A 121,770-nucleotide genomic window follows, 5' to 3' on the forward strand; every position below is an offset into this window, starting at 1 on the left:
AGGCGAAGCATGAATTGCGATAGCAACTTAGTAGAGAGCTACACGGAGTAAGGATAGTAGTTTTATCCGCTGTACAAACTTGGACATGCAGCAGCACCGGCAACACACAGCACTGTTGTCGACGCCGTCGGCGTTTTGCCCGCGTTCGCACAAAATTCGTGCGGCGTTGGTGACTGTTGCCGGAGCCTCTGATATAAATAGGCACTTGGTGCCGCAGTTAACGTCGCCTCCCTTCCCTGCCCCCCCCCCCTCCCCCCACTGCCTTTCGTGCGTCAGAAGAAGGCGCGTTTGCTCTACATATATGGTGATTGTAAAGGAGGAAAGAGACGCCTACTTCTGCAGCCCTTAAGGGAGCACGGCACAGAACGCGCGTTTGTTCTCCGCCGTGCGTTCACTCCCCGTGAAAGCGCGCGTCCCTCGCGCCCTTTCACTCGCACATACAGCGTTCGGCGGCGCGCGGCGACGATTTCATCTCCATTGACGTCATACGGAACCTCACGGCGACGGCGACGGCGACGCCGACGGCAGAAATCTGCTTTGGAGTGTCCATATAATTGCTATCGCAATAAAAAGAACGTTTCCACTCCCCCTGGAACCATCATTCGTTTCACACGTTTTAGCACATCTTTTCCTTGGCCTTCACGGTACAATAATCGATACGATGGTTCTGGGAACATAATGTTTATTAAATCAGCGCTTATACGCTTACGTGTTACAGTAGCCAAATATTCAGTAGAAAAGTTGTGGTTTAAAAATCTAAACGCCACGACCACTTCACGTAGAACACGCGTAACACCCACGCGTAACACGCGTAACACCCACCCTCCCTCATCGAGACAACAAAGTTAGGTAAAGCATTGCTCAATCGAACTTGAATAACTGTTCGCAAGAAAGGATTTGTGGTGTCTCGCAAGAACAAGAATCTAGAAACCAGTTGCTTTAAGAATAAGTTTGGTAATGACAAGCCTCCCTGACCTAACTTGCGAAACAAGTTGTTTCTGCTTGTTCTTTCATATTCTGACTGCCACACAAACACAGCGAATGCTCTATGAAATTTCTTAAAATTGAATCGGGAACAGCTCAGGACTTGCATGAGATACCACAGCTTGCTCACTAAGAAGATTCTGCAAATTGCTGCACGTGCAAATATTGAGAGGTCACGCCCGGCCCACTTGTCAGTTTGAGCTTTCAATTCCTGCACCTTTCCATTCCACAAATCTTTGGTGTCTCGATGAGTGCCTAACGGTACACCCAGGTAAATCCCAGGTGTGAGCGTCCACTGCATACCTTCAAAAACACGTGGCGTTGTCTGCCACTGGCCATGCCACAAACCGACACATTTATTCAGGTTTATATTACTACCTGTCATGTCACAAAACTCACGCATAATTTTCATAGAAGTTCGAACACTCTCCTTATCAGTGCAGAAAACAACGACATCATCAGCGTAAGCTAATAAACGCACTTCACATCCTTCTAGGCTGAAACCACGCACATCCGGACTATCAATAATTTTTTTTACATAGAGCCTCTAGGTATAACGCGAACAAAAGAGGTGACAGGGGGCACCCCTGACGCACAGATGAACGCACTTCAATCCTTTCAGTTAGCTCATGGTTGATAATGAGGTTAGTTGTGCAATTGTTATATGCCATTTTAACTCCCTCTGTTATTAATGATCCAACACCTACATAATCAAGAATTGAAAATAGGAGATCGTGACATACTCTGTCAAATGCCTTTTCTAAATCAATTTGTAACATAGCGACTTTCCTAAAATCAGCGTCACACGTTTCCAGTATGCTACGAGCCACATGGATATTAGTAAATATCGACCTCCCTCTTATCCCGCAGGTCTGATGCGGTCTTACTAAATCACCAATAATCCCTTGTAGTCTCCGAGCAAATATCTTCATTAAAATTTTATAATCTACGTTTGTCAGCGTAATTGGTCTGTAGCCTGTGATTCTGTTACGTTTATTCGCGTCATCGCTTTTTGGTATCAAGATTGTGTACGCCCTTTTAAAGGACGGTGGCAGACGACCTGCTTGATACGCCTCCTTAAAAACATGCTCTAATACGATGGCTATCTGCGCGCAGAAGGCTTTGTAAAAAACTGCAGTTAAGCCGTCAGGTCCTGGCGATTTTCCAGCGTTAAGGTATTCTATGGCCATTTCTATTTCCTTTGCTGTGATATCTACTGATAATCTTTCTGTTTCTTCGGCGTCTAATCTAGGAAGGGGAGTTAGAAAATGGCTCTCATACCCAGGCTTGTTCGGTATTCTACAATTGAATAGCTCTCTATAATGTTCCTTAAATGCATAATTGATTTCTTCTGCATCTCTACATATTTTGCCTTTGTATTCAATCTCAACTATTTCGTTCCTCCTCGCATACTTTTTCTCAGCTCCCAAAGCACGCTTTGTTGGCATTTCATCGGCCAAGATCTTTTCCGTTCGAGCGCGTACAAGCGCACCACGGTATTTTTCCGTGTCGATAGCCTCAAGTTTACACTTCGTTCTTCTTATTTCTTCCATAAAGGTGCCTGGCGCCGCAGTTTTAGCATCCAGCAATTCCTGTAGCATTTTTTTCAGGTTATTTTCTTCTTGACGCTCTTCAAAACGCATTTCTACTGCTCGCTCTATGGCATTCATTTTTACGCCTTCTTTAAACCTCTCCCATCGCTCACACCATCCTCTTTCATAGCTACTGTTTGCTTTGGCCATTTCTGTTCGTACGCTTTTTAGAAATTGTTCGTCCTATAAGAGTCTCGCGTTTAATTTCCATGTTTCCCACTTCATTCTAGGTCTTACGGTGATCTTCTTCCCTATCGTGAAGGCTACTAAACAATGGTCGCTAAATGCTATATTCAGCACCTTGTAATCATCACACAGTGTGGCAATTTCTTGCGAAAGGTACGCTCTGTCTAACCTTGCATGGCTATTGCCTTGAAAATGAGTATAATGCCGATTATTACCTCCATTCACGTAATGTGCAATGTCCTCCAACAGGGCTCTTCCTATGGCCCCCCTTAACGCTCTTATCAGTCCAGTATCCAGCATGCGAACGATCATCAAGAGTTCAAAACGCAATTGAAATCTCCTAACACTATCAAATATCTGTCTGTTTTCATGTACTGCGATATTTCTTGAAAAAAGCTAAGCCGGTCATTTACTTTTGTTGGTGCGTACACACATATTATTCGGAATTCCTTGTTGCAATATACGAAATCACAAAACACGAATCGTCCACTCTGACAACTTATCACTGTTTCTTCCACTATACCCAAACCTTTCTTAATAAACATACAGCATCCGGCCGCTGTGCCAACAGCATGCATGGCTAACGCATACACTATAGCGGTCACTAAACTGTACAACCATACCGTCAGTCTGACTCTCACTCTCTATTTTAGTCGCCTGAATCGTCAAGATATCTAAATCTTCCTCTAACATTACGCGTCGGAGCTGACGCTGTCTGCGTCTCGCCCTGAGACCTCTAACGTTGAGCGTTCCCACGCGCAATGGAGCTAGCGACATAGCCATTTCAAATAGCAAGAGTAAAACAACGGCAAGGCGTCCAGCAATTAGCAACTTTCACAAACTGAGCGTCCCTGTCGGCACGACAGCTTGAACGGGCACCCGCGACGCCAGTCGCGTTGGTCACTGCGTCGCCTCCCCTTCTCGGGTGAGCGACGCTGACCTTTGCGCTGGGGCGTACTTTCCTTTCTTGGCCCGGGTCGACCGGACCTCCATCCACTGCGGCTCCAGGCGTTGAACACTTTCCCCCTGCGTCTCCTCATCTGGAGCATCACGTCGATGCCGTTTGGAAGGCAGGCTCCTCAGTGGCCGTCTCATCAGGCGTCTCATATGGTGTGTCTGGCTCCGCGACCATCGCCACGTTCAACTCGTCACGCCCATGATCCGCGTTTTCGGGTGCAGGAGGTGTCCTCACTTCTTCCTGCATTCTTCTTTGCCTCTGCTTTCTTCCTGCAGTGTCGTCCTGTGTCGACGCGGATGGCGTTGCCACCTTTTCCGCGTCACTAGCCACCTGTTCAGCCTGCGTTTCTAAGGACGCTGTCAGCTTCTCCGTTACCTCTTCCTCCATCAATTCGAGACCCTCGTCTTCAGGTTGCTTGCTGCCAGTAACTCTTGCATATGTACGCACACAGCCTTGTGCTTCATGGCCGAATTCCCGGCACTGAGCACATCTTGGCACTCTGCAGTCTCGCCTAATGTGTCCTTTGCGTCGACAACGAAGGCAAATTGGAGCTCTGCCGGGAACGACGACGAGCACTGAACCACCAAAGATCTTGAACAAGTGGGGCAAAGCGTCCGGTGTTAAATCCTCTCGGAGCGTCATCCGCACAATACGCGCAGTGGACTCGGCTTGTTCAAAACCTCTCACCTTCCAATCCTCTTGTCGTACTTCTTTCACTTCGCCATAGTGGTCGAAAGTCCTCTTCAGTGCTTCCCCGGTAATGTGGAATGGCACCCAGTGCACTTTGAGTGTGATGTCTTGCTGTACAGGGTCAATGACGGCGCAAAAACGCCCTTTGACCTCCAAGCCACCCGCGTTAACCAGCACTTCCTTTGCCTCTGGCGTTCTTAGCTTGATCAGCCACACATGCGTCATTTGGAAGGGCCCTATACCAGTCACGTCTTTCAGTACACCCAGCTCTTGCAGCGGGTCACGGAAGTCTTCGAGGCGATATGGTCTCCCGGTCACGTCACAGTGTAAAAACAAACACTCCTTCATAGTTTCTCCTGATGGCAAAGTCGGTAGTACATACCGATAACCCGGTGGGGCGACAGAAGACCTGTTACCACGGCCAAACGCGGCCGCTGAACCTGCTCTTGCAGAGCTCGACATCTTGCGTCCGAACGCGTCCGTGTCCAGAGGCAGACTGATCAGCCATACAGCCACGCTTCCAAGGCTTGCATTCATGCTAACCATATGATTGCGTTCGAGCGCCCTCGGCGAAAGAAACCACCTATAAACGCGGTACGCGCGAGCGGCCCAGCGTGGCGCCAGCGGTCGAGCGCTGTATCTACTAGCAATTTGAGTGTGGCAAACGGGAGGGCAGGTAGGTGAATGGCCTCGAAGTCCACGCAGAAACAAATATAGGAATGCTAGGCGCCGCCACGCCGTTCAAAAATCAGGTGAATGTTGAAGAGTGCGACAGTGACTAACGTAACAGAAAATTATTTTAAGAATGGGGGGGGGACCGCAAAAAAGCGTCAAGAACTAGTCGAGAGCGCGTCTCGTCACTGCCCGATCGCTCAACACCCGACGGCCGTGGCCAGTCGCCTAGCTGAGGCTCACCTACCCCGTCGTAACACGTGCTAACTTGGATTTCTCATAAATAAATGAAACACAGTTTCATTTATTGATTAACTTTCTCTTCAGAATAAGCTGCAGGTGTAAACCTTGCGTCCACGTTCATCTTTTGCGCGCACACACGTTGAAATCTGGCGCACGCACGTACGAGGACGGGGAGGCGATAAGGAGGCGAGTGCGGCACGCAGTCGCGTGACTTCACTAGGGACATCTCCGCCTCGCAAATCTAGGGAACCGCACAAGACGACATCTGGCAACGCTGGTGTGTTCTGGTGGTGATTTAGTCGCTCCCGTTTCAAACTGGTGCGCAGTGATACTTGTGTGCCGTGCGCCAGCTCTCCTCGGGAAGAGAGAGGGAAATAACATTTATTATTGCCTAAAGGTCCTACTTCTGGTAGGCTCCTGACCCAGCACGTGCGGCACCAGAAGTAGCCACAATCCCAGCTGCTGGGACGCTGGTTGAGTGGTAGTTTAGAAAATGTCCACTTTCTGAAGATGGAGTTCGCGGGACACTTCCACAAGGTGATGGATAGGCCCCGCACGCTTTGCAAGTGCGTATAGTTTGGTGCGACTAATGTGTGTGTGCTTTTCGTATGATTGAGGCGTCCTCTCTCGAATACATGTAGGATTTTCAAAATATGTAGCCTTCGTTCCACTGCCGCTCTTTTTTGGGGTTGTGTATTCGGCAGGGCAAAGGACACGAGGTCCTGGATTCTCTGCGCGGGAGAGCTGGTGTGCTCTCAAATTTCCCCGCAATCCTTGTATGCGTACGTGTGTGTAAAGGCAGCTCATCATTTTGAATATCTCTGCAAGCACCTTGGCTGGCTGTTCAGATTGTAATCATGTCAGATTTACGTTATAGCAAGCATTTGAAGCTAAACATTTCGACAGAATTACCTGCCCCCCACCCCCTCTTTTGTCTGTCTCGAACAGGTGCCCTGTCAAGTGTTTCGGCACCTTACGCTCTCTCCACCTTCCTCTCCTTTCTTACGATGGACCTTTTAAAAGCGGCACACCGCCACCTCCAAAGAATGCCCCCTGAAGAAGGAGCCAAATTGGTTCCGAAACGTCGGGCTAGTAAATTTCCTTATTTGGTTGGAGTCAATCTCTAAGTCTTAGTTATAGCAAGCATTATCGCAAGCAATAGACTGATATCACCGACTGATCTGCGCATGCGCCAGTTTTCCGAAAGTAGCACGATAGAATAAAGAACCACTGCCACCATCTTGGTTGTAGTCAACTGGTCAACCACACCACCGCAGTCCCCGCTCGTTGAGTATTGCGCACGAGCTTCCCAGACATCTCTGCGACTCCACCACCGAGAAAAATTCGTCATGTATTTTACAAAATTACATTGGCTGTTCATTGCAGCATGTGTCGCAAACATTTTAAAGCACCTGCTGCTCTTTCATTTCGGTTGTTACGCGTTGAGTATCGAGCTTTGTATGTAGCACATGCTGATGTACGCGGTCGTTTTGCGTTACTATTTCGCACACGTGCATCTCGGCGACTGCAACGTTATGTTTGCTTAGCGACGGATATAATAGTATTTGTATACCTGTTGGAGACAGGTTTGAAATGCCGTTTCGGTAAAAGCGATATCTAGAAGTTCTTAGGTAAGTTAGGCGGCGTATTTACCAGCGGAGCTGTTTTAAGCCGGCCGTTAGTTGGTCCGTCGCGGACAAAAAGTGTGAGCCGATCGTGGCTAAGCACGGTTCGGACTACTTAAGCTTAGTCAGTCATCGATAGCCAATCAATAAAATGCTGGGGATGATTTGGTAGTTCTTAGCCTAGACCAAATACATGGCCAATAGCTCGCGATAGCTAATTGAGAATCGATCAATAATCAATAAATTCCGGTAAATGCTGGGGGCGACTTGGTAGTGCTTAGCCTAGCCCAAATACGTGGCCAATATCTTGCGATAGCGAATCAATAGCTAATCGATAATCAATAAATTCCGAAAAATGCTCGGGATGACTTGGCATGCTTAGCCTAGCCCAAATACGTGGCCAATACCTTGCGATAGCCAATCGATCAATAATCAATAAATTCCGGGAAATGCTGGGGATAACATGTTCCGCTAATCCATAAATGCTCCTTCCTTGCATGTCTCCGTTACCCTTTGCCACTTCAAACCTCGCCTAATTAGCATGCCTCCACCCTTCCTTGACCGTCAGTCTGTTGCAACCCTCCCAAACAAAATTGTCGATAACAGGCGGCTGCTCCAAATCTTGTAGGTGCGTTTAGGTCAAGGCGTACATGATAATAGCTTCGTCATTCAGATGCGTTCGAATTTCTAGCCATTCTTCCTGTTTGCGAACATCCTGCATGTAACAAATTTTACCTTCTCTATTCTTATCCTTTATGAGCCTTTTCGTAACTCCTTGCGGTCTAATTCTGCAGACAGACACGAGCCTTTATTACACACCAGGCTTCAAGAACATGCACTGTATCCGCCGTAAATTTTATTCACGCTATTTATTCCTCTTTAACAGGAACAGCAGTTTTTACTTAATGTTCTGCATAAATATGAATAGGCATAGCTGTATGACATGGTGTTACGTTTATTCAATCCAATAAGCAGCACGAATATGCATGGAGAGAGAAAATTGCAAAGCTAATTGAATCGCGATTGCCTACATGCTACACTTGCAGCATAGTCCACACCTCCACCAGTGTCACTGTTCATGCCCCCAATGCCAGCTTTGCCTATGAACCTGTTCAACTCAACTTAATTTTCCACATTATGTGCCAGCTCAACAGTCGGGACAATTGGTACTTCAGCACTGTTTACGTTTGCACAAGACAGCGGTGGTTTAACTGCACCGGAACATCATGCTTCAAAATGTCATTCAAGTGTTGGCATTTACACCAACTTGGAAATCTCTACCCAAAGTCGAAATTCTGCTTTCGTCAGCCATCAAAAATAGCCAAGTTATTTCAGATGCAGTAAAATTTGTTTAGCAGTTGCAGTGATGTGTCTCAACATTAGCTTGGCAGTTGTTTACCAGGTTCTAAGGCTTATCCGTGTGCAGTGCGCGCAAGCGACCCGTACCGTACCGGCGGCCAACCCCTCCCAGCCCCAGCTCGTGCAGCCTGGGATCCTGGTCATGCACCACATCAAGTCACTCCAGCAGCTCAGAGCACTCATCGGACAACTCCTGAGGGAAAGAAATGACAGCTATACAGATCACAAATGCAGCAGCAATTGCTTTGTCAAATCATTCCATCATGCACTTTGCTGCTGGCAACACAACAGCTGCGCTAGTTGGCTCATGCTCGATTTATGAATTTCCCAAAGCATAATTTTCATGAAAGTTCCAATATACAAATGCCAACAAAAGCAACACTAAAGCTACGCATTTTGGTCACTTCTGTGGCAGTGCGCTTGTTTGCATTAAACAAGAGTGCCAAAGAGCAGAATGGGCCTGCCTCCACAACAAGTGTGGTATCAGAACAGGCGCAACCCCGTATATTGTCTGTTTTGCACCGATAAAAATGTAGTAGAGTATGCCCCAAGAGAAGATTCAGAACAGTGTTAATTACAAATAAGGCACTTTTAGAAGACCATGCATAGTAATTATGGTGCACACCCATTGTCTGCTCCTTTTATTATTACACAGGCAAGATATCTTGTAGCACAGGCTGATTCGGGACAACAATGCTTAAGTGCACTTTCCTATCTCTTAAAGAAGCAAATGACAAAATGGAACAGAAAAATAAATCATTACAAATTAGGAGGAAAACACGTTTGAAGTGTTGCTGCATGTCTTGAAGTGCCACACCTCAAGCTTGTCTGTACATAGTCTGGCCACCACTGTTCCCTTGTTCAACTTTTGCCTTCCGTTCTTGGCTCCTGTTACCATGCACATTATTTTCTTTGTACATGGTGCTTGCTTGCTGTAGGCTGCTATTATGCACAGCAATAGAAGCCAGGAGACTGCAGCAGTCACAGGAAAACACAACATTGCAAGCAAGCAGCACTGAATTCAAAAATTGTTCTTGAGCAAGTCAGCCGATACATGGAGAAGCACAGATAAGAAGCACATGCTGTTGTGTTCCTTGCTTATCTGCACTAAAATGGCTTTCACAGCATGGGATTGACAGAGGCAGGTTCAGCAAACAAGCTAGGTTCTTGCTTGCACTAAGTGAACCCGATATTTAATTGGTTGCACATCATACTGCAACTTTCATTTCCAGACACTAAGTATTTTAGACAGGCTGTCCAGTCCGGCGTTCACACATCACCACTCGACCCTGCATGCCCCCGCATATATATATTTTTTTCATGACATGGCTGATATGTGACCCTAACAATAACCACAACAGTTAGAACAACCAGTCTAGTGCGCAACTTTCATGGATACCCTACTCTGCCCATTTTTAATGTGTCCATGGCATAGTTTGTTGACATTTGTATGATGTGTTCAACTGAGAGCACAAGATAGGCTCTTCCCAGACTTCATGACAAGCATGCAAAAGATGGCAGACTGGCAGAGAGCCCACCTGCAAAGGACAGGCCTGACTAGCACTGCCAATAAATGCTAAGGCGGTAGCAAATTCACTTTTGCATACAAATACCGCAACAGTTCTAAAATAAAGTGCACAGAGACAGCTCACAAGTTTTCATTGTCGAGAGGCGTCCAAGCAGTAAACACATGTGATGTCAAAAAATATATTTCCACGACAGACGCTTCAAACAGGTAGACCTGCATGATCCTTTTTTTTTTTTTTTGTTCACGTGGTTCATGAAGTACAGCAAGGAGTGGAATGTTGCAGTCAAGTAGAAATAAAAAAAGCATGAACCAAAGGCCTATTGAAAGCAACCTGAATGAACATAGGTACTACCAAGATTTGCATTCCTTTTAAGCTTGACACTTCAATCAGATGACAGAAGCTGCTTTTTACCAGGTCCAAGCAAGTGCTAAAATTGTTAAAATACATTACATTTACCTTTTTGTGCTTTCTATGCACACACCATTTGATTCCAACATAACACCTGGATGCACATGAATGCATCCATGTTATTTCCCACTTTCCTTTAAGTTTGAAAACATACAGGTTCTTCAGTGGCAAATACACAAACCTACATATTTAAAGCTCATTTTTGAGGCCAATATACAAGCACAGCATTGTAACAAGAACATAAATAAATGCATTGCAAGGTAAGGTATTATTTGTTAGTTTAAATTTCTCAAGAACTAACAAAGTAATTAGAAGTGTGGTGAACACTTTGAAACCTTTGCGTGAAGTACACAAGTGCAAGTTACTCCTGATGAGAACGCTCCAGTTCTTTTGATGAGAGGGCTCCAAGCTCCTGGAAAAGATTAAAAGAAAGGAAGCCATAACAATCAGATGCACGATTGATGTCAAGTGTTTGCCTGTCAGGACAGGGAAGTATGGAAGTACTTTTTTTTTTTTTTCAGCTGCAATGCTACAGAAATGGACGTAGCAGTGAACAGGGCATGCGGAGCATGAAAACACCGAGCTGGCAGGATTGAACATTAGATGTGCGACAAGAGCTGGACACCCACTGGGAGACACTGTGCATTATATGTGCACCAACAACACAGGCATTTAATAAGACAGGTTTTGTCTCACGCATCTGGGCCTGGAATAATACATTCCTTATGGCCCTCCAGAATTGGCAATGGTGGTGCAGTTCGCTTTCCTTGCATGCTGGGCAATCACTTTTGCTCAGCAAGAGCTAAACCACTTGTTTGTCTACCCAAATCAAAATGCATCACATAGCTTCCCTTGTCCAGCAATGAAATGCAACAGTTAAAAAAAAAATTCTTTTTTCCTCAGAGACATAAAAAAAGATTCAAAATTAAGTGTTGTGAACAGGTACTGTCCATGCTGCTTTCCAAACAATCATGTGCATCTCATCACTCAAGCCAGAAATGAAAGAAGGCATGTCATCACTAGTCGGGGGCCAACTGCAGAATCCTTCTGAATGTAACTTGTGTGTCAATGAATATGTTCACCAGTCAATTGTAGTTTTCATTTTGGACTAATAAAGCTCACCAAGCTCGGTTCTCATCTGCACTGTGGAAAATAAGATCTCTCGTCTGAGGGTGACATGTATTCACTGTCAAAAAGCCCCCACTGTTTTGAAGACAAGACCACGGAGTGGATGCTATCGTTGAAAGATGTGCTTTTCACACTTTCTAGCCAAAGGTGTAGAGAATGCACAGAAAAGAAAGGAAGCAAGAAATGCCATGGTGTGCCTGGAAAATCAGACCAACACACTGACTGATGGAAAAAGAACATGGCACTTTCAACCGCACTTTTCACAACACAGAGAGTCATGCTTTGCCAAACCTTGTTTTGCTGTGGTTGATGCTGTTTATCGCTGTTTTTTTTCCTGTGAGACTATTGTGGCCACTGGGTGGCGAGATGAAAAACTAAAATATGGGGTTTTACGTGCCAAAACCACGATCTGATTATGAGGCACGCCGTAGTGGGGGACTCCGGAAATTTGGACCACCTGGGGTTCTTTAACGTGCACCTAAATCTAAGTACACATTTCGCCCCCATCGAAATGCGGCGAGATGAAAGGATGCTAGCAACAAAAGCAGCAGTTGCCACGGAGCGGGGCTCAGTTGAAGAGGGCTCAACCTATGCAGCAGGAGCTTTTCATAGCTGCAGTAGACCTCGCTTAATTAAACTCGAGTTAATTTGATCTCAATCGAAGGTCCCAGCTTGTGCCCACAGATGTGCCCAAATGAAGTGCAATTTGTTCCTGAACCACCATTCCTGCCCTCCCAGGAAGTCTGCACGCCTGACTTTCCTGGGCCAAATGACCTCAATCTACATCATGGAAATAATAGAGTTGTGCTTTACGAGGCATGTGGAGTACAGGAAAAATGCTATTCAAGCATTGGCTGCAGAAAAAGTGGACCAGTCATGGCGTACATACATATTCGTCAAATACCAGTTACCAAAATAATTGCCTATTTCATTTATACAATACTAATATTACATGCAAAATTAATAGCAAGAAGTCTGCTTCTAGCAAACTGTGTGAGAAAGAAGTGCTACAACTTATGTCACTACTCCCACATAACTGCTGAGATTATTGGAGAAACAGCCTTTTGGAACAGGTACTTGCGCAGGCAAAAAAAGGAAGTTTGATTTAGCACAGCAACAAGCACTTTTGGCACAGCGTTCAATATACGAGGGCGAATCAGAAAGTCTTTGGCCCTATTTTTTATTAGCCAAAGTAAGGTAGTTGCAAAGGAAATGGTTATGCGCAAACAAAAAACACGGACACAGTAATAGACGCGGACGAGCGCAAACTTTCAACTGACTTTATTTTTTTCCTGCGTTGTCAATATATACTCTCAAGTAAGGTACATACAGGTAATTACAAATATTCGCACCATTTTACGTACCTATATTTCCACATCGCCCCCACACCGTTTGTCCCATTGCAGCACTAAATTTGAGATGTCCCTATTCGTCCGGCTGACTGTGGAACCACCGTCGGACTTGGCTTCATGGCCTTTTGCAAACTCACATTTCTCAAAGCAAGACACCTTTCCCCATACATTGGCTGCATTTCCCTGAGGATTTCGATGGGTCCCTTGCCCCATAGAAAACAAATCACACTTCGTTGCTCGTACGCTGTGTGAAGCACAACTGCCATAATTGACAGCAGCGCCATGCCGCGCAGCAACCGGCAGATAAGGGTGGTCCAAGAAAGGTCCACCGCTGAGAATTCGCATTTACAGCCGTAATTTGGCTAAAAAAAAAAAAAAAAATAGGGGCAAAGACTTTCTGAGTCGCCTTCCAGATAAGGTCTCAGTTTTAACTGAAGTAGTCAATAAATGTTACGTAGCTGGCTTTATGTGCATCAATGAGGTATTCAGGCTAAAATTTTCTAGCCTATTTTCACTACTTTTAATAAAATGGCCTTCCCCATGCGTATATTGCAGTATAAACTCGCTTCTACCATTTACACTTGCAAAAGATGTGCATTTGGCATACTTCAAGCCAACCTTAAGAATGAAAGGATGTTTGATGAACTAAGGCATGTCAACCAGACTCCTCCCTAGGGCATGCATGACTAAACCGAAGTGACTATGAAGACATCCACAAGTTTCTTCTAATGTGCACAATCTACCCAGCATAACTGTACCGTGGAACATGTGAAAATTGATTAAATTACAACCACGGAATTTGATTTTCCAATCGTGCAGGGTTGCAAGAGAGGTCCGTAATGACAAGCAAATTATACATAGGCGGTTCAGTGCGCATATTACACGATACTTTCAAAGTGGCATTGATGCTAAACAATGTGCAACCACACATTATATTTTTCATCCAACATCCTCCTTGAGAGAACTCTGTGCCACAAGGAACTGCAGCACAAACGGCCCAGCCACCCCAAAGCAGCCACACCAGAGAGAAACTCAACAAAAGCACAAGAACAGTGAATGGAGCACGATTACGGCCATGCCACCAAGATGATGAGGAGGAGGACGGCAACGTGCTTTAGGCTTTGGTTTCAGTTTTACTATGCTTCCATTCTTATGCTTCGATTGGCGCAGGCATGGCATAGTTTCCACAATTTTCCACTAAAATGTCATTTTGGAGCGGACAGTGCAAAGAACCGCTCTCGGCGCAATTGGTGCAGCCATTGGGGTCATTACATGCCAAATAAACCAGTGTTTTTTCGACCATCACAGATATAGTTGAAAAATTTTCCACATGTTTATTGAAGTTCAAAACTCGTTCTCATTTTTTTTCCCAAAAAAAGTTTGCTAGCATTCTGGTGAAAATTTATTGTTCTTTCCCAGCTGAGCTAAAAGGCATCAATCAACATTTTTTTTTTTTAATTGTACATTGTATGATCTAGCCGTTCAAATGGAGTGTACGGCAATACAATAAGTGATGCGACTGCCAAAGTAACCAATATTTCAAATATATGTGAATATGTTAGGTGCTTCTGGCACCAGCAAAAGCCGGTAAAATTGCAAACTTTGAACTTTTTTTTCTCGGAATGCGGGAAAATCGAGAAGGCGCCCAGTTGACATAGTATAGCTGAAAAATATTTTACGTTGTGAAGGTTCAGCTGATCACCTGAAAAATAACTGAAGTTATACTTTTTTTGCAAAAATATTCATGTTCAAGTTCAAAAAGTTCGCTTTGTTGTTCGGCTTAAAAATATGTGAAATATAATTAGATAGCTCTACATGTCTGCTATTTATGTGAGAAGTTACAAAAAGGTATTTTTTAAATGCAAAAAATTATTTTTTGAAATTTTGTGCCAGCACCGGCTTCTGACATGCGCCCAAAGCTTGCCGGCCTGGGTTGCAGACGACAAAGCTGGCTTCGTCTGCAATGTAGATGACAGAGAAACGGTGTCATGGTCTGCGTTTTATTGCCAAGAGACGCACGCTGTAACGCAATGCGGCTTGGTGTGTGCCAGGGGAACCATACAGCCAATGCACATGGAATATCACGATGTGTTGAATTCGTTAAAATGTATGTTTCATGCAGTTTATAAAACGAAATATTTGCACTAAAGTAACCAGTAAATCCAGAAAGAGCACCGATATTGTTCATGCAAAGCATTTTAAAAGATATGTTGCACTGCTATACAGTGCGACATATCAACATGCATTGCGACACACAGAAAGCAGGACACTTTGTGCCCTGCTTCCTGGAACCCACAGACTGTCATAAGACGATGCAAGTAGAAAAAAACCCTCATAATTACAGCTGAAAGCCTACGCGAGCGTGAACAAAGTCTTCTGGTGTTGCTATCCGACAGCTTGAACATGCTCGGCTATAAAATTCATATGTGTCCTGTTCAGGATTATGTGCCCAGACGTGGTTGACGTCCACTTTTTGCATTCATGGAAAGAAAAAATATGAGTCGAGGCTGTGGCACTTGACGTTGCTTGTCTTAAAAGAAAGCCAGTCACAGTTTATTCAACAGTTTCTCGGGCTCATTTTATTAACAATCTCTCCTTGCTAGACGGCAGGACTTCATGTACAGGGCGTTTCACTTAAGGTAGTGGGATAACTTGTGGACGTATGACACCACAGCAGGCTTGCATCCTTGGACAGAGCTGGTCACAATTTTACTTGGTGCCTTTTTACTTTTGGAGGAGGCTATCTGAGACCTCTCCTAGAATCGAGTGCGGCTAGCCTGCTGAAATGTGCCTCGCCAATTGGTTATTTAAACTAGCCTGTTGAAAACTATAGAGAAAGAAGAGGTTGAGAATGCATGAGGCAAAGACTTGTGCTAGCGCAAGCTTAGAAGTTCGATCAATAAACCACAGCTGACGAACGTCAGTCTCCGTCTCCAACAAGCCTGCATGCCGTGAGGGCATGACATCATAAGTGCGGACTCATGACAGTGGGTGGCTATTCCTCTTATAACCAACTTGGAGTGTGCAGACCTCCTGGTAAGTGTTTGTCCCCACGTTGTGCTAATGTGTGCCCTCCCGAGAATCGAACCAACTCACCATGGCCAGCACCAGCAAATGCTGCTTTATTAACAAAGACAGGTCTGCACTTGCTGGAATAAAGGTGAGCCACCTGTTGTGTAAAAAGTGGCCATCACTAGGTGCTGTTCTCGAGTGAGAGGTGCTCACAGTTCAGGTGCAATCAAGTGTCACTCTTGCCAACCTGTAGCGGCCGGCCCTATTAATACCGGTGCAGGATGGAGGTTAAATAAATGTGCCATGTACAGGGTAGCGAAAGTGAAACACACAGAACGTCAGAAAGATGGCACAACTGCAGGCTTACAGTATGGTATGCACGGTACGAACGAGCGAGCGGCGCATATAGCACCGCCCAGAACCGGTGCCCCTGCATGGGCACTCGTGATACTGCATAACTTTGCAAAGAAAGTGAAAACACACGTGTTTGAACAGCTCTCTCGTTTTAAACAAATGATGCCAATATAAACACGACTATGTGAGCAGGCCATGTAATGCGTAGGATGGATAACCGGTGGACCATTAGAGTTACAGAATGTGCACCAAGAGAAGGTAAGTGCAGTCGAGGACGGCAGAAAACTAGGTGGGGTGATGAAGTTAGGAAATTTGCAGGCGCAAGTTGGAATCAGCTAGCAGAAGACAGGGGTAATTGGAGATCGCAGGGAGAGGCCTTTGTCCTGCAATGGACATAAATATAGGCTGATGATGATGATGATGCAAGCAGCGTAGACATGTTTCCGTGAGGCTACGTTCATAGTGTCGGCTCCATTGACAGTCGCCGATGGCTATGAGCCGGCGGGCCTATCTCGCTGGGTCGTCGAATGAGACGGGTAGCGTTTGCGATAGGACCGCATGCAGCTTGTAATAAAGTGCCCATGTTGGTCAGCACAACGTGTACACGATTATGTCGCGCTTAAATTGCAATACATTTGATTTTATCGACACCAACGGACGCGAACGAGCAGGCCAGACGAGCTTTTGCTGTGAGACGGCATAGGCCTAGGTTGCTGGCCGGTAAGTAATCAAGCAGGTAACAAATTCTTGCTACGCCTGATCTTCCAGTGACGGCACACAATTTTGTCATAGACCCCCAGAAATAAGATGCTCAGCGCATCCTAAGCCCATGTTTTAAAAACCCACCTGCCACTTGCACAAACCTTGGACAACTGGGTATGTGCAACTGAGCATGCGCCACAGATATCACATCCCTGGAATGTCACACTGGCAAGTGTGAACAGAAGGGAGGAACAAACCGTTGCTTTCATTGAGCTACACACAATCATGGCAGTAAACATCAAAGAAAGCTACAACCGATCCGCCAATATTTTTGTGTTGAACAAAGTGTCAAAACCTGCTTTCTAGTGGACACCAGTGCCAAAGTTGGTGCAATGCCGCCGACGAATGCAGATCGCCAATGCCATTCTACATGCAATGTGGAAGCCATGAGTGTCACACAAATCGCAACATATCGACAGTGATTTCTAACAATATACTCTAGCCTGCACCGAATCTTTCAATGGATATTCATTATGGTGATCTTATAAGGAGACATTTTTTGCCACTTTCGGGCTTCTTGTAAACTAGCAGAACTCTCGGCTACAAGATGCTACCATGCACTTGAGCATGCATGGCATCACAGCCAACGCAGACGTCAATGCTGCTTTGGCCAGGACAACGTATGTTCACCCTAACTTCAGGGACATGTTGATTTTCCCTGCCTCATGTCTCTTGTGAACACCATGCTCCCCATCAAACACAGCATGACATGCGACATTCGGACCACCCGTCCATGCCTGCCCTCATTCCCTGCCACATAAGACACTGAACATATGCTCAAGCTCAACATTTTGTGCCCAAATCCACAGTCATCCCTGCTAGTCCCAAAGTCTACCCCATGTGGCTGGCACCAGTGCAGCAACTATGTCGACAACGAAGTACTATCATTGCCAGACTATCATGAAAAACTCCCGATACCACGCATCCGAGCCATGCATCCGTACCAACTCGCCCAATTGTCAGTGCTACTCCCGATACAGCTTTCTGCTGCTCAATACGTGCCGCATAAAAGTGTTTTTCCGAGCGTGAAAATAGCCCGCGAATACACGCAAAATTGCCGCGCGACTGGCCACTCGAGGCACTTTGGTGTATTCGCAGGCATCTTTCACGCTCTGAAAAACACTTTTATGTAGCACGTATTGAGCAACAGAAATCTGTATCAGGAGTTTTCTGATTGATACTTTTCATCTAACTAAGTTAATTTAGAAGTTGACTAGTTAATTAAGACTAATTGTCTAATTAGGCAGAATGCAAAAAATCTGATAATATCCAAGTGCCAGCAAACAACATTACTTTGGTTCTATCCAGCTACGTAGCATTTGCGTATTTTTAATGTTTGGCCTAAGTTAAAGAAGTCGCAAATGGTGTGCCAGTTGTTTTCTCGGCGCCACACAAGTTATTGGGGCTATGTCCATGAATCAGCCGCGTTGACAAGCTCGGAAGAAGCACACCGGCCTTTGCGTAACATGTGCAACTGGCATTGTATATAAAATGCCACTATCGTGTGGGAAGACCTATGCAGGTCAAACTGTACGCTGCATCAACAGCCAAGAACAGGAGCATGAAGTATCATTAAAGAACGAAGGCAATGCGCACTTACCTGTGCATTGCATTGCCTGCAAGTATGAGCCACAGCTTCGCGAAATAAAAATGCTGAGCAATGCAAGTGACACGCTGGCACGAGAATTGTTGGAGGCTTTCCATTTGAAGAAAAAAGGCACGAACTGCACTAGTCTCTTCGAAAACCATTTCCAACTGTTTGACACAATGCTGTGACTTTTTAACGTGCCTGCTGCACGCATGCTCAGGTGTTGTATTCCTGTGACTTCGCTCTACAAATGAACAGTTCAAGTTTAGCACTTGCTCTGTTCTTTCTTTGTTTCCAAAACGCGCTTATATGTACACCCTGCCTATGCTTTGTTTACCTATCCAAGGCTCATGCACTTACAATCTCAACACAGGAGCACAAAGTGCAACACAATTACCAGAAACTGTGTGCCATTTGTTCCAATATTTTACACGTGCAATGAGACTGTTGCAAGGTAGCACTGTGGTTCACAACAGCGTTGCAGATCTCATCCTCTACAGGCGTGTGTGCATGCTCGCTCAAAGTGTGGTGCACTCTCCATGCACATGTTGCTGCATGCCTTGTCATGAAGCAAATGAGCAGAGTGACTCAGCTAGGTATGGCCATTTGATGTAGGAGACAAGTGAAAAAATATGCGGATCCCATGCACTGTGGGAATCGATGTAAGTGACACTTTCTATGCTAGTTGCTTTGACAATAATCAGCGGTAATGTTGACGGCAAATGTGTAATTTCTTCAGCATTCAGTCCAAGATGAGAGTGTTGAGTTGATCTTAAATGTTACCTTGCATGCACCACTGCTGTTTGTCTGCATAGTGCACAGAACACACAGGGAGATGCATTTGCTTGAGGCATTGTTGTGCGCCATCGTTCATAATCTCCGAGAGGGTAGAGCATTATCATAGCCTTACATGGCACATCGCATCGTGGCAGAAGTGATAAACTTTATTTTAATTATGGAGGTGTATGTGCCAAAACCACAATTGGATTATGAGGCACGCCATAGTGGCAGACTCCGGATCAATTTTGACACGGTGTTCTTTAACGTGCACCTAAATCTAAGTGCACTGGTGCTTTTTAATTTTGCTTCCGTCGAAATACGGCTGCCACGGTCGGCATTGAAACTGCGACCTTGAGCAATGCCGTAGCCGTCAAGCTACTGCGGTGGGCACAGAAATGTTGGTTTGATGTATGACTGCTCCTTTAGTGTCGCCTAGACCCGACAGTGTTATAATGTGGCTTTGCACATGTACACCTTGGGTCAGTTGTCTACATAACGGGGCCCTGAACCACTTTTTATCGAAGTGGAGAAAGATATTTGAAGTGAAAATAGGCTATTTCAGAAATTCTTTGCCGCAAAAAGTACTTCAATGCGTTCAGCAGAAGCGGAGTTATTGGCAATCAAACACTGCCTCTGCTGTGCTCCCCTTCCTCCTTCAATGCCTTGCACTGCGAAGACTACGGCGGAGTGGGGCGGGGCCACAACGCTCCACCTTCGAAATATCGCTGTGGTCCGCAGTTCGAATTTCATTTTGGATTTTAACATAGACGCCAGGACTTCCAATTTTGGTGCCTACAAGGCACTAAACGTAAGCCAAACGCGATTGTCCACAGTGAGCAGACAGTGCACTCGTGGCGGCACCCTGCGGCGGCCGTGGTGACCACAGCGACCTATAGCAGCCGTGTATTGGAATGTGCTTTATTACGTAATAAAGCACACAGAAGAGAGTGAGGATCATGGCTTCTGTTGAAACGAAAAGAAAGGTAACTTTGTGCTCCGCGAGCTCCACGCACCGCCTACGACAGCAAAACTTGGCTGAGGTGTTCTCAGCAGTGTAGGCTACCTGCGGACTATGTTATTTCACCAAGCCCGAGAGGTGGTTCAGAGCCCCTTTAACGAATTTGCATGGTGTTTATTTTTCAGAAATAACAGAAGCGTACTTTACCGTATCTTCAGTTTACCCGCAATCATTGTTTTCTTGCCTTCTCACGTCATCTTTTCCCTCTCCGCCACATCCCCCTGTATGGGAACTGCGAGAGTGGCAAGGCTCATTCACTCATTTCGCAACTGTGTCGGTTTCTACCCATTATCTGCCTGCTCTCCCCCCTCCTCTCTACAGTTCTATCTATGTCCCCTCTGGACTTGCACATTAGTAGACACGTAAGCGCTGCAGTTTCTGCAATGCGATGGAGGGGGGTCACGGATAATCACAGCTGTCAAGAGGCTAATGTGGCGACACCCAGGGAGCCCCAGAGGGCATTGTGCACATGCCACGAGATGGAAAGGTACAAACGAGTTTCTTGCGTCGACTTTCCTCTCTGCCATGCTCCTACCATGTATATATACGCTCTGAACCACCCCCCGACGCAGCGTGCAAGACAACAGCAGCAGCACTGTAAAAGTCAAAGGCAAGCGAAGCTTCACTTTAGAACTATGGCGCCATTTGCTTCAAGGTGGCAGACCCATGGGGTCTCAACGAAAAGTGTCACGTACTGCTTGAAGGTAACATTAGGTGCTTGCATAATAACTGCCTTCTGTCTATGACCTTCACATGGAAATGCTTTATGAACAATTCACAACATCTGAGAATACGGCAGTTCAGCAAAGTGGTGTCTCAAGAGCATTCACACAAAATGAATGAGTACTGTGCTGGATACCACACAGCTGGCAGAGCAATGGCTCAGTCAGGTGCTTGTGGTTCCGGGTACAATCTAGAGAGAAACAATTCTTATTCAACCAAAAAATGCCTTCCTTGGTTGGACTGTGCTACATTCACATGGATCCTAGCTTTCAACAACCACACTTCACGGAAACAAAGAAACCGCGTCATGCAACTTGCCTTTAAGAGGTCAGCCAAGGGCAGTGCCTGGTCGGCGATGGTCTGTAGGTGTCTGTTTTCGGCAGTCAGGAGCTCCAACTTCTCGTGGAGCTGCAAGTGCACGGACTGTTTGGCTGACATGGCAAAGTGGCGGCAAGCGTGTTACCTGCTCGTTCTCTTTGAGGGCCTTATCGAGTGCGACGCGCCTCTGTTCGGCAAGTTCCTTCCAGTACTGGGCCGGAACACGTTCTGCAGAGGGAACGGCAGCTTACTTGAGTCCCTTACCAACGAGGCACACAAAATCTGACAGTACGCAAGCGCAAATAAAACCAAATTAGGTCTAATTCTTAACCTATGCAAACGAATGCCTGCGCACGCGGCAGCACAAGTGAGGGCAGGAGTTAAAAGTACCATTGGCCATCAAATCGTAGGCGTCGCACGATTCCGATGGAGCCTTTCCACCAGTTGGAGGCGCTGAATTCTCGGGGTCTGCAGGCTTCTGGCCCTGAAGAAGCGCATGTGCCGTCACTACAAAACGAATTCAAAAACCTACGCGTCCTACTTACTTTCAGACGACTGAGGCACATCAAGCCATCGGCGACTGAAATCCCCTTTCGATTAGCTGCTGTAGGCTGCACTTCGCTCAGCGCTTTTCGTTTCAGACCCTGCAACAATAATTATAGCAGTAAGAATTGGGACCTCCTTTTGGAAGGCTGCCCGCTTACGAACCCTGCTTGTCGCCTTCATTCTTGTGGCCGAAAACTGCAGGTACTGTAAAGTAGGCTAGTCACTATATAACTATATCGGTATTGCGCGCGCTATTCCAATCCCAATAGGCGTACAAAGAAACTCCATATGGTACAAAGTACATGTGCAAGTCTGGATGGATGAGTGAATAGGCGGAATAGGAGAATACAGGTGGATAGAAATTATGTGTTTAACCTTTTTGAAAGGAGTGGTAGTAGATGCCACCAAGCAACGTTCTTAGACATCAGTTTCACAGCTCCCTATGCAATCATGGAAGAAGGAAGTCTTTTCATTTAACCAATGGACCATTATAGTTACAGAATGAGTGCCAAGTGAAGGGAAGCGCAGTTGAGGACGACAGAAAAGTATACTCCATCTCAGAAGTTCCCTTTCCATGGTCACGGTGTAAGTAGAGTGTACACCACGTGTACACGTGGTGTACACTCTAGGTGTAAGCAACACCGTGTTAGAGTGTACTAGAAGCTTGCTTCTAGTACACTCTAACCGTGTCCACCAACGTTACCACCATAGAGTTTCACACTATAAAACCTAGTGAGAAACTCTATGGTTACCACGGTGGAAGAAGATAGGTGATCCGATGGCGGCGCGAGGAGCGGCCACTTAGTGTGACTCTACGCACGCCGCTGCCACAAGGGGCAGCACATGTTCTGGGGGTCACTTTTTCGCTCGCTTAATGCTGGCGCTTTTATAGGCACGCGCGGCAGAGGTGCTTTATTTCGATGCATATATGTCGTTAGCCTGCTTAAAACGACTCTATTTGGTTGGAGGAACGTCCCTTTATATTTCTGCCGACATTCCGATTGACTCCGATGCGGCGAGCAGCGGCAAGCGCAGCACGCCGTCCGCTCGAGCAGACGACGCGTCTCTCTCGTGTTGGAAATGACGGTATTTTGACAGTAAGTGGCATGAAACCTTCTACCTGCTCAGGATTTGGCATCTGAATAACGAAAATTTGCACCTGTTTAAGTATAGGTGTTTAAATGCTGATGGAGGTTGTAAATTATCCACTCTTGTGCCGCTGCTGCAAGGCCTCCTGAACACCTGCTGCCCCTAGCGGCGGCGCTCACTTACGGTCACACGAAGTGGCCGCTCTCTCGCCCCAGCGCGGGCGCGCCGTCGGAGCACCTTTCTTTTTCACGGTGTCCACACCGTGAACCAGTAGCGCACCCAGGATGTCTGCCAGGGGGGGGTTGACAGTTTGCCAATACCATCTAAACAGCACTAATTTCGATTTCTTCACGGCAAATTGTAAAAAAATGCGCTTTTTGCGAGTGTGCAGACGATTGCGCGCTTACATCTTAGTTGCAGTACTCAAATGCGTAAGGAAAGAAAAGGGGTTAAACAAAAGGTGGGGTTAAGTCGGCCTCAGGGGGGGGTTACAACCCCCGAATCCCCCCCCCCCCCCCCCCCCCGTCGGTGCGCCACTGCCGTGAACGTTACTAACCAACGTAACGCTGAAAATGTTGCGACTGCAGCGCCGCTAGTTCCAGCGACCGCCACTTGGACATGTACTGCACAAGTAGAGTGACCTAGAATATTCTAGGTCACTCTAGCACAAGAATTATACTCTATCCAGAACAGTAAAGTAGCTACAGCATGCAGCATGATAATTACAGTACTTAAAGTCATCACGTTTTAATATTTTTATTACATCGGGAAGTTCTTGCTAGATGTCGTTGATGCAGCGTTGGTTAATTTTTGCCATGCGGCCTCCGCGGCCTCGGAATCTCCGCCGCTTCGGTGGCAGTAAAGCCCCTGGAAAATGGGCTTTAGGTGGCAGTAGGGTGCCTCGATGTCCTCCTCCCCTATTTTGCAAGCAGAAAAGTATCTATTTAAGTTGTCTCACAGGGAAATTAAGGACATACTTTGCCGCGAATTAAGACACAGAAAAGGAAGAAACATAGATGATGCATGAGCGGCTTGTAACTTGGCAAGTCACTTCAGGTCACGGCAGTCACTTGAGGTTGACACTTGTCAAAAAGCACAAATGCTTTCTGACAAGTGTCCTGGATGCCATGTGACGGTTCGCTTCATCAGTGCATAGAGAAGGCACTGGCTCCATATATACGTGTCCCCCCTACCCCTTCGGAAGGCCATCCATTGTTCCTTTTCAGTAGAATTTACCACTGCCTACGAGTAACCGCAGCATCGACGTACGGGTCATAGTACAGCTAGGCTGTTTACTTAACAATACAAAACCAACAACCTCCCGCCACGGAAAAAGGCAGTAAAAGGATCATGCAGTGTAAGAAAACACTATTGAAACTGTATGAAAAAAGAAAAAAAGTACCAGCTGTTGTTTTTGGTTGTTTTAGAATTATATGAAATAGTAAAATGACCAGCAATGGAACCCCCTTAACTGCTAACGCTTGAAATGAATTTTATTCGTGTTATTTCATGCGCAAAAATGCTTTTATTTTCCTCAAAAAGCTTTTTACAACAGCGCGCCAACCGTGCTCTGCCGAGAAGTGGGCACCGACATGGCGAACGCCATAGCAGATAGCAGACGACGTGGTTGAGGTGCGACTGTTTTCGCAAGAAATCCGTGTAGGGGCGGGGCCTCGTCCGATGACGTATCACTATTTTCTTTTTTCCTCTCTGTTTGTCGGTGTTGGAACGGAGAACACGCTGGGCTGGTGGTGACTAGGCACAACTGTGGCTGCTGTTAAGGGATCGATGGTATTCCTAAGGTGTTAAGACATTAAGCGGAAGAAATGGAGCTGGGCAGGCCATGTAATGCGTAGGATGGATAACCGGTGGACCATTAGGGTTACAGAATGGATACCAAGAGAAGGGAAGCGCAGTCGAGGTCGGCAGAAAACCAGATGGGATGATGAAGTTAGGAAATTTGCAGGCGCAAGTTGGAATACGCTAGCGCAAGACAGGGGTAATTGGAGATCGCAGGGAGATGGCTCTGGGAGCACACGGAAATACACCAAATCAGGGGGTACAGGGTGACATGGGATGGACGTCATTCGAGGGCAGGGAAGCCAGCAGCAAGATAGAATTTGAGGAGCGATTGAGAGAAATGGCAGAAAAGCGGTGGGCAAAGAGAGTTTTCAGTTATTTGTACATGAGGAATGTTGACACAAAATGGCGGAAGAGGACCAGAAAATTGTCAATCAAATATTTGGACTGCAGGAGGGGTGCAAACCAGGAAACAACGGTTAAGAAAAAGGTTAAAGAAACAGAGAGGGGTCTGTGGAAAACAGGGATGCAGACGAAATCAGCACTGGGAACCTACAGAACTTTCAAGCAAGAAATTGCCAAAGAAAATATCTATATGATAATTCTAGGGGAAGCTCTTTGTTGTTTGAAGCCAGGACGGGAGTATTGCGGACTAAGATGTACCGAGTCAAGTACCAAGGTATAGACACGTTGTGCTGTGCGTGTGGAGAAGAAGAGGAAACGGCTGAACACCTCATACTTTTCTGTAAAGGCCTTAACCCTACAGTGCAAAGAAACGGGGCTGCTTTTTTCAAAGCATTGGGGTTTAGGGACAGTGAAGGCAAAATAGACTTTAAGCGGGTAGAAATAACCAAACGGAGGTTATCTGATTGGTGGATGAAATCAAGGCAGGGGTAAAATTTCACCCACCACAAAGTACAAAATATGTTAATAGTCATGGCTAGGTGGCGTATGCCACCGCCCGATTTAAAGGATTCAGCCTCATCCATCCATCCGTCTGCTACTCGGCGGGCGGCTGGGCTAAAATCCCTATATAAGAAAAGTACCGCCATCCTTCGATAAACGCCGCTTCTCTCTCTCCTGTATCTCCGATTGGACGACGATAGCTTGCGCTTTTCACTTCTTTATATTTTCTTTTTTTCCGCCTCAGAGCTACAGTGGCTTCAGAGCCATGTTGAAAGTCCTCTGCGCAGCCGCAGTCGCCGGCGGCGGCGGCGGCGCGCGCCCGGCCTGAAAGCTTCAACGTGGACTTTCTAGGTGCGCCACCGTCGACTTGGCTTTCGCAAGCAAAAAGTAAAGAAAAAAGCAAGCGCTTTAGGAGAGGAGGCGGCGGAGGAAAGAGTAGATGGCGGTACTTTTCTTATATAGGGATTTTAGGCTGGGCGGCGTTCGTGCGCCTGCTCTTCTGTAGCGGGCTGCTAGCATATATGACAATTGCATTTATCGCGAATACAATAGCTAGTATGTCAAAATTGTTTAAATGTACTCATTGTAGTGGTGTGTAAGAACGCGTAAAATAGTACACGAATTCTTTCTAGCTTTGCCATTATGCGGAAATTTCGCACCGCACCGCCCCCCCCCCCCCCCCCCACACACACACACACACACTAACTGATCGAGCGATTGTTGACGTGTTTGTTCGGCCCGTCAAATATGCATCGCAAAGCTTTTATGAAATTGTGAAAACTGATGCTAGAGTCCTTGCTTTGTTCTGCTTTACATGATGGCACACAGCAGTATACCATAATGTGATCGTTTACGTTATCCCATCTGTAATTAACTCAAGAAAGCTGCATGTAGCCAAGACTGAAGTTACATGCCTTCTGCAGCGTCTGCAGATTCACGCAGTTTGTGTGTGGTCTGCGTATAGATAGTTTTCATGTGACGTCACCGAGGCAGCTCCCACCCGTGCTCCCACCGTTCTAGTATCTAAAAATGGCGGCTACGATGGCGTCAGTGCACCGTCTTATCACGGGCACTCTGTTTTACTTTTTGACGGCGACTGTTTTCCACATGTTTATCGCTGTTATCGCTTTGACGTTGACTGTTTTTCACAGGTTTATCGCTGTTATCGCTTTGAAGTTCGACGCAAGACGCGCCTGTCGTGCTGTCATGCTGTCATGTTTCTTGATTACGCCGCTTCTCGACTTGCTGGTACCTAAAGATGGCATCCGTGATGACGTATGTGCAAACCACGGTGTAGTGCAAACTATCTATACATATCGTCTGCGTGATTCTTTTGAATTTCCTTGTTCATATCAATATATCAAGTTCTTTATTATTGTATTTAATTATTACTTCATTGTACTATATTTTATCATATAAACTTCTGGTAATCAGATTTTTCCCCCTACTGCGAAGGCAACGGGATCAAATGTTACCGTCTGCCGGCTGTACTCGTTGTTTTCCTTTCTTGCACCGCTCTTCCTACTGTATCTCGTGATTGAAATGAGAAGCAATCATTTGCAAATTTTGTTTTCTTTTTTTATTTTCGTGAATTTATGCATTTAAAAACAATGCAAACAATCTCTGGCTGCCGAAATAGCGGCACGAACGCTGGAAGAGATCACAGAAGCAGACGACAGCGAACAGGTTATAACTAGCGCCACTCTGCTAGTACGTTCTATCCCTAGCGGCAAAAAGGGTGAACTAGACCAGGAGTGCTGGAGCAGGGAGATCTTTGCAGGTCAGGAGTTCAGTTGGTCGTGGGCACACCTACCCATCTAGCCACCGTACTCTAGGTTCAGTCAATGCCTCCTTTAGAAGATGCCTGCCGCGTGAGCCGAGAAGCTGGTTCCTACCCCTCTCCTCTTTCCTCTCCTCCACCGGGGTCGGCTGCGAGCGCTAGCTGCGGCGGCCGCTCCAAACCTGAACCACGACACCCTGCCTCCGAGATTACAGCGGCGTCTGTTGAAATCCCGGAGGCAGGACCCGCGGTCTCTCGTCAAGCCATTGGTCGAGCGCGTCCCAGCCTCGTAATCGTCACTTCCTCTGCAACAGGAAGTAGGGTCGGCATCGAGCGCCGTCTCTCCGCGACCACCCTGAACTACGGGAACCTCCGCTCCAATGGGAAAGCGAGCGACGCGGCAGGCATCTAGTAAAGGAGGCATTGGTTCAGTCTCATCCATCCATCCATCCATCAATTAACTGAGCGTCTGCTTTAAAGCAGCCAATGGCAGCCATGCGGAGATCATTTCACGGGTTCTGAAGTGGGCGTGATGTGGCTGCTGCTGGTTCGTCGTGGCTTCAAGTTTACTGCTGCTTCGAGAGTCATTGGTTCGGGCAGGAGAATGGCGTCTTTTCTGGTCGACGAGGCCGAGTACTCGTTTCTCAAAGACCTTGGCCTGTCGAAGAAGAACTTGGGAGTGTACGACGGGCAGTGGCGAGGTAGCGGTCAGGTGAGCTCCCATGACCTCTCTGGAGGTCGCCCCTGATAAGCGCACGTGTGCTGCATGCCGGCGTGAGCGCAGGAGCTATGGGTCGCACATTTCTGACTATTCTGCTTTATATCCTCATGCACGCTCCGTCCGTTCAAAGTCTCAAGGTAAAAGCTGATGTAAATACCGAACCTGCATTGGCTTCTGCAGAAAACGTCTGATTAATCGAATCGCAAACCTCGTCTAGCGTGCGTTGCACGGTGCTTTTAGTATATGCTCATCGTTGTCACAGATTAAATTTCCTTAGTACTCCCGAGGAGATTCTGCGTCCGTGCTATCCTGCACCCTTCATATTCAGCAGGGCGTCAAAACTTCTTTTTAAAAGGCATTTCACACGTCGCTAGTACTGCGTGTGTCGAGCAGAGGGTCGAGGAAGAAACACAAGTGTTGCCGTTGGGTACTCAAGAAAAGGAGCCGAAACTGAAATGAAAAACAGCCAAATTGTTTAGTGTCGCGTGAAATTTGTGGCACTCAAGGCCATGAATGTACACAATGGCGCATTAATGCTGCCCCATCTTGAACAATTTTTTTTTTCTTTAACGAGTTTAACGGGGGGCATGTCAAAGCTTGACATTGTTTCACGTTGCAACCACAGCCTGGACTTTATTCTATTGATTGGCGTCTTTGTTCGACATACTTGTGGTGGTAATAGCAAGCTGGTTTCAAGTTTCCTGAATGATTCGTTTTGTGGCAGTTTTCATGTGAATTGTACGTCGCCTTTCGTAAGGTACGCAACGCACTTGATGTGAAGCACCTCGTCAGACGGTGTAAGGATGGCTGCTGTTTTCGGAGGGCGCCCGTCGTCATGGCTTATGACGTCGCCAAGAAAAAAGTGCCGATCCTCCACGTACGGTGGGAATTTGTTTAAACGAAGCTTTCATTGATGTTTATCAGCAACGGACACATTTTCACTGGGGGAATGCCTTGTTTGGCATAAGCCACAACACCACAGAAACCACTCTATACATAGTTTGCACGTGCGTCACTTCCGCACCGGTCCGCGAGCCTGTCCGCCATCTTTAGGCACCTGCGGGCCTGCGGAAGCGTGCTGGGGCAGGCTGCGCGCGCTGACGCGTTGTTGATCCGAAGTTCTTTCTCGCGTCGTGATTATGCCAATCTGCGCGATTTTCGGTTGCCGCACAAGAAGTACCACTGCCGCAAAGCCAAGCTACGCAGAACCGGGCGTAGGTCCACACCAAACGTAAGAACATGGCAGTGCGAACGCACAAGAATGCTGTCGGAGAAACGTCGGTGCCTGTGGCTTTCACGGATAAATCGGAAGGACCTGGACAACGTGCGTGTCGTCACTTTGTTTCGGGCGAGAATATAACACGCCAAAACACTGCACATCACGCATGATCGTAAAAGGGCGGCAGCAAAAGCCCCGTACTGGTTGGTGACCGCCCGCTCCCACACGCATAGTCGCCTTTACCGCTCTGAAAAACGCCCGTGTACTTGTGTTGTAGTGCACGTTAAATAACTCTGGGTGGTCAAAATTATCCCGGAGCCCTCCACTGCCGCGTGTTTCACAATTAGATCGTGATTTTAGCACGGAAAACCCCAATTTTTTTAACGGCCTACAAGCTGCTTAGCATCGTCATTTCTTGGTATGTGTGCTTCGCTTAGCGATATGCTAAGAAATATTTGAATGTCTGCATGCTTTCAATATAGTGGGCTACTTCTATTTAACGCAACAAAATTCACATGCACGGACATGCATCTAACTCTAAACCAAAACTCGCAGAAAGAAGCGAACACACGTTTTGAAGTTTGGGGAAAAGTGCATATAGGTGAACCATTGTGGCAAGAAAGCTTTCTCTGAATGAAGCAGCACAAAAAATACTGAGATAGTTTTCTCTGCCGCGCGCCAAGAAACATATGCTTTCATTGACTCACCTCGCCGAGGATGATGGTAAGACCCAACGACAGGCGCTTCGCTGCAACCTTCCTCACCCAACCGCTCGTGAAGCAATTATGCGCCTTCAGCGATTTGTAAGCCTTTATTTCGTTCTGCGTGACGTAGCTCGTGGACGGGACAAGATAATAATATCCACGTACGTCGTGGCCGGGTGTGGTATCCACGCCAACGTGCAGCTAGTATGGGTCCACGCCGTCGCACATTCCGACCTTTTCTTTGTAGCGAACCCGCGTCGGCCCTACAAGCTCGTCCATGTAGAAAGGGCAAAATTCAGGGCTCCTGACTTTTGCCATCGCAAAGCTTTCACAATAGCAAACACGCGGCCCTAACACGTAGAAACGAACACAAACGCAGCGGGCCAGCGGCTAGTAGCGAGGTGCCTAGCGATGGCGGACGGTCGGGGCAGGCGGCGGATATGACGTCACGTGCAAACTATGTATATGGCACATGCCAAACCAAACTTGTCCTCTCTGATGTTTTTGTCACAGTACTTGTTTGCACCTATAAAACATTGCAGTATCATGTTCCACTGATGTCCCATCTCAACATATTGATGGCACCTGTCATATTGCTTTTACAGGCACATGTGCAGTGGCTTTCGAAGCCAATCTTTGTTGCGTATCAGGGCTGCTCCATTCAGCAAAATGTTCACTGCCATTCCACCTCGTTGTGCTTAGTGTAGTGTCGTGCAATAGCACCAGGTGCCGCCACTCATCTGCGATTATCTGTAGACGCCAAGATGTGGCGCCACACTCGATATAGTATGTATATATAGGACAGACATCCTTCAATAAAGGGCTCCCGTTCGTCTGGGCTACGATGTGTGGTGTGGTGCATCCGTTCGGCCGCACCGTCCGGCCGACATAACAAACTGGCGATGAGGATGCTACCCGGAATTTCGCCGCCGCCGCCGTTCCTCGTTTCACCAGGCACGCCCGCCATCCCCTGGCCGCGATGGCTGCGCCTGTTTGAAAACTTCACGCTCGCCTCTGGAGCGTCTGAGCTATCGGCGGCCCGCCGCCGAGCCCTCCTTCTGCACTGCCTCGGACCTGAAGGACAACGAATTTTCGACGCCCTGCCACCGCCACCACCATCGAACGCCCCAGACCACCCGCCCGCGCATCCGAGTGCGGGAACCGCCCCCCTTCAGACGGTTACGCCTTCTGCAACCACCGCTGCAGTTGGAACGACAGAGATCAAACAAGCCGATGCCGAGCTCGCACAGCCACCGGACGAGTATGACGCAGCTGTTCAAGCCCTGGCTCGACACTTTTCCGCTACTTGCAACGTACGCGTCGAGCGACATCGCTTCCGTGACCGTCGTCAACTGCACGGTGAGCCGATATCGGAGTTTGCTCTTGCGCTTCGCGAACTGGCTTCGTCATGCAACTTTGCCGCGCAAGCGGATACAAATCTGTGCGACCAGTTCGTCGCCGGGGTCACATGCCCGCGCCTACGGGAGCGGCTATTGCTCGAGGGTGACGCGCTCACGTTTGACCGCGCCGTGGAGATAGCGCTTCTTCGCGAGCAAGTGCAGCGCGAATCCGAAGCTCTCGGAACAGCCCCTGTGGATCGAGTAGTACCACAACATAACCGCGGACGCAACCCGACAGGCCGTCGCAGACATGTACGCCAGTCCAGCAGTACCGACCGACGTAGTACGCCTAGCTCTTCGCGCTCCGGCTTCGTTCGTCCGCCTGCGCCGGAGATTGCTAGCGCCGTCGTCCCGTACTCCGTAAACACAAACGTGTGCGGCAACTGCGGCGCACAAAACTGCCAGCCGTCAGCCTGTGCAGCCCGCGGTCGAGCCTGCTTCGCGTGCGGCCGCCGAGGCCACTTTCAACAGTACTGCCGAAATTCGCGTCGCGGACGTGGAAGACGCCCGGCTCGAGTTGCCGAAATCGTTTCAGAGGAAGACGCTGAGAGTGTCGTGAATATTTTTACTGTTCACGCTGAGAAGCGTACGGGCGTCTACGTTGATGTCGGGGTTCAACCTGTTGCTCTGGCATCACGCCCGTGCGTCATAACATTCTTAGTGGACACTGGCTCAGCTGTGTCGATAATGGGAGAACATAACTTTAGGAGCCGGTTCAGAGACCAAGTTGAGCTGAAAAAGTCGCAAATAACGTTGCTGGATTTTTCACGTCGGAAAATTCCTGTGCATGGCCAGTTCACCGCCCTCGTAACGTACAAATCAGAAACGGCTGTAGTAACGTTTCACGTTACACCAGGTGGAACATCACTCCTGGGTGTTGATGCTGTAAAAGCTCTTGGTCTCCAGATTGTAGGCACAGAATTGCGCTGCCTTAATATGGCCGTTGAACCGAACGTCGACACAAAAGGCCCCAAAATCCTACGCCCCGAAATGCATTCGCAGAACACAAACAAGTTGTCTCCGCCCACCACGAAGCCACCACTGGGTCCACCCAAGTTTGGTATGCCTACTTCATTATGGGCCAAGTTCGAACACTTGTTTTCACCAGAGCTAGGACTTGCCAAAGGTGTCCAGCATCGGGTCAAGCTCAAACAGTCGGTAGCTCCTGTCACGCAGAAGCTCAGACGCCTACCACTTTCAGTGCGAGAAGCAGTCAGCGACGAACTGAGGAACCTACTTTCTGCTGATGTCATTGAATGCGTAAATGCGTCAGAGTGGGTTTCCCCTATTGTTGCAGCTCGCAAGAAAGATGGCAGCATTCGCATCTGCGTGGACCTCCGCGAAGCTAACAAAGCTGTGGTGGTCGACAGCTTTCCCCTGCCACACACAGAAGAGTTGCTGCATGCCCTGAACGGTGCCCGTTACTTTTCTAAGTTGGATTTGGCCTCCGCATACTACCAGGTTCTGCTTCATCCAGACAGTAGAGATATTACAGCGTTCATAACGCACGATGGCCTTTTTCGATTTAAGAGAGTATGTTTCGGCCTAGCCTCAGCACCAGCAGCATTCCAGCAACTCATGACGTCAATTCTACAGGGATGCAAAGGCGTTCTCTGTTACCTGGACGACGTCATCATCTTCGGCAAGTCGGAGAAAGAGCACATGCGGAACTTAGAGGAAGTCCTGCAACGAATTTCACACGCTGGGCTCAAGCTAAATGACAAATGTGTTTTCAACACATCCGAACTCTCGTTTCTTGGTCACCGCGTTAGCGCCGAAGGAGTAGCACCCCTTCAGACCAAAGTTGACGCCATTGTTCACGCTGCCACCCCTACAGATGCTGGCAAGCTCCGGTCGTTCCTGGGACTAGTAGAATACTATGCTAGATTTGTTCCACGCCTAGCAGAGGAAGTGGAGCCCATGCGCAGACTTCTTCGTAAGGACACTCCTTTTATCTGGGACACTGCTGCTGAGAACAGTCTTACAAGAGTAAAGAGCCTCCTAGCCTCCCACAGGGTACTACAAATGTTCGATCCAGCACTTCCCGTCATTGTGGCCACCGATGCATCCGCATATGGTTTAGGTGCGGTACTGCAACAAGTTGATGGTCGGCACATTCGAACTGTGGCATTCGCGTCACGAACATTGACGGAAGCAGAACGGAAGTACTCGACTGGTGAACGTGAGGCTCTAGCTTGCTTGTGGGCTCTAGAGAAATGGCATGTGTACCTATGGGGTCGTCCAGTTACTCTGCAAACGGATCACCAAGCTCTAGTAGCCCTGCTTTCTTCTCAAGGCACAGGACAGCGACCACTCCGCATAGCAAGATGGACTGCACGGTTACTGCGGTACAACTTCACGATGCAGTACAGGCGTGGTGAGCACAACAAGGTAGCTGATGCCTTGTCCCGGCTACCTCTTCCAGACACTGAAGGTGGCCCCGAGTCAGAAGAAGAAATAGTGTCTCTGGTAATGTGTGTACATCACGATGAACTGAAGCATGCAACCGCGGAGGATAGCACTCTCCAAGACGTTGCCCGTTACGTACAGACATCGTGGCCGCCACGCAAAAACCTGGCACTTAACCTGACTCCCTACTATGAAGTCCGAAAGGAGTTGACAGTGGTTGATGGCATACTCTTGCGTACTGAGCGCATCGTAGTCCCCGCCAAGCTCACAGCCACTTTTCTCCAGCTGGCTCACGAATCACACCCTGGTATCGTGAAAACCAAACAACGCCTACGAGAGAAGTATTGGTGGCCAGGGTTAGACAAACACGTTGAAACAACTATCCGCAGTTGTGCCATTTGTCAGAGCGCGGACAAAAGTGCCAAGAACTCGCCCACACCACTGCAGCCAATCCCTCTTCCTGACAAACCTTGGGACAAGATAGCTATTGACATTGTTGGTCCCTTCGAGCGTGCACCTACAGACTGCAGATTCGTCATTTCAGTAGTTGACTATTTCTCAAAATGGCCAGAAGTGGCTTTTTGTGCTGATGTTACCTCCCGCACGGTGACGAAGTTTCTACTCTCACTCTTCGCACGTGAGGGTTACCCGACAGAGATAGTGTCTGACCACGGCAGACAGTTCACATCGAGGGAATTTGAATCCTTCCTTGAAGACCGTGGAATCAGGCACATCTTTTCTGCCGTATACCACCCACAGGCAAATGGTCTAGTGGAAAGATTTAATCGGGTACTGAAGTCGTACATTCAACTGGCCCTGCTGGAGCAGCGCCCAGTGAAGGAAACTGTGACTGAATACTTGGGAGTATACAGAGCCACCCCTCACAGCACCACCGGTCTCTCACCGGCCGTTCTTCTACATGGCCGACACATGAGAACATCGCTGGATGTAATTGGTCAGCCTACGGCCGACTTCAGCACAAATCCATCGCGGGAGATGAGCGTGCTCAGGAAAAGAGTCGCAGAGCATCAACGGAAGAGCAAGGCCTACGCTGATCAACGGCGAGCTGCTAGGGTCCCCAAGTTCCAAGTGGGCACCTACGTACGAGTGAAAAAACCAATTCCCGGACCAAAGGGCACTCCAAGTTATGGACCACCATTGAAAATCCTCAAAAGAATCGGCCGCTGGTCTTTCTGTCTGGAAGACGGTCGAACCTGGAACGCTTCGCAGCTGTCAGCGGTACCAAAAGAGGCATCGCCAGAGCAAGGAACTAACATAGACATCTCTGGCGCGCACGACATGCCCCCGTTGACAGACTGTCACAGGAGAGATGTACCATCGAAGACTTGGATCACTACGCCTGCTGGTCCGCATCAAACGCAGGAAGCGAGTTCCGCTGATCAACTTGCGTCTCCCTCACGCCCTGTACCACTACCCGTGCCGCCGAGCCCACCACAGCCGCAAGGTTCGCAACCGCATACCCGGGCTTCAGGCTCTCGCACGGTGGAGTGCAGTGTACCGGTAGAAGGCAATGGACTCGATGCCGAGCCACCGCCTGACCGGCCAAGGAGAAATCGCAGACCTCCAGTGCGCTTCCAAGATTACGTGCAGTGATTTGACAGCAGTGAGTGTTCACACAGATAGTGACTGTTTTGTGATTTCTGTGTACAGACAGTGACTGCAATTGTGATTGCTTTGTGCGGACTGGACTTTCTAATGATTCATACGTTTCTTCCCGGGAGGGAAAGATGTAGTGTCGTGCAATAGCACCAGGTGCCGCCACTCATCTGCGATTATCTGTAGACGCCAAGATGTGGCGCCACACTCGATATAGTATGTATATATAGGACAGACATCCTTCAATAAAGGGCTCCCGTTCGTCTGGGCTACGATGTGTGGTGTGGTGCATCCGTTCGGCCGCACCGTCCGGCCGACATAACACTTAGCATGCGCTTGCATTCTACGCTGCATATTGAAGAAGTTCCTTCCCCCTCCTTTGCAGATGTGCACGCTGCAATCGCATTTTGATTGCGTTGAAGCATGTGTACACTACTTTGTTGCCATGGCGAGCACTACCTCCAGAACTGGCCCAATGTGCAATACAGCAGCCTGCAAGAGAAAGCTTCACATTAAAAGTGCTACTCTGTTAAAGCCACTATTAAATCACCAATAAGGTTAGTTTAATCCTGACCCTTTGTGACCGATTGTGCAAGAGAGCAATCGGAAGCCTTGGTGAAACCTCTTACAGTCACCCTTGATTACAGTGAGCCAGTAGTCTGTTCAAGCCCATTGGCGAAAAGTATACTTGGGTGTTACGAATAGTCCAGTGCATTGCCTTATTCTTAGTAAATATCCTTTTTTGTTGGTGGTACCTGTGTCACATGGGCAAACTTATACCCAGGTCACATTGGCAAATTTAGTCACCTTGAGCAGGTGCACTTTGTGTCATTCGCTGTCTGGAAAAGTCTAGTGACTCCACTTCCTGTGGAGTACACTTGCTTCCTGTGGAGTACACACACTCCACTTCCTTGAGTACAGTGCGTTCGGTGAACTCGCCTTGCTGCAATGTGTGTAGCCTCAATAGCAGTGCTTTAGAAAAAAAAAATACTGATGCAGAGCAGGCATTTTCTAATTTAAAATGTTATAAGCGTCCCCGTGCGATCTGCAATCAAAACTGTCATTCTGCAACAGAAGTCACTATTTTTCCTCTGCTTGCCTTGGCTCGTGATGATCAATGATGTTAATGCTGTTGCATTGAATTCCTTCATTTGCACCTAAGTTTATTCTAAATATGCCTTTAACTTCAATACTCTATTATTTTGCAGACGTTGCTTAAAATAACAAATATATGTTGTGCCTGCTGATTCACCTATTGTCTGTTGCAACCATCAATTCCGAGGGGCACTTTTATTTCTTCTTTAGCAGTGCGCCGTCAAAGTGGCTCTAAATTTACCTGTGTGACCCGGGTATTAGGCAACTGTAGTTTACATGAAACGACACGGCAGTCTTCCTTCCCCAAGAAAAGATACGAGGGCAGTTCAATAATAAAGGTAAATTTCCAAGAGCTGGTGCTATATTGCGATGTGTAGTATACGAATTGATAGCAGGGCTCTTCAAAATAACCCATATCAAGTTATCACATTAAGTGATGTTCAGGTTCTGCTTGGCAGCTGTTTGAGACGTGCGTGTCTGCACGTCCTGTCAAGGCAGTGGATTAAGACGAATTCCGTGCAGTGATTAAGCGCACTTTGTTAAAAAAACTGAATGGCTGCATATATTAAAGCCAAGTTAGACAAAGTTCAAAACATTTACTTTTTGGATTAATGAAATCAAGCATGGCCGAATATCAATGAAAGAAAAAGCATGTGCAGGACATCCAGTTGAGTTCACCACGCAAAACATGGTTAGAAAAATTAATCGCATCATGATAGAAGATTGCAAAATGAAGGTAGCATGTGATATAGCTATCATATTTATGTACAATACTGCCAGTCTCATATCGAGACCATAGCAGGTGGGCATATGATTGCACGTACAATGCATGTGTTATAAAAGAACGGCAAAAACATCCAAACATGTAAATGGAAATACATGAAACAGGTTCAATGCGCAATTTTACAACAATAATACTATTAATAAATAGAGCAAATGTTACAAAAACGAAGAAAGAAATAAAGGACGTAAATTTTTAGCTGATTATATCTGATTTTAGCTGATAGCAAAGATGATTATATGTGCATAAGAATTGCTTTTTCCTAACTACTTATTTTATCATCCAATAACTTAACAAAATCGGACTGCGATACTGTGTTGGTTATAGATGCATCTAGCTTATTCCACTCGCGAACAACATGGGGGGGGAAAACTGAAAAGTATCGTTATTACAAAGGAACTCGTTTAGTGTATACGGGTGATTATGATGAAGTATGCGGGATTTTAGAAAAGGTAACGTATGCAGAAGCATCTATTTTTACTCGCTTGTGTAGTATTTGATGCACAAATTTTAGACGAGCTCGTTTTGCTCGAACTGCCAAAGTTGCAAGCCCTGACTGTGTTAGAAGAGTAGGTGAATCACTGCGCCGGTATTTTCGCACCTCGTGTGAAAATACTGGCTGGTGATTTTCTGGGGCTGGTGATACCGGCTGGTGGGGCTGGTGAAAATAGGAGGCTGGTGATTTTCGCACTATATTCATCTGTGCTGTGCATAAAAAGCCGCATGAAAAACTAGCAATGAAAAAAAATTGTGTGCACAGTGCTTTTTGCAATTGCTGACCATCAACCAAAAGTTCATGTGTGAAACGTATCAAAACAGTTTTTCGCTGCTCAAGTGCAATCCGCAAGACCTTTGCCGTTGATTTGTGATTGCGGACATATACAGTACACCATTAAAAACCTGAGTTACAACAGCAGTCAAAGTAGCGGTCTGCATCTGGTAAAAATGTCTTGAGGAAAGAAGATTGTTTGGTCAGTCAGCAAGGTGATGGCCAACGAATCGACTGCATTGACTGAAGTGTCATTGGCAAATATTATGCATGACTCAACTGCTGAGCTGCAAAGAAAACACATTTACCAGCTCACACTTCTGCTGTTTCATTGGCTAAATTGAACGAGGAAAGGTTTGAATTGCTGCCTCATCCTATTCTCTTGATTTGCCACACATTAAGATCAGGCTAGGGGCAAGCGATTTCTTTCATACAAGGCCATTGCCACTGTGAAAGAGTATATTCAAGGCCTCGAGACTTCAGTAAATGGGACATTGATGTGCTAGTAATGGTCGCATTGTTGGATCATTGCTGGACCAAGTGTGTGGAGCTCCTAGAGGGAAATAGCAAAGAAATTTTGTGGAAGGAGGCGATTTCATTGCTTTTTTACCATGTTTATTGAACAACTCTCATACCCAAAGGCTTTTGTATAAGGATGATGTCGCAGAGCATTTCAACTTGGGCCTCAATTGCATCACACATGCATGCTGAAACTCCGTTGCACAGATTGGTCGCAATGCACTGCATTTGCAATAAATGTTCTTCAATGACATTGAGAAGCATTCACGAAATTTCCAAAGGCTGTGCCTGTTGGCGGGGCTGGGTTGATGTCCAAGTTGGTGCAGTCCTTGATGGAGCATTGCGCAAGGAACATGTTGCTTACTTTGGTGGCTTGATGTGACCATAGTTTCTGTGGTGAAGTTAATTAATAGCACATCCCATCTGCTGGGATAGATGGCGCCACCATGCTTGAGGGTCAAGAAGTTCTCCCGTCAATTTCTCATAATGCTCGCACAGAAGCATGCTATTAAAAGGTTGGTACCATGCTGTCTGCCAAACGGGCTTTGACTTGAGGCTGACTGTGCTCGGTGTCTGCACCGAGCATCTTATTGCGAGAGCTCTGCTGGAAAGGATGAACATGGCACGATCATATGTACGGCAATTCCTGAGGCACATCTTGCTGTCGGCATCCTAGGGTGGTGACCAGTGGCCCAGATTTGTTTATTTAATACTGCAGGCATGATATGTCCCAGAAAGAGAGGCAAAAAAGAAAGAACCTACCACTAAACATGCACAATAACAGTATAATAGTTCACAGCACAACCAGTTAGAAAAGGGCATAATACAGCATTTAAAATATGAATTTGACATCATTGTACTGTAGGAAGAAAAGAAACGAGGCAGAAACCATCGAAGATTGTTGTCAATGTTGGCTTTCTTGTGTGACCTGCTCCGTACCATCCATGAATACCGAAACCTTGTGGACACAGCAGACCCACAGAGTGGCAACCTGACTACCAACCACAATGCCAAATGATACCACGACACAGTATTTTGTTGTACTCCAGTTGAAGCTCCTTAGCAATAACCACTGTCCTTAGTATTCTGGCTGCAACTTCATTGCAATGGCTATCCATCAGGCAGCCACGCTCGATGTGGAGATGTCTGTTCTTGATGGGGCTCTATCGGTTTAATATATTTAGAGCTACTTACCCCATTTGTCACCTTGGCACATCCATTGCATACACCTTGTGCATGGCACATCATAGCCTTAGTTGCTTTTGCACCATAAAACCTTTCATAACTAGCTGCTGGTTCCCTTGCGAGGTAATGAGTCGAGTGTGGGCAGTGCGGCGTGCATGGGCAAGAACAGACAAGTTGTTCCAAAGCAAGCGAGGATCTTGTCATCTGCCCTCCAACTTTAGCGGCCAGCTGATACTTTTTACATTTCATATAATTGTACATCCACTAATAAGTCCTCAACATTAAACAAAACATGTTTTTGTGTAATAATAAAGCTAAAACAGCTTTTTATGTTCTATTTCAGCAGGAAATCAATCATTGTGACAGACGGAACAGTGCTAGCAAGGCGCGTCTTCAAAGCTTCCTGGCTCTCCGAGAACGATGCCAATCCGAAGTCGCAATATACCAGCATTCCCATGCATCCCATTAGAGTTACTGTATAGGCTCGCTTCAGAAAGGGAGCCTATACAGTACCCTCCCTAACCTGCCCTCCCGCCGGAGCGTTGTGCGTGACTGGAAGAATGCGCGCTTACTTTCCACTTCCCGCCCTTGTGTGCGCGAGCCGCGATTGCTGGCTCATTGTCGCATGCTTTCACTCGCACATAAAGCGTATGGCGTTCTGCGTCTAGCTTATCGCCCGTGGACTTCATACGGAACCTCACGACGATGGCGACGAGAGCAGAAATTCACCTAGAGTAATTGCTATCGCAATAAAATGGCCAAAACCTGCGAGCGAGCAGGCGAGGTGAAGTTCATGGACAACCATGGAGTGCAGGTGTTTGGGAACGACGAGGAGGGAAGGACCGTCTGGGATAACATTTTAATGGTATAATATGCCATATTGCAAAATGAACAAGTGTAGGGACGTTTCGCAAGGTTAAGATTTGAGGCCGTCCATGATGGTGCGCAAGGAAACATAATAGCACTGCTCGTTGGTGATGTTGAGCAATTGTGAAACGGGAAAAACGCAAGTGTCCATGTTGGTGTCATGACTGCAGGTGGTTCATCTACAGGGTTACAAGACAGTCTGCATCTTCATGTAAGAAACCAGATTTCTGGACAACCGCATAGGGATATTCTTGCAGTCGGAGTACCCAGCAAGCAAGCCGGCACATAGGACCCTTCAGCGACGACAGCAACACAGGGTGTGATGGTCTGTTATTACAGAGAACTGCCTGCCGTATAAATAAGGGCGGAATTTGGATACCACCCAGACGAGTGCAAGGCATTCCCACTCTGTACTCGAATAGTTGTGCTCTGCAGCTATCAGGAGTCCGTTTGCAAAGCAATGACGTTGTTGTGACCATGTTAGTGTTGAGCTAAGGCGGCATTGATTTCGTGACCATTTGTGTCTGTACGGACCTCTGTAGGAGCAGATAGGTTGATGAGGTTAGAGAACGTGGCAGTTGGAGAACGTGGCAGCTTCAGCGGGACCTCATGTAAAAGACAAGTCTTTCTTTGGTTGTGCAATCGTTGCGAAATCTTTCACGAACCATCAAAAGTATGAGCACAGTCCTACAATGCTTCAAACATGTTGTGACTGATGTACAGGAAAAGACTTTAACAGCAGAAACTTTTTCCGGGTCTGGTTGTAAACCGAAAGCGTAAACCACAGGCACGGTTGTTTGTCGGCGGCCAAAGTGGCATTTTGACGATTTCATTTGGAGCCGTACTTCATGGAAGACATCCTGAATAGCTGAGAGGCATTTAATATGAGTATCAAACATAGAAGAAAATACAATTGCGCTATCCAGATAGCAGATGCATGTGGTGCATTTAAATCCCTGAAGCAATGAGTCCATTTGTTCACTGGAGCGTTGCATAGACCGAAAGGCATGACTCTGAATTGTATAGACAGCCAGAAGTGACAAATGCGATATTCTCATGGTCCTTCTCGTCCGCTGAAGTCTGCCAATAACCAGATCGAAGGTCCCCTGACGAAAAGCTGTTCGTCCCATGTAGACAATTGAGAGCATCAATGCGTGGTAAATGATAAACGATAATCTGTGCAAAAACTCCAGGTGCCATCTTTCTTTTTTAGAAGCACGAGAGGAGATGCCCAATGACTTGACGACGGTTCAATAATGCCTTTCGTGAGCATCTTGTGGACCTCTGTTTGAATAGTGACGCACTCTGATGCAGGACACCCGATATGGTCGGCGTTGAACGGGAGTGGCCTCGGCTGTATTTCTACGGTACTTAACAACTGAAGTTTTGCCAAAAGGGGGTCAAATTCAGACGTCGCGATAGGTAGCCAAGAGGTGGCATAGAACGCCTCTTGCATGTAAATGTGGCTTCGAGGCAAGGAACATGCTGCTGAGGCTTGGGAGGGTTGGAGCACGAGTCTACTACAAATGCAGTTATGTGGTCCGTCTCCACAGCACGGAGTTACCAGCGGCATGCCTTTTGGAAGGACTTGCTTCATCAAGCCAAAGTTGGCGACAGGTAGGCATGCGCAGTTAGCAGTAACGGTCAGTATGGAGCGACATCACGTGGTTATATCAGCAATTGGCGTGACAACATACTGACCATCGTGCACTGGAGTGGAGGAGGGCAAGTCAACGAATATGGGAGCTTTAGAAGGCTGGCGGACAAAGCTGGTAGTACTCGGCTTGCTTGGGGGTTTGGCAAGACGATTGGGAAGAGCAGAGGAAGTTCCGGGCAGAGGGTACCGGTTGAACAGTCTGTAGGCAGAAGGCGTCGCGAAAAAATTGAGGCCAAGTATGAGGTCATGGGGGCAGTCGTCGAACAAAGTAAAAAAAGGGCTGCAGTGTGGCGGTCGGCGATTCTTATATGGGCAGTGCACTTTCCAACGACTGCAACCATGGTGAAGTGAACGGCTTATGCTGTGGCAGGCGTTAACACCTTCAACCGACAGTGGAGGCTGCTGCTCATAATAGATATCTGGGCTCCGGTATGAATCGGTGCATTCACATGAGCACCATCGACATCGATTAGGTTCTGTTTTGTAGGGAGTGAAAATAGATTTCGGAACGATGTTGATGCAGCTTCACCTCAAGAGCTGCATGATCTAGTTTTCAGTCTGAGAAAAGCGGTTGGTGGTGGGAGGATAGCAGCGAGGTGGGGGCGAAGGACACTCCCACACCGATGGGAGTGTGGACCATCCGTAGGGACGCCAGGGTCAGGTGCCGCGCAGCATGGCGAATAGCGGAGGGAGTTGGTGGGTGGGCGAGAAGGGGGACAAGGTTTTTCCAGGACGGGGACGACCAGCGGGAGTGGCAGTGACGAGATTGTGTCCAATTTGGCGACAACAGAAGCATATTGGCCTGTTGTCGGAGGTTCTCCACTCGGCTGGGTTGCGGAAATGGTACGAAAAGTACGGGTTGTTGCGGGGCGCACTAATCGGCACCGGTCCGGTGTCAGGTTGGGAAAGAGCGCAGGCTGAAGGAAAACCCAGTTGGCAAATTTGTGGCACACAAGTGCTTGGATAAGAGATGGCCCGAACTGAATGATCAGTGGTAGGGTTGTGTAACTTGAGTGGAGCAGAACTCCAAGTCGGGCAAGTTGGTTGACATGCATGGTATATTTTAACTGCGCTAACCAACACGGACAAAGACGAGGCAGACAAGATGGGTGCCGACTCGCATATGCGAGTCTTTTCTGCCTCATCTTTGTCCGTGTGGGTTAGCGCAGTTAAAATATACCATGAAGCGGAGCAGGACATGCAGCCTCAAGTTTGCATCGAACGATGTGTGTCACATCCTCATTGGAATGTGGTGTAGCACCAAAATCGGTGCAGGATGACGTTGCAGTAGTATTGGGGAGATGAAAAAACTGAGCAGTTACACAGCATCTTCTGGCCTGCTCGAAGCGGTGGCATTCTTTGATGATGGCATTGATGGTGATGTAAATAAATCATACGTGATGCCTTTCAAGATGGGGCCAACTTTGTCGCTCGTTGCATTAGCCTAGTGGCACGCTCCTACATACCAAGCCAGTTGTCAATGTCGAGACCATTCTGGCTGGAGAATGTGCCAGAGTAGTGGGGTTGAGGAATGTACTTGGTGGCTGGAACTGATGTTGCCGGCTGCGACAAAGTGTTGTCACTGGGAGCCATGGCTGAAAGGGGGATGGTACGATCGCTGCGGAAGTATGGGGAATGTCCACCAAAATGCTACGCGAATGAAGCACTGATGACACAGGAGAACGTACACAATGTATTTGCACAGCAGGTCAGTCTAGCTCACAACTTCCGCTCAAGTCTCTTCGTTTGGATGACTTTATTCCGACCTTTCAATGGAAATGCGTATCAATATTGACAGCAATGAAACAAAGGCATCACCAGATTTAGTGGCCTATGTGGTGCCTCTGTGCAACAAAACGGGAGGGTTTCTTGCAGCATAATTATTCGGAACAGTCCTGTCTTTCACAGGTCTCTCTTTGTGTCTCCAATAAGTGTCTTTATCTCTTATATTCACACAGAAACAAATACTCGACAATATCAAACAGCGAATTCTCGAATTGAATACAGATCGAATAGCAAGAACTGTTCGGTTCATATTCCAAATTTTGAATTTTAGCAAATTCCATACCAATACATGTTCGTTCCTGGGTTTTTGAAGATCGCTCGTGAAAACTGAAACAAAACAGGGATGCCATGTAAATGCTATAGAAAGAGTTTACAATTACGTAAGTTCATGATCTGCTTATTAATATCGGAGAACCACAAAAAAAAAGTCCATTTCCTCCTTTTTATTGAGTTGTCACCGTCTGTGCTTCGTTGTGGAGAACTAGAGATGAAGTAAAAAGTGCAACATGCTTATTGGGAAGCGCAACGAGTGCCTGAACACAATAAATGCCTCGATCACAAGCAATATCCGCCACAACGATGCAGCATCGGCGACGCTCTGTTGATGCATGCAGACTGTGCGCAGTTATGGAAGTGCTGCTCCAATTGCTTCAAACTGTCATTTTTATTAGTAACTGCTCCGACCCTGCTCCGAAACGGCGCTGTGAAAATGAAGACAAGAAACTTCAACCCTGTGACCAACCGGGGAGACCTAATGAAACTGAAAACAAGCTGTATACTATCATTTTTGAAAACTCGGTGAAGCCAATCATAGTCTCGGCCACGGATATTTTGGCAGCAGCCGAGGCACTTTTCACGGCACACGGTCTCCACGGTGCCTATGGCGAAATGTGTGCGAGATTACTTTGATCTCATACTGATTACCAACTGCTGCTGTGGCAACTGGGACTTGTGGCTGATTACTTTTACATTGTGATGCTCAGCTTTATCGGCTTTGATCTCATTTATTTGATCTCATTTAGCCGTATTTTTGAACTTGACATGCAGACTATTGGTGAAATGTGAAAGTGACTGAGATTACTTCGATCTCATACAGATTATCAACTGCTGCTTTGCCAACGGTTATATATAATTGTGGTTACTTTTATGTGGTGCTCAGCTTCACTGGTTTGATCTCGTTTCTGCCACAAGTACTGGCATTTTAAATATATAGCTCATTTTACTGCGCGTTCGATAACCATCCATCTTCCTAATTGTTTATTCCTTGCAATTTGCGTTGAATTTGTATGTGTAGTGTTTCATAATTAATATTAATATTTGAGATGCTTTGGTGATGATTTTAACTCTAGGATTCGTATGGCATATTAAGGCATCTGTTCCAAAAACACCAAAAGCTGCTCCAAAGTAGCATTTTTTTCTGCTCCGTAATCTGCTCCAAAGAGTAAAATGTCGCTTCCATCACTGACTATGCGCAAAGTGTACAGTTGAGTGAGCCAATGTGAGTACTTCGGCGAGCTACATGACAGTTCCCGAGACAATTACGCCGCATGCATAGCTGAATAGACGCGAGAGACGTTGTCTACTCCCATAGGATTCAAGCAATGACGATCCTGTTGACAAACCGGTTCGGAACGGTTGCTCCAAAATGTTCGAGTTCGGCTCAAAGATCACAGGAAAATTATTGGTTTGGTGTGGTTCCGGTTCTGCTACTGTCAGGTTCAGTTCGACACCCTGGCAAGAACGCTGCAAAAGTGATAAAAAGCTGCCAAGTGCATGCTGCAAATGTACATTTGCACTTTAAAGTGAAAGCATTCCCATTTAAATATCTGCACCAGTTGGATGTTTGGCCAAATTGCAGAGGCATCTTGAGTAAACTGCGGTCCTTTCCTGTAGGTGCTGACATCCTACTGCCCAGCCAATGCTCGACCCATCGCCGAGGTGGTCCAGGCCACACCAGCAGACTATGAGGCTGCAGTGGCTGCGAGTTCTGCAGCTTGGCAGCAGTGGGCGGACCTTCCAGCCCCCAAGCGGGGCGATATTGTTCGCCAGATGGGCGATGCACTTCGCCGCTACAAGGAGCCACTGGGCAAGCTCGTGTCCCTGGAGATGGGCAAGATTCTCGCTGAAGGCCTGGGAGAGGTACTCTATTCTGGCTGTGGGCAGAAAGTGTGCACAGTCAAAGCTTAGTAACATGGATGTAGCAACTTATTGGATATAATGAAGTAAATATTAAATGTTTCTCTCCACTATCAATGTGTACCAAATAAACGCTTATATAACAATATTTTTGTATCAGATGTGACTTTGTTGTAAGGAGGTTTGACTGTACTAGCAAGAACAGTACCACTGTCAGGTCCCTGAATGTCTGTGCTCACGGAATTGGTTTCAATTATATACTTCCGTTTCATTTGTTAACATGTCTAAGTATGGAGTCAAGAATGTGGGAGACATCAATTCCCAGCATACATTGAAAGAATCACTCCTCTGTTGGGTTAGATTCGCAGTCTCGGTGAGCCAGGCTGAGTAGAACTTGTCAGTCACTGTGTCAACCACTGCTGCCTTGCACCATGCAGAGTAGTAGTATGCAAGTGACAGCGACCTCTGATGATTCGTGATGCACCAAGAGCTGCTCCATGCCTGGACACTTGGTAGATGTTTTGAAGGGGCCTTGAAGCACTTTTTATTCAAGTCGAGCAATGCACTTGAACTAGACTATTTCAGAAATACTTTGCACCAAAAAGTAGTTTAATGAGTTTAGCAGAAGTGGCATTGAAGGCAATGAAAAATCACCTTCGATCCCCCATCATAGTGCTCCCACTCATTAAGTGCCTCTCACTGGGAAGGCTACGGCGAAGTGGGGCATGCCCACAACGCTCTGCTTACTGAACGTCACTGTGGCGCGCAGTTAAAATTTGAATTTGGATGTTCAAGTAGATGGCATTATTTCCAACGTTGGCATCTACGACGTGCTAAACATGGTTGTCCTCACCCCATGGTGGCCGCGGTATCTACGCTACATAGCAGACATGCAACTGTTGTGCGTATGCACAGCGTTTGCTTTGTGCACCACAAGGCTGGAGTGCGTGCTCGAGCTCATGTGCTGCGTTAGTCTGGCAGTGCGATGTGGTGCGGACCGGCTTTGTCCTGCACCAGCTTAACCGACGGATAGTAGCCACATCTGGCTTGCTCAATATTAAGCGATGTCTGCCCAGGTGTCTAGCCAGGAGTGGCGCAGTAGTTGGTGTGTGCTGGCAAGCATACGTGTGGCCAGATCTGAAGTTTTGCGTGGTTCGAGGCTAGTTGAATATTCAGAATTAATGGAAATTAACGAGACCAAATGACTACGACACAGATAAGCAAAGTGGCCATTCCTGCACTGGTAGCTGCAGCCAAGTGTCAGCAGACGATAGTTGGCTTGTTCTGGAAGTATGTAATTCTTATAGAAATTCGAAAGCAGATTTCTGCTTGCTTCAGCCTGTTTATTAAACTGCGTCAATAAACACACGGTAACGGTAGGAAGAAGCGGACTGATCCAAACACCCTTCTTTATTTTATGTCAGCTATCGGCCAATAGCAGCTGTCTATGGGAATCTTGCATATGACGACATATGCAAGCTGCTGGCAGCTTCGAAGCTGGTGAGGCCTCGTTTGATAAGAGTGTGTTTGAGAAAGATGTGACTTCCCGCTCCACTTGTGAGCTCCATGCACTGTGCACAAGTGCAGAATTTGGCTGAGATGTTCACAGCAGCGTGTGCTACCAAGCCCGTGAGGTGGTTCAGGATCCCTTTAAATTAACTCGTGGTTTGTTGTGCTTAGGCAGCATTGTGATTGCTGATAGGAATGGCTAGACTCGCTTTTGATTACACTATTGAAATAGCTGTGACTTGTGACAGAAAAAGAAATTGGTGTGTTTTATTGTTTTTCGTTAATATCATTACGTTGGAAGACGCAGACAAGAAGCTATATACAAGTAGAGTGTACTAGGTTGGGGGAGTGGGTCCAACGAGGGCTCTGCGCTGAGGCGTTTTTTATTGAAAATTCAAGTGGCGCCGCCGTCGCCTTGTCCCGAATGCTACGGCAGCCATGGCCACGCACGCACAGAACACTCGTACAAACGGCGCGTCGAGCAGACGGCAGCTCGGCGCCGCCGGTCCGTCGGTCCGCAGATGCACCGGATTGGCTGGAGCTTTGGAAGAAGGCGATGGCAGCGCCACCGCAAATTTTCGCATTTTTTGCCTCACCCTCTCCGCTTGCCGTGGCCTCCGCTGGACCCACTCCTTCAATCTAGTACACTCTAATACAAGTGTATATTTACAAATACACTGCACTTGGCCAAGAGGCAACAGCCCGTGCTAGCCTATAATCGTCGTCATCTTTACACTGCTCGCCTCTAAGAAACATAAATACTAGTCCGTAGCAATATTTACATTAGCTGTGTTTTGCAATTAGTTACTGTAAATGTTCATGGGAGCAATGTTTTGCCATCATCACAGCGTGATGTGGTACGATGTAGCAATTTTTAATGGATGTTTAACACATGTCAACGTTTGTGGAGAGGATGTTGTTGGAATTTATAGAATTATGCGTAGTGAAAGGAGCAACCCTTTCCCCTCGCATGGTGCTATTATTTAAGACATTCCATTGCATTGCCACTGATGCCTGCAGCCTGGTCGCATGAACTGTCCTCACGACCAGCCTTTCTCAAAATAGAACGGTGTACAATGTGGCATCAGTTAACCAGCAGATCTACTGTAGTAGTGGACTGTACTGTACTTGATTATTGTGTGAAAAAAATATATTTGGAAAGACAACACTCTATACCTCCTTTCCATACATATTTGCTGCACCATTTATCGCAGAACAAGTCTCTGCAAAATGTGCTGCACCAGATGAGACTAGCTTCCGCAACTTCTGCAAGTTCCTGTGGCTATAACATAATGCTAAGCCGCTATTAAATGATGAGAAAGAGTGGTTTCAAGCACCACCGACAGTGCTGTACTGCTTTAATAGTGTGGAGGTAGTTGCAGAGCGGGTGAAAATCACCAACTACAAGATAGAAATATCTCAAGACAGAGCTTGAGTCTGTGGGTATTCTGTTCAATGCAAGCTCAAGAGTTTACATCAGTTTTGTCGACCATGTAGCGTTTTTTTCTGTCTTGCACGCAAGTATTTTTACCACTCGTGTGTTGTGCAGGTTCAGGAGTACATTGATGTGTGTGACTATGCTGTTGGCCTGTCGCGCACCATTGAGGGCAAGTGGCTTCCGAGTGAGCGGCCAGGTCACGCACTCCTCGAAGCCTGGAATCCACTGGGCATTGTAGGTGTCATCACAGCCTTCAACTTCCCAGTGGCTGTCTATGGTTGGAACAGTGCTATTGCCCTCGTCTGTGGCGACACACTCCTCTGGAAGACGGCCAGTACAACTCCACTATGTGGTGTCGCCGTGACAAAGATTATCGCCCAAGTCCTTGAGGTGAGGTGGTCTACTTTTGTGGTGCAGTAATCGTGTTGTGTGCAAATCTAAAGCAGCTCAAGGTGCTTCGTGCATTGTCTCTTGGAAGGCCATTAGGCTATGACATAAGGCATAAAATATGCTTTCTTGAAATTTGAAATTCCTTGTCACTTCTCTGTAATGTGTAGCTGTGGCATTGCTGGGTTCGGTCGCTGCTGTGCATCCTTTGGCCGTCTGCCAGTCAGTGGACAAAGACTGCTGAAAATAATGGTAATATTTGACGGCACAAAGCTAATGTTTTTTTTTTTTTTCAATATCAATACCAGATGGTGTTTACTCTGTTTCCATAGTTCCTCGAAGCAGTGCCGAAGCTACGAGGCCCACGAGTGCAGATTCTTTGCATGGAGATGTAGTGCCTTAGTTTGGAAGCCATTGCTTCACTAAATGGCCTTGACAAGCAGTCTCACCTGCACATGTTTTCTTGGAAGCTTCTCTGCAGGTAGCAGCTTTGGTGTTTTGCGCAGTGTTGCTCTCCACTTTGAATAAAAACATGTAAAGAATGAAGAAAATCAGTGCAATGTTGTCATATAGCCATTACTTTCAATTTAATATCTGCAAACAGCTTTGACATCGGCTAAATTCCTGTGTCATCAGCACAGCCACAGCACTGCGAAGTGCTTCCTCCTGAGTCTTGCTAAGTCCTTTGCGAGAATGCCGTCTTCAGACTTGCATGCGTGGTATCGTTTCAAGCTACAACGTTGCGCGAAATAGATGAAGCAGCTGGTGTTGAGCGGGCTTGGAACATTGCCGAAGAAATGCCATAAACGTGCACAAACTCTGTAATTAAGGGAATGGCTGCACTGATGAGTGTACTTCTTGCAAAAGGGATCGAGAGATGAACTCCCATCCTTCCCTCTGTATCTCGCTATCTTGAAGGCGCATGCCTTCTCGGTGTCGGAGCAGATGATCTCACTGCGCAGTTGCAGTGTTCGTACATGCTGCCTGCACTGCAGCGGTCGCCGCTAGAAGAGAAGGCACGGAAACACCTATAAGATGTGTTTGCCGTCCTGAATGGTTGAAGCCTGTAGCTTCCACAGTGCTGTGAGGAACTATTGAAATAGTGTATGGTCACCTTCAAATTTTCGATAAGTTTGGATGTATACCTTCAATGCTGATATTGGTAGGACACCTGTTGCAACGGTCGAGGTTGGAAACACAGGACAGCATAAGTCTTCATTAGTAAAGACAGAACAAAAGGATGTTGCCGGACACACTTATTTAGAAACGGGAAGGTTATCAACATAGCCACAACTTTTTAGGGTTTCAGTATAAGAGATCATTGGAAAAATGTTTGCGCTGATGGTAGGCTGTTTCCAACGTTGTGAACATGGTTAAAGTTTTATATCTGATTGTAACGCAGAGACAATTTTTGGACAGTTATCCTGAGAAAAATAGTGCGTGTTAATAGTAGAACCTCATCCACACATATTGGAAAAGAAATGTGAGAAAAAAACATACTAATCGGGAAAACATACAATCCGAAGTCACTAAAAAGTTTTACACTCAACTGTAGTGGACATCTACGTAATTTATTCATTTACTTTTATTTGCAGCGACTGCAGCCCAAAAGGGCTATTGCAGGAGTGGGTGAATACAATATGTGGCAAATACAAATCGCAATACAAAAGAAGCGTACATGAGAACATGGTTAAAGGGAGTACTCAATAGCATCCCCAAATATTTTATGTGGTAAGCAATGGATGAAACCAGGCATATGATTCCTGAGTTCAATAGTCCTGGGAAAAGAACTGTACTTAAAAGTGTTGGTGCGAGCGAAAAAGACTACGTTTAACTGATTGCTTTTTCTTGTGATTAAGGGCTTTGCACTGGTCAGATGTATGTTAGGGGAGGCGTAATGTGGAGAGTAAAAGTGTAGACCACTTATAACGTATGTCGCCGGGGTCGCGAATATCCGCACTATAAGCGGTACCGCACTATAACCAAAGGAACAATTTTCAAGGCCCGCACATATGTGCACCGAGTCGCCACGCATATGTGACAGTCGAGGAATGCGGCTAGAACGTTTGCATTCAATTTAGTCGAATCTCGTTAATTCGAACCAAATCACGCGGCGGCGCCTCCGACCGGCATTGCTCCGGCAACGCCATAGAGTAAAAGCTTACGGGAGACCCCTCAATGTCGCGCGCGAACGAAACAAAAAAAAGAAAGAAAAAAAAAAGAACACGGCGGAAATTTCACCCTCTCTCAAATGGCAAGGTCGCCGATTCTGCGTTGCGCCGGAACATGCGTGTACGTGCCGACGTCTCAGCCACGCTACCATAGCCACGCGTAGAAAATGGCAGTGAACCCTTCTTTCTCCTTTATGCTTCCTTGCACGCTGCGCCTACGGTGCAGAGGAAAGCAGCGCCGCAGAGGGAAGCAGCGGCGCTGTCCCAGGCCGGCCAACGAAACTGCCCCCGCCGGCAAACGCCCGCTTCCCGATAACGGCAGAAAACGAAACTTCGGCGAGCTGGCACCAGGCCGGCTGGAGCGGCGGCGCGTGCACGGTGGCGGGCGCGCACGGCGACAGTTGAAAGTGAGGGAGCTACGAGGGAGGGCGAGGGGAGCCACCGAAGCTGCGGAGTTGCCGAGGCGAAATCCGCTTCCCTGCCGGCCTCCACCCTCGCATTCCACGGTCTCCGCATGCGCCCTTCGCCGTGATGTGCCGGCGCCGCCTGCTCCCTGAAGTTTCGTTTACTGCTTTACTGCCGTTATCGTGAAGCAAGCGTTGGCAGTTTCGTGGCGCTCGCTCGCTATGCGCGCCGCGATACTTAACGACTCGCACCCAAGATTCTGGTTTCAGCGTCACTGGCTGTTCGTTCGCACCACGTGCCCTTCTCCTCCACTTCGTCTCTCTTCCTCGAGCACTCCTTGGGGTGCCCGTTTGAGGGAAGCGTTCGCCGTCTCCGCTGACTTCCGCACTCCCAGGCAGCCGCACTGTAACCGGTATTTCGTTTCCCGCAACTGCACTATAAGCGATACGTGTATACATGGAGTGCCATGGGAAAATTAACGGGAGTCTGAAAAGACCGCACTATATCCGGTCCTGCACTATAAGCGGTTACGTTATAAGTGGTCTATACTGTAGTGTAGAAAGTTCAGAGAATTGATGTGACTTCGGTGAGAAAGGGGTTAAACCAAGCATATGCAGATGAGGTGACGGTGAAAACATGGTCATAGCGGCGGTATATGAAACAAACGCCTTTTTCTGAGCAGATTGAATTTTGTGATTGTCCAAAATTTTGCAAGTGCTTCATATGGTAGCCGCATATTCAAGAATAGGTCTTACAAGTGTGTTCTATGTAATGAGTTTAGTTTCTTTTGGGGCAACACATAGGGTGTGGGTCAGGTAACCAAGTTTTTTTAGTGCTTTGTTGCAAGTTGTTAGAATATGTTCTGACCAGGATAACCTTGGAGTGAAAAGGCAGCTTTCCGTATTTACTCGATTCTAACGCGCACCCGTTTTCCGTGACGACAAAAAAAAAAAAATTCCTTTACAGTACTGCGCACCTCATGCTTTCAAACAGAAAAACAACTTTCTCTCATTTGGAAAAACAGATTTCCTCCCGATGCACTGAAGTTGCGATAAATAAGAAAAGTCAGTTTTGCCCAAAAGGTGAAGCATCGAATGCAATAGCAAATTAGCAGGCCGCTATACGAAGTAAGGATAGCAGTTTTATCGGCCATATAAATTTGCAAACATTCGCTTACTAAATAAATTAACAAGCATGGTCTCACGCGCGCACAAGCAAACATGAACACATCTCGCTCGTTGACCGCGGAAATGAACTGTCAAAACGCTCGAGTGACGAAGCGCAGCGAGCGAATTGACCTTTGTACTATCATGCCTCTTGCTTCAACGCGACCTATAAGCGGCGAAAACGCGACGCGCGGTGGACTTCCTCGTTGCAGATTGTTTTCACGATAGGGCCAAAGCGATCGTATCGCCGAAGTGGATCATCGCAGATTACGTCCTGCTTCGGTCCACTGAAACCGTTCCGCATTGCTTTGCTGGCGAAAATCCTCTCCTTCTGTTTGCGCCAGTCCTCAACGCAAGTCTCGGATTCTCCAAACGCCCGTGATGCGGCCTGATTTTGGTCCGTCTCCGCACATATGATCACTTTCCTTTTAAATGCGGCATCATGATGAACTCGGTACTTCATGCTGATAGAGCAGATGCAGAGAACGTGAAGACGGACTGTAGACTATTGCTAAGCACATGTACTGTAGCATATGGATTTTGCTATGGTAGCTAGGCTTGAGAGTAGCTAGGCTCGATGCGCATGGTGAGGCGGCCATTTTGAAATGCCAACGGCTATATGGTAACGCAGATTTAGGGTTGTACTTGATTCTAACATGCACACAATTTTCGGGCCTGTTTTATCGGAAAAAAAAGTGCGCATTAGATTCGAGTAAATACGGTAAGTACCGTATTTACTCGATTGTAACGTGACCGCAATTGTAACGTGAGGGGTGACTTTTCATTGCGTCCATCAAGAAAAAATAAAACTGCAAAAGTAACGCGAGGGGTGACCTTTTGTTGCATCCAGCAAAAAAAAAGAAACGCTAAAGTAACATGAGACCACCGGATGCATGAAAAAGTTGCAGTTTCGCCCCGAAGGCGAAGAATCAATTGCGACAGCAAGAGAGCTATACGGAATAAGCATAGTAGTTTTATCGGCTGCATAACCTTGGACACATTTGCTTACTAACTGAATTAACAAGCATGGTGTCAGCGCGCACAAGCAAACATGAGTAGATGACACTTGATGACCGCAGACAACCACTGTCAAAATGCTGGCGTGAGCAAGCGCGGCAGCACCAGCGACCGAAGGTTTGTGTGGTCTATCGCTTCAACAGAAACTAAGCGGCGAAAGCACAGTGCATACGAAGGTAAGAGCCGTGTGAAGATTGCTTTCAAGATACGGTGTGCGCAACAGCCCGCAGCCGCGCAAAGTACAAGTACGCGGTTGGTGGCAGAGTAGAAGCCACGCCCCCTCCCTCCCGCGCTGCCTTCCGGCTTTCCTTCATTCGCGTGGAAGATTTAGTCGCCAGTTCCCCTTGTGCCCGGTCCCAAGACATGCATTTGGTGCCGCAGCTAAATGTCGCCTCCGCTCCCTCCCTCCCATCCCCCCACGTACTTACGCACGTCGGAAGATGCGGCGTTTGCTCTCTGTGAAAGCGCACGTCCCTCGTGCGCTTTCACTCGCATATTTCACTCGATTAGAAGTGGGTGCATCATTGCACTTAGACAACTTGAATTTTGGTATTCGATTGTAATGCAAGGATCGACTTCAGGTAGCAAAAATCTGTAAAAAAAACTCGCGTTAGAATAGAGTAAATACGGTATTTACTACATACACGCGCTGCAGAAAAGTAGAGTTTAGGAGTAACTGAAATATGAGTAATTAGCATACTTGTGAAAGTACATGACTGTTCTTTTTTAAAAGTTAATGTTCATTCGCGAGACTTCGCACCATTTATCGTTAGGTGTAGAATTCAGTCATCAGCGTAAAGCCAAATTTTTACTAAAACAGTTTGGAATGTCGTAGATACAGACCACTTATAACGTAACCTCTTATAGTGCAGGACCGGATATAGTGCGGTCTTTGTTACCACGATAACAAATACGTAGATTGTCGGGCACGAGTCGTGTACGAGATTCCTTTAGATTGTGGTAGAAAGTACATGGGCCAAATCGAACAGTGCCTGAATGACAGGCTGAGGCAACATAATAAGTCAACAATGGGAGGGAGGGCCACCTGGCAATTCATTGTAGAGGCTGCAGATGTAAGCCAGACTTCTATGCCTGCGCTGTGGTTGCCAGAAGCCGTGACAAATGGGTTCGTTTAATAATTGAGGCCAAAAGGATCATTGAGGCAGGTGATAAGTGCGTAAGTATTGCATCAACATCACTATCATGCAAAGAACCGCTTTACCTGAATGCAAATGTGCACTGAGAAACTGATTGCACTCCTTGTATAAAATAGTGGCGTTTTTTTCTGATTAAACATTGTTGGAAGTGGCGCTCTGTGTGTGTGTGTGTTCTCTCTTCGTACGTCGTCTTTTTCGCGCCTTCACTTCAGATCATGCTTAACCAACACGCCCAACTATTCATCCTAATGTTCTGAAGGGCCGAGGTTTGTTTCAACATCGCCACTCATTAGGAGGCTGCTCGTACAGTAAACAAGATCAGCACATACAGCAATACACGTAGAAAGACATTCGTGGTGGCAAGGCATCAGCAATAAGAAGCGGTTGTCAGATCGAATACAATAAGCATTATTAAGGTAGCATACCTGCACAAAGAAGAGACATAATTGGAACATCTGGCCAGCTTTGCTGCTGCCTTGCCCACTGAAGCGATGAAGCTGCGGTGAGGCGTTTATACTGAACAGCTCTGGCATCATGACTGGGATTAGCGGCCATCCAGCTTGACGTCACCGATAGCAGGTCAGTAGCTCGTCGAATGCCGTGGTGAACAGACCATGACTATCTTCCAGGGCTGGAGATAGGGGAGTCATCACGGCGCATGCGGAAACATCAGCACGTGATGACATGGGAGTGACAATGCATCCAGGAAGGCCTTCGTTGTGGAAAACAGCCAAGCCGGTGAAAAGCTGCACGGAGAAGAGACATTGTTTTGAACATCTGGCCAGTTTTGCTGCTGCCCACCAATGTGAAGCGTTGCAGCATCAGACACCGATGCGTGCTAAGTTGGTTGAGGCCGAGTATCCTGAGACGCGTGTTTAATTTTCGAGTCATTGGCAAGCTGGCATGCTGCGTAGTGCAGCAGCTGCCACGGGGTGCTGCGACGAGCCCTCGACTTTTGGCTGGGCTTCTCTGCTGTGTAGCTTCCAGCGAAATAGTCGAGGCGAAAAGAGAAAGGATTGGTGCGATGACCTCGCTTGAAGGATCTGAAAAATTGTTGGCGACATTAACGCATAAACTGCACTATCCCAGCAAGATGTACTCCCCTTATTTGGTCTGTTTGATGATCACTCACTGACAAACATACCCGAGGCAAACCAGTAAGTCTTTGCGACACTGTAATGGCTTGGGATGTCGGCAAGAAAACAACATACCATATTGTGTGTGTAACCTGCACCAAACATAAAAAAAAATAGTACCATCGAAGTGTGGGTTATATGCAAATTTCCCTTAAAGTGTGGCTTCACAGCAGTGCGGAGCATGTTGTCGTGAAAGGAAAGATTCCCTGCCGTTTCAAAATTTTATCTCCTAGGGAAACCCACCCTTGCGAGTTCATGATTTGAGCTTGCGTATTACGTGATCATACGTCACCCGTTCCTGCAGCACTCCCTCTGTCCACGTGAAGCGCTTCGCCATAGTTATTATAACCAACTCTAGAGGATAGGCTCAGAGCAGCTAGCTGAAGATACGTGTACGAGTCATCCAGCTGCGAATGGAGACTGTTTTTGCAGAGATTTGAGTGTTGTTGTATGCAGTTATTTCCGTGGGTTATACGTGAGTATGTTTTTTTCAGGCCGCTGTAATTGGGGTTGTGGGTTATATCCGAAAAATATGCTTGAACGTCAAGCTGAAATGTGTCTGTTGAACCCTGTGCGACCACGTTTCTCTGGAGATGGGCTGATCTGTGGAACCTTGGGCCCTGTTGCAGGCCAACCAGCTTCCGGGCGCTGTGTGTGCACTGACTGTCGGCGGGCCCCTCATTGGCGACGCAATGGCTGGGGACAACCGTGTGCGTTTGCTGTCCTTCACGGGTAGCACCCACGTGGGGCGTCAGGTGGCACTCAAGGTGCAGGAACGCTTTGGACGTCCTCTGCTCGAGCTGGGCGGGAACAACGCCATTGTGGTAGATGAGGACGCTGACTTGGACATGCTTGTGCGGGCTGCCCTGTTTGCCTGTGTGGGCACAGCTGGGCAGCGCTGCACCACCACGCGCCGTATCATCGTCCACCACAAGGCAAGCGCACAACTGTATTGTTTTGGTGCAGCCTCAGTTGAGGCTAAACAGAAGGACCGCGGGGGGGGGGGGGGGGTGAGTGAGTGTCTTGGTATTTACAGGAGCCCTATTATAAGTACTGGCTTTGTAACTCAATTCTGAAATGCAGTCAGTTAAGCATGCCTCCCAAGCGCATGATCACGCCCAACAGTTTTGTATGATCTAAATCTGCTATCTTAAGTGTATGCATGAAAGGCTTATAATCAGAGGTATCCGCAACTGCAGTGGTTACTTGTGAAAGTTAGATTTTAAGCATCAACACTGGCAAAATTCTCAACCAGAACTGATGACGATAGAATACAACAAAGGTGTGACTGAAAACAAGTTTGGCAGGAAGAAGAGTTTTGAAATATGTACAGTGCTCCCACTCCTGCGCCAAATTGCGCCAAACAAGATTTCCTGTGCCATCCTGATAAAAAAACACGATTTTGCGCCGAAGTGCACCAAAATTAACAGCTGCACATTACGTGTGTGGCCGCAGTGGTCTACAGACGTGCATAGCGCACATGACTAAAGTGGCTTCATAAATCGAACTTCACATTATCTATATGTCGCCGACCGATAATTTGGCCTTGACGGGGACCGCCTAAAAGTCCAAATAATCTGGAGTCGGACCTGTCCAATTTCGCCAGAAAACAAGTGACCTTATTCCACGAGTGGTTAAAAAGTGCCGTATTCTCGGATGACCAATTCTGGGTAGCTTCACTTTTGCGGGATTTCACATTAAACGCGTCGGCGTCCATGAGCGACAGCATTCTTGGTGCTGTGCCAGGAAATCCATCGCCCGTCAACATGTGCGGTGCTAGCCGCGTGAAATGCCTCGAAAGTGAAAGTATCCCCGAAAGGGATCGTCCAAAAATAAAGACGAAGTTGGTCACCGCGTTCCTGCGCGCACGTAAGCTTGCCTACGATCTGGTCAGTCCATATCTCTACCATTGTCATGCTGTCGCCGCAGATAAAGGTACAATCAATGCATACGCCGAATCTTCATCCGGTGGCAACATAACGGGACCACGATGTTGTGGGATGTCTTTTCCGGTGTCACTCCTTTTTGCGTCTCGTCAGTGGTAAGAGCGGTGCTGCACCTGCGTTATCAATGGTATCAGCCGGCCGTGAAGGATGGATAAAGACAGCATGAACAAATGCTGGACGCATGGAGCCAACACTGCGGGACTCGCGAATGACTTGCCTGGGTTCACTTGTCCTACGGTTTGGCACGGTCGGAACTGGATTAACTAGGCTTCGCTGGTTTCGGTTTCCAGTAGGTGTGGGCAACATGGCCCACCACCATGTGCGGCGATGCCAGCGATGTATCAAAGCCAAAATATCAGTATTGCCGCTCAACTTGGCGGTCAGCACGCCGAGCACGCAGTCGTGCAGGCGGAGTCCGAATTATAGAATGCCGTACCTTAAGGTGTCCGAAATTTCGGTTGTACTTATACATTAAATTTATGGACCAGTGATGGTGCCTCGAAGTAGTCCACATAATTGAGCTTGTTTGAATTGCTAGTGTCCAAATTATTGGATGGTGCCAGTTGTGAATCGGCTAGTAGCTGAACAGAGGCTTTAGCTTTACGAGGAAAAGCAGACCATTGAAAAGTGCCTAGTGTCGTCTAAAGCAATGCTTGAGCGTTACGAGGGGGTTATCAAGGCTGGCCTGACTCGGAAGAGCATTGATGACGAGTCTGGCCAGGTGTTTTTGACTAATGGTAGAGCCTTGCTGAAAACAGGGCTGAGTGGCAGCTGTCATTGAAAAATTCATAAGATGTAAAAGGCAACGTCTGAGTGGTTTCACTCAATTTGAAGTAAACTAATTACAACATGCTGTGTGAACAGGTTTGTTGTCTCCATTTAAATTCAAGAGATACTCAAATTTCGGTTTCCCTTTTTATATATTTAGAGGCAGAACAGCATTGCTTTACAGCAAGGAAATATTTTCTAGAATAACACTTGTCAATTTTAAGTGTTCGAAATAGCAAAGGACTTGTCCAGCACTTGGCACTTATTAGCTCCAGTGTGCTCCGAAATATGTATTTGGGTACTCCAAACTGCTTCAAAATTGAGATTTTGCTGCTGCAAAAATGCTCCAAATTTCAGTTCGTCAGTGGGCACCACTGCATGTCGAAAGAAATCTAAAAGTTGTTGCAGGCTAATGATGTAATATTCTTTGGCGAAGCATCCTTTTAATAAAAGTTCAAGACGGGGTTGCAGACGAATGTTTTCAAAATTTCAGCCTCTGTTGGAGTTTTGGTGCTGCCACTCTTCCTTCAAGGCCCATGCCTATTGAAGGGGCCAGAAGTGTCAGTGGAAAAATGTTTCAAAAACATTTCTAGCTCCTGAAACAAGTGCTGCTACCTTGAATGTTTGAAACAGTAGTACAGTAAACCCATATTGTAATGAAGCCCATGAACTCAAGCAGAGCTTACCAGAAGGAGAATAGTACTAAATTCTGAGGGGCAGCGCAGAAAAGACAGAACACAAAGCAGATGACACAAATGCTGCACTTGCAACTGATTTCATTTCATTTATCACCTTGAAGGCCCGAAGGCATTACACAAGTATTATTACACGAAGGCATTACGAACGCATTACACATAGTACTTATTTTAATAAGCGTGCAGTCCTATGGGGCTCTGAAACACTTTTTGAACATAGTACGAAAACATTGCCAGTCTGTCGTAGAGGCTGCTGCGAGCCAAATATTACTGCACTGCATTCAGCAGGGGATATACCACCTCGTGTCAAGCAGCAAAAGTTCACTTGCCCTCGCTCCCGCAATGCCGTCACATTGGAAGCAGCTGGCCGACCAACACTATTGGCTGATTTTTTTATCGCAAGAGCGTTCTCAGTAATACATGTTTGCTCATTTTGAGTCAAAGAAATTAAAAATGTTGGCGATCTCAAAGACAGAAAAATAATTTCATTTATTCATTGCGCATAGTTGCGTCTGCTCCTCGTGGCGTGCTGCGTAGTGGCCGCCACAGGGTGCCGCAATGAGCCCTTTCACCGCCATGACTTTTGGCCGGAGCTTTGGCCTCTTGGCTTCTCCGCTGTGTAACTTCCAGCACGCTATCGGAGATGAAAAGAGAGAGAACGGGGAACTAATTAGTGCGATAACTCCAATATCTCCACTAGTAAAGGATATAAAAAATTTTTGCTGCATGAAATTCGTGAGACGACGTCCTTTAACAGTTAGGTCATTCTACAATTAGTTAGAAAAGTGTTTTAGGGCCCATTTAAATAGGTATGCAGTTGATCCCAGATACAATCTATTGGTTATAACGACCACATTTCAGTGCATTTACGATTTTCCGACCCTACCTATTGAAACTGCTTCCAGATGTAATTTAAATCACTGCACTGTTTCATCGAACGCTTTGAACCTAGTCATGGTAAAAAGAGGTCACACTCAAAGTGCAAAAGCATGGAAGCTCGACCAAATTGGGTGCACAGCAGTGCGTGCCCTGCTCCAGTCCAGTCGCAACGATGATACGGCCTTTGAGGTGAGTGAGCTACTGCCGTGCACAGATTTGGGAAGCCATGTGCTTTCAAGGCACGCCTCCAGGATGTGCAGCATGAACAGCATATTGTGCGATATCGAATGACATGATGGCGTTGTCCGTGCAGCACCACGTCGCCTGTTTCAGCGATTTTTCTCAAGCGTTCCTGTCAACGAGTTGGCAAGTACGCTGCACCATGTGCTGCTGCCACGCAATGTTGCAAAGGATCGGCAGTTAACTACACCATTATCAGGAGTTCACGGTCCCGCGGCGCTTCATTTACGTGTTGCCAATTACTGATAATGGCTTTTGGTGACGTTTTACCTTTCCAACACGGAATCTTTTTTCTCCTGAAGTGACATGGATAACAGTTTTACGGCTTTTGTGTGGCTGGCGCGCAGTTGTAATGCCGAGGCCACAGGGCAATTTTTTTACCTACACTAGCTACACGAGTGAAGCTAATGTAGGAAGTTGCCTTTTTTTTTTTTTTTTTTACTGGTGTAGAAAAAGTGTAGCTCCGCCCACATACATGAAGCCATTTATTATAGCAGTAGTGGAGCATGAAAACTACTTTCCACATCGCAGTTTTGATTAGTATAGGTAGCGCATGACAAACAGGCTGGCGTAAACGCGCAGCGCCATTTTGTGTGCGACTGTCAGAGCTGTTATGGCGATGATAGTGAAGGTTTGCTGCAAGGACCGGCAGCAAAGTGCTCGCGTGACCGTGTGTTGCAGAAGGTCACAAAGGAAGTTGAGCTAATCCTTCAAGAAGACAAAATGATCTTATTTATGGATTGTGTGGGCTGTTTTATACCTTTGTCACACGGGCACCCACAAACTCCTCCTAACTCCACATTCTATGAGCATGCTCGAAGGCGGCACCTTTCGAAGGCAGCAAAATTCAAAACCGGCAGCAGCGGGAGACCCAGGGAATCGCGGCCCTCTGCTAGGCGGAGGGAGGCTGCGGCCGCCCTCGTGATTGCTGGCACCAATAAAAGTTTCATCTCTCTCTCCTTACTCCATCATCTCGAGGGAGATGCACTTGGTGTCACACAGTGGCCCTGCCGCTGCGGGACTTTACGGGAGCTTTTGGTCATGGGAGAGCGGCAATCTCCCTCGGTGACTGAAGGGAGTACTCTCGTGCCCATACCGGTTGTTGTAAAACTGAGATTTTAAGGATAGTTTGCATAAAAATTAATGTTGCGTGTGTTTAGAACATTTCGATTGAATTAAATAAAAGTTCAATCACAATTCAGCAACAGTTATGCTTGCTGCTGCACAATACTCTCGACCTAGGCCTCTTGATGCCATGTTTTTTTTTTCGTCTTTCCGGATGTTTACATGAACCCGTAATCAAGGAGTACAGGAAGCATACGTGCATATATTGGCAAATATCTAAGGATTGCACAGCAACCTTGGTTCCCCACAAGAAAAGTAGAAAGTTACCTATCAAGAAAGGGGCCAGGCAAGGCAACACAATCTCTCCACTGCCATTCACTGGATGCTTAGAAGTATTCAAGCTCTTAGACTGGGAAGGCTTAGGAGTGAGGATCAACGGCGAATACCTCAGCAACCTTTGGTTTGCAGATGACAATGTCCTGTTCAGCAACACTGGGGACGAATTGCAACAAATGATTGAGGACCTTAACCGAGAAAGTGTAAGAGTGGGGTTGAAGATTAATATGCAGAAGACAACCATAATGTTCAATAGCCTGGCAAGGGAACAACAATTCAGGATCACTAGTCAGCCTCTAGTTTGTAAAGGAGTACGTTTGTCTAGGTCAATTACTCACAGGGGACCCTGATCATGAGAAGGAAATATACAGAATAAAATTGGGCTGGAGTGCATACGGCAGGCATTGCCAAATACTGACTGGGAGCTTACCACTGTCGTTAAAAAGAAAAGTGCACAATCGTTGCATTCTACCGGTGCTAACATATGGGGCAGAAACTTGGAGGCTAGCAAAGAAGCTCGAGCTGGGTAGGCCACGTAATGCATGGGATGGATAACCAGTGGGCCATGAGAGTTACAGAACGGGTGCCAGGAGAAGGGAAGCCCAGTTGAGGACGGCAGAAGATTAGGTGGAGTGATGAAGTTAGGAAATTTGCAGGCGCAAGTTGGAATCGGCTAGCACAAGACGGGGGTAATTGGAGATCACAGGAAGAGGCCTTCGTCCTGCAGTGGACATAAAAATAGGACTGGGAACTTGTTCAGCTGAGCTGAACAAGTTCCCAGTTGGGCCCGGTCAGCTTGACTGACCCGCTTGCAGCGTACATATTGGCACCGGTGTCGACGAGGGCAGTGACAGCATGATTATCAACTACGGCGATGTCGGCAGAAATAATCTTAGTACTGTTGGAAAATAAAGAAAAACCGGAACGATCGTCGTCGGGTCCTTGCGTCGAGGGAGGTTCTTGGAATGTTCGTTGGAAAGCGACTTCACCCCCAGAAGTCGCGGTTCCTTAGGGGAGCGTAAGACGACGAGGGCAAGCTAGGTGACACGGACCGGCGAGGGGATGGTGATCGCAATTGGCGGCGCTGAGCAGTCGATGGAATTCGCTGGCCCGTCAGATACGCTTCGATTTCGCGGAGACGCTCACCGTAACGTGGGCACCGCGCCGGGATGGAAGTCGCGGAGACCTAGCTGGCGGTACTGGCAGTCGCGGTGCACGTGACCCGCTTCGCCACAGTGGTAGCATAGCGGATGGTTATCCGACGAGCGCCATACACTTGCCTTAGTAGCGCTCTGTCTTGAGTGATCAGGTGGTCGATACGTAGGTACGCTCGGGTACCTTGAGCCGGATAGTGGATGCGAAGAGGTGTCCGGGAGCAGATGTGTAGCCTGGTCCACTGTACGCATGATAGGATCTGTAGATGGTGGTGCAGGAGCCCTCAATGCCGCTGCATAGGTTAGCACAGGGACCTCAGGTCTTGGTGGTGCAAGTGGTTGCACCGCCTGTCTGATTTCACTCCGGATGACGTCTGAAAGTGCTGTCATGGGTGGTTGGGGTCCCACTGGTGCCACTGCTTGGAGTTGCCACGGTTCGTCACGCACAACATTTCGTATGAAGTCTGCGAGGGCCTGCTTCTCGCTGTCGAACCCAAGAGAGCACGCAGTAGCCGTGATGTCGTGGCGTTCATACCGTGACGACCGCTGCTGGAAAGTACGCTCCATCGTGGTTGCCTCACTCACGAACTCGGCCACAGTTGTTGGTGGATTGCATACGAGTCCGGCGAAAAGCTGTTCCTTGACTCCACGCATTAAATGTCGCACCTTCTTTTCCTCGGGCATTGCAGGGTCTGCGCATCTGAAAAGACGAAGCATGTCCTCGACAAACATCGAGACTCTCTGGTTGGGCTGCTGGTTCCTAGAAAAGATGGCTTGTTCAGCTCTCTCCTTTCTTTCGGCGTTGCGGTACGCATCGCGGAGCTGTTGGCTAAACTCATGCCATGTCGCAAAGGAACCCTCATGGTTCTCATACCGTGTCTTCACAGTCTTCTAGCACGAAGTAAACTCTCCGCAGCTTGCGAACATGATCCCACTCGTTGATGCTGGCAACCCGATCAAAGTGGTCCAGCCAGTCTTCAACATCTTCAAAAGTCTCTCCGTGGAACGGTCTGGGCGTCTGTGGCACATTAAAAACATGCAGGAGAGAATACTGGGCATCGTGGGTTTGGCTCGCCTGGTTTGTAGTGTTCATTGACATTGTTGTTTCTAGTCTCGACGACAAGGGAACGAATTCGGGTGGTAGTCCTTGCAGGCGGCGGCTGCTTCTTGCTGTGGGAGCTGTGGCTGTCTGTGAGGTGCTAGCAGTGACGGCAGAAACTTGGGAGCGAAGGTGCATTTACCCAGCACCTCCACCAGTAATGTCGCGGGTGAAACAACAGAGCCAGCCAGAAGTCCACGTCTTTACTGGAACCAGACCAAAAAGAACGTTCTCTTCTTCTTCCAACCCCCAAGCGTGTATGTGCCACAGCAGATGGCTCATATGTGACGGCATGTGCCAATATACACGCAGATAGGTCGGGCCCGCCATCACTGACACTTGCACAGGAACACTGTGACGTCGCGATTTAGGTGCCGGCAGGGGGAATAGCATCAGTACGTGGCGAAAACAAGCACTGTGCAGTACAACCTGATCGTAGCGATAAGACCCACGAAGTAGAGCTATTGCAGATGGCAGCGGGAACCAAAAGGCATACTTTGCCCCTACACTTCTGACAGTGGGGGGTAAGTGCCCCCCTCCCCCATGCGTCCCTGATAAATACACCTATGCTAAAGGTGAAATACACCAAAGGACAATAACGTTAAGGATATATGACACGTACGAATCCGTGGGATATTGAGCGCGACAGGAGAGATCTTTCAAAGTGGCGTGCTGGCGGCCTATTGGTTTGCCAGATTGGTCATATAGCTTCAGCTTGCTTAGATCCCACCTGGTCAACTCTGTTTTGTGAGTGTCAAACTAGACGCATGCTGTCCCACTGAGGTAGAAAATGACATTGGCGAGTGTCACTGTCGGGTCCCACCGATTGCTCGTTGCGACGTGCTCGTAATTCCCAAGCCACTAATCGACGTCGACGCTGTCGATGCCGCAAAAAGAGCCTGGGTCACGGGGTTGGATCAAGATCACCGGCTGGGGTGCCGGTGTTGCGGTTGACGCAGTATCCCCGCCTGTTGACATGGTGGAACTTGCCAGGACACGTCTGCTGCGGAGTTACGTCTTGCGTAGTACCCAGTACTTCTGCCAAAATGCCACGGGAAAAGATATAACTGACAATATATTTACAAACTCCCTACAGCGAGCTGCAGCACTGCCAAGATACCGGAAAGACAATATTTACAATCACCGTTTTCTTGCCTCCAGTGGCCAACGTCATCTTTGTCACATTGCTCGCAGTCTCGTGACAGTATCGTAGGTTTGGCGCGTAAAACCCCGAAATATAATTACCATATTTTGCTTGTAAAGCACGCTCAGCCACCGAATGCCAAAGCTTTGTGGGAAAGCCAGACTCTCAGTAACAAGGGGTATGGGCTTGCGAACAGGGAGGGTGTGCTTATAGAGCGCAACGAAAGGAGATGGGCAAGAATCCAACTGCAATAATGCTTTCTCCCAGTAGTATAGCTGGAATGGGTTCATCCTCAGCAGCGATGCCAGTCCATGCAGCTACGGTGGCTAGATGTGCCACCCACGGCCGTCTGGATCGGCGCGCGAGCTTAGCTTCTCTCATCATGGCGCAGAAGTGGCGCTGCGGACAGTACAACGGTTCAGCTGCATGCAACGTCGAGCAGCGTGTTTGATAGTATCGCTGCCTCTGCTCTAGCTTTGAACTACGCGTTATATAATGCCATTTTGAGCAGTGTAGGGAAAGCCAGAATGGGGAACTTGTTATTGACTTCTAGTCAGAAAACGCGATATGCTCAAGTCAATTTTCTAGCTTGACAATTGGTCACATTTATTGGTATAAACGCGGCGCTCCAGCCCATTGCATTAAAGATGTAGATGCATTTTTTCCATGCATAAAACAATACTGCAATGGTTTTATACGGTATATGTGTTTACGCGATATTTAGTAAGTTCTGTTTCAATTTCGAGAAATCCAGCTATTGGTGTTTATTGCTGCCTCAGTTACGGTATTTAAATTGTTACGAGACGAATTGTGTTGGTAAGTGCATATGGTTCACTGTTTGGTTGCAATAAAATAAAGCAATATGTCTTGGACTAGATTCATAAATATATTTAAAATACAAGAAAAGCTCTTGTAACTTGAGTCGGCAGACGCACCAACATAAATAGCCTAGCGCCAGCAAGGTCGCAACGTTGGTCCACCACATCATAAGATTATTCACAGTACACACCTCAGCTTCTGGTGCTTCCTCTTCTTCCTGTTGCTTTCGCGCACCATGATCTTGCCCCTGACAAGAAATTAAAGGCATGTAATAGAACTTCACAACATCGTTTGTGAGCTCTTTCTTGTGCCGCTCACAGCCGATCAAATTCGGAGGGTTCATCTGCAGAAAGGATGCAAAGTCGGCAATACTGTTCCTTCGTAACTCATTTAAACTGAAGCACAGCGTGAAGGCGTCTTCGAGCGATGCTACCAGTTTTTTTTAGTGCTTCAGAAGGGAGCAACAGCCATGACCTACTCATTCTGTTGAATAATCGGAGCACTTCGTTCTTTGCAGGAACTTCCTTGCTACATAGCTTGCTATATAGAATATAAGCCCAGGGTCACTTTTCTTTTCCCCGTAGCAGCACAGTGGTGCTCGATGTCGCAGGCGCTGAGCACCTCATGTGCGGCTTGCAAATTTCCAACGTGGAGGAGCTCGTGGACGTACGCTTTTCAGTGTACCGCTAGCTCATTAACATCGCCGATACTGAGCAAGCTACTGAGCAGCCCGGGGCGAACATTTCCGCTGTCAGGAGACCTTGCCAGATTCGTGAATTTCAGTACCCTTTTTCACAAATTTAGAGCCCACTTGCAGTTCGGAGTGAAGCAGTAAGTCTCCTTGGTGGTCTTCTTTGGTGGACCAATGCCGCCGCTAATCTCGTCAGTCATTTTTCCGACCTGGAACATTCCACACCACTTAGGAACTTGCAAACAGTAAGAGTGACCCGGAGCTCTTCACCTTTGAAACTGACATGAACAGACGACATACAACTATTCCAATACGGGCTTTAATTTTTTTTTTTGCTTGCCGCCTGCCACCTGTAGCAGACGACGCGCGTTGCGGAACCGTTCTACTGACCACAGCGCCAATTTTGTGTCGTGATGCGGAGAAGCGGTGAACTACGCTCCAAACGTGCCGGTCAGCGCACCTACCCATCTAGCCACCGTAACGCAGCCTCACTATGCAAATACAGTCTAGTCCCGCTACAACGAAATTCACGGGACACACGAAAACTTTCATTGTGGCGGAACTTCGTTGACACGAAAGTAGTATGTATATACGTACGCCAAACGGCAAAGCCGCGGACGAAACCAAAACCATCGTCCAGGAAATCTTCGCGATGGCGTGGGGGCAAAGGTTGAGACGTACCGAAGGCGTTCAATAAAGTGTCAACTTGACGAGAGAATGCATTTCGCATCGCTGTTACAGCATTTTTCGTACATTGCGGCCGAGCCGATCACGAAACACGCATTTTGCGGCACATGCACCGTCGCAACGAAGCAGTTTGAATTATCACAATTTCATTGCGTATTAATGACTAAGTCAGCAAATTTGGCAAGCTTGCACTTACCGGAAGTTTTATTTCCAGAAGTCGGTCAGCCTGGATTGTGAGAGGGCAAGCAAATGCGTTAAGAGAGTCTCACATTCCGTTAAAAGAGCCATCACAATGTCATTATCGTGGGCTCTGATAACTTTTAAGATATGGTCAAAAGGATCCATTACTTTCAAAGCAGTCGCCGGAGTCAGTGTGCCGAACGGGTTGTCATTGACGTAGTGTAGGTTGTCAGTTGTCATAAGCGGGTTGACGTTGGCATCATGTTGACAGCAGCGGATGCGGCGCGGCCGCCGTATCTTGAAAGTAATCTGCGCTGTCCACAAAGTGCGCACCCGCTCAGGCCTCATCTTCAAAGCAATCTGCGATGTGGGCGAAGTGCAACTAGTGACGGTAGAGTCATGTGCGCTGTGCTTTCGACGTATAGTTCGCGTTGAAGCAAGAGACTGCACGGAGCTCAATTCGCTCGCTACTATTGCCGCTCCTCCTCATTCCAGCGTGTTGACACAGAGTTTCGCGGTCATTTAGCGAAATGTGTTCATGTTTACCTGTGCGCGCATGACACCGTGCTTGGTAATTTAGTTAGCAAGCGAATGTTTACAAGTTCATACGGCCGATAAAACTACGTTCCTTAGTTCAAAAAGCTGTCTACTAATCTGCTATAGCAATTGATGCTTCGCCTTTCGGGCGAAACTGCGAAATTTTTTCCTTCTGCTTTCTGCCTCGGCGATCATATGTGCCTTCTCCTCGGAGAGAGAAATTTACGCTTCTTCGTTGGCGTAGCCATTTCGACCGGACACACACCACAGAAAACGGCAGCGATTGTGGTGATCGCGTGCAGTCTCACACAGGCGCGTGACGACAAGCACGTGGCTATTGATTGCAGTGGCGTAAATCGGTACTGAGAACTTGATTTCGTTCGCGAAAACCTCGTTCGAGCAGACATACGATTGTCACAGCTTTGGAAGGGCCTTCTAATTTGACTACTCGGCAGTTCCAATTTCAATTCAATCCCTGTTTCATTCCCGAAAAGTTCGTTGAAGTGGAAATACCGAATAAAACACCTTCATTATGGAGACTTTTTTTTGTATTACTTTCTATGAGCAGCTGAAGGGCAATTGGAAAATTTTTGTTGTGGCGGAAATTTCGTTGTAGCAGCATTCGTTGAAGGCGGATTCGAGTGTATGTCAGCTTCCCACCATATGCCCATGTTGCACCTTTGTGCAGCGTATCACATGCCTGATACATTTCAGGATATAGTGATGGCCAATTCGTTACCATAATGCACACCCGAGCTAAACCCGGGAATTGCGCTGCACATCTTGCAGGCAATGGGCTATGCAATGGAGCATTCCCACGATGCCTGCGTGCAACACACTATGCTAAAATGTGCTATTCTAGAAAGAGCATATGCTTGGATATGTTGGTAATCCATAGTAACAACTGTTTCTAGCACACAAAAGAACATGGGACTGAAAGGAATGACGTGGACACAGCATTAAAGGGATACGGACACAAAAGTTGGCGGTTGGTTTTTTGCGTCGGAACAAAGGTTAAACTGTTGAAAATGACGAATACAAGCTGCTTTCAAAAAAAGAACGAGAAACATATTTTTTCGATTTTCTGTTGCACCTTGCCTCCATGCGGCCGCCGGCAGAAGCTGAAATTTGATGTCTTAACACCCAACCGCGCGCGCAGCCTAGGTTGGCCACAGCCGTCGCAGTGTTTCCGGGGGTGTCGGTCCCTTGCAGCGTTTGTTTAAGCCCTTTCGGCGATCTTCACACGTGGTCCGTCTGAAACATTATAGCCGTCGGCGCTCCACGCAGGTGGTGTGTCTTATATGCACCTTCCCACAGTCGTCGCTTGGTATTGATGCGTTTGTCATGGCGGAAGGAAATGCCCAGACATTGCTGTTATAACAGCTTCGTCGGTCGTGACATGTGATCGCACACGTTTTCCAGAGACAAGAACGTGCGTAAACTTTGGATATCGGCCTGTCAGCCATCATGCCCAGTCTGGAGACCTCTAAAAATGACTTCATTTGCGCGGGTTCACTCCGTCGACGATGATTATGTGACCAGCCTAGCTGTGCTGAAAAGCCTCGGCATGCCGCTCAAAAGGCATCGCCTAAAGCCTGACGCTGTGCCATCGGTCTTCTCACGAAAACGCAAGGCAGAAATGATCAGCGGCGCATTTGAAAAGAGGAGGCGAAAAGGTGTCCGTACTGTTTTTGTTCACTTGCAGCCTTCTTGAGCAGTGTGAGGGCGAGGCTGGGGTGAGATGCACGAGGCTGGGCACGAAGGCATAGATGTCTTTAAAAATGTTGGCAAAGCATAGTAAAACAATACAAGGCTAGTGCGCGCGACAGACACAAACACAGCTCTGCTTCTCCACAGGATGAAAGTGTAGAAACCGGGGAGAATGCCAGACAGGTGCTGCCATCTGTCGGGTGGCTGGCGAAGTGGACGTGAGAGTCTCGGAGGTACCGATACCTCACAGCAGTTGTTCACGCCAACGACATAAACAGTCATCCACGCAGTGCTGAAGTACCCCGCAGCTACCTCGCCTGCGTGCGCTCTTGAGAAAACAAGTTTACAGAGGAAATAACAATTCTTGCACAAGTGTATGGTGCAGAGCGACATTTTCGCTCTACGGTTCGCGAAAACCTGAGCGGCACTTCCACGGCCGCCTGCTCTTCTTCGACGCTTGACGCAGAAGGCTGGTAACCGTAAGCAGTAATATTTCTTGCCAAATTGGAATGGTCCTCGTCTTCAGACGTGTACTCATCGCTGGTAGAGGTGCTAGAACTCGATGGCGGCGGCGGCGCGCTTCAAATGACCGCGGCCGGCCGGCTGGCTATCCGACGAGGGTGTTGTGACGTCACGCCTTCCAACTCCCACGGGTTGGGCGGTGAGGCACGCGCTCACAAAAACGCCAAAAATAACGCCATCGGCTCAAAAATGAGCTAAGTGACTACTTCTTTTCGGTGTAATCGCACACTGAGGATTCATTTTCAGCATTTTCGTAAAATTTTCAGATTTTGTGTCCGTATCTTTTTAATGCCCCGTGCATCTGTACTCTAGACAAGTGCAGATGCATTACACATGTTTTCTTTGAGTCATAATCGCATTTTTAAATGCAATAAAGGTGCCCTCTCCCTTGTTCCTGTAGTATAATGTAGTATACCTCACATTATATTGGTGGTGCACTATATTCTTGCAAATGCACTACCTCAACAACAGCCAGTGGGAATTACTAAATTTTTCTAGTTGACATGAGTCAGTCTTTTAGTATAATGGCTTACTTGTCTTACCGTGGGCAATGTAACTGCATGTTTCAACAAACCAAACTTGCTAATAAATGCATGTGCATATCATTATTCAATGTTTGATTCGATATTTGAAGCTAAGTATTTGAATTCAATTCGTATGAGAAAATTGCGATGTTCACACACCCCAACAGCTTCCCCTTACGATAAGCCTATGCTCACCGTAAACAGCAGACAGCTATCCGAAACTGGAACCAGGAAAGGTGGCCAGCAATAGAACAAGTATGTGAAGCGTTAGGAGCAGTATAGTGTTTCAAAGGTGCAAGACACATGAAAAGTAGTGTCTGGCGGACGAACAACGTACTGACCTCTGCGCAGGCTGTTGGAACTGGAAAGGCTATCGGAGGTGTCACTGGTCAGAACTTTGTAACTGATGTCAGCACACTACTTGCTAAAGCAATTCATTGTTGTGCAATGCTACTGCTTCTACTCCAGGTCTCGAAGTAGCAGTGAGAATGCAAGTTTGGCCAGCCTTCGTCGGGTCTCCAAAGAGTGCAATTTCGGTGTGGAGCTTGACAACTTGTATAACTGCCTGGTGCACGGAATCTTTGGCGCTGCTGGAGGAACCAGATCTAGTAGTACTGGATGAGGCAGTAAAGATAGCAATAGAGGCTGCCACACTTGGTGCGGAGCAGATTACAGGTCTGGTCGGGAATGTGGTACATTTGTTGTGGTGGACCGCATGAAATGGAATGCTAATGAGAATGATAGCAAGGAGATGCCATCTACTGTTTGCAACAGTGCCATCCATTTTTAATAATGGAATGCGCCACCCATACTGATGACCAAATGGACCAAGATGCTGTCTCATAGCCTTCAGGCACACTTCATCAAATGTCCCGTCAGCAAAGCGATAATGGCTGACAGGTTCGTTCACACTGCTCACCTGATGAACCTTCACAACTTTTTCCAAAGGCATGTCGAATACTCCTGCTCATTTTCGACCCAAAGAGCCCTTGCGCCACCACGAACAATGGAATTTTGCTGTTCTTCCTCCAAACTTTGCATTGACCATGGCTTTGTCAAAGAATGACAGCTGGAGGAAATATCCCAGCGCCCTGACATCCGATACTTGATGCTGATGTCGGCAAACCGGCTCCTGAATTCGGTTTTGTTCATGATCAAAACTGCGGCACCAGTGGCCAAATTTCATTTTGACCGGCCTACCTAACAGCTTAACTTCCACTGACAGAAGTCGCAGTTTTGCCTGCGATACATCGATTGCGATAGCAAATTAGTGGACAGCTTTACGAAGTAAGGTTATTAGTTTTATTGACCATATAAACTTGCTAACATTTGCTTACTAACTAAATTAACAAGCACTGTGCGCATGCGAGATTGAGCCCTGCTCATCGGCTGACCCTCGCAAGCTTTCACTCACACATACAGCGTACGGCACGCGGCGACGATGTTACCATGTTTGGACATTATACGGAACTTCACGGCGATGCCGATGGCAAAAATGTGCTTGGAGTGTCCATATAATTGCTATCGCAATAATACATGGCACCTTTTGCTTGAGTGATTCATGTGATGCGACCCGATTCATTGCTGTTGCGTTCATCATCTCCAAGACCAAGAAGTTCACAACAGTACTGCCATCTGAGCTGTTGAAATCGGGTGCTGCCTCTCTGGTGCATTATGGTGTGCCCATGGCCTGGCCTTGTGGCTGCTTGTGGCCATCAGAGTTCTTGCCCGTGCACAAACGAGCAAGGTCACCCCACTGCTTGCATTTAAAACGCCACCTTTTGCAGGCCTAAAAAGGAAGATGTTGGCAGCCATCTCAACTTGGGACCGCAACTGTGGTTGAGTGATGGGGTTGCAGTCATCATATGCGAAGGGGGAGGCACCTTCTGTCTGCATTGGCTCCTGTCTATCCTTGCTGTTCAGAACGATGGCGAGAAATTCACAAGGCCAGGATGGTCCATGGAAACACATTGTAGGCCCAGCCTTTTTGAGCAGCCTGATTTGTGCTCAAGACTGCGGCAACTGGGAGGCTTGCAAGGCCAGCGACACCTGTCTTGTAGGTCTAGCCCTCAAGGTGACCAGTACTTCTAATGCAGACATATTGGTGAATTGAGTGGTCGTGCATGGGACAGGACAAAATAGCACGTACTCATTTACTGTTACTCTGTCTAGCTTTAGTCAACCTGCCAAAGTGAGCACTGTTTTGCAAGACATATTTCACCACTGAAATGCCTATGGCTTTGAGGCTTGCAAGTCTTATTTGGAAGCCTGATCCTGCAGGTCCCTCAAAGCCAGCAGCTGTGTGATGCATCACAATGGCCACTCTAAGCTTTGAGTTTTCAACGGGTGTCATCCTGGCCTTGTTCTTTGAGCAGCCAGCACTGCTCCATTATTATGGAAGATTGTGGCAACTGTAAGCAATGTTAAGAAGCAAGAACTGCTGCACTTGTAGTCCCGGTTGCATGTATGATGTTCATGTAGCCAGCAGATTATGCGACCTCGTGTGCCTACGTGTACCTGAATTCATTAAGGAAAGTGATCAGCTTCTTGGATACGTGACAGAAAGCTGGAAAAGATTTCCTTACTTCAAGGGAGAAGATCATGAAAAGTACAGACGAATACATAACTGGTATGGTACTCCGGTGGTCGACCCTCTCTGGCTACGTTTGGCTACAGCATTTGAGGTTAAGGGGGGCACTGCAACAATGTGAGTGCATCTGTGTGGTAATGTGTACCATTGTTACAATGTGCTTTGGGGAGCAGGCTTAATTGTGAGAGTCTCCGAGGGCAGCAAGAAAGGAATGGCAACAATCACACATAAAAAGAGCAAATGCATGGACACAGGGCATGGGGGCAAGTGGGACAAAGCATCCCTACAAAGCGTTCAGACCGACCACCACAGCACACTCGGTTTGACTGGTGTCCCACGAAGCTGGCGTGGTGCGTCGACGCACTACATGAGCGGAGATGGCAGGTGAGCTCTCGCAGACTCTTATTTGTTAGCTGGTTGATGGGAATGGACGACGTGTTGTTAAGAGGTCCCCTTGTGTGCTGGCGCTCGACCGAGTCCCTCCGACAGCTGTTGGGCTCCCGAACACTGATGTCCGACCCAAGCCAACGCCTCTTCCTTGCTCCACTTCTCAGCTCCGTCTGCCCTGTCGACGTGGCCTCTTCTCCTTCTGTGGGCTGTTTGACCCACACGTTATTAGCTGCGTACAGCTCTGCGGCGTTCCTTGATTTGTTTTCTTCTTGATTTGTTATTTTGCTACGCCATGAGCGCACGTGCAGTGAGGTGTCATCCTTGTTGTGGATGATGCAGGTGCTGCGGTGCACGTGCCATCATGTTTTCGACGCCACTTCGTCGTCCAGGCGTCTTTTGGCACTTCACCACAACCATGTTCAATACATATGACCAAATATGTATGGCATTATTGCTATTCGTAACTGCTGCAGGAACACCTGACTTGTTGTCACTTGTTTGCCAATCGGGGGGCACTAAAGTGCTAGCACTGCGTCACCTGTGCAGGTATATGACCAAGTACTGTCGAGACTCAAGAATGCCTACAGCCAGGTTCGGCTGGGTGACCCTCTGCACTCGTCAACCTTATGTGGGCCCCTCCACACAGAGCGTGCAGTGGAGGAATTCCTGGAAGCTGTTGCCGAAGCTGTCAAGTCTGGTGGCCGCATTGAGTGTGGTGGCAAGGTGAGAAAACAATTTTCTGACCAACATCTTCAGAAGCTGTATGATAACATCTTGCAGCCATCATAGCTGAGTGGTATAAAAAAAAGGGATGGAACCAGCATGCTTCATCTGGCAGTCTTGTGCCTCTGTTAAGGTGCAGAAATTTTGGAGTCGCATTCGAGACTCTCATAAGCGTATAGATCATGTTCTTGTTAAGGAAAGTGTTGTCACATGTCACAAATCTATTGCTGAACATTTTAATGCATATGTACATTCCATGTTTTCTAAGGATGATGATCCTGAGTTCCAATGCAATCCATCGGTTGATAATGAAGTCTTTGTATCCTATGAAGGTGTAGTTGAAATGTTGCTTAGATTGGACCCCGAATGTTCTGTTGGTCCCAAACGCATTCTTGTGCTGCTATGCAAAACCTCTGGCACATTTTTAACAGCGAAGCTGTTTTAAGCCAGCCGTAATTTGTGGTTTGTGGTTCGTATCAAGAAACTACAAGAAATAAAAGCAATAAACTTTCTTGCCGAGGCGGTATTCGAACCCGCGTATCCATGGTCTCAAGGCAAGCGTCGTATGCACTAGGCTATACAGCCACGCTTGCAGAACATGCATTTAAGTGAACCATATGATTGCGTTTGAGTGTTGTCTTCGTCCACAGCTGGTGCATTCACACGAGCTCGTGCGCTATGCTCGCGAGGGAGAGAAAGAAAATGAGAGCGAGAGGGTGAGATGCATTCACGGCGCGGGTCTGCTAGAACGCGTTGTTGGCATTGCAACGCAGTGGAACGTGGTGTCGGCATTGGAACGCGGTGTCGGTGTTGCAAGCTGTGCTATGCAACGCGCAGTGATGGCCGTAAGTCTGAGACGCGCGAGAAGAAATTATCATCACGAGTAATAAGATTAAAAGTTCGGGCACTTCCAGAAAATGCTGGGCTTCGATCGCCCAGCTTCGCTGTTTCAAGCTTTGCGTGGCCGAGGGCAAGGTTAAGCGATTTTTAAAACTCATTTTTCGTGCCTCATTATCATCTTTTTCGTTGCCTTCTTACTGGCTTACAGTGAAAGTTCTTTCTTATAAACAGGAACGAGAGCTGCTGTGTGTGAGGAACTATCGTCCATTTCTCTTACATCCGCCTGATGTAAGTTGCTTGAGCACATTGTCGCTTGTCACATTCTTCAGATATTAAACACTAACACAGCTTTAAGCCCCTGCCAGGATTTTCTATTGTTATGGGGAAACAGGTTTAAAATATATTTACAGGGATACTTGCAATGTGGCCACTGGCATGCAAAACATACAAGATGGCAACACCAATCCGCGCACCATCAGAGAGCGTCGTCGTATTCCGTACTGTACTCAGCTTCATCTCGAGCAGCGCTTGATAAACATGATCCTCGGCGGCGAAGGCGCCATCCCGGTGCTGACTAGATCGTCCGAGTTGTATCGCTTGAGGTGGGTGACATGTACGACATCGGTGGAAGGTCAAGATGTGGTGGAATCGAGGGGCGTGATTTCATATGTGACGTCAGTAACTTGGTGCAAGATCCGGTGCGGGCCAGATTAAGGCGAAATGAACTTTTCGCTAAGGCCAACTCGCCGTGACGATGTCCAAAGAAGGACCCTATCGCCAGGGCTGAAGTGGGCATCGTGGTGGCGGGCATTATAGAAGAGTCGTTGCTTGTCCTGTGAAGCGGTAAGGTGCAGGTATGCAATCTGGCGTGCCTCTACAGCTCTGAAGATAGTGTCATGGGCGTATTCTGACAACGAGTCGAGAACGGCGGGAAGGAGGGTGTCAAATGGCAGCGTGGGATTTCTTCCGTACAAGAGGTAAAACGGAGAAAAACCAGCCGAGTCATGTCAGGAGAAATTATAAGCAAATGTTACGAAGGGCAGAGCAGCGTCCCAGTCACGATGGTCGGCGGAAGCATACATAGCAAGCAGGTCTTCGATAGTTCTATTAAGACGCTCTGTGAGGCCGTTAGTCTGAGGGTGGTACGCCGTTGTCAACTTGTGCTTTGTAGCGCAGGAGAGCAATAGGTCCTGGACAACCTTCGAAATGAAATAGCGGCCCCCATCTATAAGGAGCTGTCGAGGAACGTCGTGGTGAAGTACGTCTTCGAGCAAGAAGTCGGCGACGTCGGTTGGACAGCTGGTTGGAAGTGCCTGAGTGATCGCGTACCGGGTCGTGAAGTTGGTAGTGACTGCTATCCACTTATTTCCGCAGGTAGATAGCGACTACATGACCCAGTACGTGATCACTCGGACGCGTCACACAATTATAACACAATTGGTTACGACTATTCATAATTTCAGTACTACTTTAGGTAACTCAGGACAAGTAGACACAATTTTTCTTGATTTTAGTAAGATGTTTCACAAGGTTCTGCACCATAAATTGCTTCTCAAGCTTAAGATAATTGAAGTTCCTCTAGCTATTTCAAACACCATACACAATTTGTAGAAGTCCTCACCTCTTCCTTTCTCCTCAGGTGTTCTTCAAGGCAGTGTACTTGGGCCCTTACTTTTTTTAGTGTATGTGAATGATATAGTTTCTGCTATTGATCCCAATGTTAGTGTGTTTGCTGATGACTGCATGCTTTATAAATCGATTCACTCACCTTCTGATCAAGCCTTACTTAATACTGCACTAAACGATGTCATGAAGTGGTGCGCAAGTGGGGAATGGTGCTTAATACAGAAAAAAAAAAACGGTATCCATGTGCATAACGAGAAAGAAAATGCCACTGAAGTTTGACTATTCTCTTAATAACAGACCTATTTCTGATGTTACATGTTACAAGTACTTAGGTGTTACGATTAATTACCAGCTTAGTCTGACTGACCACATTAATTACATCGCGTCATCTGCAAAACAAAACCTAGACCTCTTGAGGTATAAAATTAAAGGAACACCAAGCAGCGTTAAGAAAATAGCATATGTATCTCTCATCAGGCCGAAATTTTAATATGCAGAAATAGTCTGGGATCCACATACCAAAAAAGGCATTTCAGAACTGGAAAAAGTGCAGAGACGTGCATTGCGTCACATTTACAACAAATTTCGAAGTACTGATTCTCCATCTGCTCTAATGGTACCTAACCAAATTTAGCCCTTCCACATAAGGTGAGAAATTTCTCTGTTAAGCTTTCTTAATTCACTTCTTCATAGGAAATTAGGAATCTCTCCAGACACTTATATGTCACGCACTCAGTTACAAGGAAAACCCGCCACAAAAATCATTTCACCTTCCCTCTACTTTGCTTGGACAAACCAATATAAATATTCACATTTTCCGCAAACATTCACGGAATGCAATTCATTACCAGAAGAAGTTTGATAATGAATTTTGGAAATGCCGTTGCCAACATTGTATGATTGTGTCCTATTCATGTTTTCCACATTCTGCCTGTCTGCTGTTAGTGATCATCCCAGTATTTTATTGACTTGCACTACTGTTTCTTGGCGTTCGGAATATTGTATGTTTAATTTTTGCCCATCCTGCTTGGACCAATGAGGTCTGCAGTATCGTGTAATTAAAATAACCACATGCACGCGATTTTTGAGCGACGGTGCCAAGCACTGGCAACAAGCGACAGGTTTTGCCATTGTGGAGGTTGTTCTATCGCCGTCATATTTAGCACTGCCGGTTTTTGGCCAGCCAGAAAACTTACTTGTCACCCAGAAGTGCATACGGCGGCTTTTGCCAGTTACCACGTGATTGCGCAACATGGTAGCAATGATTTCGCCCACTTAAATATGAATTTGCCCTTGCTACTTGCTCTTCACTGTGATAGCAAGAAATGAATGGTAAAATCAGTCATCGTTTCATCTCATTTCTCGCTAAGGACAAAGTATCGGCGATGTTTTGTGGCTATTATTGAGATCAGCTTGTTTTGATGCTCTTAGGCCTGAGATGCCATTGAGAGCTGCAAAAGTGTTCAAGATATTTATCAACCAGGCGGGCACTCCAGCATTTCACACTAGCGACCTGGAACGTGTTTTTACTGGCGATGTCAGCAGAATAAAACTAGGTCTAATAAATTTTGGTAAAGACATTGGTCTTGTGGCACGTTTGCAATCTTTTTACAAACGTACGATTGTACTTGTTCAGACAATGAAATTATCAAGACCTTTTTTTCATGATGTCACGTCCATGAGGTTGCCTCGCCCTGTGATGTGACAGCGGGACGGGGTCTGCCCCGTCCATGTGGTTACCGCTTTAAGCAGCAAGATTGGTCACACGCGCGTCCTTTATCTGCCAGCCTGCTCGTTCGGTCGCTTCAACCGTGCGCGCACCGGAACGCTGGAGTAGCGCAAGGTGCCACTTCTGCAGTCGCCATGGAATTGTGGAGCGCAAAAGACACCGCTGCTTCCTGACCTTATCACATAATTCGATTTCAGGAAAAGTGACGCAAAGCATGTGTTCCGCGCCGCAGAACGCCTAGAAGCAAGGCGTAGAGGGTGGCGCGCTGTCAGCATCCTTTATCTGCCAGCCTGCTCGTTCGGTCGCTTCAACCGTGCGCGCACCGGAACGCTGGAGTAGCGCAAGGTGCCACTTCTGCAGTCGCCATGGAATTGTGGAGCGCAAAAGACACCGCTGCTTCCTGACCTTATCACATAATTCGATTTCAGGAAAAGTGACGCAAAGCATGTGTTCCGCGCCGCAGAACGCCTAGAAGCAAGGCGTAGAGGGTGGCGCGCTGTCAGCGCTGTCAGTACAAATGTTTCGTCACGATATGACGATATCATCACTCGGGCGATTTCACAGCGACTGCAGAAGTGGCACCTTGCGCTCTCGCCCGTGTTCCGGTGAGTGCGTGGTTGAAGTGATCGAACAAGCAGGTTGGCAGGTAAAAAAGGACGCGCATGCGCAGTACGCGCTCTCGAACGTAAGCGCGCAGCCGTAAGAAGGCACAGCGATGCAGTTTAGTCACCGCTCCCGTGGTCTCTAAAATTTTGCACTCGACTGTACCTGCTTAAGAAGTAACTCTGGTTTAAATATAGTCACTATGAATCCCCAGCCCTGTCGTCATTGAACCTAATGTGTTGGTTGACCGCATAAAGCTGTAGCTACTTACCGCATGCCAAACGGTTAATGCGCATTAACTTCATTTTTCAGCCGATACAACTGCGGAATCAGTGAAATGTAGTGCACACAAACGACAGTGAAATTGCGGCGCATGGACCTTTTCGGACTGCAGTTGCCACCGATAGTGACGGGAAAACATGGTAGTCATGATGTGCTTGCTTTTCCCATAGCTTGTGCGTCCTGTTGCCGCTCGAGGTGGCATTTGGGCAAGGAATCCACCAAGCCCATCGATGAATACATCCAGTAGTATGAATAAGGAAAAATGGTTTAGTTTACATTATGTACACTGGCCCCTGGTACGGAAGCCCACTCCATCAGGAGCATCTTATACGTCTGAGTTTGCTTCGGGACACGTCAGAACCACGTCTGCCCCACACGTCTCCGCTTATTTTTCCTTCGTCTTCCTTAGGAGACTGGACTGGGGAATCTGATGTCGGTAGGTCGGCCAATCCCAATGGCTGATTCCGTTCCGCCGGGCTTGCCTCCAATGCCGCACCCCCACCCCCGCATTCTTGAGTATGCATGGCCACCTGGGAAAATTGGCTCTAAGCTGTTCCCACGGTTTTGGGCGACAATGGCCGCTTTCATCAATTAGCGGGCTTTGCGTGACGACCCTCTTGTCAGGATCAGGATGCGGTAGTAATCTTCGCAGTAATTACCGTTTCCATCGATGGTGGTGGTGGTTGTTGACTCGACGCGAGCTTCTTTGTTTGCGCGTCAGTCTATGACACACCTGTTTGGTGTCGCTGTGCGCGCTGATGAATGGCCGCCTCGTTGGAAACGTCCAAGGTATGCGCTTGTCCAGGTTGTGACGTAACAGTCCACATCACCCACGACGATGACATGGAAGTGGATGATGGCCCTTCTATATCCAACATTGCACGTGTGTTGACAGCCATGATGTGTTTGCAGAGAAGTGGAGCCTGATGGAGAAACTGGCTCGCGGCCTTGCAGAGTTTTAGGATGCCATCGTCACTGCAAGGCTGCCATGGCAGCAAGTGAAAATAAGATTTTTTTGCTGCATGCTTGCAAATAAAACTTGTCTGTGTGTGTGTGTTTGAGTGAGAATTAAAACAGTTTTTTTAGAGTGCAGCTCTTAGGTGCCCGTTCCTGTGGTGAGTGTCGGTGTCGTCACTTATAACCAAGCGAGCGAGCACAGAGAAAGATGAGAGCGAACGCTGAGCGCAGCAGGGGATACAAAAAGCGGTGGGAGGAGGAAATTGGAGAGGAGGGTGCAGCGGAATCTTGAGACGGGGAAAGCGGAGGGTATGGCGAAAGCGTAGTGTGGCGACGATGGCTACTATGGCGCCAGAGTAGTGCTCGTCGTCTGGGAGGTGGCAGCTCGTGCATCACCCACACGCTGGCTGTCGTGCCACACGAGACCGATTGTCCACGCCAGCCAATATATCACGAAATGAAAATGCATATAGAGCTGCGCTCAAATTTTGCATTAGGGAGTATCGTAATTGTCGGTGAATTTTTTGTTTTACCAGTACGTTAATAGCCGCTCATGCAAAAACGCCCATGTGCTTGCGTTGTAGTGCATGTTAAAGAACCCCAGGTGGTCAAAATTAATCCGGAGCCCTCCACTACGGCGTGCCTCATAATCAAAACTGGTTTTGGCACGTAAAACCCCAGAAAGAAGAAACATTTGCCATTGTTAGTTAATTAGTACATCGCTTAGTGCGTACCTGACCCACGTTCTGTGCCAGCTTCGTATTAAACAAGGTTTTACTGCAGTACAGTTGACTTCCGTAAATTTGACCCTGACGGGACCTATGAAATTGAGCGAATCATCCAGCTGGTTAGATTAAACAAGACGGGGAAAATGCCGAAACGCATTGCTTATTCATTTTGCAGTATTTGCTCAATCCTAACACGTTACCGAATCAAATGTGTACTCAGTTTTTATGGGCTCAAAGTAGGAAACTAACGTAGAAATTACATAGGGGCTCCTAAACAAAACAGATACTTAATACAAAGCAGATTATTCAAGAAGAAAAATGTGGCATACTTTTGATTCGGACAATAAGAAAAGAATAAAACTAGTGAGTTTTACCTAAACAGCACTTTATTGTTGTCCATGAACCATAACAAGTCTTCTTATGTTTCTTGTGCACTTGATGTTCTGCATTTAGCAAACGACTGCACAGTGATATAAAATGGTAAGGTCGCCCACGCCTAGGCTAACCAGTTCGATAGTTGATCCTGCAATGCGTGCAAGCCTTCGAAATGTGGGAAATGTGTGACACGACTTGTATCCGCTAGCTTAGCATGCCAAAGATGCAGAGCAGTGCAAAGCAATGTTAGGCTGAACATGTGTGTAGTTTACCATGTTCAGCTGCAACTGTTTCAGTTTGTATGTGGTGCTTAATAAGCCTCGTGTGCTACCGATGGCGCCGCTGCATACAGCGCTCCAGTGACGTCAGCCGGGGCGCATTGGCCTCTGTCGTCTGTTATGCTTTGGCTTGTTATTTTCATGCGTTTGCTCGCGCTATTACTGTGTGTTCGCGTGGCGCGGTGCTATTTCTGGTATTAGTTTTATAAAAACCAGCGCTATCAGATATTAAATGTATCATCCATATAGCCACCCGATGCCCAGGGACCCGATGCCCAGGACGCTGCTAAGCTTGAGGTCACCGATTCGATCCCGGGTGCTGCAGCCGCACTTCGTTGGGCACAAAGTGCAAAGACTTTGGTGTATACTTCAATTTAGGTGCACGTTAAAGAACCCCAGGTAGTCAAAATTAATGTGCAGTCCTCCATTACTGTGTGCCTCATAAAACGTGCTCTTGGGACAAAGGAACGACAACACAGTAGTGAAAACAATCAAAAAGGGCATTTATTGTGCCTTCTATACACCAATGCCAGCTAGTCGAATCACTACCAATGAAACATGCCAATTGGCTCTAACGAATCGAGCAAGTCCGACTCCCTGCGACAGGATATCGAGCACCCCATGCTCGACACCAATGCCCAATTGTTTGCGTCTACAGCCACATGAGCAGTGGCGTGTTCAAACGATCGTGTTCGTCCATCCCGATGCCCCGCTCCGAAGCCTCTTGCGACGAGGCCACGTGCTTCGTTGACTCCAAGCCAAAGAGCAAGAAGCTATGCCCTTTTGCGCCCGATTAACCCCGTCGTTAGGAGGTGTTAACAACGCAACAGTCTTTCGCAACGCAATGCAACTATTCTACAACTACACCGACTACCAGTGGCGCATAGCTACGTGAGGAACCCGTATTACAGGAGACACGAGAGCCAGGCAGTGAAAACATCAGGGGACATGCGACATTGTTCTGTTTACTGCACTATTCTGTTAAGCAAAAAACAAAATAAAAGAAACTGACACACATGTGCTTTTATTTTCTCCTTTGTGTAACAGTATAGGGCATTAAACAGAACAGTGTCATACCAGCAAGCCTGAAATCAAAGCCTTATTGACATGCGGGAGTCGAGCGTCCTCACAAATCATACGGTGGTTTTGGCACAAAAAAATCGAACATAATTTCTTTTAATTAACAAAAAATTATTTTTCATATAACCACAGCCCTCGTGGGCAGGGACACTATCTGATGACTCGTCGACTAAGTGGCATTGTAGTTTAATACAAATTTTACGTTTCGCTCATAACTTTAATCACTTGGTGTCGCTTATGTAAAACAGTTTCTGACAAGAAAAATCTTAAAGTGGTTTGTTGCTAACATTTGCACCACGCTCTATAATGTTTCGCAGTCGTCAAGTATGTTTTTCATTATTTTCTTACAAATAAATTTTATTACTATTTCTTATGCAAAAATTTTGTTTGTTCAGGTTAGCATAAGACTATTTCTGTTCAATGCACATTCAGACTACTGGGAGCCACTTGGAAAACATGGCATTATCAGCGTAAAAATAAAGATATGTTATATTAAAAAAAAAAATCGGGACAGCCTGTGAACATTTTATTGCGCCTTTGTACGTCTCTCTTTTGGGTGTGTGTGTTCGAGTACCAGCGAACCTAAATTCGTCAGTTTCCTTGATTTAGTTTTGAATATGTATGATGTGCTTACAAAACAAAATATATTAAAAGCCGTTATCTAAGCAAAGATTGTTGCCTGTTCTTGTTAAGCGATAACACTAATTATGATCATTGGACGAACCATGCCCACGAAATTTGCTCACTACCCATGGCAGGAGGAGCAAAGAAGGCAAAGGTTACAGAGTCAAGTAACATGCCTCACAAGCAGCCACAAAAGAGGGCTACAAATGCACTCTCGCACCCTCTGCTGTGAACAGAAGTGATTGTGTGCTCTGTACGTCCCCTGCTTTATAGCCTGGTAAGGAGGACCAGCACTGTGCGCGTTCCCTGTCCTCTCTTGTGCAGCGCGTGGAGGGCGACGGCTACTTTGTGGAGCCCACCATTGTGACTGGCTTGCCACATGATGCGCCTGTTGTGCACCGGGAGACGTTTGCCCCCATCGTGTACCTTCTCAAGTGTGACAGTGTGGACCAAGCCATTGCATGGAACAATGAGGTAGAGCAGGGCCTCTCCAGCAGCCTCTTTACTGCCAGCCTTGCCAACGTCTTTAAGGTGGGTAGCCAAGGTTGCACATTCCTACAACAATCTGCTAGATACTGGCTGGATGCCAAGCTGTTTTCTTCTTGCTCCTCATCAAATAGTGGCTGGGACCAAAAGGCTCGGACTGTGGTATTGTGAACATTAACATTCCAACAAGTGGAGCAGAGATTGGCGGCGCCTTTGGTGGCGAGAAGGTGAGCCCCTTGGCTTTGTCTGCTGATTTGTGTTGCACTGTGCATCTTGTGCTGAATGTTGCATCAGTCAAGTACTACGATGGATTATGTCATTTGAGTGCATGCAGAAAAGGCCTCGTGACAATTCTTTATGCAGTTCGAGCAATGTCTCCGTGCAGTAGAAGCTAATTTTCCCCATTAAATCCCAAGCGAAAAATTGGAAAGTACCTACTACTGTTGCAGTTGTGAACAAAAAGAATGAAAGTTATCGCAATCCAGTGATAGGCACAGCAATGCTGTGCCTGGAGAGTGTGGCAATGTCATAGATGTTAGCATTCAAGCATCTGCAGCGATCTATATAATGCCATATTTGGTTTGTACTTGTCAGAGTGGTTGCCAAGTCATGTTACGGGACTTGGTTTGTGCATCTACTGCATATCGCCACCCATCACACCTGCGCAATGCTGCCAACCTCTCAAGCCAGTTTTTCCTGACCTCAGATACAAGATTTCCATGATTTCAATAGATACAAAATGTGGTTGTTAGGTTTGTCAACATGATTTCTGTAAATATTAAGTTTTGTGTTACGCAGGCTTCAAATTTTATAGCTTAAACTTGTTTCAGAGCTTGTTTTAAGATATTCAAACAATGATGTTACGGCACTCAAGCTGAAATGATGTCAATCAAGTCATTATGCTAACACAGCCTTCTGCTTGAAGCCATATCCACAGAAGACATCAGCACGCCCATACCTTGTTGTTGTACTAACTTGCTTTGCATGTAGAGCAATGTGCCAAGATTACGCGGAACCTTATTTGAATTGTAAGGACCGAGCCTCTCAAAACAGTGTGCCACTTGACGAAGCTAAGGTGCGAATAACTTTTTTCTTTTCGCATGCCGTGTACTGACATAGCACCACCATACTTACACATCATTTGCGATGAAGCATACGTGGCCAGATTTTACTTGCCCACACAGATTGCCACTGGGACTCTGTTCAAGATTGCTCGACCTCTGGGCAGTTCTCGGTAAATTTTAGTATACATGTGCATAGTCGGCTGTCTAGTGCCACGACCACATGCTGGGTGTTCACTTAAGCCCAGATATGCCCGTGCTGCTTTGTTTGGTGTCAAAGCTTACGTTTGTTTTGCCAGTTCCTGATTTCATTTAGAGTGCGCATACATCGAGAGGTACGGATGGCAAAAGTAGCAGTGCTTCGCTAAAGAGCCCTGGCCATCCACACCCGTTTGTTTAGATGCATTTACTGCACTACAGTGTGGTCGCATGCTAAGGTCCACTCCTGCCCCACGGCTGATTCGTCTGCCTCTCGCTTCAACACGTCTGAGAAAGTTGAGATTGCTCAACCTTCGGTATTAAAGTTAAAAATGGGACATTGGTTTTCTGCATTAAAACTTGGTTGGAAGTCAGCGCTTGTCTGTGTTTCTTGTCGTCCTTTCTTCCTTTGCGCTTTTAACTTATTACTATGGAATACTATCTAGCCCAAACAGCCACCTTCCTGTATTCATGATGTCATGCCGTCTCGGCACGCCCACTCTTTGCACAAGCAGCAGATTACTTAACAGTGGGCTGTGTATGCGCTCATCCATGCTGAGCTAGGGTTGCATTAGAAAAGGAGATGCCCCCCTTTTCTGCCCACCCACTTGATTGCGTTAATGCGAGATTGCTCCCCGCATAGCATCCTTCTCGGCTCACCCTCAGACGCTTTCACTCACTCTTGAGCCATACAGGGCGTGACAGGATCTTATCGCACTTTATCGGAATGGCCACAAGCCCAGATTGTGAAACTTGCCGGTGCAAAGAGACGATAGCACATCTTCCGTGCGATTGTCGACGTTTTAGTGCACAAAGGAAAGTCCTCAAAACCACGCTCGACAAGATAGACAGCCGTCCCCTTACGGAAGCCAGAATTATTGGTCCCTGGTCCCAGCCGACGTCGGAACAAACTGCTTTAAAAGTGCTAGTACGCTTAAAAAAAAAAAAAAAAAAAACAGGACTTCGTGAAAAACTATAGAATTGTGCGGACTGATGTGTTTTTTGTTTTTTTTCTTCTTTTTATTCTTATCTTGTTTTCTAATCTTTTCTGCCCTTACCCTGTCCCCCTGCGCACAGTAGCCAACCGGACACTTAACCTGGTTAACCTCTCTGCCTGTTATTTTCCTTCCTTCCTTCCCTAGCGCACTTGGACTTTGTACTAGGGGTGTGCGAATACCCAATAGATTTTGAATCAAATCAAGAAGCCAAGTGTCGAATGAAATGTCAGATTTTTCTTTTTACAAAATTGAATGCTTACAAATCTTAGGCGAGAAAATACGGTGCTGCATATGATTGGGAGTCTCCTAGCATTGCATAACAAGAATGCTGTCAGTAACGAAGGTACATAAAAATCAAGGTATGCAGTAGAGTCTTCTCTTGTTAAAGGGAACACCAAATTAGTATGCCAGCACTGATTACAGTTCAGTTCAGGTATATGAAGTTCTGGAAAACATTTTTTTTTTTCAGTAGAATTTCTGTCCATAGAATCAAGTGGTTTTCTTTTTCCTCAAACTAATGAATTAGTGACGCTCTATTAATATTACTGAATACAAATAGTGAACCTGTGTTGAGTGGCCATCTTTATTTATTGCACAGATAGCCTTTCTTTCGAGTTCTTAAAATACAGAATGGCTTAACCAATTGTACGGCAGTTGGGTTATCGTATAAGGCCCATCTGCGCGACGGACAAAAGGACCGCGTATCACGCGACTCTATAACCAGACTAGAGCAGGTACCGTCCGCCTGTCACCTGTCAGATAATCTGAAATCTAGTGAGTCACGGCAAGTTCGCGGGTCGCTCGCTAACCCCCCTCCCTCCCCCTCTCTCTCGCCCCCTCTTCGTTCATCCGCCGCCTCGCGGTTTCGTTTGCGAGGCGGTTTGTCAGCTTTGCGAGTGTCGCGCTGCTGCTGCGAATAGATCTGTGTCGATTTGGCACCAAACCGTAACTGTAGTCGCCAACACTCGATGCAGCGCCGATTAGGCCTAGTAGTGTGTTCGTCGCAAAAGAAGTCGGTTTCGCCCGAAAAGCGAAGCATCGATTGCGATAGCAAATTACTGGACAGCTATACGAAATAAGGATAGTAGTTTTATCGGTCGTATAAACTTGCAAACATATATGCGTACGAACTAAATTCACAAGCATGGTGTCAGGCGCACACAGGCAAGCACAAACGCATCTCACTCGACCGTGGAAACTTGCTGTCAAAACACTGGAGTGAGGAAACACGGCAGCAGCAGCAAGCAAATTGACCTTCGTGCTGCCGCTCCCATCAACGCGAACTAAGCCGCGAATACACGGCGGAGGGCGGACTCTGTCCCCGTCGCAAATGGCTTTCAAGATACAGCGGCTGCTCATGCCGTCCAGAGTAGAACGCCCCCCAGAGGTTTGCACACAACGGAAGGCGGTCCCTGCCGATTCAGCCACGATTGCCGGCTTACCTTCACACGCTTTCACTTGCATATAAAGCATACGGTGCGCGGCGATAATTTTTTCGCCCATGGACTTTATACGTAACCTCACGGCTCTGATGACGGCAGAAATGTGCCTGGAGTGCATAGGCGTATCTATCAGGGGGGGGCACTTGCCCCCCCTTTCTCAAAAGTGTGGGGGCAAAGTATGCCATTTGTCCCCTCCCCCACTTTTGAAAGTGGGCTGTGCACGCTGGAGAGTCCAAGAAAACCACAGCAGAAGCTCAATTTTCTTTCTAAATTGAGTGGCCCACGTATGTAATGCTTTTATTTACAGCGTATCCCCTGCTTGGGCTCTTGTGTGCCTTCCCGGGACACTCTGTAGCGTACGACGCGCGTAATTCGCCATATACGCTCGTGTTGCAGAGAAGGCCTGGCGCTGGGCAGTTCCCGCCCTAACAAATGTCAGCTTGCGCTACTTGCATCATGCCTAGCTTTTGGGGCCGATAAATCTGTAAGCTTGCCATATTTACCCTGCTGGCGAGGGGTAGGTCCGTATAAACAATTATAATCTGCTGCACCCAAGGACGACTGATGTGCGTTACACGAAATCGTTAGGTTATCAAATGCTGGAACTATTTAATCTCTGTCCAGAAATAGCCTACCCATAGTTGCAGTCTCAGTATCTTATCACCACGAAAATTATAATCAACCCTCTTACAGGTATAACTGTAGAATTTCACTGTGTGATCACGACTTATTGTAGACATGTTCGTGAAAATGACCTTGGTCGAAGGGCATTTCAATACCAATAGAACACTCACTTTAATTTTTTCTAAAGGCTTGTGTCACTTCTCACCTTGTCGATTTCATTTTCCGTCTGTTTCCAAATAAGAGCTGCACTTTTACTTGTTTCCCGACAGCAGCAAAACAGATGTTTCATATTGTGAAAAAACTAGGGCCACTTTTTGGTGGCGTGTATCGAAATTTTGCAATGTGTAGGTTGCTTATGTGCTCCCGAAAACAGTTACTGAATAGTCTCTCCCAATTTTTATATGTTATATACGTCATTCAATTGTTTTCCCCCTGTATTCTAGGTAAACTATATGGAGTTATTTATTCGAAGCACGAAGAAATGTTCTGAGTGACGAGCGATAAATGTTTATTCTGTGTAGGTTCTTTACAGCCTTTGTAGAAAGTTACTAATTGAAGCGTTCCAGGGTGCCAAGCCGTTGCTAATTGAAATGTTTCCCAGACTCCTAAAGCAACAGCACAAGAAACGGTCGAAATTCCATCAAAATAGAGAAAATGTTAAGCGTAGTGCCTTGCGAAACTTTCACTTTCCTGCTTTAAAGCAAGTGAAGCAGATAATTACTAAACCCTCGTTTTTCCATGTGTTTTCGTGCATCATACAAGTTTGTTTGTTTGTTTCTCCACTGTCCCCTGTGAGCTTAAGAAGGTATCTTGTTTACATCTGCGCATAATTAGGGTGATGGTATGGGTAATATCTTGGCAATATTCCAAATGTGTGGGTTCATTTTCCATTAGAATGCGTATGCAAGTGATCCATTGCGTTATTAGTCTGTTTTACGAGTGGTGTAAAACTAAGACGGCTGTGCTGGCATAATGACAACTACAACTGAGATCACATTTTGCAAATATAAGTGGAACAAAACGCCAAATTTATGTGCGATGGTAAATGCTTGTTGATCAAATACAGATTAAAAAAAATTATAACCAAGTGTTCGAAAGTATCACGCTGCTGCTAGGCTTCCCAATGTCCCAAAAGAACTCTGCGTTTCAGATATTTTATGCATTGAAGGAATAGACAGGTTTTAAGTGCAATGCGTTGCGTACTTGAAGGTCTCTGGCTTATTTAGAAGCCTTACCAATAATTATTGTACGCTCATATTTTATTTCTTTTTACATTGTCTGGCGTGAAATACTAGGTTCGCCTGTTGTCCTCACCGAACTGAAGGCGGCAGCTTCATTATGTTTGGTGACTGTAAGGACAAGTTAATAGGTGATGTGTAGGTGAAGTTCAGAGTAGATGGGCAATTGGGGCTTTCACAATAAATTACGTATGAGCACCCTAGAGTGTTATGAGAGTGTCTAACGAGCGGGGAAGAATTGAGCCGGCTGCCCTGGCAGAACTATAAAAGCCATCAAGACCAAATTTAGTGAAGATTGGTGGTATGCTATATGGAAACTCTCTGGGCGAAGTTAAATGCGGCTGGATCAAACACAGCCTTTGTAAAACATTTCTTATTCAAGTGTTAGAGCGCGTGATATGAGAGCTATCAGCTGTGCTTCCCACTGTCCCGACATAGCTGTAGGTTACAACAGGTTTATATTTTGTGGAAAAGGGAGGGGGGGCATGGCAACTGCAAGGTGCGACAAAATTATTACATTCCTGGTCCAGTTAGAAGCGTTGGAAATAATTATTGAGCCGTCTTTTTTCTGTCCCTATTTTCAGGCGTCATAATACGTTCAGACTTGGTTTCAGCGATGTCCTCGGTGAACTAAACAAGACATTATGTTTATACTTAGCGAAAATAAAGGATGCGTACGTTGTTGACAATATGTAGGTAAACTTCAAAGACAGGGGTCTAAGTGACATTTGCAGTAAATTAAGCATGCAAGTGATCCGGAGCTTTATGAAGGTGTTCTGCGAACAAAGAATTTATCCTATTGCTTTCGAAGGACTGTGAATTCAACCGATATCAAATCTAACGGAAATTGAGTAAGGAAGACGGGGGGGGGGGAGGCAGAAATGGAAGGAGGGAGGACACCATGGTAAATGTTATGGCGAAGTAACATGTGTGTTGATGAATTACTGGCTTTTAAAAATTGCCAACAAGAAGTGCTCCAAAGCATTACACGGGGACGAAAGTTTCAAACGGAACAGTCATATACGGGCAACTATTTAATGTATGCGATATAATTACGAGAAATTGAAAGTTTTATCGCAACTGTTCGAAAGAAACAGCTTCACTGGAAACCGGGTTATAATTCTCGAAGGTCGCACACATCTGCTGTCTTTTTTTTTCTAGTGGATATTGCAAGTAGTATATGTTGATTGTACTTGATTGATGTGCTGATGTTGATTGCGTAGACCCTCGACAATACTATTACCTAAACTAGAGATACACTCCTGATGTATATTTCAAAACCAAGTACAATTCTTTGTTTAATTAGTAAAATTGGCTGTAACAGATGTGCATTTTTTATGTGCGCTGTACTGTGGCTGTATATACTTGGCGGAATCCGAGACCTGTGTGAGACACTCATTGCCTTTTGTCGCTGCATCATCTTGAAATTTTATATAGTCACAAGAAATAAATGCAAATTCAAATAATTTTTCGGGCCGCCATGGTTCACCATGTGCGATTGATAAGTAGGTCAATGGCTGTTAAACATAATGATAACTGATAGACGCATTTCTAGGCTCTTTCGCTTACTGTCACAGTAATTCGCAATATATATATATATATATATATATATAGAGAGAGAGAGAGAGAGAGGGAGAGAGAGGTATAAAGGTCGAATTTCTTGCGGTCTGCCCCCCCACTCGAGAAATGGTTGGTACGCCACTGCTGGAGTGTCCATATAATTGCTATCGCTATTCGATTCGGTGATATTCGCAGACCCCTACTTTATGTGGAATGTGACAGCGCTCTGCTTCGGAGGTCACTCTTGGTCGCATGGTGCGCAATTTAACAGGTGCATTTGCAAGCAGCCACATTTAATTCAACCATTTGACCTTCTGCGTCAGTGGAAGTTTCCATTTGTCTTTATTCCTTTGCGGCAGCAGTGAAATTTCGTTCCGTTGAAATCGTGTATCAACAAACTTTGTTATGTTGAGGTTCTAATACATGATGTTCTATGGACAAGTTAGGAAAGGTTAAATATTTCGTTATAGTGAGAATTTTGTAGTATTGCTCCAAAGTTTTGATTAGCAGCCAAAGGGCGCCAGAGGGGACAGAAGAGAGAACAGAGCGCTGAACTTAAAAATTTTCTTTTCGGAAAGCATCGAGGGTGTCCCAACTATAATGCACAAAGATTAAAAAGTACACAAATGCCACGTAGCTGCACAGAACCAAGGTAATGTTTTCCATCGCGTGGAGCAGGGCTTATCAAGTACGTTCATCCAAGGGAACCCCGATAAGCTCCATATAGTGCCAAGGAACGAATGTCGAATTATCGAGGGTATCAAGAAAACAATGAAGAAATGCTTCACTACGTCAACACGCTTTTATTTACTCAATGAATCATGAAATCTTGTTTCTATTTAGCACAAGACCAGTGCGGAAGCTGAAATTCTCTCATGACTGATTAGTGCCAGCAACGGCGAAGGCCTCGCGACATCCTTCGCGGCGCATGTTTTCATCTGAGACGCACTTTGCACCAACGGGCGCACATCCCTTTTCGCCACTCAGCTGCTCGCCAACAAATTGTTCGTCCATCGCGATGTAGCCGGTGCTCTTCATGTTCGACAGCTTTGCACTGAGTCGAAGCGAAACTACTACTACCGACGCGATCATGGACGGCGACCTTGCGGTTCAGAAGTGACGCACGCAATAAGTCAAAACGAAACTACCGTTCGATGCTAGAAGTGCGGACGAAACCGTGGCCGCTATCGACGCAATCATGGACGACGACCTTGCGGTTCAGAAGGCAGGCAGCCGACGCGCGCACCGAGTGAAAACGAAACTACTATTTGCGGCAACCGCTGCGGACGAAACTGCGGTATGGTTATCGACGCGATCATAGATAGCGACTACGCACATGGAGGCACGCGGCTAGCCGCCAACGCGGTGTTACGCGCGGCGATAAACGCAAGAATAAAGGCTTTAAAGGCACAATTACGCGCGAAGCGCTTCGGCGTTGCTGTCAGTCACGTGCCGCGTACGATTGCCGCATGCGGACCACGACGATGTGGACTGTGCCGCTTCGTTTCGGTTGGACGCTACGCCGTTCTTGCTCTATTGCGGCGCACATTAATTTGCGGTGTTCCGCGCATTTTTTTTTTTAATTCCTCCAACGTATACGTCAGTGCGCACGCTATCGGTACCTACCCTATCTACACATAGGAGAAAGGCGGTAAGCTACGGCCTCCGAGATTCAAGTGCGTAAGCTTAGGCGCGCTGCCCGTTCTCAGAGCAACGTTGGGTGGCTGCTTGCGTGTTTATTACGCAGTTTGTGCATTGCTGTTACGCACTGTGATGTGTTTTTTGACATTCGGGCATGGGTAATGGAGGTTCTTTGGATCGAGCTCACCTCGTGTTCGCCGTTTTAGACACTTAATTGTCGAGAGCGGGACCAGAGAAAATTTATCAGTGGCTCGCGGAAACCACTTTGAGAACCCATGGCGTGGAGATAATCGGATTATTTTTTGCATTCCGCCTAATTACATTATTTGTCTTCATTAATTAATCAACTTCTCAAATATTGTAATTAGTTGAGAAGTGTCAATGAGAAAATTGCAGAGCAACATGAAAAACTCCCGAAACAGCTTTCTGTTGTTCAATAAGTGCTAATAAGTGTTTTTCCGAGCGTGAAAGAAGCCTGTGAATGCACACAAAATTGCCACGCGACTGGCGGCTTGCGTGTATTTGCGGGCTTCTTTCACGCTCGGAAAACTTTTATGTAGCACATATTGAGCATCGGAAAGCTGTATCGGGAGTTTTTCACGCTGCTCTGGAATTTTCTCATTCACACTTCTCAAGTATTTATAATATTTGAGAAGTTGAATAATTAAGACTATGTAATTATCTGGAATGCAAAGAATAATTCAATTATCTCCGCGTGACGGCAAACATTACCTTGGTTCTGTCCAGCTAAGTGTCATTTGCATATTTTTAAATCTTGGTGCAGGACACCCTGTATAGTAACACAGAAGCACGACAGCCATGCGTGGAACTGAATGAAAATAAAACCACACTGAAATATTCAACATTGTGATACGATACCCTCCTTAATTTCGTTACATTGAAGTTTGTTATATATTTTTTAACTACCCACATTTGCGGTGCACTGCTAAGCCCGAGGTCACGGGATCAAATCCCGACTGCGGCGGCTGCATTTCAAAGGTGGTCAAAATTAATCCCCCACTATGGCATGCCTTATCTCTTGGTTTTTGTCTGTATAACCCCAGAATTAAAATTTTTAATCCTAGTTTTATCAAACTCGAAGGGGATTGTGAAATAGTTTGATATATCGATAATTAGAAATATAAAATGCCTAGTGAAGGTTATCTGAAAACTATGTCTGGTCTCGGACAGTTTCCCGAGATCTTGAAAAGCATTAATTTACTTTTCTCCAAAACCGTGTCTGACGCACAAAAACCATTTTTGTGCAATAATGGCGCAAGTCACTCGCACTGCAGAATTGATACTGATCACAACGCTGACCCTACAAGCTCGTGTCGCCTGGCCGTGAGACCACAGTGTGCCTTGCATGCTTCTGTGTTTTTATTCACAATAAGGTTGAAATGCATCCAGTATGGACATGCGTTGTGCCACCTCAAGCACACTTGTACTGCTAATTGTGCGTGTGAATGTCATAGGTCGGCAATGGGCCATTCGAAGCAGATGCTGTTAGATTTGAAAGTGGCCTGCAAAGCGTGAGTTTATTCCCACTCACGTGTCCAGACATATGTGATAACGGTCCAGTCCTCCAGAATGAATGTGCCCTTGCATGTACCCTTGCATACATTAAAGCAATGCATCCACATCAGGCACGGCCGCTTGATGGATAGCCATTGCAACAAAGCCAGGTTATTGCAATTGCTGTGGAGTTTCAACTGGGGAGCAGTTATTACAAGATGTCATGGTATCATTTGGCAGTGAGATTGCCAATACAGTGTCGCTACATGGCTTTAATGCAAATTGCATCGGCATTCATTGTAACATCGGCTCTGCCACAATTTTTGCCTCCATGGCATGTACTGTCTTTCAGATTCAATGTCTTGTTTGACAGCATCTGCCAGAACAGTACCATCGGCATTGAATATTTCTGACAATGCGAAAATGATAGTGGCCTCGTTAGGAGAAGCACCCTTGCAGACGTGTGGTTCAGCATTTGATATATCGAATGTGGCAAGGAACGGGAGTTTGATACATACATATTTACAGCGTATATACGTCTGCATGTAGGTGGTGGCGTGGAGCAGCGGTAGAACACCGGGCTTCTGATCCGAAGGTCGTAGGTTCGAATCCTACTCCAGTCCACTACATTTTCAGGCTCGGAGTGTGCCCGACACCGGCAAAAAAATATTCCCAAGAACCAGTGATGCTATACTAGTCCAAGTGCAACCAAATTAGGAAGGCCCACTAAGCTTGAACAAAGGCAATCCCTCACCAGAACAGGAATTGGCCTCCCTGGTGCAGTATTCGGCCACTACCTCCCTCATGACTCCTACAATTAACCCGTGGCCCTCAGTCCCCAGCGGCTGCGGAGCACCTGACCAAGGCGGCGGTCAGACGCGGCAGAGGGTGCTAAAGGAGAGGCTTTCATCCTGCAGTGGACATAAATATGGGATGAGGACTTCTGCGTGTAATTAAGGGGTTGTGATGAGTGTTCTCCGGAATCGACTTTGTATAGGACGTCGTGGTGAATTTTTCGTTGAGAAAAAGAAATTGCAGCTGTGTACTGCTGCCTATTATTCAAGAAGCACAGTTGAGATCGGGAAGATGTTAATGCTGATAATTTTCCTGTGGAAGCCGTATAACGACAGGTGGTGGCGGGTGGTCAAAACTGCCGACATGTGTCTTTCCTTTTATAGGCGCTTGCATACTGTCGAGCAGCTTTGCTGTGAATATTTCTACATAGCCTGTACCGGTTTATGGAAGTAAACTCAAACTTGGCTGCACAAAATATGCCTGCATTCCCTACTTGCTAGGCCAACTAAAGTATTTACCTTGTGATGGTTAGTGAAAGCCTCTTGATCAATTTTATTTTCATTTGCTGTTAACATTGGCAACATCATTAATAGAACAGTTCGCTGACCAGTGTGAAAATACAGAATGCGATGTTTTGGGATGATCTCTTGTGCAATAAACTGGTTGCTATAAGATTTGTTTATGTGTAGGGTGGTATCACAAGGTTTTAAGATTGGCTCAGTTCTCAAAAAAAAAAAAAAGTAATTTATGTGCATTCAAACAGTGTCACCTTTGAAATAATCCTCTCGCACTGTAGTGTGGTGCTCCCAGCATTCCTGCAACTTTGCGAATATGTCCTGGATGTCTTCTTTCTTGAATGAGTTGAGCACTGTTCTGAAATTTCAGCTTGATTTAAGCAATCATGTCAAAATGGTGACCTTTGAGCTTGGTTTTTAATTTTGGGAATCACTTCAGGTGTAGTTTCTTCAACTAATTTTAGTTGATACTTGTAGTACTTTTGTGTGCAGCTTCCAGTTATGTAAAAGAATGGCGCAGCAAGAGGTGCTTGCCGTGCGTTATCAGATTAAATTTTCTTCATTCTCTTCAATGAGGACTTGGGTGTTGACAATGATTACTTGGGACAGTATTGTGAAGGCGAAAGATGCTTTTACTTTCACCTTCACAATAGTTTGGTGTCCCATGTGTCTGAGGCACTCCTGATCGTCTGAGCTTTTCCACCCAAATATGAACCTGATTGGCAGCTACGGTTCTGAATTATGAATGCCGCTTCATATCATAAAGAAAAATTATTTGTCTACATTTTGTCAGTGACTGAGTGTTCATTACTGTACTGCATTACATAACGAATGCGACAGCGGAATATTTGCGTAGCGCATGTACAGGGGAAGAAATAATTCAGATGGAGAAGTGCTTGAAAGCATTTCAAATGGGTGAGTCAAATATGGGCAATGTCTTGAGAAAGTATTTGTTTTAATTGCTGGCAACTGAATTTCTTATGCTGCCTATAAGATTGCTGGTAATTGGGTTAGGAGTCTGTTTTTATTACTGCAGTAGCAATTATTCATATGCTCAAGGCACGTTGCGCCACTGTGCTCACCCCAAGCGCAAGGCTGGTTGGGCCTGCAAGCCATATTTGTTGTGGGTCCCAGGACAAAGGGCGAACATGTTTTGGAAGCCACATGATCTGCTGAGTTTTGCAGACGCCGCATATTTTAAATGGTAAATGCACAGAACATTTGCTTTGGGACAAGCGTGCACCATGTCAGTGCTGTGACGGCAAGTGACCTCTGTTAATACGTCTGTGGGGGTGCATGACCCCAACATTGTTTAGTTAGTGAATGCTTACTGCAATTTACACTACCCCTAACAACCATAAGCCTTGCCTCATGTCTTATAGCCTAATACAGTAGACTCCGCGTAAAAGGAACTCGAAGGGGCAGAAAAGAGTGTTTCGTTTATCCCAAGTTTCATTTTAATGAAGAACACAAAAATTACCAACAGTAGCTTTATTCTCAACATCTCAAAGTACTTTAATATTATTGTGGTGAAAAAAACAAACAAAAAAGCTCTGCTTCTGTTGTAGCTTCTTTTGCACGAGGTTATGCATATATGTGCGAGAGAATTCGCAATAATTCTGCGCGATCCTCACATTCAAAATAAGTGCTTAAGACTTCCAACTACATCTTGTGCCGTCTGGTCCGAAACTGTGACATGCAGCAAAAGAATATTACCATTAATAATTCTCAACTGTTTCTTCAGAGCCGGTAACTAGGGCATATGGTCAATATGATCTCCGTGGGTCTCTTATTCCTGGTGCTGAGAACGAAGCAACAGTAACAGGTAGACTGCAAGGTCCTGTTGACTCCATTGCTCTCATCCACCTCAGGGATCATACTTGCTTAGCGAATTCATCATAAAAGAAACACTGTTGCAACTTCGGCAGCTCTAATATGCCTTACCTTTCCCACAACAACCTGATGGATTACTTTCTTCACTCCATATAGCATCTCCGTTTGGCGTTTCTCGGACTTTTCATGTTCTATATGCCATGATGTTGCTGTTAGATAGTCAAAGTTGTATTTTACCAGAGTTTTCAAGAAAGGTTTCGTTTCACCAGTTTCTCTGGTGAAACTCTGCGCCTATGGGTGGCCAACCAAAGTTGATACCATCGTTCCGTTTATTCAGCATTTTCGTTTAAGCAAGTTTCGTTTATCCGGAGTCCACTGTACTTTGTTCTCACTATATCGCTGCTTTGCCTTTTGGGCAAAACTGCAGCTTTTTATCAGTTTTATAGTGACTCACCTATAGGACACCACTGATAGTGCCATTGATAGTTTGTGTGCTTCTGTGTGTAACTAATTGGAGGTCATGTTGTTAAAGATTGTGGGCACTTTTCTTCTGGTGAGGGCAAACTTAAGCAGGCAACAGTAGCTTTGTCCTGAACTTGAGATGCGGCTTTTGCTTACATTACCGTTTGGCTTGCTTCATCCACTATTACAAGTGCTGATAATATGAAGGCAAATTTCTGTACACTTGCATCATCTTAGTGGCTCGTGGCCAAGAGGGCTTTTGTAAGCTTTATGTAGAACTGGCAGCTTAAGGTTTAGCATTCTTGCTTAAGAGGTCTAGCACAAAGTGCTGCAAAAGCTGACCTAGAAGTGGTTCAGCATGCAAGCATTTTGGGAGGTGGGACTGACCATGGTGCCATGCCATGCAGCACACAGGTGGTGGCCGGGAGTCTGGCAGTGATTCGTGGAAGCAGTACATGCGTCGCTCCACCTGCACCATCAACTACAGCAAGGAGCTGCCCCTGGCACAGGGCATAACATTCCAGTGACGCATGGGCTACATTCCACGGGAATTTTCAGAGCACTTGTACTCCTATGGGAATACTGCCTTTTTCAGTGATTCCCTTTTGGAACGTGCATATTTTTGTACCTTCAATGCCATTTTTGCCACGACTGTTGCACTCTACAGCTGTCGTGTCATTATAGCCTTGTTATCTACTCAAGATTGTTGCTCTTATTCCACGAGCCAATAAACTTTGCATTACAGATGAAACAATGTGCATTGCTTCTAAAGTGCATCTATTTTATTCCAGTGCCGCGCCCTGGGTACACTAGGGCTCTTTGTGACATATCTTGCTGTTTTGGTTGCATTTATGATGTTAATGCATTGATGGACACAAGAGTACAAATTTCTTCTTTGTGTCTAAAGCATTACGGGCATGTTCTTGATAAGCATGGAGGAAAGAAACAAAACAGGAGAGGTCCTGACGTCGCGTTTTTGAAGCCGGAAGTGCTGCCATGTTTGGTGTCTCTTTGAACCTCCAATCGCCTCGCCGGAGCAAGATAGGCGTGAGCGGGGCACGAGCTTTGAACTCCCATTGTTGCCAGCTGCCGGAAGTATGTGCTGCCGATGCGCGTCAAAACAAACCCTACGAAACATTTGTAGCAGTTTTAGCGAAGCATACGCGCTCTGTGTTTTTCTGTGGCATGTTTAAGACGACAAAGACCCGTGCCTGTGATTGCTTGAGTATATCTGTTGCTGGCTGACACACGCACTTGCCACAGACCCAAAACACAACCTTGAAGCTTAAACACCACACTCAAAAGTAAGCTTTTCTCACAAACAAAATGTGCTGCAAAAAAGACACCGGCGGAAAAATCTTATCTCGCTTTTCAGAGGCTGAGAGCAGCAGCGAGAGTTTCAGCACAGTTGCTATAGCAATGTTTACGTTTGGGGTACCCGTCCCAGTGCTCCTTTGCGAAAAACAGCATGTGACTTCTGCCACACTCTCTCCAATACGTCCGTTGTGGCCTCTCCTGGGTTTCCTTCCTCCATGCTGATAAGGCATTCACAAAAAGTCAAATTTGAAAGCAACAGAAGCTTCAGGAAGCTTCACGAAAGCTTCAGGAAGCGCAGCAAGAGGAAGTCGACCTGGAAAAGCCCAAATGGAAAAACAAGGAATCAAATGGATTTCATACTCTCTGCCGATCCCAGCATAGTGCAGGATGTAGGAGTGTTAGGTAGGGTAAAAGGCAGTGACCATAGGTTAGTGAGGTCTAGGATTTCTCTCAATATGAAGAGAGAAAGAACAAAGGTAGTCAAGAAGAAGCAGGCCAACCTAGACGCAGTAAGGGTAAAAGCAGACCAATTCAGGCTGGTGCTCGGAAGCAAATATGCAGCTTTAGAAAAGGAAGATAAAGACAACATAGAGGTAATGAATGAAACCGTAACTAGGTTGATCTCAGAAGCAGCAATTGAAGTGGGAGGTAAGGCACCAAGGCAACCAGTAGGTAAGCTCTCCCAAGGAACAAAGGACCTAATAAAGAAACGGCAAAACATGAAAGTGTCAAACTCGAGAGGTCAGATAGAATTCGCTGAACTGTCGAAACTGATCAACTAGAAGAAAGCAGGGGATATCCGAAATTGTAACGTGTAAAAGATTGAGGAAGCAGTAAAATATGGACGCAGCATGAAATCAGTGAGAAGAAAACTAGGCATAGGACAAGGCAAAATGTATGCATTCAAAGATAAGCAGGGTAATATCAGCAATTTAGATGACATAGGAAAGCGGCGGAATTCTATACTGACCTGTACAGTGCCCAGAGCAGCCAAGCTACTTTTATTCGAAGTAGTGATGAACAGGTTTGAGAGGCCCCTTCTATAACTAGCGATCAAGTTAGAAGGGCCTTGAAAGACATGACCAGGGAAAAAGCTGCTGGAGAATATGGAATAACAGTCGATTTAATCAAAGATGGAGATGTCATGCTTGAAAAGCTTGCGGCCCTTTATACCTAATGCTTCACGACTTCGTGTACCAGAAAGCTGGAAGAATGCCAACATTATACTCGTCCATAAGAAGGGAGACGTTAAAGGAAGATTTATAGACCCATTAGCTTGCTGTCAGTATTGTATAAAATACAGTTAAACCTGCTTATAACGAACCTCCATATAACGAATTCCTGGATATAACGGAGTTTTTCGATTCCCCGCCGTTACTCAATAGAAGCACATGTATTTGAGATCTCTACGTAACGAAGTGGCAGCGGGAGACCCCCTCGATATAACGAATTCCCCCCTCCGACCACCTAGAGATTTCGCCCCAAATTTTGTCATTTTTGCGCGAGCAGCAACCGGAAGCACCTTCTGCGTTGCGATGGAATGCGAAGCTAGCGCACGTGTGCGTGCGTGCGCGAGACGGCCCTGCATCCCTCGACCCGGCGATCTTTCCGCCGCGGGCGTGACCTTTCCCCCTCCCTTCATTCAAATCTGATCCTGCCGCTTGCTGCAGCTGGCCTAGCCCGCCCCCCAAGCCGGCCCTCTCTCTTTTTCCAGCTGATGTCCCCGACGCGCTGGTACACGCTGTAGCACACCAGACTCGATGAGCGCGGACAGGCGCTGTCAAACGCTGGCGGCGTGTGGAAGCGCCGCTGGAGAAGCGAGAGAGAGAGAGAGAAACTGTAATGAATAAAATGAAACTTTAGGTCCCGTGGTTGGGGCCCCTAGTCCAGGGCTCCACTGGCACGAGCGGTTCGCTGGGCTTGGTCCAGGAGAGCCAGTTGGCTGTCCTGGTCCTGGTCCTCGTCCGCAAGCCGCGCCTCCCACTGCCTGTTAAAATCTTGTGTTTTTAGTAGTGTGGAGTTTATATGTTTTGGTCTGTTTGGGCATATCCACGTGATGTGCGGTAACGTTGGCGTGTCCCCACACCACGGGCATTCGTCAGTGTATCGTGCTTGGTGAATACGGCTAAGTGTATGTAGGTTTGGGTATGTGTGTGTTTGAAGTCGGCGCCAATTCCTCGCCTGTTGACTGTTTAACTTAGGATGAGGGCGTCCATATTGCCTCCGCTCCTGTCTTTGGTGTTCGAGGATGTCGCGCGATGTAGAAGGAGGCTCGTCACTGGGTCGGTCCGCAGCTCGGATGCTTAGTACGCGAGCTAGCCGGTCCGCCCTTGTGTTGCCCTCCATGCCCTCGTGTGCGGGGTACCAAGTGAGGTTGTGGAATCCGGTAATTTGGCTCCCTAGAATTTTTAGTACTAAGCGCGGCGCCGTCCCGGAGAGATACAGGCGGCAGGCGGTTTGTGAGTCCGTGAGTATGGCAGCAGATACGTCCCTATTCTCCGCGTCCCTAATTGCAAGTGCAATCGCTGCGGCTTCTGCTGTGCTGGTAGATTATGCCCTGACCGATGTAGCTATCACACGATTTTGGATCGTGGCTACAACCGTATACTTGTCCCTGTCCGTTTGACTCGCGTCTGTGTACTACTACACAGTGTGTAGTACACGTCCGGTTGTCCTCTAAATCTCTGGTGCAAGGTTCTCGCTCGGGCCTTCCGGCGCCCTACATGATATCTCGGGCTCATATTCTTCGAAATTGGGGACACTATTATGTGCTGCCTGACTTCCTCTGTCATCTGCACTGTCTCTTCTGCACTGAACTGGGGGCGGAAGGCAAAGCCCAGTTTGGTTAATATGGCCCGACCCTGCGTTGATGCGCACAGCCGTTCCTTTTGCGCGATGAGGGTGGCCGTAGCATATTCCTCGAAGGTATTTTGGATTCCTAATTTGTCGAAACGTTCTGTACTGGTATTTTCTGGGAGTCCTAGAGCAGCTTTAAATGCCCGCCGAAAGATCACTTCAAGCTGTTTGAGCTCCTGCTTGGTAATGCTTTGGAAGGGGAGTGCATACGTTATCCTACTGATGACAAAGGCGTGTACCAGTCGAATCGTTTCTTCTTCCGAGAAGCCCTCGCGGGTTCGCGTAACCCTACGGATCATCTTGGCTACGTTATGTGTAGTACCTTTGAGGAGGCGGAGCGTGTGCGCTACTCCGGCCGTTTGTTGGATCCATAATCCCAGGACGCGGAGTTTATCCACCTCTCTTACACGCCCCCCGTCCAAGAAAAGTTCGAAACTCGGACGATTTTCTCGTCTCGCGTACTTCGCTCTTATACGAATAAATTCGGACTTCTCTGGGGCACATGTCATGCCGGCCCCTTGCGTGAAGGTTTCGACCTGTTGGATAGCCCACTGGAGAAGCTCCTGCTTATCCCCGTAGGATCCCCGATTTGCCCACAGCGTATCGTCAGCGTAAATGGCGCTCCCTAGGGCTTGCTTCGCATCCAACTCTAGTGCGAGATTACGCATTCCCAGATTAAATAGGAGAGGGGAGAGTATGGACCCTTGTGGGGTTCCTCGATCGGGAACTGCAAAGGGTTTCGACCTAGTTGAGCCCAGACCGATGGTGGCCGTGCTGTTTCTCAGAAAGCTGCGTACATACTGGTAAATGCGCGTCCCGCAACCTACTGCTTTTAGTCCTTCCAGTATTGCATCGTGGGAAATCGTATCAAATGCCTTTTTTACGTCGAGAGCAAGCACAATGCTGTCTTCGGAACCCCTTACCGGGTGCAGAACGTCCTGTGCCGACACATCTGGACGAAATCCGAACATGTTTGGGGGAAAAAGATTGTTGCTTTCTATGCAGCGCGATAACCGGGTCTGTATCACCTTTTCAAAGAGCTTTCCGGCACACGATGTTAGCGATATAGGTCGTAGGTTTTGTGGGGTCTCACATGTTCTCTTGGGACAAAGGAACGACACATAGTAGTGCAAACAATCAAAAGGGCATTTATTGCACCTTTCATACACTAATGCACACTAGCCGAATTACAACCAATTGAACATTCACACGGGCGCGCGACAAATCGAAGTCCGACTCACCGCGACCCGATAGCGAGCGAATACGTTCGCCCCATGCTATGACACCATCGCCTAGTCGTTCACGTGTACAGTCACGCGAACGGTAGCGCGCTCGAACGATCCGTGTTCGTCCATACCGGTGTCCTGCTCTTAGCCTCGCGCGACGGTCGCGCGAAGCGGGCCGGCGCACGCGCGAAGCGTTCGTGCGTGTTGGTCGCCGATCCCAAGCCAAAGAGAGAGCGCCTCCGACCTTTTTCTCCCAAGTGACCCCGCCGTTAGCATCGCGACACTAGCGCCATCTCTCGCAACGCGCCGCAACCACTGCCGGGCTTAGCCACGCAGAGAAGCCGGACTACAGGAGACATGCGGGGAAAACAACATCAGGGGACGCGTGAGAGTCGCGCATCCCCACATCCCCCCAACCTTAAGTCACTACACATACGCCGGCGAAACATGTCACAAGGCCTATCAACGCGCGCGTCGCGAACAAAAGTTAGTACATGCGACAGTGGCGCCGCCGAGTAAATGTCCACGCGTTATCCACAACGTACGAGCCGACATTGACTCTGGGGTTCACCGCTGGCGTCCGTTGGTCACAGCACCACGCCTGCAGATTCGATGGCACGACTCCAGCCCAGGACTCCGGAAACGGCGACGCAGAAGTCCGCACGAGCAAGCGTCGCTCGCGCCCTGCTGACGAGAGCCGCAGTAGCCGTTGGTGACTGCCGGCTCTTTTCTCAGCCGCCGAGGGTTGCGAGCCGGACATTGGCAGCCGCTGAAGTCGCTGCGCCGAATTGACCACAGGCATCTCCAAAGCCTGGGGTAGCTCGATTGTAGTCCGGGGCAGCAGCGCTGACGATTTGCAGGTGACAGCAAACCAGGGGTGACTCCGCTCACGCTGCGTACACTCAACGCACTCGACAAACACTAAAGTAGTGCAAGGGAGAGGAATTCGGCATACGCATCGCCCACGTGGTACGATGTTCAATTCGGCTAGCGAAATTTCGGACGGCATTTCAGATGCTAAGTTCACGTGAACAAAGCTTGCTTTCTTGAGTCGAACGAGTAATTTCAATTCGTGCGAGGCTAACTAGAATGAGGGAAGCAAAGCGCGACACCTCAACACCACGGTCCACCAGGTTGTGTCCCTCAACGTGCGACAGGCGGCTTTGTTAAGCCTTAGGCCTAATGCGTCGCTACTTTGACAACAACCGGCATCAAAAAAAAAAAAAAAAACACCGAAAATGGGCACAAGAACAGGCAGCCGCGAGGAGACGTTAGCTCTGTGAGGTGGTCCTATTCCGCTCGGTGAACACAGCATCCGAGTTGACGGCGCCCACCGTCCCAGACGGTGTCGGAGCGCCCGGTGCCAGTCCGCAATACCAGTCAGCCCGTAGCGGCACCCGTGGCCCGCGGCCACCCGGCTCCTTGAGCCGCGACTTCCGAAGTCAAAGATATAGAAGAAGCTATTTACATAAGAAATTCGGACCACCCACGAGGCTTCCGTACTCACTCGCTTCAGGCTTGCCAATGCTCCGCGGGCGCTAGGCCTCGCTCTCCCAGGATGCAGACCACGTGGCTCTCGTACCGACGAGTGTACTTCAAAACACTCGCGAAAAGGCTTAGCATGTTGAAAAGTTCAAACACGCTACAGCAACCGTCGCCTCGCTCAAGAAAGCACACCGCCGACACTAGCGATCAAAATCCACGCTAGGACTACGCTTCGGTTGAAACATCTCGAACCGAGCAAAGCTGTTAAAATTATCGTCCGATGCCCCAAGAGGTCCACGTTGGGCAGCCAGATGTGGGGTCTCACATGTTCTCTTGGGACAAAGGAACGACACATTGTAGTGCAAACAATCAAAAGGGCATTTATTGCACCTTTCATACACTAATGCACACTAGCCGAATTACAACCAATTGAACATTCACACGTGCGCGCGACAAATCAAGGAAGTCCGACTCACCGCGACCCGATAGCGAGCGAATACGTTCGCCCCATGCTATGACACCATCGCCTAGTCGTTCACGTGTACAGTCACGCGAACGGTAGCGCGCTCGAACGATCCGTGTTCGTCCATACCGGTGTCCTGCTCTTAGCCTCGCGCGACGGTCGCGCGAAGCGGGCCGGCGCACGCGCGAAGCGTTCGTGCGTGTTGGTCGCCGATCCCAAGCCTTTTTCTCCCAAGTGACCCCGCCGTGTTTAAATCGGGCGGTGGCATACGCCACCTAGCCATGGCTATTAACATAATTTGTACTTTGTGGTGGGTGAAATTTCACCCCTGCCTTAATTTTATCCACCAATCAGATAACCTCTGTTTGGTTATTTCTACCCGCTTAAAGTCTATTTTGCCTTCACTGTCCCTAAACCCCAATGCTTTGAAAAAATCAGCCCCGTTGCCTTGCACTGTAGGGTTAAGCCCCTTACAGAAAAGTATGAGGTGTTCAGCCGTTTCCTCTTCTTCTCCACACGCACAGCACAACGTGTCTATACCTTGGTACTTGACTCGGTACATCTTAGTCCGCAATACTCCCGTCCTGGCTTCAAACAACAAAGAGCTTCCCCTAGAATTATCGTAGATATTTTCTTTGGCAATTTCTTGCTTGAAAGTTCGGTATGTGCCCAGTGCTGATTTCGTCTGCATCCCTGTTTTCCACAGACCCCTCTCTGTTTCCTTAACCTTTTTCTTAACCGCTGTTTCCTGGTTTGCACCCCTCCTGCAGTCCAAATATTTGATTGACAGTTTTCTGGTCAGCTTCCTCCATTTTGTATCAACATTCCTCATGTACAAATAACTGAAAACTCTCCTTGCCCACCGCTTTTCTGCCATCTCTCTCAATCGCTCCTCAAATTCTATCTTGCTGCTGGCTTCCCTGCACTCGAATGACGTCCATCCCATGTCACCCTGTACCCCCTGATTTGGTGTATTTCCGTGTGCTCCCAGAGCCAGTCTACCTACCCCTCGCTGCTTAACTTCCAACCTTGCTCGAACCTCTGATCTCATGCACAGGACCGCATTGCCAAAAGTCAAACTAGGGACCATCACCCCTTTCCAAATCCCTCTCACCACTTCGTACCTATTGTAATTCCACAGTGCCCTATTTTTCATCACAGCTGCATTTCTGCTACCTTTAGCCGTCACATATTTTTCATGTTCCGTTAGGTACTCAGCCCCATTGTTTATCCACACTCCAAGATATTTGTACTTATCCACCACCTCCAGCGTAACCTCCTGTATCCTATGCTCGCTGCCCTGATTATCATTAAAAGTCATGACTGCCGATTTTTCTTTACTAAACTTCAAACCTAAGCTATCTCCCTCTTTACCACAGATGTCCATTAATCTCTGCAAGTCTTCCTTGCTGTCAGCCATAAGTACAATGTCATCTGCATACATCAGTCCTGGTAATGACTGTTTAATCCATTCTCCCTGCTTGAAATAGGAAAGGTTGAAGCCAAGTCCGCTCCTCTCTAATTTTTTCTCTAATCCTTGTAAATACAGCACGAACAACAGAGGTGACAGAGGGCACCCTTGCCTAAGCCCCTGCTGTATCTCTATAGGCCCAGATATCTTGTTTTCCCATTTTATAAGCACCCTGTTACTTTTATAGATATCTTTTAAAAGATTTCTTACTCCATCTTCCACCTCTAGAGTGCCCAGTATGTCCCACAAATCCTTTTGGATTACACTGTCATAGGCTCCCTTGATATCCAGAAAGGCAAGCCATAGGGGCCTGTGTTCCTTTTCTGCTATTTCAATACACTGTGTCAATGAGAACAGATTATCTTCTAACCTTCTTTGTTTCCGGAACCCATTTTGTAGTTCCCCCAGCACCTCCTCGCTCTCCACCCATGCCTGCAGTCTGTCCTTTATAATCTGCATCACCACCCTGTAAACCACTGACGTCACTGTTATGGGACGGTAGTTGTTTATGTCGGCTTTGTCCCCCTTTCCCTTATATATCATGCTCATCCTGCTCAGTCTCCACCCGTCGGGGGCTTTACCGTCCATTATCATTTTGCTCACTGCCTCTCTTAATGCTTTCTTAGATTTTGGGCCCAATGTCTTTATCAACATAATTGGGATGCCATCAGGACCTGTCGACGTGCTACTAGGAACCCTCTTCCTAGTAGCACGTCGACAGGTCCTGATGGCATCCCAATTATGTTGATAAAGCATCGATATAGATATAGATATCGCGACACTAGCGCCATCTCTCGCAACGCGCCGCAACAACCGCCGGGCTTAGCCACGCAGAGAAGCCGGACTACAGGAGACATGCGGGGAAAACAACATCAGGGGACGCGCGAAAGTCGCGCATCCCCACAGTTTCGAATATCTCGGGGCTTCCCCGGTTTTGGAATAAGGATGATTTTTGCTTCCCTACATTCAGCAGGTAGTTCTCCCTGATCCACCCATACATTCTCGTTGAAGTATTCAGTTAACTGCTCTATGGTTTCGTCGCTCAAGTTTCGAATCATGGCGTTAGTAATCTGATCGGGCCCTGGCGCCGTGTTTCTTTTGAAGGACTGCGCCGCGGCATAAACCTCCGCCGTAGTTATCGGTGCGTCCAGATTGGGTTGTTCCGGCCCCGTATAGTTACCGCATCGGCTCGCCTCTTTGGAATTCGTACCTATATAAATATGCTTTAAGTGATCAATGAGTTCCTCGTCGTTGCCCTTGAATTCATTCTCCAGTAGCTTGAGTGTCATGTGCGCTGCCGGAGAAGCGAGCGAAGTGACCTTCGTGCTGTTGTCTATCGCTTCAACGCAACCTGAGCGCCGAGAACACACAGCACGCAGAAAGCTACGAGCCGCCGACGCACCTACACTGCTAGACTCTGCCCCAACGCAGATCGCTTTCAAGATACGGCCTGCGCGACCGCGCGCCGCCCCGCTATCCCTCCCCGCTCGCTCCCTCGCCGGTGCCTCGGGCGCAACGGAAGAAGGCGCGCTTCCTCCCTGCTTTTCTTGCGCGCGCGAGATTTAGAGACGCGGTCGTCGGCTCTCCTCGCACGTTTCCACTCGCACATACCACATACGGCGCGCGGCGACTGCGTTATCGCCATTGGACTTTAGAGTACGGCCACGCTAGCGGCAAAAACACGCAGCAAAAACGCGCGTCAGAAACGCGCGGCAAAAGCGGCAGGAATCGGGGGTCTTGCGGCGTGCCGCACGAAATGGGTTCTTGCGGCAAATGCCGCGTGCCGCGAGATGAAGAACCAATCAAGAGCGACGAGGGTGACGTCACGGAGCCATCACAACTAAAGCCCCTATATTTATAAAAGTAGCGCCATTCTTAGATCTTGCCGCCACCGCGCTCACCCCGGCGCTTCCTCCTCGCCCTCTCTTAGCCGCCTCCTGTCGCCCCAGCCTCCTCCGCTCCCCCATTGGCCAATCCGTGTCACGTGGAAGTTCGCGTCGCGCTTTTGTATATTTTTTTCTTTCCAGCGCGCTCCGACTGCCATTCTCGGGCCTGTGCGACGAAAGTGCTGTACGCACAAACGGATCAAACGTGTTAGGGACAAGAACTTCGTTGTGATGGCATGCTGCTGCGCCTTAAGTTGCCGCAACCGACAAGGCGAGGGCAAAAGGCTTTTTTTGTTTACCATCCGGCGTGCGCAAACGCTTGTTGCACACTTGATATTTGCGCCGTCTCGCATCGTCGCGTTGCTACTTCCAAAACGGCATTATTAAGACCAGTTACTCACTGACGAAGCAAAATCGCGCCTCAATAACGTCTCCGCAGGGCGCGATCGCGGAACGCCGCCGGTCCGCGCCGGGTTTTCAATCGACGATCGTCGTCTCTCGCATGAAACAACGAGCGCTGGCGGTGTTGCTCGCCCGTTCGGAGAGCGCGGAAGATCTTATCGCGCCGCCGCGCGGCTAAAGCTTTACGCGCGGCGAGACGCGCGTGCTACGGTGAAACGACGTAACAGGTCGAAAACGACGTAACAGCCGGGAAAACGCAGCCCCCGGGAACGTAACAGCGAGGTTCTACTGTAACACTATACGGCGCTACGACGCCATCGTGACGCTCGCTCTTCGTTTCCGATGCCTCGCGCTTGTGCGAAACGACACGCGTCCACGCATCCGGTACCTGGTGTGACATTCCGAGGATGAGTGCTTCGACGAAAACGGAAAACGGGTGCGCGTTATAATTGAGGGCGCGTTAGAATCGAGTAAATACGGTAAATGTTTATTTTTCGAATTTTCGTGCCGAACCTGCATATAACGAAATCCTCTTTATAACGAAGTTTTTCGGGAATTTGTCAATTTTGTTATATCCAGGTTTAACTGTATTCACCAAGATAATTTCCAATAGAATCAGGGCAACGCTTGACTTCAGCCAACCAAGAGAACAGGCTGGCTTCAGGAAGGGATATTCTATGATGGATCATATCCATGTCATCAACCAGGTAATAGAGATCTGCGTAGTACAATCAACCTCTCTATATGTCTTTCATAGATTATGAAAAAGCATTTGATTCAGTAGAGTTAGTTACCAGCAGTCATAGAGGCATTACGAAACGGAGTACAGGATGCATACGGGAATATATTGGCAAAGATCTACAAGGATTGCACAGCAACCTTGGTTCTCCACAAGAAAAGTGGAAAGTTAGCTATCAAGAAAGGGGTCAGGCAAGGAGACAATCTTGCTTAGAAGAAGTATTCAATCTCTTAGACTGGGAAGGCTTAGGAGTGATGATCAACGGCGAATACCTTAGCAACCTTTGGTTTGCAGATGACATTGTCCTATTCAGCAATAACGGGGACGAATTACTGCAAATGATTGAGGACCTTAACCGAGAAAGTGTAAGAGTGGGGTTGAAGATTAATATGCAGAAGACAAAGATAATGTTCAATAGCCTGGCAAAGGAACAAGAATTCAGGATCACCAGTCAGCCTCTAGAGTCTGTAAAAGAGTACGTTTATCTAGGTCAATTACTCATAGGAGACCCTGATCATTAGAAAGAAATTTATAGAAGAATAAAATTGTGCTGGAGTGGCAGGCATTGCCAAATCCTGACTGGGAGATTACCACTGTTGTTGAAAAGAAAATACAATCGTTGCATTCTACCGGTGCTAACATATGGGGCAGAAACTGGGAGGTTAACAAAGAAGCTCGAGAACAAGTTAAGGTCCGCACAAAGAGCAATGGAAGGAAAAATGTTAGGCCTAACGTTAAGAGACGGGAAGAGAGCGGTGTGGATCAGAGAACAAACGGGGATAGCCGATATTCTAGTTGACATTAAGCGGAAAAAGTGGAGCTGGGCAGGCCATGTAATGCGTAGGATGGATAACCGGTGGACCATTAGAGTTACAGAATGGATACCAAGAGAAGGGAAGCGCAGTCGAGGACGGCAGAAAACTAGGTGGGCTGATGAAGTTCGGAAATTCGGAGGCGCAAGTTGGAATCGGCTAGCGCAAGACAGGGGTAATTGGAGATCGCAGGGAGAGGCCTTCGTCCTGCAGTGGATAAAATTATAGGCTGATGATGATATGGTAGAAAAAGTGTCCTGCTATATGCTTGGGCTGTTTTCATCAACTAGAGCGTTATATGGCCTAGCTCCTCAGGCAGCCTGCAAAATTTTCAGAAGCAGTGTGTGCACTTCAGTACATTATGCAAGGAGCATGCTTTCTTTACTGAGTAATCTTTGCACTGGTATTGCATTTCTGGGCTGTCTAGTTTCACAGCACTTCTGTGAAAAAAGATGCTGCTTGGAAAACTTCAAAGGCATGTATAGCACTCTGGTGTGTGCGTGTTGCTAGCAAATGGAAAATTTATCTGCTTTAGGGTGTACGGAAAATTGAGGTGCCTAACTTCACCGAAGTCGTAAAATAAATTGGGGTGTGCGAATACCAAACATTAATTTCAAATTTAATCCCAAATCAAATCCAGAAAAAAAAAAGCCGAACATTGTATTGAATATCATAAAATTTAACATTGGGTTTAACCCTTTGCGGTCTGGTGTCGGGCAGGGCCCGACAACGCAACACGGCCGTAGCGGTCGGCTGTCGGGCACCGCCCGACAAGGGGGTTCGGGGGTTAAATTTCGAGGTTTTTCTCACTGCGATTCATGCGCATTCTTTGTATACACGATGCGCCATCTCTTGAGGGATAAATAAACTTTCTTTGTTGAAGTTTTCTTCTCTTTGCAGTAGGGTGCAGCACAGTGTTCAGCACGGCTTCTGGATATCGGAGCATTCTCACTTGCGCGCGGAACAGCACGTTCGCGCGCAATAAACACGATGTGCCATCTCTTGAAGGATAAATAAACTTTGTTGAAGTTTACTTCTCTTTACACTAGGGTGCATCACAATGTTCAGCACGGCTTCTGGATACCAGAGCGTTCTCACTTGCGCGCGGAACAGCACGTTCGCGCGGTTCGCTGAGAAGCATGACCACTTTTTCATCGCATGCGTTTTACGGTGGCGCATTTAGTGAAAGCTTCTAGAGTTTCCATTGTCAATAGCTTTATTTTGAGGCGCGCACAGCTGCGGAATCATGCTGAGAAAGAACAGCGACACCTACAGTACCGCCGCAACCTCTTCCAACAGCTGGTGGGTGACGTGAGGGCTAGAGCCAAAAATCGGGGCCCGTCTGCGCGGAAGGAGTGCGAGGAAAGGCTAGATGGGAGGAGTCATTTCATCTATAAGCTCCCAGGCCGAAATAGCAAAGACTGTGCTGTTTGTAGCGATCGAAAAACAAACGGAGGCAGGAGGGAAACTGTGTTTTTCTGCAAAACCTGCAGTAACAACTCAGGCCTGCACCCAGAGCGGTATCACACGCTGCTCAAATATTGGTAGAAGAGTTGCCTGCAGAATGAAAAAAAAATTAAAAAATAAAAAAAATAAATATTCTATGAGTTTTTCGTCCACAGTTTGTGGTTTTCATCGCGGCGCTATAAACTGGCAAAATAGTTTCGGACAGCCGGAAAGTGGGCAAAAGTTTCGGACTGCAAAGGGTTAATGGCCACAAATTTTGTGCAAGAAAGCCAGGTGCTACACACGCTCAAGAGTCTGTCATTGCATTGAGTGTGTCATTGGGTGACGTGAGGGCTAGAGTCCCATCACTTGATGACACACAGTGATGGGAATGTTTGTCAATCGCACCAATCTGCACCGACTGGGATTTGTTGCTCCAAAGGGGTCTTTTTTACCTGCTGCTCACCCTCTTCCTCTTTTTATTCCCCCTGTCCCTTACCCCTTGTGTAGGGTAGCAAACCGGACGTTCATCTGGTTGACCTCCCTGCCGTTCCTCTCTTCGCTTTCTCTCTCTGTCATTGCATAATGAGTATATTGCTAGCTATCGGCAATTTTCGTACATGGGGCCCTGAAAAATTATCGCTAGATTGATTGTATGCTTTTTTCCCTCTGAAAGCTGAAGAAATGGGGATCTGAATACGAATGAGGTTCTCAGTTTAATAGTGTACCATGGCAAACTTCTATTGTTTAAAAAGTTTTGCTTTCCAGTTCTCTGGAAAGTAAGCGTTTTCCTATCTTTATGGCAGGTGGTTTTCATGGGTTATCGTTGGCTGTGCAACGGACAAAAGCGCAAACCCAGCATCACGTCACTTGATGACACACAGTGATGGGAATGTTTGTCAATCGCACCAATCTGCACCGACTGGGATTTGTTGCTCCATACTGCTCCAAAGGGGTCTTTTTTACCTGCTGTACCACAGCATAGCTTCGGTGTGAAAATTGGGAAGCTACCACACAATACAAAGCATGATGCCGTGGCATTCATTGGCTGCATTCGTTCGTGATGTTACAGCCAGTGAAACTGCCATTGTGACAGCTGACAGAATCCAATTGATTTCTATTTTATGCGCCACCCATGAGGTCTGTGTGAGGCTAGGGTGGCTAGAATGGGGAGGTGTGAATACCGGCGGTGCTTTCTTACGGGTGCACTTGACCCTTTTGTGCACCGATGCCACCAGGGGAATGTGGCGCTGCCGCTAGCAGCTCGGTAAGCTTAGCCGCGCCGGCCTGCTGGGCCGCAACTTAACAATTGCTAGAAGGTATCGGGAAGGGCCGACAAATTTAAGCTTAGCCCAAATACGTGGCCTTGCGATAGCCTATCAATCGCCAATCGATCAATAATAAATTCCAGAAAATGCTGGGGATGACTTGGTAGTGCTTAGCCTAGCCCAATCACGTGGTCCATACCTTGCGATAGCCAATCGATAGGTAATGGATAATCGATAAAAATGTATAAATTCCGGAAAATTCTGGGGATGGACTTGGTAGTGCCTAGCCTAGCCCAAATACGTAGCCAATAATAGCCAATAGATAGCCAATCAATAGCTAATCGATAATCGATCAATAATAAATTCCAGAAAATGCTGGGGATGACTTGGTAGTTCTTAGCCTAGCCCAATCACGTGGTCAATACCTTGCGATAGCCAATCGATAACCAATCAATAGCTAATCGATCAATAACCAATAAATTCCAGAAAATGCTTGGGATGACTTGGTAGTGCTTAGCCTAGCCCAAATGTGTGGCCAATAATAGCCAATAGATAGCCAATCAATAGCTAATCGATAATCGACAAATAATAAATTCCGGAAAATGCTGGGGATGACTTAATTGGTAGCGCTTAGTCTAGCCGGAATACGGGGCCAATACCTTTTAATAGCCAATCATTAACTAAACGGGCAATAATCAATAAATTCCTGAAAATGCTGGGGATGACTTCGTAGTACTTCTAACACCGTGACCGGCGGTGAACGAGCTCAGCTGAGAAACTCTGCCGAAGGAAATGAAATTTCAGTAACGTTTTGCGCTGCTGTCATTTGAAATATGGCACTCCTGACTTGATGCTGTGTGTGGTGTGGTGTAAATGAACCGTGTGGAACTTCAGGTGGTGAACCGCGGCGTGTTTCGTGTGTGAATTATGTGGTCTCGGGTTTAACGGACGAGCTGAGCACTGTTTCCAGCAGCAAAGATAACTTGCAAAAGCGAAAGGTACTAGTCGCCGAACAATGGGAAGTACGCGTACGTCTTCAGCCGTGCCATCCGTTTAGCTGAGAGTGCACTCTTCGATTCGGCATGACGCAGACACATACTTTACTGACGCGGGCTTATACCCCAGAGGTGAGACAGCGACTCCTACTTATGTAGCTGTCGCGACAAACCGGGGGAGACCGATCGTAGCAGCGTCCGTACGCACGACTTCGAGCGCCACGGCGGAATCCGCGGCCATAGCCCTAGCCATCCGAGACGCTGACGCTAGAGTGACCTAGAATATTGGAGAGTGTCCAAAGCGCCGGCTCCGGCGAGGGCCTTTTTCTGTGAACTGCCGCGCCGCGCCGCTGCTGCTCCGGACCCGTGGGCTTTTCGCGCTCGCGAAGCGCGCGGGAAGCGAAGGTCGTCTGCTACGCGCTGTAGTTTTTTGCATTCATTTTCCACGCAAAGCACTTAAACTCTATTTAACTTCAACAGTGTGGTGCTGCATGGAGCTTACCCATCTTTGAGCGTATCTTTGTGCTTGGGCAGCAAGATAATGCGAAAACTAACGTATCAAACTGATCAGCGCGGCCTAGCTCCGGTGCTAGAATTCGGGAACAGTATTACTGTAATTGTGCGTGACTAGAAACGCGCTAAATGAGCCCGCGCAAGAAAAGAACGTAAAAAAAAAATGTTATTCGCATGGGTACGCGGGCAATAGCACCATGCTTGCAAGAATAAAGCAACGAAAAATGTAAATTACTCGCGCAGTCAAGTGAAATACTTACGTGCGTGCCGTGACCGCTTCGCTCACCGCTACGCGCATTTCGCTCACGGTTAGTAGTAGTTTAGAGCCATATGCATATGTATTTATTCATAATTTTTTTTAACCTCGACAATACCTTATTATGAACAGAGCTCCGTGAGAAGGTGTAAGGGAAACACGAGAAGGAACAGAGGAGGCCCTAACGCCGCAATATTGTTGGCTTATTTCGCTTCAGAGATAGCGTACACGAACAATTCTTGCTGTACGCTATCTCCTCAATACAAACTTCGCTCATGATGTACCTTAAGGTTCACAGTGAGTGAAGCTGGTTTCAAATTCAGACATTCGAAAGAAAAGATATTCCAGCCAATATGTAAACAAACATTAAAAAGGTGAACAAATATATATATTTTCTACATTGAAATGAATAGATAGCTACCACTGGGGCCTAGCTATTCACTCATTTCTTATGCAAAAGTTATTGCAGCAATAGCCTTGTTTCCGTGAATCCTCTCTGAAATTACCAACATATAACTTCTCATGTTATTGCTTAACGTGTGATTTTTTTACATAAAATAACAAGCATTCATGGCGCGTGACGATGTTTGTGCTTGCATTGTATTGAGTGGAAAATCGTCTTAAAGATTACAATCTTTTATGCACTACAAATATTGCTATTGATTCTACATATCCCTAAAATAGTTACCTTATATCATTAAAACATGAGAAGTTTATGTTCTGGTAATTGCCTCTTTCATTACGTAACTACAAGTACATAATTATTTATCAGTAATTATATTTGCTGTGTTCGAACCAGCGAGCATAAGCAACAAATATTCCTAAAGTTACTTTTATGTTAGAATTCGCTTAGTGTTTGCACTCTTGCAATATAAGGAGGCGAAAGACGAGTTGCACATCCGTAATGCGTCACGTTCGTTTTCTGACGTTCGCTCGTAATTATGAAATAAGACATACGTACACAATGTTGCACTGTTGGCGTTTTATTTATTTTGGTTTGTCTTGCTTTTTTTTTTTTCGCCGTATATTTCTCGCGTACCCTTTACCTACATGCCGTGGTAGCTTAGTGGCTTTGGTAGGTTGTACTGCTAAGCTCGAGGACGCGGGTTCGATTCCTGGCTACGCCGGCTTACATTTCGATGGAGGCGAAATGCATAAAACACCCGTGTACATAGATATAGGTGCACGTTAAAGAACCCCAGGCGGTCGAAATTGCCGGAGCCCTCCGATACGGCGTTTCTCATAGCCATATTGTGATTTTTGGATGTAAAACCACAGAAATTATCATTGCTATTATTACCTTTTACCTGTGCTCTCAGTTCTTCATGATATATGAGCAAGTTCGACAGCTGAGATCGAGATTGGCATTCAACACGTTCTTATGGTCACACCCACACCATCAGAGGGATTTCTGGCCGAAAAATGCGGGTTTGCACCACACGTGATATTGTTGTCGTTAATCGCCACGTGAATGCAAGTATGTCAAGTTACTAATGCCATGACCCATCAGTCATCTTAGTCACACATTTGTGCCTTTCCACGCTATACTTTGGAATATATACCAAGTGAACGAGACGCGAGAGTTACGTGGTTTGTATTTATTTTTGGTACCGCGGCCCCACCGACGGACACATTACGCTTCCCAAGAGCCTGTTATGGATTTCGCCTTAACAAAGAGATAGCATAGCGCGGGAGGCAGTCTTATAAAACAAATCGAATGCATTAATTAAAAGAGAGGAAACGATAGGGTGAGAAAGCGTTAGCATGAGCTAACCATATCTGCCACATTATCCTGGTTATCATCGCGATCTCCAGCTTATTTTCTCCTGTAGCACGTTCGCGTTGCTCATTCCACGCATAACTAAATGAAGTAAGCGCGCGGAATGCGTTACTCAAACAGCCGCGTAAGCGCGGACCAAGCGAGCTAGAAGGAAATATATAAAAAAAATACGAGTATTCACAGCCGGCAAACACGTTCTCTGTGCGGTGAGTCACTGCGGTATTACCTTGCGGTGACGTGGTACTTAATATATCCCAAATTATTGCGATGTTGGCTAATAGCAACCAAAATATCAGGCTCGTAGCAGACGCCCGCCGCATTGGCGCGGCTTCCGCAGCGGAGAAAGCCCACGTGATGATGATGATGATGATGATTTATTGGCATCCCCTTTGAAACGGGGTGGCGACAAATAGTCACCTAGCCACGGGTCCGGTACAGCAGCGCCGCGGCGCGGGAGTTCACACAAAAAGGTCCTCGCTCCTCCCATGCTTTCGCGCGGCGCTTTGGACACTCTCCCATATTCTAGGTCACTCTACTGACGCCAAGAGCCAGTCACATAGTTTGCACGTGACGTCATATCCGCCGCCTGCCCCGACCGTCCGCCATCGCTAAGCACCTCGCTACTAGCCGTGCCGCTGGCCCGCAGCGTTTGTGTTGGGCGTTCGTTTCTACGTGTTAGCGCCGCGTGTTTGCTATCGTGAAAACTTTGCGATGGCAAAAGTCAGGAGCCCTGAATTTTGCCCTTTCTACATGGACGAGCTTGTAGGGCCGACGCGGGCTCGCTACAAAGAAAAGGTCGGAATGTGCGACGGCGTGGACCCATACTAGCTGCACGTTGGCGTGGATACCACACCCGGCCACGACGTACGTGGATATTATTAATTAGCTTGTCCCATCCACGAGCTACGTCACGCTGAACGAAATAAAGGCTTACAAATCGCTGAAGGCGCACAATTCACGAGCGGTTGGGTGAGGAAGGTTGCAGCGAAGCGCCTGTCGTCGGGTCTTACCATCGTCCTCGGCGAGGTGAGTCAATGAAAGCATATGTTTCCTGGCGTGCGGCAGAGAAAACTATCTCAGTATTTTTGTGCTGCTTCATTCAGGGAAAGCTTTATTGACACAAAGGTTCACCTATATGCACTTTTCCCCAAACTTCAAAACGTGTGTTCGCTTCTTTCTGCGAGGTTTGGTTTACAGTTCGGTGCATGTCCGTGCATGTGAATTTTGTTGCGTTAAATAGAAGTAGCCCACTACATTGAAAGCATGCAGACATTCAAATATGACCGACTCTATACGCACGACGTCGTGGGTCCTTGGCGGAAGCGTGTATACGCACGACGCGACTGACGCGCCACGCGGCAGTTGCTGAAAACATCCGGATCGGACTACTGAGTGGTCTGCGCGTGTCTGTTCGGTCGCCGCGCGTGTGTGACAACTGTTTAGTGGATGTCGTCAAAGTAACGGGCCTTACAACTGTACGATGTTTTAATGCAAACGAGAGCGTGTGCTGCACCTTGTTCACCTCATCGCTCTGCACGTAATTTCGCATGCAAAAGAGCAGCAGTTTTCAATGGGGTGGACCAACTTTTCTTGGCAATGAAGCGAAGGCTACAGAGTTAAAAAAAAAAATGCGTTTGCGTCGCCAGGTAACAAATGAACAATTCACATTTGTCAGTTCATCTCATGCGCGGGGGCGTGTGACGTATCTGCGGATTTCATTTTCTCGGTTGCTTGCTGATCTCCGGAATATAAGATACGAGCACGACGCGCTGCCTGTTGGTCTGAAGTCAGTTAATGCAGGGTGACGTTCTCACGAAGGAACAGCCAAGCAGACGATGGGCCCAGCTGAGCGCGCTTCGTGGGCATGCTCGCCCTGTTTGCAACTTGGCTCCGTCGTACGGCGCTGACGCACAAAAATGTCGGCGCTCGCGCACGAAAGTTGAAAGATTTGGGCGGCTGTACATGTGCAATAGCGCCGCCCCCGTAGCTTTCCCTTCATTGCCAAGTTGTCCTCGTTGGGAGAAACCAGCTTGCAGTGGAACTGGAGGACTTTAACAACGCTAATTCTCTAAAGGCGCGATCAAAATCGCTAAAACAACTAAATCGTGCCCCAACTTCGAATCGCATGCCGTTAACCACGCTACAGCCACTTGAACGTCAAAGCGAGGCGTCTGTGCACGGCCGCTCGATGAAAACATGAAAACGCACGTGGCCTGAGCAGCGAGAGTTGCGAGGTAGGCGAGGGCTTTCCGTTTTCTGAAGTTGCCGCGTGGCGTGTCGTGGCGCGTCAGTCGCGTCGTGCGTATACGCGCTTCCGCCGAGGACCCACGACGTCGTGCGTATAGAGTCGGTCAATAATAAATATTGGCCTTGCCACATGCGGCAAGTTGGTGCAGGATACCGTGACGGTTCGCTTACCTCCCGGTATGACGCGTATACAAAGACTCGCACAAGTATCGATGCACGACTTTCCAGAGGTTCCCGAAACACTTGTAGCGTAGACACATATGTATTTAATAGCACTGCGTTGTGAATAACAGCACAAGAAAACTTCGAGCCTCAGCTACTTCAACTGAAAGTAAAACAGGAAGCCGCCATGACACCTTTTCTACAGGAAGCAGATGGCGCTTCGAGCAGCAGAAAACCGAAACTGTTTTTCACATCAATTTGGAGATTTTCTTCCATGATTTGCAGCCAGTTCAACACGCCGTCACTGCAGAAGCGTCCATCGCTGGTGAAGCGATCACTGCAGACTGTGCTTTGCGGAGCAGGGGACGATGCCGGCAATCTGACATGTTCGGACTAGCCGAGTGAGCTACGCTGCGTAACAGCCGAACAGCGACGAGTAAAACATGACGAAGGGGCGACGTGCGGAACTAAATTCTTTCTTTATTGCTCGCTTTAAGTACATTAGGCACATGATGGCAGCAGGCAGTTGCTTCGTGTCATCCGCCCGAGGAGGCATGCACTTCACCAAAATAAAGACGTGTCGCTATACGATCTCGGCCTCAATGCAGCACACATAAATACAGAGCCTATACCTCTAATAGTTTTTGGGAAGAAAAAAAGAATGGGAAGGGGGGGGGGGGGGGGTGGACTAAGTTAACATTAAATTCAAAGCACATTCAACAAGCTTGAATCACTTGTATAGCAGCTAGAATAATATTGTTGCATGGTGCTGGATAATGAAACTTAATTACCACTGATAAAAACATATTACTTCGCATGACGTGTTTAAAATTACGGGGTTTTACGTGCCAAAACCAGTTCTGATTATGAGGCACGCCGTAGTGGAGGACTCTGGAAATTTGGACCACCTGGGGTTCTTTAACGTGCACCTAAATCTAAGTACACGGGTGTTTTCACATTTCGCATGATGTGAAACCAATCAATGCTACTTTATACTAAGTGGTTCATTATGAGAAAGGAAGGTTGGCGCTATCTTCTGCAGCCCTTGAGGGAGCAAGAATCAGCGCAACTACTTTATACCTATTACTTAGATTCACCACCGCTTCTTAGAGAAAGCAATTAGAAATATCCAGAGAAAAGCTGCTAGATTCATACTCAACCAATTTTCAACTTCTCATCCCCCCACCTAAATAAGGGCAATTATAAGGACATCAAACTGTTCAAGCTTAGAATAAAGGAAAATAGACTTCAATTCCTTAAGTTATACTTCATACCAATTCAATTTATTGCTCGACCCATCTTCATATTAACCAGACCCACTCGTCGCCGTTGGCAGGATGCTATAACGTACACCGTACTTTGCATGAACCAGCACATATTTTCTTTCTCCATACTATAACAGAATGGAATCGTGTAATCAGGTCACAATCTTGTATTAATAATTGTCTGTTTTTCATTGCTGTATTATCCTGCACTGTCACGCTTGTTGCATGTATTTGTAGCCCTCCCTGCTAGAACCATGTGTCTGCAGAATTCATACAAATTAAATAAACACATACAAGCAAGAGAGAAGTTCACAGGAAGGTGGAGGCTTGAAGTGATTAA

The 121,770-nt window shown here is 47.1% G+C and overlaps 3 protein-coding genes and 1 long non-coding RNA gene across 7 annotated transcripts; 2 read left to right on the forward strand and 2 right to left on the reverse strand.

The window, feature by feature from the left end:
• Positions 1 to 3,415: 3,415 nt before the first annotated feature.
• LOC125944451 (uncharacterized) lies at positions 3,416 to 5,095 on the reverse strand. The gene has a single exon (XM_049664961.1). The coding sequence runs from the start codon at positions 4,954 to 4,956 to the stop codon at positions 3,811 to 3,813; it is 1,146 nt and encodes a 381-aa protein (XP_049520918.1). The 5' UTR covers positions 4,957 to 5,095; the 3' UTR covers positions 3,416 to 3,810.
• A 540-nt stretch (positions 5,096 to 5,635) lies between these two features.
• On the forward strand, positions 5,636 to 9,588 carry LOC119446855 (uncharacterized). The gene is made up of 2 exons (XR_005190828.2): positions 5,636 to 5,891; positions 8,377 to 9,588. It is a non-coding gene; the product is annotated as an uncharacterized LOC119446855 (long non-coding RNA).
• Positions 7,200 to 22,145, reverse strand: LOC119446854 (geminin). Of its 4 annotated transcripts, none has more exons than XM_049664972.1 (7): positions 21,990 to 22,145; positions 21,827 to 21,925; positions 21,672 to 21,765; positions 21,427 to 21,509; positions 21,282 to 21,371; positions 10,582 to 10,658; positions 7,200 to 8,502 (listed from the first exon to the last, which is right to left on the reverse strand). In XM_049664972.1, exons 1-6 carry the CDS (start codon positions 22,005 to 22,007, stop codon positions 10,608 to 10,610), a joined length of 435 nt encoding a protein of 144 aa, XP_049520929.1. In that variant the 5' UTR covers positions 22,008 to 22,145; the 3' UTR covers positions 7,200 to 8,502; positions 10,582 to 10,607. The 4 variants fall into 4 exon arrangements, with proteins under 4 accessions (XP_049520929.1, XP_049520928.1, XP_037567360.1 ...); XM_049664971.1 differs by lacking the exon at positions 7,200 to 8,502 and adding an exon at positions 8,937 to 9,281; XM_037711432.2 differs by lacking the exon at positions 7,200 to 8,502 and having other exon boundaries at positions 8,937 to 10,658; positions 21,672 to 21,759.
• Positions 22,146 to 27,843: 5,698 nt separating this feature from the next.
• On the forward strand, positions 27,844 to 99,595 carry LOC119446853 (alpha-aminoadipic semialdehyde dehydrogenase-like). Its single transcript, XM_037711429.2, has 8 exons — positions 27,844 to 28,114; positions 46,024 to 46,269; positions 49,325 to 49,603; positions 57,282 to 57,587; positions 75,175 to 75,351; positions 84,798 to 85,004; positions 85,094 to 85,186; positions 99,249 to 99,595. The coding sequence occupies exons 1-8, from the start codon at positions 27,935 to 27,937 to the stop codon at positions 99,366 to 99,368; spliced, it is 1,608 nt and encodes a 535-aa protein (XP_037567357.1). The 5' UTR covers positions 27,844 to 27,934; the 3' UTR covers positions 99,369 to 99,595.
• Positions 99,596 to 121,770: the final 22,175 nt, after the last annotated feature.

Source organism: Dermacentor silvarum, chromosome 3 (assembly GCF_013339745.2).
Source record: "Dermacentor silvarum isolate Dsil-2018 chromosome 3, BIME_Dsil_1.4, whole genome shotgun sequence".
Lineage (NCBI taxonomy): Eukaryota > Metazoa > Arthropoda > Arachnida > Ixodida > Ixodidae > Dermacentor > Dermacentor silvarum.

Bases quoted from the DNA above. Each gene is read 5' to 3' on its own strand.
- LOC119446853 (XM_037711429.2), top strand. From the start codon at position 27,935: ATGTGGCTGCTGCTGGTTCGTCGTGGCTTCAAGTTTACTGCTGCTTCG. The intron at 46,270-49,324 runs GTACTCTATTCT...TGTGTTGTGCAG, and splicing joins TCGCTGAAGGCCTGGGAGAG to GTTCAGGAGTACATTGATGT. The intron at 85,005-85,093 runs GTGGGTAGCCAA...CTCATCAAATAG, and splicing joins GCCTTGCCAACGTCTTTAAG to TGGCTGGGACCAAAAGGCTC.
- LOC125944451 (XM_049664961.1), bottom strand. From the start codon at position 4,956: ATGGTTAGCATGAATGCAAGCCTTGGAAGCGTGGCTGTATGGCTGATC.
- LOC119446854 (XM_049664972.1), bottom strand. The intron at 21,766-21,826 runs GTAAGTAGGACG...GCGCTTCTTCAG, and splicing joins TGTGCCTCAGTCGTCTGAAA to GGCCAGAAGCCTGCAGACCC. The intron at 21,510-21,671 runs GTACTTTTAACT...TTCCCTCTGCAG, and splicing joins CTACGATTTGATGGCCAATG to AACGTGTTCCGGCCCAGTAC.